Source organism: Rousettus aegyptiacus, unplaced genomic scaffold (genome assembly GCF_014176215.1).
Source record: "Rousettus aegyptiacus isolate mRouAeg1 unplaced genomic scaffold, mRouAeg1.p scaffold_m13_p_16, whole genome shotgun sequence".
Taxonomy (NCBI): Eukaryota; Metazoa; Chordata; class Mammalia; order Chiroptera; family Pteropodidae; genus Rousettus; species Rousettus aegyptiacus.
The window spans coordinates 10187058-10331236 of NW_023416291.1; the positions used below are offsets into that span (position 1 = coordinate 10187058).

General features: G+C 41.2%; 1 protein-coding gene and 1 pseudogene across 2 annotated transcripts; both read right to left on the reverse strand.

Moving 5' to 3' along the window:
• Positions 1–4923: 4923 nt before the first annotated feature.
• On the reverse strand, positions 4924–98156 carry SLC7A11 (solute carrier family 7 member 11). Of its 2 annotated transcripts, none has more exons than XM_016155808.2 (12): positions 97488–98156; positions 93557–93683; positions 90237–90352; positions 82948–83073; positions 79458–79557; positions 74054–74098; positions 49198–49321; positions 47264–47367; positions 46019–46115; positions 44380–44529; positions 43021–43198; positions 4924–5606 (listed from the first exon to the last, which is right to left on the reverse strand). In XM_016155808.2, exons 1-12 carry the CDS (start codon positions 97762–97764, stop codon positions 5470–5472), a joined length of 1581 nt encoding a protein of 526 aa, XP_016011294.2. In that variant the 5' UTR covers positions 97765–98156; the 3' UTR covers positions 4924–5469. The 2 variants fall into 2 exon arrangements, with proteins under 2 accessions (XP_016011294.2, XP_016011295.1); XM_016155809.2 differs by lacking the exon at positions 4924–5606 and adding an exon at positions 30041–33993 and having other exon boundaries at positions 97488–98152.
• On the reverse strand, positions 94135–94253 carry LOC118612822 (annotated as a pseudogene).
• Positions 98157–144179: the final 46023 nt, after the last annotated feature.

Consider the following 144179-nt stretch of genomic DNA (forward strand, 5'->3'; position numbering starts at 1 on the left):
GGTCCCCTGGGCGTTTTCAGGAGATGTCAGATCCCTGGGCGGACTGGGCTGTCAGAACTCGGAGTCACTTCCGGTCCTGGAAGTAGGGGATGAAGGGCTCAGGGTACTCCTCCACAGGGTCACAAGTTGACCTCTATCATCTACTTAATACAAAAAAAAAAAAAAAAAAAGGCGGGGGGTTGTCTCTAATTCTCTGAATTAGTTGATAATAACTACACCGTGATAGTATCTCGTACCAACCTCCTTATGGAGAGGCATTTGTTTGTGTACACATCAGTCTGATACGATGATTTATCCAGAAACCTAGGTATGGTTTAATGAAACATCGTATCAGACTGATATGCTCTTACGACTATGTGTACACATAGTATTTATAGTAAATACTATGAATCCCTTTGTATTCAGACAAAATCATTTCAAAGGGTCGATGGGAAGCAAATCTCTCAGTCCCTGTTCGACAATGACTGACTTTCTCTCTATAGGGATTTCCTATGTGATCTCATTGTCGTTTTTCTTTCCTAACATAAAGTCCACCAATAAAAACCATGAAAGTGCAGGGCCCAGAACACGAAGACTCATTCCCCTTAAAGCGAAAGGCCGCTTCATGACGCCTGCCGCGGACCGCGTATGCGGCTTTTCGTCCTGGTCATTGTGCTGTCGCTTTAGCCGGGAGGCGCTGGCATGTCACCAACCTGTCCTCCTACAGTCAAGGAAGAACAGGAACACTTTCTAACGCGCTCCCGTCTTCGTCGTGCTGCACGTCCGGGCCGCGGGAGGGTCCCGGTGGCCCAGCCGCGGCTCGCCGGCCACTTCCCCGGGGCTCCCCGGCGCCCCCGCCGCTCGCAGAGGGGAGCAGGGGTCGTGCTGGCGACGAAGCAAAGCCGGAAAGCCCCAGCCGGCCAACACCCAGCGGCTAGTCCGCTTTTCCAGTTTCCAGCGGCGTGCAGACCCGAGGTCCCTCGGCACAGGAACCCGCTACCAGCCGCTAGAGGGAGCGGAGGAAGGTGGGGGGCGGCCGGCCGGCCTCTCTCCGGGGCCCGAAACGGCCCGCAGGCAATTGCTCGCCGAAGAAGAACAACGGGCGCTGCTGCCATAATTTAATTTTTATGGAAATAAACGGGTGGCAGATTGACTCTAGCCGCGGGGATGGGAGGGGGCGAAACACTGCCTCGTGGGCGGTCCACGAGTACCGAAGCTATTAAATTAAATCAAACAGGGTAATGCGGCCGCAGTGTCGCCCGTCGAGTCCGTCGGACGCCACGTGTGAAAACCTGCGACCGCCCCAGCACGCCCACGCGGCGCAGCGGGGAAGGGCGCCGTGCCAGCCTCCGCTCGGGCCCTGATTACCGATGCAGCCGCGAGGAGTTTCCAGATAAAAGCTTTAACCCTCAACGAGGAAGAGGAAATAACTCGACGGAGAAGCACCAGGCAGGCAGGCAGACGGGGAAGGACGGAAGACTCCGCCCACATTACAGTAACAGCACAGGACGGGTGTGACCCAGAGGCTTTTCTGAGAGTCCGCAGGGCACCCGAGGGACGAGCTGAGCTCCTGCTCTGCACTATGCTTCCCCCCAGTGGTCAACTTTTGGAAATGCACTTCTACACCGGGGAGAGAAAAATCCGGGACCATCTGGTGAGAAACTGGCAGCTTCTTAATGTGGACTTAGGGTTGAAGTTATAATGTTTTTGCCCAGTGTTCGCAAAATAATAAAAATGAGGCAAAGAACACTGGGCAAAGGCAGACCACGAAAAAATTAGAGATCTATCTATAATATAGATATTATATATTATATACACGAGTGTCCTCTGTCCACCTGTTAAGCCTGGGAAATTAGGCAAATTCCCAGACCTGTAGCTTAAACATGTCAGTGCTTAGCAGCCTTTGCTTCTCTCCCCTCCTCACTTCTCATTTATACAATGACTCTCTCACGCTCTGCTTCAAAGACACACCGAGAGAACTCTTCTACGCCGGCGGTCCCCAACCACTTGGGCCCCAGGGACCGGTGCTCCTGTGAGGATCTCGCGCCAGGTGCCTTGAGGCAGTGATGCCGGCCGCAGCCACAGATACCAATGGATGGAGCTTCTCCCGTCTGCCCGCCACTCACCTGCTGCCATGCCACTTTGTCCCCAATCCCCAGGCAGGGGACAGGTACCAACCCTCAAATAAGGCGTAAAACAGGGGTTTTGTCTTGTGATAAAAAGAAACCCAAACACGAGATGTTGCGAGCTCGGTGCCTGTTTTGGATCCTGTGAGCTGATAGGTCTTTTAAAGCCCACAAACCTTGATGACACCCACGAGGCCCTCTCACTTCTGAGTGTTCTCCCCGTTTTAGAGGAAACCAAACTGAATACATTCTCGCCGGGTGCATCGCACCACACCGACTAGACCCCGGGGGGACACCCCCCCGCCCCCACCCCCCATCTGCTGGAGCCCCTCAGCGCACAGCCCCAGGCTGTCCTCACTCTGCGTTTTCCCCAGTCTCGAGGTTCACTCCCCATCTACGGACCCGTGACCCCCGCGTTGATCATCTCATCACCGAACGGGTTCTCGTCAGGAATAAAATCTGACATGGGAGTGCGGGACATCTTCCCATAAATGTCAGACCCCTCAATCTCTTAAGGTCCAAAAATGAAAAATATTCCAGATCATAATGAGCAACTAAACCAAGAATCAGACCCACTCCAGCCACCTCAAATTATACCTGTCCACATATTTACATACATATACACAGATACACACATCCCTTGTATTTCTGGCTTGTAGAGGACACAAAGTGTGGCTTCACCTTTTCTCCCGCTGTGTGCCCAATATTCAATCCGTCATCGACGGTCCATCCTTTACCCAGCCTACTATGATGAACTGTCTGGGAGGTGATCAATCTACCTCCCGATATCTATGTCCACGCAACAAACTTGGCTTGCAGCGGCAACAGCTTAATGACACCTCACCCCTCTGATCAAACCTGACTGCAGAGCGAGAAGCCTTTTAAATATCTGATCGCGACCTTAAACACATGCGCTTGACTTCACACTGCTGTCAGGATCGACACAAATCTGGCCCGACAAGGCTCAGTGCGGCCTCCTCTCTCTCCACTCTGCCCCTCCCACTCCCAGTGCTCACACTCCGGGCGAGCTCTGAGGCAGAGGTAGGTGGTGGCTAGGCGGAGGGGAAGGACCGAAATGTCACCGACGGCGCGAGAGAGGCGTGTGCTGAGGAACCGAATGGCAGACAGTACGCCCGGAGTGTCGCTGGCTCCGGAACGACTTTCGTCACCTTCCCCGCTCCCTTCTCCAACACCACCCCCCACCACACACACACACACAGAGCAAGACGACACAGGTCCCCCTCGACACGAGCTCATACACTTCTCTCGAGCAATGCCACCCTCCTCCACCAAAATATCGGTGCCACAAAAGCCAAGGCCACGTCAAGATTCACTTATAAGTGTACCTGACATAGCATGGATCTCGGTCGATACCGAATGAACGCTTCTTAAATGGACAACTGGGTACGATTTACAATCACTCAGCGTGTGTCTATGTCTTCCCACCCCGTAGGTCATCTACGCGAGCCCGAATAGAGACACGAAGAGAATTGTCACCTCGAAGTCTTTCATGCTTGGGGTGACATTTCTAATTTTTGCTATTCACCTACAGAGGCGCTATTACTTTGGATTTCAGTACTTTGGGAGGCAGGGACCACTTGGGAAGCTTTAATGGCCCTACTCGTGGTAGAGGGAACCACTGGGAGACTTGGCCCGTTGCTTAAGAGACCTATTTCAGTTACATACTTAGAAAAATAACCATACGACTAGACCACAGAGACGCAGACTCAAATCAAACCTCAATTTATAATCTGAAGTACAAGGTGCTTGAGAATACCCCTGTGGGCTACTGAGTCTCTGAATCCGAGCTACCGAATTCCCAGTGTTTTACAACAACATCCCAGAGCTCCAGGTATTTCCCTTTCCGTATGTCATTTCACCCTGTGGAATTTTACACCTCTTCAGCAGTCTAATCACATATAGATGATGCTTGGCACGAAATGTCTACATGGCCAGATTCTAGGAGGTGTTTGTGACAAAAATAGACTGCTTGCACTTCAGGTCCTGCTAATACGACGTCAAAACAATAACAACATTTGGTACCTGCAAACCTTTATGTGACTGTTGACCCCTAAAAGCACGTTCCCCTCGGACTGTGAGATCGCTGTTCTTGACGCTTGCTACATCATCGGTAGAGAAGAGCGATAATTTTTTGGGATCTTTTTCTCCAAAATGACATCATTTCCCAGCCCTTCTGAATAAACCCAGAACAAACACTAGAATAACCAGAAAAAGGGCTGTTTACCTGCAACACACAGTACAAGGCCACGGCTCCTTCGGTGACAGCCAGGAAGGAGATCCACTGCACGTGCGAGTGATGTCATCACAGCGATTCTCGATTATGGAACTGACTGGACTCTGAGAACGAAACGAGAATGAGCAACTCCCCATACTGGTGGCCCGTGTCCGGCCCGTGCCTCCCAGCTGTGGAGTGTTTCCCACAGCACACATCGAGAAGGACTGATGTCCTGTCCCCCGTTTCATCAAGAGACCAGCGACCGCCATCAAAGACCCCCCGTAACTCAGAGCGTTCTGACCGACGAGCGCTCCCCGCTGCCCGTGATGGGAACCGCGACTGTTCTACCTCTCACCTCTGAACGCTGCCACTCGGGGAGGAAACTGCCGTAGGGCACCGGAGGCCATTTCGACCAGAGAAACCATTTCAACTGGAGCATCCGCCACCACCATCCTCGGCCTACAAAAAACAGTAGCACAAACTCTTTTCAAAACTTCACCTAATTTTCCTAGGGCCTTGCTTGGCCATGACCTTGGCCGCCTGGGGGTAAAGTATCAGTGAGGGGACAGGCAGCAAATAATCTGTCTATGATAATTTCACCCCACAGTACTTGCTACTCTTCTCTGTGTTACTTAAGAGGTTTCTAGAACCTCGATTTCACAATCTGGATTTGGCAGAGGCTGGGAAATAGTGGTCAGGCAAATGAGCTCCACGGCCACCGGAGTCGGGCCGTGCGCATAAGGGGACTCACTAGCGCAACACGAAGCGTGCCGCTGACACACATCTGCCCGCGCTCACGGAGGCAGCCACGGCCACCACAGCCCTCACTCTCCGGCGGGTAATCCCCTCCGGTCCCTTCTGTCGAATACAGCGAGCGCCTGGCACCATGACTCCTTCTCCTACACAATCCATTTTGGCCACTGCTCTGAGGATGTCGATCGATCTCAGGCCACACCGATCCACCTTTCCGATATGCGGGATGCTGGCTTTCCAGCTTCGAGATAATCGTGACATAAGCGTTAGGAATCTAGATCAAAACACAGCTCGAGTGATACCATTTCTCTGTAACAAACTACCGCGGACGGCTTCCGGTACATCCTAAAAGTTTGCCTCAGACCAGGGCAACACTTAAGCCTTGGATCTCATGACCTTCCGTGTGCTTGTGCCATAAACAAGTACAGATGGACACCTAGCCGCGCCATGAGGAAGAGTGACTTTCTGAGACGTTATACTTCTGTTTAAAAACAACTGGCCATCCTGCAGATCTAAGAGAACAACAGGAGAAGAGCAAAGGAGAGAAACATAATGCCAATCAACATAATTTGATATTAAGGTGAGATGGCTTTTTTCTTTTTTTTTTCTTTTTTCGGCGAGGCAACCCTTGGTTGGCCTCACAGATTGCGAGGACTTTGTCCACTTACAATCTCTTATTTTTTTATTGTTTACACCTACAGAAACCTGGTCTTCCTCAGTGGTCTCCCATCCGAGTACCTTGGCCTTTTAAAGAGATGGCTTTATAGCCATCCACAAGGTGCATAGCATATGCGATTTCTCTCACAAAGTAGGTTTTTAAATTTCTGGAGGCGTCTCTTAGGCCGCCTGTTATTTTATTTGTTTTCTACAAACATGTCTCTTCGTTAGACACCTCCGTAGTAAAAAAAACTGCAGATTACGGGTTAACAAAACTAGAACTAAAACCACCATCCTCCTTACAGAGTCCAGTGGCAAAAACACAGGCGCTAAATGGGGCATCGACTGCAGGTAAGCTGCAGGAGTGCCGCAGCCTTGAGCGACCTCCCTGCGGCTCTCGCTGCTAATGATCGTGCCCTCCTTCCTGAACCCTCCATTCCCTTTGTTTTATATATCACTGCTCTCTCCTGAGCTCTTTGAAGCTTCCTTCTAAGTGCCAGTTTATGGCTTTGCTGACCCTTCTCCATATTTTCATACTTTTGAGTCTCTGCTCACGATATTCTTTTTTTCCTCCCTCTCTGCCTGAACTTCTCATCTTGCCAGAGTCCCCTCAAATACCACTTCCTTTCTAAAGTCTTTCTGGACCAGGCAGGCTAGAATTATTTCTTCCTTCCTCTTTTCTTTTTAACAAGGACCTTTAGTTTTTCAACTGGGTAATGCATTCACGGGGTTCAGACGCCAAAAACATAAATAGGCATGCGAGGACAAGTCTGCTTTCCACCACCCTATCCTGTCACCCCGTGTTCCTTCCCATTAATTGATCTGCGTGTTTCCAAAGATATCGACGCCCAAATAAGCAAACACGAGCACCATTGTCCTCCGATTCTCAAAAAGTGACAGCATACAGTATGTTCTGCATGTTGCTTTTTTTTTTTTTCCCCCACTTAATGATGTGTTCTGGAGAAAGCTGCTTTCACATTAAGACATAGCACATAGCATCATTCCCCTATAGCTCCATCGTATTTACCGTAGGGTTATAGCACAGGGTATTTAATCAGTCCCCTATCGATGTACTTTACATTGTTTCCAACTTTTGCTGTAACGAGCAAGGATACAATTAATAATCTTGCAAGAACACATTGTGCAACCGTGTACCATTACATCTACGCAATAGATGGGAATCGTTCTATCAGAGAGTATGAAATTTTGATCGTTTTCATTTGTCCCACATATATGTGCGGTAGCAATTTCTACCTTCTCAAGCAGTATGTGAGGTGTTTGTCTGACATTCTTGAAAATACAGTATCCTTACACTTCTGCATCTTTGTCAGTCTCAATAGGTAAGAGACGTTATTTAAGTGTAATATTAATTCCTATTTTTCTATCATTAAGGGTGAGTCCCTTTTCATAGTTTTAAGGATTATGTGTGTCTCTTTGAACGATGCATTTATTTACATCATTTCCACATTTGTCTAGTGGATAATCCTATTCATTTATAGATGCTCTTTGCATGTCAGTGAAATCAGATCTTTTGTCTCTTAATGCACTGCAATTTTTGCCACTGTGAGCTATTTGCTTTTGACTCTGTCGTAGTGACCCTCCTCATGCACTAGCTGCCTAGTAACTGTCCATGTATTATTGAACCCATTACAGTATGTCATTAGTCTTTCTATATTTGCTATTATATAGAAACCGCTATTGTTTCTATTGGAATTTGAGTAAGAAATGACATCTGCTCTTGAGATCCTCAACTTTCCATTCCTTTTGCACATCGGCACAATGCCAGGCACCTACAAGTCACCGATAAAATTTCCGTCGATGAATGATTAGTGTTTGCTTGTTTTTGTTTTTGTTTTTTCCCTTTTGAGCTTAACTTGATAGTAAATGAGAAGGATTTAAATTGGCGCCCGCCGCGGGTGACAGCATTCACAGCACTGCCTTGTTGTGGCCCTGCTTCTCCCTTCCCCGTTGAACCGATACTTCACTGAGCAATGACAAGCAGAAACTGATTCGTCGGCTGGAGGTACACGTCAAACGATGTCACGAGCGTGTCTGCGAGTGTGCGTAACATGTACGGGGTGACAGAGGAGGCGGCGGGCTCACGTAACCATTTACGCGCCTAAAGTTCTTTGTCAGTCTACAAAATAAATAAGGGCCAGAGCAGAGCCTCCTTGAACACACTGAAGATTCCGTGCCAAGATCCCTAGCCCCAGAAAAATCTATTTAGAAATGATTCCTTTGAAGTAAATCAACCGAAAATCCAGGCAACTAAGAGACCTGCCCTTCGACGACCCCAGCATCCATCAGTACCGTCCGTCTGTTCTTTATTTTCCTCCTACATCATTCCAGTTTCCCATCTCCTAGATACACATTTTAGGCTACCTTTTTTTACGGGACGAAATTAAAATTTAAGTTTCCAGTATCGGCCACTTGTTCTCATGCTATTGCTCTCTCAAGTGTTTCTGCGTGTGGATGAAAACACAGCGACTCAGCCTCCTTTGTTTCAAAGACAGCCCATCTGTCTGGTCGGCAGGGGCGAGAGGAAGGCGTGACCATCCAGGTTCACGTTCATCCACAGTTTTCTCCCTGGCCCGGACCTTGCCGAGGAGCCGAGACGCCCCCTCGCTTTGCCTGCGTTTGCGGGCTCAGCGTCGGCACGCGACTGCATCAGAGCACCGCGCTGTCGCTCACCTTCCCTTTTCGTTCCCTTTTCTTTCCTTTTTTCTTGTCTACTTTTTTGTGTGCAATTATCACAGGCAAAAAACAAACAGTTTTCCTACGGTGCTCAGTAGCACTCAAATGTGCCAGGGCGAGGACCCTTTCTCTAGAAAATGAAATAAACACATGGAAGGAAACTAAGATCTCTTGTCAAAATTATTCCACTGTGAAATGAGTTACATTCCACAAGGAAATATAATTATGCCAAAGGTTTCTTTCTTCAGTGACTCTCACATGAGCTGCAGTAAGAAAAAGAAAACAAACAAACACTGGCGTTCAGGTTCACGAGCCGTCGGCGCCACTGACTACCTGGACCCGTTCATATGTGATCCCTTTCCGTCTGCTGCACTTTCTACACAGCCCTGGGGGATATTTCTTTGGATCCGTGAATCCAACATTCACGTCGGCTATGACTTGCCTTGTCCTCACTATAATTCACCAAGCCACAGATTTAAGAAATGTCTCGTACGGCGGTTATGTTACGCAGCACTTTCAAACAGAATGCACGTAACGAAGATGCCCCAACAGTCTACTGCCAAATGTGCTCTCTGCCGCGTTTCCGTAGCTTTTAAACACACTGCTGGGAGCCGATAGACCCACGTGCCCGCCGTCGGCAGACCATGAAACCGAGACTTGTTTCCGTTCGCCATCCAGTCTTTCCCTGCTAAAAATAAAGACTGCCACGGTGCGAACGCGCATGTCCATTCTCACTAGTGTTGTCTCCTTTCTCTTTCCTGACTGACACTTTCCCTCTCGAGGGTGCCTGAGCCTTTTATGGAGAAGCACTGCGGTCCGACAAACTTTCCCAGCTCCCATCATCGCCCCACCTCCAGAAAGCCTTTCTCACACGCTTGTGGTCGTAAACGGCGCTATGAAGTCGGTACGACAGATCCCACCCTTTTCCACGGCGCAGTCTTGCCGGGAAAACACACTCACACACACACACGCACGGGGTATCCACACAAAGGAAGGCGGACAGTGCACCGTGCTCAAAAGCCCCCGTTCGATTCGCATTTTTCATCCAGTTGCATTTTCTCAGCCTGTCACTCAGCGACTTCCATAACAGGAGCCTAGACTACCTTTCGAGCTCTGTTTCACCCATCTCCTAGGTACATCTCTCCTTCCCAGTGAACCAGGTCACGGTGGTGCCTGCGTCCTTGGCATTGCTGCTTTTCCATGATCCGATCCTGCGTCCACGATAAGCGGAGAATCAGGGCGCAGGAGTCGACTAGTCTGGAGTACGAGGCGTTAGACGCCCGTCTCAAGGGGAAGGGAGCAAGAGGCAGAGGAAGCGAGAGGTGTTCCTTCCGATCGTATCGATGGGTGGCTGGCCGCAGCCAGGGGGGTGATCCAAGTCAGAGAATCCGAGTCGCTGACGAGAAGATTCCCGCAGACCGTCCAGATGAGTTGTCCGTTTTAACGAGAGCTGCAGCGATGAGGGTTCTGTAACGAAACCAGGCAGACAGAGAGAGGGCCGGAGAGATGTTTCGAAGAGGAGGGGTTTGAGATGCGGTCGAAGGCTGTGTAAACGACAGGAGAGAGGAGGTGACTTTTCCTACAGTGGCTGCTTTTCCCGGTGGCTGCGAACCGAGTCCGGGCTGTGCGTGGAACCGAACGCCACCTCAGGGCTCATGCTCATGACATTCTTTCTGCACGGAACATCCTTTTCCACCGGCGCAAATCATATCCGTCATCCTTCCTGTGAACTCTTTTCCTATTCCTTCAGAAGGAGCCGCCCTTCCCTCCTCTGTACCCCATCAGGCTGCGGTCGGCACTTCTACCCGGCCTTCCTCGGGTGGGTTGTGTTTTTACAGTGTTTATCTTTCTCATACTTTTACTACGTGCCATGCGCTGTCATTCGTGGATTTGTTCTTAACGTCAACTGCGGCAGCTACGAACCCCGATGCATCTTTGTTACTCGATAAGTATCGTTCGCATTACCTTAACGAACGTCCGGAAGGGGAGCAGACGTGTGCATGATCTGTGGAATGAGGAAAGGGTCTCAGGGTCCAGACATATCTCCAGATGCTCCCTCGGTTGACCGGAATCGCTGCCATTTCTCCAGGGTGTTTTATACAGTCTAAATTAGATACGCGCAGCCTATATTAAGCATGCTTACAATTCCTCATGGGCCCAGTCAATCAATTTGTCAACCTGTCAGAATAAAATTCCTCACTATAATCTCGAGGTATATGGAGGCCGTTGAATAAACATGACCACAGACATATGGAAACGGCCACCTCACTATTCTCTTCAGTTTTTCTTGGCACAGCCGGGAAACCATTTCTTCTCACCTCCAGGTCTGGAATCAAGACTAATTTCGGCCATGTTTTGATTAAAATCGGGTTTGCTTTCTTTATTAATTTAACAATCTTGTCTCCTCTATTATTGCTTTGTTAAGTTCGACATTTCAAAAATATATGCTTGAAATCGGTATTTCACATAAACTACTGATAGGATCCAAAGGACAAATCTTACAGTACCAGGGATACTCGAACGTTCTCTGTGCTAGGTGCCGAGGAAGACTGGGCTCAAATTCTCAGCCGAGCTATAAAGCAAAGTCCACTGGACATTACGAAATACATTTTACGATTAAATATCCTCCCCATATTTATCCTACTCTTCCTACTTATTTTTCCATTGTCTAATTTTCTCACTCAAAAAGTAAAAAGATTGGTATCTTACAAGCCCCCTAAATAACTTTTTTTAAACGATGCAGCAAATAAATAATAAACACAAAATTAAAGTGATCCACTCTTATTTACAGTCCAATATTCTGAAGTCAAATATGTTACACAGGAGTACAATATTACTAAATTGTAAACACTGACAATTTTAGGCACATTTTCTCACAAGGTAAAGGACTTGTTTCCGGTGACTAGCCGAAGGGTTCCGGAAAGATGTACCGATCTCCTAATTTACACCTAACGTTGAGAAAAGCCCTTTATCCATCGTACCTCTTACTCTCTCTTCTGGAGGTAAATGACACTCTCATCCACCTACCAACCTCACGTTTATAATTCCATCACAAAGTACAAAGGTGAAAAATCTCGGCTTTCCAAATATCTCATAATATGTGCACCGCTAGAAGATTTTAAGGAAGGCACAGTGCTCATACTCATTAAGGACCTTGCTTTCCAAGGCTACAGAAATACATCAAGAATGTAAACCATAATTATGCTATGTCGCTGGCTCTCCAGCATTCAAAAGACTCTCCCTGAGGACTGAATTCTATACTTAGTGAAAGAACTACAGTTCTTTCACTCAGACGAGATAAAAATTCAGAATCTGAAGATGATCGACAGCAAAATCATTCCAAGCGTCATGAAATTTTGTCATAACTTTTCTTTGTTCCGACTCCCTTCCTGTTCTCGGTAATGTTATGACATAGTTTCACTTTTATTTGGGCATTTTCATTTCTAGTTAAAATAGTGTAGAAATTAACATTTTGACTAAAAACAGGCATCGAAGGGCCCGCACTAAATGTGAAGCTTTGCCAACACAGATTCTGCCTTTTCTAACACGTGGAAAAACAAACTATGGGGCTCTTTATGAACCGGTTATTTAAATGCGCGGAAGATCATGAGAAGGTACTTGCCGTGTGGGCACGAGATGTCGAAGCTGTCTGCGAAGGGACGAGTACGCCACCTAAATTGATGCGGCAGATTCGTCTCATAAGTCACCCCATCGTCCCGCTCTCCCACACACCGCTGGAAGGACTTGAGGTCAATATTCCGCTCACTTAGAACATACACAGCCAGTTTATCTACGGCGGGGCCCGTATCCCTTCATGCAGTGCGGACACAATAAAACCCAGATCACAAACTCCTCCAAGACATCAATTATTCAGGGTAACGACTCAGCCCTTAAGCTTAAACAAATATTTCAGGCTCCTGCTCTGTTAGGCAAGGCCGTGAGCGGCCCACCTATCTGGAGCAGGTGGTCACCTAGAGGCTCAGGGGCCAGTGCTGCTGAAGAAGCTTCTCAGCCCAGTGCAATTAATGGTTCCCTTCTTTGGGGGAAAAAAAATGAAAGCGACCAGGGCATCAGGAGACACACAGAGTCCTTTAAAAAGAACATGACATGCTTCTGCTCAGTCAGACTGAGGAATCAAACTCCTTTTAGACGGAAGGGGTGCTGTGTGAAGCATTGGCCATTTTCACGAAGAGCAGAAGGCGAGGGCGACGGTGGAGACCGTGAGAGAAGCAGATGCACGGGCATCAAAACACGCCTCTCGGTGGCCAACGTTTTTTTTGTTTGCTTGTTTGTTTGCTTTTCGCCGAAGGTAATAGCCTAGGTCCCTGTAGTAAGTTAAGAGCTGGAGAACCGCTCCTGAATATCGATGTGCCGACTTATTCATCTCAGTGACATTTACTTCCTACGGCGCAGGAGGGTTCCACGAGACGCCGGCGCCACAGCCCGCAGGAAGCCGTTCTCGGCTCCCTTTCCTCCCCCGAGCTAGGGGTCCGTCTGCCCGCATCTCGCTCCGTCTCGCTCCCTGTCCACTGGCTCCCTCTGATGTTGAATATTTAGACTGCTAATTGCTATGTAGAGGAACTAATTAGGACTGGACAGGAAAATGACAGACCGCCGAACAAAGAGGCCAGTCTCCCCCCACAAACGTATTCTCGGAACCACCTCGTTCCCACACACGCGCACGGGGTGGCCGCGTCGTTTCCTTACCGAGGGAATCGGCGCATGCGAAGGCTCCACGTGGCGCCCCAGACACGATTAAAACCAGCGAATGGTGTGGGTGAGGGTAAGCGGACCGCTGATGTCCTCCTTTTCTTTTCCATTATCTGCGGTATTAAAACTGTGGCTTGAGTTCATTTCGATCGCTAATTAATTCCCATAACGGGTTGAAATTGTGGAGGAAGAGCTGCTGCGAAGATGCCGGAAAAGGCAAGAAGCTGGGCTCCCCTTGGCCTAGCGCTCCACGGAGATCTACGTACGCTAAGCCTTTTCTGCTGAAGTCTTTGTTTCAAAATCTACCTCCTTCTCTGACAACTTGCTTTCAGGTGACTTTAAGAAAATACGCATTGAACACACGGTGCCGTGGAGAGCGCTCAGCCGCAGGAAGCACCGCCTGTCCCCCGCCCGCCGGTCCCCGGCCACCGTGCCCCAGACACCGGCGCTGCATCACGTCCGTTAGTCACATTTTCATTCGTCCAAACGCCCCTGTGATCTCGGCTCTCTCTCGCCATGAGAGACGGCACGGCGGAATGGCCACTGTTCTGAAAAGTGGATTCCGTCTTTTTAGTAGCGCGTCGAAAGGTTGACAAGAATTCATTTCTACCAACCACTTCCAGAAAGTCAGAGAAGGACCAGGCCACCACCCCGGAGGAGACAGAAAGGCGATACTTCGGTGATTTTCAAAAGTATGAAAAGAAAGATCATTGGTTATAAACTGCACAAAAAATAAATTGTTTTGAACTGATTAAGGTCCCAAGCGCTGCTATGACTATCAGTGGCATCGGCGACGTATTCCTTTACATATCATAAACCAAGCAACAGTGAAAAATCAGCAAGTATGACTAAATTTGGCTGTAACGTCTGCTCAGGGAATCCCAGAAATTTCCTGAAGACGAGAGACAAAACAGGTATTATTAAATGGTACAGAAATCTGGGCATTCCAATGTTTCCTTATCGAGGCCTCAGCAGAGCTCGATTTTAAGTCGTCAACATTTTAGGGTAGATGGGGTCCCAGTGTGTTCCAGTTTTCAAAAGCCTCACCTTTTCTTATGCCAAAACAGAACCTGCCATTACCATAAGGCTTTCCCCCCTATCTTTATGTATCTTTGGGCGGGGGGCGGGGGGAACACTTTATTTAACCCCTTTTCACACCTCTTAAATTTTCTTCCTACTGAAATACATCTGAGCTGAACGTTTACTCCATGCACTTTAGCAGACATTTCCAGATTTACAAATCTGATGTGAAGGTGGCCAAACGTGACATACAAAAACAGAATGGATGAGTAGAATTTCCTGACACTACATCACTCTAAAGCAGAGGGGCCCTCTCTAATTTTTTTTTTTTTTTTTTTTTTTTTTTGCCCCGTTACAAGATATGGCATATAATAGGCTGTCAGAATTTCTGGGTGAAATCGGTTAAAGATGCATATTCTCATGCTGTACGGACACAGTAAATTCTATTTTGTCACCCGCCTATTTCATTACGGTCTCCAGGGAGTGAGCCTGAGGCCTCGGCTTTATTGACATTTACCTTAGTAAATGTCAATAAAGCCAGTTACAGGATCAAAGAATTTTACAGTCAAGACCTGGCCATCCGTTTGAGTCGAAACGTCTCTTCGAGGAAGAATAAAGTACAACAGACAGAGCACTGAGGTGGGCGCCGGCTGACAGAACTCGCTCCCGACTGATCGTTACACTGAACGGATCTTTCTACCTCACCCGATCTCGACATACTACTCATCTGACACGCGGAATCCAAACACCTGGTACGAATGTGTGAGATTTTTTACCTAGCCTCTCTATGTTCTTTGCACAAGTAAACCAACGATCGTGAAAAATATCATAACGGCACTCTTTAAAAGTTTAGTTTTGCTAATTTTCTAAATAATAACAAACAACTGAAATACACATATGGTGAACACGAGTATCTAATTTCTCTCCTTGCCCGGGGCCTCGTCTTCCTTCGTCATTTCTTCCTTCTGTTTAAGGCTGCTAGAACCGTGGGGGTAGGCGCGCTCGCTACGGCTACCGATGGAGCTCACTTTCCTGGATTTCCTACAAGATCCAGTTTCTCTGCTGGCACCAGTACTTCTGTGACTCTTTGGAACTATTTTTCTGATCCTCTAACATACCCCCCCTTCCACACCTCCCTTCCTCAGCACGCCCTCACATTTGTCTAGAATCCACTTTCCTCCACGCGTTCTAATAATTCTTTTACCTCCACGGAGCTTGCATGGCTCTGCCGCCCCACCCGGACACCGGTGGGCACGAGGGCATTGCATACCTTGTCGACCTCCAGTTACCGTCTCTGACTTCCTGCACGATGTTCGGCCTCCACCTCCGAGCCGCTTTGTCTGGGGACATTCACTCTGAACCTCCCTGCCACGGCCATACGTGCAGGATCCCTGCTTCCCTGCTCTTTACCAGGTAGAACACAAGGCCCGGAAGACTATTCCCGTAGGAGAGATGGACTCCTTTGGCAGGAAACAGATTTAGGTAGGAAACAGGAGCATTTCTAAGCCGTTCTCTCTCTAGGACCATTTCTGTTCCTGATGGGAGGAGGAGACAGAGGTCTACTAATCAGATGGGGCTCCAGTAAGTGTCCCCGAGATCTCCGCACATTAAGGAATTTATTCTGAGAAAACTTAGGGAGAAACGCAGAAAATACTAGAAAACCGAAAAATGCGCGGGAAGAACATATTTAATGAAAGTCAATGTGAATAGATGTAAAACACATTTAGGCATAAAACCGAAACCACATTTAGATTGGCGAGTGGATTTCAGACTGTTAAGTGACGCGGGAAATATGTCTGACCATGAGGCGCTCTGAAAGGCACCCTGACTCCTTTGTCCTGTTGTTTTTCGAGTCCATTTCTAAATGGCGACGTCCTACCAAATGCTCAGATGCAAAAACCTGAGTTCAAATAATTGTCGACACTCATCTGCGCTTTTTTTCACTCCATCTTACATTTCTAAATCACATTTATTTCATAACGTTAACTCAAGCCAGATGAAATCCCTTGACAAAAGAATCGAACAAGTCCAAATTGATCTCTTAAGTGGATCAATAGAAACTTAACTGAAATGGATTGGGGATTTTATCAAACCTGATGTAGTAGAACACTAATCAGATCACTTCCAATTCACACATATAGAACTAAATTTCAGCCCAAATTGATCTGATTACTAAGGATGAATGGTCACCTTTAATAATGGATTAAGGTGGTAAAGAATTCTCCTTTTATACAAAAATGCTTTTTTCCCTTCTGAACTCTTGGAGATTGCTTTAACGTTTCTTATTATGCTGAATTTCACTCGCTTCTCACATGATCGGGTTTGACTTCAGGGCTGTTTTAATTTTCATAATTTGATCTCTACTTTCTAAGTCAGAAATATCTTCTGAAATGTTTTTAAAGGAAGTTTCATTACAGCGGAAGAAGCCACGATGATACAAAAGCATCGCTCCCGTAAACCACAACTTCCCTAACGGCTGTTTAAAATAATGCAAACAATGGCGAGTAAAGCTATCGGGGACAGAGGACTGTGTGTTACGAGTATTAGCACTATCTATTTTGAGACTACTAATTTTGATACTTTAGGTAACATGTTTCTTTGGAGATGTGTTACATGTTAGGATTTGTCAATATTATTCATAAAAATTTACTCGCGATAATTTGATGATAAATCTTTCACTTGGCTGTGATAAAAACTTAATACAATGATAAATTAAAGCCAAAGATTTTCTCTCTAAGCACGAATACTCTAATCTACCTCCGATTCATCTGAAATATTAGAAGAGTCGGCCATCCTAGAATCCGCCTCTTCATTTCCACACAGTGACCAGCTTCTGCAACTCTGTCAAGTGTAGGCTACAGAACGCTCCAAACAAGCTTCACTTTTCTTCACCATGAAATAGTGTTGCGATAAAATGCTTAGATTCTAGGCTATTTTATTGGTTACTGTGCTAGTGAGTACTCACGGGGATACCTTTTCTAGACCTTTTCTTCCTAGGATCATGTAACAATGGCCCCTGACCTAAACCCTTTGGTAAAATCTCTCTCTCTCATCTCTTCTCTTCTCCTCCTTTCCTCCCTTTCCTTCTCCTTCCCTTCTCCGCACCCCCTTCTCTCCTCCCCTTTCCCCTCTCACTCTCTGTCCCTGTCTGTCTGTGTCTGTATCTCTGTCTGTGTGTCTGTGTGTCATGGACTAATAACTATAGTCAAAACATTAAGTGCATCAGCTCTGTCCCTCTTGAGGACCTGGCTGCGTGACTTGGGTCACGATTCCAAAATACTGGAAGAGCCAAAGCCTCGTTCACGACTGGTGTGATTCTAGAGCCCCACCTGGTCTCGGTGCCGTCTGCTTCCAAACCCACCCGTACCCGAAACTCAGTTCCTGTAACCACACACACACACTACCACGTATTCTCAGGTTCAGTAACGCAATTAACACTACAGCACTCCCAAGCACAGAATTATATGGCAGGATGTACAGCCTTCTCCCATCTTCCTAGTTCCCGGCCTCTCTCCCCATTATGCTTTTCCCCTTTTCTCCATTCTCCATCTCTCTAAACCAAAACAAATTATCTTCCTAGTTGCACGTCTGAAATCTCTGCCTCATTTCATTGGAATATTCTAAATCAAAACAAAGCCTCTCTCTAATTTGTGATGCTCTACTTCCCAACGGTCTCTCTACTTTATGGAGCGAGGTTGTCCAGTGGAACTCTCCGCAGTGATGGAAATGTTCTCTGTTCATCTAGTGCATCGAAACATCACTAGGCACAAGTGGCTTTGAGCGTCTGAAGTGTGGCCAATACAAATGAGGAACTAGATTTTTAATTTTAGTTAATTTTAGTTAATTTAAATCTAAATAGCCACATGTGGCTAGTCGGTACCATGTAGGACCGCACCACTCTCCACACAGTGGCCTTTGCCAGGCATCCCAGTACTGAATGATCAGAGTTAAACGACCAGAGCTGTATTAGCAACCAAGTGATTAGGTCCGTCTTCACAGACCTCACTTTCTTCATATTAAACATTCTAATATCTTAATGAAAAAAACATAAAAGACTACCTCATCACACCAGACTTACATGAATCAGGATTTCAAACTCTACTGATAATTTTGACCTTGAAAATAATCCCTGGCACAGACAAAGCAAGGACCAAGTTAGGGTCCATAGCCCAGGTTCTCTAGTGCTTTCTCATCACACGAGAAGACCTTCTGGCCCCGAGGAATGGACGAGGTCGCTCGAGAGGCGTGCAGCTTCACGACTTACACAGAAGGGATCTATTTTAATCATGAAAGGTCTCCAGTTTCTACCCATATAGCCCTTGTGACACTTCCTCACGAGCTGCTCAGACACATCCACGATTCCACTCCCCCAAACGCTAGACTGCAAGAACCGATCACCGCTAGAGCAGGTGCATCTGCTCAAAGCATTCCACAGACAGAAGCCTATCCCACTACTGAACGCCATTAGTGTGCTTCCCAAGAGTTCTGTCACTCAAATGTTTATAAGAAGGCTTGACTGGATTAACTTATTCTTTCTTGGAGGCATGTTCAGTTAAAGGGGCACACTGGACTGAAGACCTGACGCTTACTCAAGAAACTGTGCGGTCATTGATGCCGAGTTGAGTCCTGACTTACACGCGTCCAACAGACAGGCAGCTACGCCGAGAATGTATTACTGGTTAAGCATCGTTGAAGATGCGGCTCCCATATTTGGGCTAGAGGAACGCTGAAAATGAAAATGCTCCCTAAAGGCTGAGACCATCCACAGCTAAACCTCCCTCGCCATTCTCCCCCAGGCTGCGGGACCAGATGGCAATGCACCTGCTGGACATCTCCCGTGGGCCTGAAGTCCCACAGGCATCTCGACCTCCGAGCGCTGCACCCCTCCCACCTGAATGATTCTTCCTCCAGAACACAGGGGTACCTCGGAGATCCTGCGGGTTCCGTCCAGACCACGGTGCGTGACGAAACGAGTCGTGATCTCGTTGCGGGTGAAGGTCACAATCAGAGACGTAAGAGGCGACGAGCCGAGGAATGCAGGACAGCTGGGGAAAGCAAAGAAACAGGTTTTCCCCTAAAGCGCCCAGAAGAAACACACCTCTGCTCTGCTGACCCCGTGATTTCACCCTGCAAGCCCCACATCAGGCTTCTGGCCTCCAGAACTGTAAGATGATACATTTGTGTGTCTTAAGCTGCTAAGTATGTAGTAATTTATTACAGCAGCGACAAGGAATTTAGGTCAGTCTCTCTGTCCACAGTCCTAGTTTGGTTCTCATCACGGCTTGCCTAGAAAACCCTCATGATTTCTTTATTGTATCTTTTCCTACCTGCGGCTTCTCTAGACTCTAGTTGCTACTAATATAGGGGTTTCTGACATCTTTCCCTTGCTTACTACGCAAAGGAATCATAGAAAGATTGCTCGCCACGGCCTATGTGGCCCCACATGGCCCGGCCTTTGCCTGCTTCTCCAGCCTCGTGCCTCTCTTTCCGCCTCAAACGCCGCTCGAGGTCCTTGTGCACGCCATCCCCGCCTGCTTGACAGTACACTTGCTGCACCTCCTAGCCGAATGCTTTCCACAATCCTTACCCTTCCACGCCCTCTGTGCCCAGTGAGCCTCGAATACCAGAAGATCTCATCTCTATGATCCGTAAGTGGGATTAGGCGCTACCATTAAATGCTCCCATAATGTCCCATGCTTGTCTCCATCGGTCCCCTAAAACACTGTCTTCATCGGTTTATGGGTCTCTTTTTCACCAGACTGTCAATCAGTTGAGAAAAACTATACTTTGTCTTTGAGTACCCAACACTCGAACTTATTATTTGTTGAATGAATTAAATTATTGAATTAAACTATGTACTTCAATACTAATATTGTACATGTAGAAGAAGATCAGTTTCTAGCAAAGGGAAGACCTATCTAACAGCAAATTGAAATAGTATTGAGGAACCGATAGAAACATATGTCACCAGCGAAAGAAATTTTAATGCACGTCATAAAACATCAGAACTCCTCCAGATATTATAACCTGGAAAATCCATCCAAGAGAGGGAACGAGGTACGACGCAAATCGGGGTCGCAATGGTAAATTCCCACGTTAACAGTATAAATTACCTCTGCACTTGTCTGCTGCAGAGAAGACTCACGGTTGGTAAATGAAGAGAAAAGATTTTATAGGAAAACGCAGTAATTTAAAATCCCTATTCATAGCGGAACTCAAATGAAAGTCTCTGGAATGATCTTCCAGGGCCACATGTATCTTATTATATAGCTAAAAGGCAATAAGCCCATCGCCAGGTCTCTTTTTGTTGCTTCATTTACTATAGCGTTAAAGGTGAATCGTGGAGAATATCTCATGATTCACGGATATCAGTGTCTGAAAGTTACACTCTCTGGAAACTTCAGATGATGCGGTCAGAGACTCTGCCAGGCACGCTGAGAAGTGAGAGCCGTTCTATGCTTGGTTCCCTCAGAAATCTAGACGACAGTGGTGAGTTCCTTCGGCAGTGAGGCAAGAGATGGCAGCAGCCCCTGGGTGAGAGGGACTTCTCCTGCCGACATGGCAAACGACCCATCCTTCTTTCTCCCTCTCTCTTTGGTGGACCTCGGATGCATAAGTAACTGAAGAAACTGTGCTATTTTACAGCATGCACTGACAATTACCTCGCCGCTCCATGCCTCGCTATCATAGCTCCTCAGGATCATTTATGTTCCTGTTGACTCCCTGCCCTTTCTAAAATCCGGCTGTAACGGAACACAGCGCCCCGCTGTCGTCAGTTCGTTCGAAACGACTGTCTTTAAAAAAGACCACTACGCGGCTCGTCAGGCCACGATGCTTTACCTCGCTTGGCCTGTGTCATCCCTCTCCTGGTCGTGTGGCTGTAGCACTGTCATTGTCACTGTCAAGCCACCCCCTCCCCATCACATCTCCGTCCCCTCGTCTTGTAAACTTCTCTCTCGAAATGGTTTTGCCATAACCTAAAGATGGCGGCTTGCTCTTCGCTTCGTTTTCATCTAGTTCTAAGTATTGTGTAATTTCATTTCTACCCGAAAGTCCCTCAGCCATCTATATCTTGAAGATTACGGACAGACACACTTTTTAGAGCTATTCTTTCATTACTGGTTTCTAATTTTGCTATATTATTGTCACTGTCTCCAAGATATCGATTCCTTGATATTTAGTTGGTTTTCGCTGAGTCTCAGTAGAAACTCAATTTTTTGTGAATGGTCAATGGGTGCTCGAATATTCGCTTAGCAGGTGTTAAATATATACAACTTTACATATACATATATAGCTTATATATAATTAATTATATAAAATACATAACACAAAAATATACACATTATAAACAGAGTCCTACGGAGACACAGAGGTAAGAGATGAAGAGAGCACGGTGCCTGGCTTCCTGCAGCTTTTCTGTCCAAGATTTGGAGCCTCTTCTGAGGCCAAACTGCATTCCTGACATATGTTTCTTCGAGACATGGCTTTTCCTTATCATATTCACTCTTTTGCTTCAATGCCTTGAATTGGTTTCTGTTTCTTGCGTTCGGAAAAATCCTAAATAACATAACACGTCACAACAAGCTTGTGAGGGCTGAAGACTGTGATTCAGACTGCTTTGGGGACCAAGACGGACATCTTTTCAGTCACCACAGACCTGAAATCGCAAAGCCCAGGATAGCTGCCCACTGGAACGAAGTATGGGAAATGGAGAATGACATCAACTGAAGTTATGATAGATTGTGTCACCATCTGAAACAGACGTCTTAGATCCACAGGGTCTTAGTAGGTGCCCAGTGCTCATTTCCCCTTAGTTCCCTGCTTCCTCCCACTTCGTGCCCAGCTCACTCGAGCTGACTCCATGGGGCTACACGCCTCTCGTTTTCCGTTCTCTCCGATGAAAACCCATCAATTCGCATCATCTTCCACTGCGAGTTTTATTTATTCGTGTCACAAAAAAAGTATTTGTTGAGAAACTGACGTTTTCCAGGCACCATGCTTGAGTCGGATTGGGGATACGAAGTGCAAAAGGCATGTTTTTTGAACCGAAGGGGCATTTCTACACAGAGTGCTCCTCAGTGTGATGGGTGAAGGAGACGAGGAGACGGTTCTTTCCCAGCCTTATTATCTCCTTCCACGTAGAAGGAGCCACATTAGAGATCCCTGGGAAGCGGCCTGAAATGGCCTGAAATGGCACAATGCTGCCCGCGACGGGAGGAGCGAATCCTTCTAACTGTGGAGCGCGACGTTAAAAAGAGCGCCCACCCAGAGCCACGAATCACGCATGCGATGCCTCAGCACCAAAGGTGCTATTTTGTGCTCCTATCGTCCTTATAATTTTGCCTTACGTCTTAATTGGTTTATAATTCAAGTGGGGAAGAGCAGTGAACTTTATAAGCCTTCCCAAGAATATGAATATGTATCTCAAATCCTCTCCCCTCACCTGAGCTCTTGCCCGGAAGCTAATGACCAGGGCATTTTCCAGGTGGGATTTTTTACCACCTCGGAGTCCGCACTTCGTAAATGAAATCGTGCTCCAATCTCCAACTCCCTCATAAAAAGATGTCAGAAGTTTACCACCAGACACGCCCGTTTCAGTCACTGAGCCTTCATTCCTCAGCTCATTCGAGCTTGAACCCCAGGGGCCGTCGCCCTTCTTCCATCGTAAGTCAGGCACGAAGACCTGTTGGTTTTTGTCTTCGGGATTTCTCATTCGTCTGCCCTTCTACCTCCCATCCCAGTCTTCATGCCTGCTTATTGCAAAAGCTCGTCAGCGAGATTTCACTGATCTCAGATTCTTCTCAGTAACTCTCTAGCAGAGCCGAAGTACAACCTTCCTCGGGTGCCACTTCGACCGTAATATTCTCTTCAGAAATGCTTTCAAGGCCTTCCATCTTCAGGTCCTTTTCCTGATTTAAAAGCTCTGCCGTAAGTGGACATGATACAATCAACATTTCTCATTTACTCTCCTTGGCTCTACTCAGACTTGACTCTCATATGCATCAAAAGCACAGCATGCTTTGCATACACGCTTTCTCTCAAGTTGCCAGCCACACACACACGTCATCCAAAATCAGCTTCCACCCTCTTGACCGTCTCCTTCAAATGTTTACGCACGAACACAAAGCCCCATACTTTTATCCTCTCGTGCATTTACAGGTCTAACACATAGGTTCACGGCTAATCGCATACTGTATTAAACGGTGTGTTCCTGTGGCTTCGTGTAACACTTCTCTATCCACGCTGAGTTACTGTGAGTTCCTAGAGCTGAAGGATCATGGTACATTTCCCATATCATAATATGCATTGTTGATCACACGGAAGGTACAAAGTAAATATTTAATGACTGACAAATAAAACGAAGTAATTGTCTTCACCTAAGAGATGGTTCGATTCGATGATCTGAAATTTAAGAATGACTTGATAATCAGAACTTCTAATCTGGCCTCTCTGACTTTCTCTGTTGCTCAGGCAACCCATTTTAGTTATTTTGGATCATTTTCTTAATCCAGAAATGAAAGTGAAACTTGTCATCGTCTTATTCATAGAGAGGGGTGAGGAGTAGCCTAGTCAATGCAATGCACATGGCTAATACAACATTTAATAAAAATGATAAATAACCTCTATTACGAAATTGAACCACTGTTCAATTCCTTCTGCTCTTTCAGTACTTTGATTCAATATTCTCTCACTGAAATCCGAGAGCTTTAATTTGAGAAAGTGTTAACTAAAAATCTTACACTTTCCACATTAACCTTTTCTTCTAATTAGGCATACCTGGATGATATCAAATTATTCCTGTAAAGAAATCAATATATGACGATAAATGCAGAGAGAAACGTCTGGCACTGGAGCTTCGGGGAAGGGGAACCTGGGTGTGACCATCTGTATCAGAGCAAGATGGCAAAATAGCTCGTTCCTGACTTCGGTTCTTCTCAGAGAAAAAGCAACGAGCAACTAACCAGAGACAAGATGTCTTTGTGAAGATCCCAAAACCTGGAGGTGAAGCTAAAGCACGCCTGCCCTTGGACCACAAAGAAACAAACAAATGAACAAACGAACAAACAGAAAAAAAAATTGCATTCGCAGAGTAAGAAAAATGGCTTCACTTTGACACGTCTCCCCTCCTTCAGGCCATGCAATGCCACACCAAGGGGTCCCTTCCTGCGGCCTATGATTTCTCCAGTGGGTAAAGGAGAGCTGGAAATGGACACCCAGCTTCTCCAACCCTCCCGGAAGCTTCCGGGAAACCAATCCAGGCGTCGCCTCACGGGGATCACCGGAGGTCAGTCAGAGATGGAGAAGAGGAGAAGGGCTCCCAGTGGTGAGTCTGCAGATCTCGGCGGAGTTCCGGCTAGAGCGATGCCTGACCTTCGATCCCAGACGTGGCTCTGCCCATCTGTAAACCCAAGCCCGCGGCCCTGTCTGGCCACGGAGCCCGGTTGGCAGTTCTGCCCAGTTTGGGTGCACAGCCAGCGGGCTGTCCCAGTGGCAGAGCCCATTCTACAACCCCGCCCAGATAACTGCCGGACGTGGCTTCCAGCCCTGCCTGATAAGCGAGCCTGGCCGGGAGGGCCCGGGCAGCCGTGGAGCCCATCCGACAGCCCTGCGCAGGCAGAGCCAAACCAGCAGCCAGCAGCCCTGCCCAGCTGCAGAGCATGACCTCCATCCCCATCTGCAAGGGAGCCCAGTGACCCGAGGCAGCCTTGGAGCCCGAGTCTACAGCACTTCCCAGCTGCTGAGCACAGAGCCCGGCCAGCTGCACCGCCCGGTCACGGAGCACAGCCCTGGACAGCAGCCCCGCCTGACCGTGGAGCTGAGCCTCCAGCCCCGCCCAGATGCCAACTACAGTTGGCAGTTCTGCTTCGCCAGGGATCCCAGCCAGAGATCGCACTGGCGAGGGGAGCGCGGCCAGCAGACTGCCCAAACGCGGAGCCCGACCTGCGGCCCAGACAGAACGGAGTCTAGCCGGTGACGCCACGTGGCCGGGGAGCTCGGCCTGATGAACGCAGAGTCATAAATTCTCAACAAAATACTAGCAAACCCAATTCGACAGCACGTTGAAAGCATCACACACAATGACCAAGTGGGATCTATTCTTGGGATGCAAAGATGGCACGATGTACACAAATCAATGCATATATCACATTAATAGAATGAAAGATAAAAATTATATGAGCTTCTCCATAGATCAGAAAGGCATGTGACAAAATAGAATATCCTTTTATGGTAAACACTCTCAATAAACTGGGTGTAGAAGGAACATACCTCAACAGTAAATGACAAACCCAGGGCTAACATCACACTTAATGGTGAAAGGTTGAAAGTTTTTCCTCTAAGATCAGGAATAAGACAAGAGTGCCCACTCTCGCCACTCCTAATCAACATGATACTGGAAGTCCTACTCGGAGCGAATAGGCAAAAAAGATAAAAGGAACCCAAATCACAGAGGAAGAAGTAAAGTGTCTTTGTTTGCAGATGACATGATCCATATTTAGTAACCTTTAAATACTCCACACACAAAAAAAACTATTAGATCTAATAAGTGAATTCAGTCAAGTTGCAGAACACAAAATCGACATACAAAAATCTGTGTGCTTCTGTACACTAACACCTATCTGAAAAAGAAATAAACAATCCTATTCACCAAAGCACCAAAAACAATGAAATACTTAGGAATAAATTTAACCAAAGAGGGAAAAGATCTGTACAGTGAAAACTACAAGACATTGACGAGAGAAGTGGAAAACATCTCATGTTCATCGAGCAAAAGATTTAACATTGTGAAAATGTCCACACCAATGTCCCAGTGACCTACAGATTCAGTGCAATCATATCAAAATTTTAATGACATTTTTCACAGAAATGGAAGAAAACAACCCTGACATTTTCACGGCACCACGAAAGATCCCGAATAGCCAAAGCAATCTTGAGACTGAAGAGCAGAGCTGGAGGCCTCACACGTCCTGACTTCACACTATACTACAAAGCTACAGTAATCAAATAATACGATAGTGTCATAAAAGCAGATACAGACCAATGGAACAGAATCAAGAGAAATAAACCCACGCATGCATTTTTGATAGAGGAATCTACGGTACGCGCTCACTGGAGAAAAAGAATAATCCTCAATAAATGGTGATGGGAAAAGTGGGTGTCCATATGCAAAGAACGAAACCGGACCCTTGGCTTAGGCGACTCAACCAACATAACTTCACAGAAAGACTTACATGTAACATCTGAAGTAATAGAACTCCTAGATGCAAACAGAGACATATCTCTTTGACGTTGGTCTTTGCAATGATTTTTTTTTTTTTTTTTTTTTTTTGGTGACACCGAAAGCATAAGCGACGAGGCAAAAATCCATGAGTGGGATGACATCAAACCAGAAAGCTTCTGCGCAGTGAGAGAGATGATGGACAGATGAACCCACGCGATGGGAGCGAACATCTGTGAACCGCGCCGTCGAGAAGGAGTTAACACCTAAAACGCAGTGTGAAAAATCCACCTTAAAATTCATTTATTAGAACGGGCAGAGGACCTGAATAGACATTTTCCAGAAAGATATACCAGCAGCCAAAAGGAACATAAAAAGGGATGCCCCAGAAAATGAAGGTGTTCAGAGGTTAGGTCGTGAACCAGCTTGGGGAAAATTTCTGGAAGAGGAGACTTTTGAATTCGGTCTTGACTGTGGGGTAGAAGTTTGCTGTGTGTAGAGGAGCAGATGGGAACGAGGGAGAAAAACAGAATTCCTGGAAGATTCTGCAGGGTGTCATATGAGCGAAGGGCATCTTTTCTTTGTTAAACCACTGAAAAGACATTTAACGTGGCTGCAGAGAAGGTAGACGGTGCCATTTGGAGCTGGAGAGAAGGTGGCAGATTATGAAAAGCTCTCTGTGTCACACGAAGGACTTTATCCGTCCGTGAAAAAAATGTGAAACCACTGACGAACTGTATAATATTTGTGCTTCAGAAATAACATTCTGGGAAACACAGGCAGGCTGAATGAGAGACAAGAAGTGAGATTTTTGTTACGAGGCAAGAAATAAGAAGACACATGGTCTGTGGCCGCACCACCCTGAACAAGCCCAATGTCTGACCTCGGGAGCTAAGCGGGGTCGGGCCTGGTTAGTACTTGAGTGGGAGACCACCTAGGAAGACCAGGTGCTATTAGCATAAATAAACAAACAGATAGATAGATAGATAATATATACATATATATACACGTGTGTGTGTGTGTGTGTGTGTCTGTGTGTAAAAATAAGAAGACTAAGACAGGTGAAAACAGAGGAAGCTGCGACATATTTTCGACTGGCACGCGGATGGGTGGAGGCCATGAGGAACCACAGGGTCTGCGGTGTTTCCTGAGTCTGCTGCCATTTTCGGTGTTTCCTACAGGAAATTGATGAGTGGGAGATTCCAACAGATTCACAGAATCAGTGATAGACAACTCGAGCCATTAAATCCCAAATCTTCAATTTAAGAAAATGTACAGTGCCACAAAAAAAAAAAAAAGGCAAAACATGACTGTTATTACGTAAACTATCAAATGTTTATTTCATTTCTATTTAAAATATTTTCAAGTAAAAATATGTACAAAAATATATATATACAAAAGTTGAGGCAGCTGGAAGCATGACAAATGGACATAAACACAATAGGAGTTAAATTCAATGCAAAATCCAGTGACATCGTAGTGCACCAAAATTTATTCCACATGAAAACACGTGTGTCAGGAGTTTCCACCGGATAAAGTCACACTTATTTCATAGTGTCTTGCCACTTGCACAAATAGCCCATAAACACCATCTGGCAGTGCGATTGCTACACCAGAACTCTTCCTGGAGGGAAGTCATTAAGCTGTAAAAAATCCATTTTATTTCACATATCAAATGTGCCAGAGAACCCCAAGAAACATGACGTGATCCACAAACGCAAGTCCCTCTCCACTATTTACATTCTCATAACTAAGTATCTTCGTACTCTGAATACGGTTGGAATGTAGGTGCCGAAAAGGCATTTTGCTCTTTAAAAATTTATCCATCTAAGACATTGTGTAGAATTGGTATCAAACACACACAATCCCCTTTACCGAGTTTCATTATCGTCATGCCAGAGTGAAGCAATCCTGCCACAGATGAGGACCGTTTAGGATACTGACTGAGGCTCACTCTTCCTCAGCCGGATTTCTCTGTGCCCGTATTTTACGTCACCATGACACATCCACCAATCCCTCCCCCGCCCCCCCCACGATTAGGAGAATAGTACAAGGTCATGACAAATGCATTCCGGATCCAAGTTGAGGGGAGTTGCCGGTCTATAAACCACGACGTGAGCACAGACCGGAGAGGTCGCCGCTAGCACAGACCCCCAGAGGAGCCCACCACCTTCTCCCTGGGTTACACTGATTCCCTCGGTGCCGAGTACTGATGCCTGCCATAGGGTATGATACAAGGCCTTTAAATACATTCATATATAGTACCTAATAACATGGTAATATGAGCATACCGACACAGACTTTTATGCCCCTTGATAACTGAAAAAGAAGTTACTGTCACTAGGCCAAATTTTAACACAAAGCTCACTAAACCCATTTTATAAAGTAAATGCAGACACAGTCACTATAAAAAGGCATGGAAGACTCATCATGAGATGAATTCGGAGTCAATAACTAAAAACCATCTCTACCAGTGCATCACTACCATCTAACCCACTCTAGGAAAAGCCAAAACCAAGCTCTATAAATAAAATCTTGAGTCAAAACTGTCGGAAAAGCAGGAAGAACTGCGTTCTCCAAGCGTTCGGTCCAGGCGGCCACGTGGCTTCCCTTTCTCTGGCTTGTGCTTATTCAAAAGCCACGCGGAGCCCACATTTACCATCAGTAAAATGCGACGACATCTTTGTTCACCCGTCTGGCAAAGGGAGGAAGACGCTCTGTTTTGTGGTACTAAGCAAAACATCCTTAGCCCTTCAGACGCCTACGGTCGCCAACTCTCAAGCTCTTTGGAGGTACCACTGAGAACCCATTCCTATGATGCCATGAGCAGGTCGCAAGGAGAGAGAAGAGCGAGGTCGATACCCATGTTCAAAACAACCAGTGATTTTTGAACACAGGCATCGGCCCCAAACAGGCTGAAAGAGTTAAGTGATATGCCACCCTGTAAACATGGATGATAAGAGAAGAATCCAGTTTTCAAGACATAAGTATTAACGGTCTAGTTCCAGACTTATGGCAGCAGTGATAAGATTCACAAGGAAAACCTAGTAGGTGAAATGTTTCTCCGAGGAAAGGATCAAAATATTCCCAGACCACTTAAAATTTTGGGAAGATTCTTGTTCGCGTAATCACCGTAGCTACATGTTTTGTTCTCTACTTCAAGGACAATTAAAAAGTACTATTTGACATTATGAATATACACGGTAGTATAACGGAGATCATTTCTGTTCTGTGATAAGCACACACTCATTCATTTGAAACAATCTGGGTTTCATTTCTCCAAACTATTTTTCTACTGTTAATATTATATTGCTTATATTACATTAGTCAGTAAATGGGAATTTGGAATGATGGAGAAATGCCGGGAAAGAAAGGATTCAGAAATCCTTTGAAAAAGCTAGAACCGAGAAACCACACTGCCTTGCCTCCCAGCGTGTGAAGGATACACTTCTGAGCACGTGCCGAAGAGTTAGCCGGGATGAGCGGAGTCTCGCTCCACAGGCCTCATCTACGTGCGACCACTCGCAACGCAGCTGCAGCACACAAAGGCCTGACGTGTTTTCCTACAAGATGCTGCACAACGCACCCTGTCGCACCAAGGGCCCAAGATACGGTCCCTAATGCAAATGAGATCACTGTGCACTAGTCTTTTTTTTTTTGCCTCCAGCTTTCAACTTGGCCTTTCGAGGCTTCAACAAGAGGTAATAAGGACTCAGTGAGCAAGTCTTCTACCAAGTAAATTCACTTGAAAGTCAGATTTTTAAAAAAATCAGTAGTGTATATGCTGAAGGGAAAAAAGTATGTTCACTTTCAAACCAGTGCATCCGTCTGTGTAGTGTTCAGATGCCTAAATGCCCCATGGTTTCTTGAGAGAATTGTTATTTGTAAGACCGTTAAGGCCGTGACTGATACTAGAAGTGCACCCTGGCTCCTTCCACTAGCTGAAATACACACACGTAACAGGTAACTATTTGGAGAGCGTAACCATCCACCGCTGGTACTTTAAAGCCAATGGCAACAGAGAAGTGGGCAGGGAAACAAGGAAGTAATCCCGAGGGGTCATGTCACACTAAGAATACCCATGCCGTATAAACTCACATGAGGACTTACTCCTATCCTGAGGAAATTATGTCAAAAAATAACACAAAGGGAATTATTGATGCATGCAAGATGACAGAGAAATGGTTCAAAGAGATCAAGGTAACATCCTGATGCGATTGTGAAGAAGGGCAGTATCTCACAGCATACAGAAAACTCGTGAACTTCTCGTGAGCTCCTGATTTCACCTCTGTGAATCTGTACCCAGTCTGAAACTACACCAAACACTTACTTTTCACTGCCAACTCATTTGAAAATACGACAAAAAGAAAAAAATGATCTCCAAAAATTTGCTGTTAAAATAACTTTTTAAATATGTTATGAATACCACCAAGAGGTTACACTTTTAGGTATTATGTATATTGAGAACTACTAAAAATACTGCTGATGGGAAAATGATTCTAAAAACATTTACAGATAGAAATTCTTTGACCTATAACTAATGTAAACAGAAGCTGTCAAGATGACTCATTATCTGCTCTAATTTGTATCCACCACAAGCCTGTCGCCAGTTACACGATGCCACGCTATTATTCCCAACTTCGGTAAAGAAAGCCAAATGCAACTCGGTAACCGTTATCGGCCCCGACATACGGCATATCGTGCAGGGAACAATGAAGCGAGATCAGATTTAAGAAAAAATTAAATGTCTTGACTCGTCGGCATTCAAAACCCAAATCTCTCTATATTTCTTCCCAGACGAAGAAAAAGAGCTACGAGAAAAATCCCACTCATTGTTTTTTCTATCATTCAGAACTGACACATAAAATACATCACAGGTGAAACTCTCTCCTTTAATAGCACATAATATACATTATGAGAAACCTACTTATGTAGAGAATACTTCAACTAACTCACAATTTTATTTAAAAATATATCCTACAAATGCCCATGCTTACTTCCAATAGAGAAAGTAATGGGAGTATTTTACCTTACTCGCGGGGACGAATGCAGATTTTACAGGGCCAGAAGTATATACAATTCTACTGACCTTTTAAGAAAATAAATACAAAATTCCCAATGCAAAATTAGGCACAGGACCTTGGAGGGGGCATGTCTAAGTGAGGGGCACCAAAGCCTACATTTCATTAGCTTCTCAGGAGAGCCACCTACGCTCAGTGAACAATTATTTCTTAATATTTCTGACTATATCGCATAATAAATTACACCAAAATATCATTACCTCCAACTGCTTTCATTTCCTGCTACTCTGACCTTCAGTTTTCTATCTTTTCATAACCTATACCTCAATTATAAGAAATCAACGTTAGGTCAAAGATGCTCCCTTTCTTAGCTGGCATTACATCCATCTGCAAATAGACATGAAATAATGAGTTTCCTGAAGAACAATTACAGCTCATGAAGAATTCTGTTGAGTGATAGAACTATACTCCGGTTAACGATATGCTGAGACAGCAGATAGCGATCGGGCAAACAATTTTATCAGACACCTAAAAACAACCCGGAAATTGGTTTCAATGTCCATGTTTTAGTGTTAGATAAACTGCCATGCATTTCTAGCATAACCTAAGAATCTGCCATACTTCTGCGCCATTGGGGGTGGGAGAGATAAGCATGTCTGCATGTGTGCGTGTACACGCCTAACGCTGATGTCTGGGACTGCAGTCGGCCATCTCTTCTAGGACACACTATCATTCTGAAAATAGACTACGGGACAAATATGAACCCCTGTGGTAAGAGAAAAAGGCAGGATTTCTTACGAGTTCACTTAGAGATTCAAACACTAAGTTTGGCTGACAAAATGTCAATCTTGGATATGTACTAAATGTTATCGAGAGTAAAAACTGAAATCAGTGAATTGGTATCGCCTGATTCATAAATCATCATTACTATTTTAGTCAATTGTCTATAAATTCTACATCTTTTCTTAATGAGTTTAGTCAGTGTACTTCTTTCAAAAAATCCTTATTTTCAAATGGACAAAAAAATTAAAGAATGACATATGCTGACCATGACTATTTAATCTTAGGAATATGTAACTAACCGTTAACAGATTTCATCATACTGTAACTCTCATTTGAAATTTCCACAATATTTTCTAAACCTAGCATGTAACACCTGTATGGATATACACATTCACACAGTTTCTCCTTCTCTCAGTGAATCTGTTACCAGTTCTCTCTTTTGCGAGTTGAATGATAATTCAGGTGAGGAAATTACTGACGAAGCCTAGACACAAAAGTGGGAAAATTCTGGAAACATCAGTTGTAAGTCTTATTTATCGATGACATTTCTTCCTCAGTTTTTATGTGAATATATGCCTTTTCCTAATTGACCTGGACGGTTGCAGCCGAAGACCTATTGTAACAGAATATAAAATGTATAAAGAAAATGTACAACCTGTCAAAATTCATCACCATGTAAAAATAGCTATGAAACAAACAAACAAAAATTTCGGAATGACTAATACTGCATAATATTTTGGGCATTTTCTTTCTTGGTGATTTCTGTCTCGTGTTGACATTATAATTTGAAGATTTGAAAATGCACATGTTTAGATGTATTTATCAAGGGTAAATTAGTCATGAAACAGGTGGTTGTGCTTTAGAAGATTTAATACCAAACTGAGTATGGCTTTGCTGTAAGACAGTTACATCCTTTCTTGATCGAATGAGCTGCCGTAAAAACCGAATGGCGTATAACCATGTGCCTTCCTAAAGGTGAGTGGAAAAGAAAAACTTCCCAATAATTTCTCAAAGGTTTTTACTTAAACATAATTTGTAGATTTAGCTCATGAACAGTAGCCCCTAGAAGCTCTTCTTCAACGGATCTATTAAAACTGGGCATATCCCGACTCTGTACTTTGTTCAAAATGCTCTGAGTATCACTCATTAAAAGACGAGTGACATCTAAGTTGACACCGAAAGGGAAGCAATGCAATGCCAACGTAAAACAAATCTCTCCCCTCTGTCCACAGTGACGATGCCTGCTTTGTCTTTCTTTCTTCCTCCAGAAGAGCAGAAAACACTTTTCACAGTATGGTCATCTACAGTATGTAAAAACCCGCTTTTACAAAACCCATATATATAGAAAACATTTCAGTCTCCGATTGAAGATTCTTAGCCACGGTAAGATATATCACAGCGAAAGACCACTGAAGTGATTGTCCGTTCCACAGGCTTTGTCCCCTAACTCCAAAAGGTGGGTATCAGGCACTCGAGAATCACGTGAACTCATAGTAGTATAGTTGCATCTCAGCTTTCTAGAACCACATGGAGTTATAACTAAATTTCTTAGAAACCAGTTTCAATACACTAAATGATACGAACAGAAATAACTTATTCCTTTCAGTCCATCACCAAAGTTGCAATCCTCTGGATTTTCATAAAATGAAGTGAACGTCCATATTTTGTTTCAGCCTTTTCGGCAGAAACAAGGCCAAGGATAGATTACCAAGATTTCAAATGCATTAATTCATAATTAATGACAATCTTCTTCTGGTACAACTTCCAGTATTATTTGTAAGGTTCTGGTTATTCTGCCTACAAAGAAATAACGAAAAGAAATTAAAAATGCACAGAAATCAGAAATGCATAAAAAACAGCAAAAGGTGATTTATTTGGGGTTGAATACCGAGAACACACAACTGCCTATTTCATAGAGCCCTTTCGAGAATGATTTACTTCATTAGACCCCTATCATCCTCAATTAATTTATTTGTCACTTCTGTAACTTCCCATGATGGCTTCCCAGCAAGAATGCATTAATATTTTATATTCAAATAAGGACTTTTATTTATGAACCAGGAGGCTGAAAATATTTTGAGACAACAGGATCGAGATAGAAATAAATGTTCAAAAACGCATTTCATATTCAGCTTTAAATTGCTTTCGTTGTTTTCGCACCTATGAGATTACAACCGATTCCTCCGCAAAATCAGGAGAAAAAAATCAAAATACAATTTCCAATCTCAACCTTGGAGTGTCCTCCTGAGCAAAGCATCTCATCTCCCAGGACCTCGTTCGCCTCATCTATAGGAGGGACTTGGGAGTGATGTCAGCAAGGCTTGGAGCTCAAAAAAAAAAAAAAAAAAAAAACCCCACCAAGAACAACAAAATAAACAGCTACAAATGGAAGAAAACAGCTCAGGAAAAGGTCTAGACGACAAAGCAGCAGCAGGAGAAACCCGGCGGAGCTCCAAAGTCGAGGATGGCCGCACCGAAGAGTGAAGCAAGCACCTGGCCCGCATCGCCCCAACCCAGCAGTTGCTGTGGGGAAGTTCACCGTAGGGTAGGGGAGGAGACCCCACCACCACCACCACCCCGCAAGCCTCACCCTGCCAACATTCTCGGCTGTTGCTAGAGAGGTCTCCCACAGTGTTCAACAGCCTGAGCGCCCCCACCTCTGCGTCTGATCCCAGGGGCTGGGGCAGTTGCCGAGGTGAGACTGGCCCCTCAAAGTCCCTAGATGCTGCTGCGCCCCCCCCCCCAACCCCCGCCGAGGGTTTCGGTGCCACAGCACTCTGCCATAACGGAGACCTGAGCTGTCGCTGCTCTTTGCCCAGCTCGGCTTCTCCCCAGCATCACTGAGACAACCTCCCTTGCTCTGGGCCCTGCCCCCAGGGTCCCAAGTCACACTTCGGCTGCCAATATCGGGGCAGTGCCGCTGCCGAGCCCCGCTGCCCTGCATCCCACGTCATTGCTGAGATGGGTTCTTGCCACCCTGAGCCTCATCCCCTGGGTCCCTGGTCCTGGCTCTCACCCCTCAACGTCAGGGGCACTGACACGACCCTGAACCCGACTCCCGCAGCAGGTCAAGGCTCAGACGCGTCCAGGAGCAGATGGTTTCACTGGTGAATTTTACCAAACACGGAGAATAAACACCAATACCTCTCTCACACAGATGGAAGAACTGGAAGAGGCGGGAACACTCGCAAACTCACTTCACGGAGCCAGCATTACCCCGACACCGAAGTCAGAGACGCCGGAAGAAAACTACAGACCAACATCCTTGATGAATACGGATGCGAAACTTCTCAGCAAAATATTAGCAAACCGAATTCAACAACACATTAGAGGATCGTTCACCATGATCAAGTGGGACATGTCCCTGGGATGCGATGACGGTTCCTCATAGTACTGGAAGTCCGAGCCACAGCAATTATGCAGAAAAAGAAATAAAAAGGCATCCACGATCAAAAAAGAAGAAGTGAAATTATCTCTGTTCGCAAATGACACCTTATATAGAGAAAACCATAAAGACTCCCCTAAAAACTGTTACAACTAATAAATGAATTCAGTGAAATTGCAGGATATAAAATCAACACACGGGAATCGGTTGCGTGTCTGTATGCTAACGGCAGAGTATCTGAAATAGAAATTAAGAAAGCAATCCCATTTGCAATGATATTGAAAACTGAAATACTGAGAAGTGAATTTAACCAAGGAGGTGAAAGAGCTGTACACTGAAAACTATAAGACATGAATAAAAAAGAGACTGAGGAAGACACAAAGAAACGGAAAGATATTTCATGTTCCTGGATTGGAAGGATACTGTGAAAATGTCCACACAACCCAAAGTGATCTACAGATTCAATGCGGTCCTGATCAAAATTCCATTAGCATTTCTCACCAAAAAACAAAACCACACAAAAAACCCCGTCCTAAAATTTGTTTGGAACCACAACAGACCTTAAATAGCCAAATTAGAATACTGAGAAAGAAGAACAGAGCCGGAGGCGTCATCGTACCTGATTTCGAGCTGTATTATAACATTACAGTAACCAAAGGAGTATGGTACTGGCATAAAACAGGCATGAAAATCAGTGGAATACAGAGAGAGTCCTGACGTAAACTTCCGTATATGTAATGAACTAATTTTTGACGAAGCTGTCGAGAACACACAATGGGGAAAGGACGGACTCTTTGATAAATGATCTTGGGAAAACCAGATGTCCACATGCAAAAGAATGAAACTGGAGCTCAACCTTATACCACTCACAATGATTTCTTGGCTAAGTCACCAAAGCGCAGGCAACCAAAACTACCATAAACAACAGGACCACATTAAAGAGCTTCTGAAAGCCAAGGAAACAATCGATACGTTGAAAAGATGACTTACAGAATGGGAAAAAAATACGTGTGAAGCATATATCTGATAAAGGACTAATATTGAAAATACATAAAGAACTCAGACAACTCAACAGCAAACCAGAAAATAATCCAACTTTAACACTGGGCAAAGGATCTGGGTAGACATTTTTTTTTCCCCCAAAAAAAACATACAAATGAAAAGGTGTTCAACATCACTAATGGCCAGGGAAATCAAAATAGAACCACAATGAGATGTCATCTGTGACACAAGTCAGGATGTCACGACACAGCTCGTGGAACCGTTAGCAAGCGGCTCATGGACTGGATGCTCTAAGCGGCATTGCCCCAGGGGACGTGGAAACGAGATGGGAGGTACCAGGGTTCCTGACGGCTGCATTAGTCGATGAAGCACTGAAACCAAGCACTTACACAAGAGAAGCAATTAAAAAAAATACCCATATTCTTCAAAAAAGAAAAAAAGACAAACGATAACAAAAGTTGCACGGATGTGGAGGACAGGGAATCCTTATCCACCGTTGGCGGACACGTAAATTGGTACAGCCATGGGGAAGCAACATGGCAGTTCCTGAAAAACTTAAAGACAGAACTACCTTATGACCCAGTAATTCTGCTTCTGGGTTATGTATCCAAAGGAATTAAATTCAGTATATCCAAGGGATACTTGCACACTCTGGTTCACTGAAGCATTATTCACAAGAGCCAAAAACTGGAAACGGCCTGGATGTCCATCAACGAATGAATGGATAAGATGTTACGCACACACTGGAATATTGTTCAGCCATGAGAAAGAAGAAAACCCTGCCGTTTGCAACAACATGGGTGGATCTTGAAGACGCTATGCTGAGATAACTCAGGCAGAGAAAGACAATACTGTATGCAATAACGTGTGGAATCTAAAAAATCAAACTTGCTAAAACAGAGAGTAGAATGGCGATGGCCGGGGCTGGGAGGAACCGGAGAGATGTGATTTAAGGGCACAAACTTACAACTAGTAAATACACGAGTTCTGGAGATCTAAAGCACGAGGTACTGATTACAGTCGACGATATCATTTTACGAAAGTCACTCAGAGACTAAATCTCAACCGTTCTCGACACAAAAAGGAAATGATAAATGCGTGATAAAGATATTAGCTAACGCTATTGTAGCCGTCGTACTGCAGTACACAAACGTCTCCAGCCAACATATTATACACTTTAAACTTACACAATGTTACGTGTCAATTGTATTTCAGGAAAAAGTTTTTTTTTTTATTTTTAAATAATTTTTATAAAAAGGAAGAATGAGAGACTCAGACTAGGTCAGTGGCTTTCAACATGTATTCCCCAGACCGGCAACATTACCATCGCCTGGGATATTAGAAATGCATCTTTTCGAGCCCCATCCTCGACCTTCTGCATCGGAAATCTGTGATCCCGACAGGGACTAAAACGCAGGAACTGCTGGGCTGCGTGATATCTAAGGTCACTTTATCTCAGCCGTGTTTGAACTCTGTGACCGCTTTCCTGGGGTGCCACTTCTGGTTCATGTCTCATCTTTAGAATCAATCCTCCAGAACCTCTTCAGACAACTACTGGTCCTGGAGCCTCGAGAGCCTGTGCTCTGTACAACTTGTCACCTGTAACAGTCCCTTGCAAGCAATGTTATTGCCATTCGAAAAGCAATATTTTTTTCCCATCTTTTCTTTTCTAACAGTGTTCCCCAAGGTTGTTTTCCTCAGCAACACTAATTTGGACAATATTCATTAATTATAAAGAGTCCAGCACGGCTCTGGCAAATAGAAAACGCTAAGGAAAAGGAGCTTCCATAAACTCTCTTTCGTCACAGCCCACATTGAGATGCACGTGGAGCGCAAAGGAACACTCACGTGGAACGACAGTCCACGCTCACAGAACAGATGTGTGGTACGACCGTGGCAGAAAAGCAGACCGTGGAAAAGGATGTAGTAGGGAGAGGTGCCGTCTGCAGGCCGCGGAGGAGCTGGGCCACCGGACGGGGTGGACCAGGAGGCCTTCGCTGTGTGCAACGGTCAGACGCAGAGCGGTGGGGTTAGGCTGACCCCCCACCCCCAGCCCTTCCTCCCCGAAGAATCCCGCTGCAGCCGCCTGCACAAGTGCGCTGAGTGCGTGTGTGTGCGCGTGTGCGTGTGTGTGTGTGACTAGTCATGCGTTCATCTACTGAGAGAGTTGTTTTTCCTTTTTTAATGACCGCCTTTCCTATGTAGTGTCTGCTCCTCCAGGTCCCAAACAGCAGCCTTCTCTTCGGTGTTTCTGTATTCGGGGCTCGTCAGCCCTCCTCCGCCTACCCAGGTCACAACACCGCATGGCCTCCACTGAGGGAGACCCCGTTGCTGTCCTTGTTGGACACCCCACTTCCCGAATGCTCAGTTTGGATCTTCTACACACGTGAGGCCAGACAAGCATCGCTCTCGTCTGGTCCTGCACCCCCAGCCCTTTTAGTCCCCCATCCTCCGTTGGATCTGTTACGGTCTCTCTTGGAATCTCAGGATGTGAAGAATTTTCATCATTATGGAGGTTTGGGAGGAGTGACTCATTTTGGCTCTGGGCAGCTGCTGGAGCCACCCCAATTTTTCCTTCTAGGTTGTCCACAGCTGTGGAGTGAGATGGGGGTGCTCTGAGGAGGCCCCCCACTGACCCGGGAAAGCCCAGAGCAGCGGCACCCGCTACCCCCCTACAAAGCTGTTTCTTTCAGTACAGCGGGGCCGGTGAGCCTGCACCGGGAACTTCCAGGAACCGCATGCTGGCCACGACGCCAAACGGCAAGGGCCGGATGTTGGGTTTTATCTTTCACGTCCAGTTGTTCCTGTCCCCAGCCGAAGCCACGCCTGACCGCAGGACCTGACTGGCCCACCGCACCGACAAGCGCGGGAACGAAGCCCAAAGTCACAGAGTCCTAGCGCAAAGACAATCTTCCCCGGAAGTCGTAACGAGAGCAGCAGTGGGTGCGTGTGTCTTAAAAAGGCCTCGCAACCTTTTCCCATGCGTGGTCTCATCCGATCCTCACGAGGCAGATGGTCTGGGCCCCTAAGAAACATGGGCAAGCTTAACGAACGAACGTGCTGCGCCGCGGGCTTCGTGACGCGTCTGTCACGTGCGCTAAGCAGCTCTCGGGGAGGTGTCATCAATGAAGTCACTGTCACACGTGGGAGCAGCCGATGCTTGTAGGACTCTGGAACGGCAAAGGCCCCGTCTGCAGAGACGAGCTAGTCGTTCTGCTAGCACTGGCCGGGGGGAGCCTTCCGAGTCAGGTTTTGTTTAAATACAGCTGTCCTTCACCTCTCGCTCTGAGCAGGAGGGACTGACTTCCAGTCACCCCGCTCACTCTCTGCGGTGACGGGGCCAGGCTGGTGAGTAGCGGCAGTCAGGAAAGACCCGCCCGGCCGGGTTCGCCCGGTCCCGGACTCTCCAGGTACCGGAGTATGTCGGTGGGCCATCAGCCCCGTTTTCCTCGGAGGAGAAGCTCATGTTTCTATCAATAATTAAGTAAATAAATAGCCAGGAGAATTAACTCCTCCGTCAGAGACGACAGGAAAAAGCTTTCTGTGCATCTGACTCTTCCCGCAGGGGCCTGTCTTCTTCGCACCGGAGGAAATGCTAGCGAGCAGAGCGTGGTTCAACACTGGCCTCCTGTGGCCAGAGGGATTCATCGACTCTCTGGAAACCGCACATCCTCAGGCCTCTGGTCAGGAACGTTCCCTGGCTCCGTGCCCAGCGGCCTGTCCCTGTTTTCTGAATGCTGTTCGGCTGCCTGGCTTTGTGTTTTTTTTTTTTTTTTTTTTTTTTTAATGGAAGCACCCTAGCTAAGATGTGTTTCGATAAACCGTCGTTTCACAGGGCTCATCTGCTCACGTATATGAGGGTGAAAATCAACGAGAGCATAAAGGCTAAAGAATGCGACCCAAGAAGACGATTTCCCGTCACCTCCCTGAACCAGCTGCTCCACGCGGAGGCTCCCTGGCCTCCCGGTTCACACAGACTTTCTCTCTCCCGACGCAGAGCCGGCTACGGCGACAGGTGGGGGTGCTAAGAAGTCTGCCTTTTTGTGCATCTGTGAGTGAGTGTTTTGTTTCAGCCAAAGACTAGGAAAACACTTGCTATTACAGCAATAAATACCATGATTTTTTTTTTTAATGTTACAACAAAAAAAATGCTTCCTAAGAGAAAAACCAAACAAAATTACCAAGGATTGTTACCTTTGGCCACTCGCTTTCAAGGCGGCTGTAAAGATAAAGGGTGACGATGATCGCAGCTTAAAGGCGCTCCTTGGCAAGCCTTAATGGCGTTTTTTAAGACCCCAGGAACCATTATGAGACCCTCACATTGCCGCCACCTTCACGAACCGCTGACACTAAATCCAGAATCCTCGGAGATGCTCAAGTCATCAGTAGAGACGGAAAAATAAGCAAACGCTTCAAAACGGCATGAGCAGGGAGACACGTCACAGACCGACCGGGCGTGTGCGGGGGGGAGGGTCGTGGTGATGAAGGAACGGTGCCCGGTGGCGAGAGGGGAGCAGCTTCGCCGCGGGCCGGCCACACACAGGGGGCACGCGGCGGCTGCCTGCCCCTCCGTCCCACGCCCTCCTCCCCGTGGCCCGCCGCGAGGGCCGCCAGCTCCCTCGCGCTACGCCCTCTCGGTTTTCCACGATGCTCAGGGGTTTTACCTGTCTCCAGCCGGCATCTGAGATAAACACAGATGCCCTAGTGCTGGGCGCTCACCTGTCCTGAACACTGGCAAGGAGGAAAGCGATCCCGATGGTAAAGAGTATTTAATGACACTTTCTTTTTTTTTCCCCCAGAATTTTATTTCCTACAACTGAGAAAACCTAACGAAAAATCTTCTACAGAAGACTAATGTGATCTAGCAGGAAAAGGAGATTAAATGCCCTGCTAAGCACTCAGTATGCCTGTGTTAGGTTTAAAGACCGAACTTTTATAGAAACGTATAGAAACGCTGCTTCAGAGAACAATGGTACCAGCAAGAAAAAAAAGAAAAAATTGAGTATAAATAGCACATGCAAAGCCAAAGATAACAAATACCAACTGAAAGCTAATAAAGAACAGCAGTAGAAAAATTCTATTTTAAATGACTGGCTTCTCAATGAGTCCGTGTCACACACTGAACATTCGACAAGTACACCGAGTTTGTATGTGAGTGTGTGTGTTCATTTAGAAACAGTGACATTATCAACAATCTTACCAGAAATCTCCCTCGATTTTTTACTGAATTTTAAAAAATTAACTAGAGCAAAGGAAGTAAATTTAAATGAATGAGAACAAAAGTTGTTTCCTAAACTCATCAAACTCAGCGGCAAGGACGTTATCTGCTTCTCTGGCTGCATTTTTCGCCTCTCCCTCTCTTCTCCCAGGTACTCAACCTAGAAAGATGACGACTTTGAAGTCCAGCAGATATGGATTCAAACCCTAGCTCCATGGTTCAAAAATCTGTTCCCCCCAAAATAAAACCCCGCCCTCCCTGAGTCCCGGGTTCCCCATGCGAGTCTGGGAATGACACCGCCTCACACAGATCTCAGCGACGAGGCTTTGTCCTCCTCCAGCTCACCTGGCTGCCAAGCCCTGTGGGTTTCTCTCCTTCCGTATCCTCACTTTCTCTCGGACCCTGCTCGGGCCTGTGTTCAGACCCTCTTCCCTTCCTGCCGCGATTACTGTGGTCATCACTCGCCCACCTCGGTTCTCTCCTCTGCCTCGACCCTCTCTAGTGCTCCCTCGCTGCCTCTAGGATGATTTTCCTCAAACACAGAACTGCCCGAGTTCGAATTTTAGCTCTTCTACTAAATATCTGTATGACCTGTCACTCGAAATCCATAAAATGGGGATGACAATGCTCCCCCCCCCTCAGAAGGCCGTTATAAAAATTAAATAAGGTCATGTGACCTCTAACACAGAATTCACACACGATACGTGTGAGCTGCTTACTCTTCTCTTCCTTGTTCTCGCTCATCTTATAACCCTCCTGCGATTCGCCATGCCTATTAGATAAGGCAATCGTTACAATCGCGATATTTAAGACCTTTGCAGGCCTCTGCTGAACTCCCCATCGAAACTCATATCGCTCCTCAAGTAGTAAGTAGTTTATGACATAGAATCACTAAACTGCATTTGACCCAGAATAGAAGTAATTCAGTTAGTGAAGGATTCAGACGAGCAGTTAGGCTGTTTATAGAACTGCCGACAAAATTCTCTGAAAGCTGTTCTCCTAAGACGCCACTAAGCAGCCCCACTAAAACCACTCTTACCCCAAACATCGTTCTGCTTTTCCTTCTCCCAGTTCTCATGAAAATGCAGTAATTACTCAAACTAGCGACCGCCCCACTCACGTCTTTAAACTGTAAGAAGCGCACGCCGTGCGTGTGCACCTAGATGCGCTTTCTACACATGGTTTCTCGAGAGGTCCTGAAGCCGTTTCAGCGGCTTACCTGATGCTCTTCTAAACCACTTGGGTTTCTTGTCCCATATGATGAAGAAATAATAGGCGGGGACCCCAGTCAGCGTGATGATGAAGCCGATGCCTGTACTGAAGGGGTCCGAATACAGGGACAGGGCGACCATGAAGAGACAGGTGAAGGAGAACAAGGCCGGGATGAACAGCGGCACCTGAAACGCAGCAAGGGGGAAACGTCACACAGGGAGAGGCGGGCTGCGGTTTGGGTGAGGACGTCGGTTCTCAGGAAATCGGGGGATGCGCTCTGGTCTCGTGCCCCGGTGACGGGCGCCATGCTCCCTCACCTTACCAGGCACAGGGACTGTATTAAACACACTCCCTTAATTTTTTTTTTTTTAAATCTTTGCGTAGAATAAAACCTAAGGATAAATAAGTGTGTTTCCTTAGAGACGTCCCATTTGAATTACTTTACTCGTTACGCATCACTACGATTTCTGGTTTTGCTTTTAACAGATGGGCTGGGCTCTTTGAGAATCGCGATTGGAATCCACCTTAATGCGGGGCCGAGACTATGGGCTGCTGGTTGCGTGTTAAACTCTTTCAGTACGTACTGCCTTCCCGTTGGAGGTTCGCAGTAAGAGCCCACAGAAACAGGACAAGCCCACTCCTGCCAACCACTAATAAGGACGTTGCCAGCGCTAGGCGATGAATATAATTAGAAACGAATTCTGACAGCGTGACTGACAACGTCATCTGTGTTGTTTCTTAAAAGCAAATAAAGAGTGAGGTCAAATCAATCTGCAAACACTGTGGGCTGAAGGAGAGGAGAAGCGTATTCCCCAGCCCTCCCGAGGAGAAAATGCGCCGTCTATTAAGTGGTCAATTCATACATCTTCTCTTTCCCTGGAGCGTATAATATAGAAAAAGAGCAATATAATAAGCCATAACCTTTAAAAAATATTTAAAATGTGTATTTCGTACAGCAACATCTCTTCCAGAGTTTTAGTTAGTGACGATTCCATATGTATCTGCCTTACTCTTTCTCGGCATGGCTGCCCACAGCTATCCAGCACACAGACAGATCCAAGTATTGCGTACTTGAGACTTAACAGGTCATTGGGCACGTCCATGAGAAATCAACATAGTGAACATCCTGCTTCAATACCAGCGCCTTCCAAAAAATGAGACATACTGAGTTCACTAAAAAAAAATGCCATCAACTATGTTTCCAAGCTAAAAGCAGCCCAATATGAAGGCAGTATCTGCAAGAGTTAAACATTTATGGCAGAGACGCTGCCCCCTGCCCCAGCTTCTCATCATCAAGTTAAGACAAAAGGAGGACCTGACATTAGGGGAAAGATTTACGCAAGCCCGTCAGGCCTGCTGAGGTTACCTTGAAAGGACGATGCATATCTGGGCGTTTGTATCGAAGATAAATCAGCCCGGCGACCGCTAGCCCAATAAAAAGCCACCTGGCAAAACTGAGGAAATTCAGAAGACTGTAGAGGTCCCCACAGAAGAGCATGATCATCGTCAGAGGGTGCTGCGGGGTGAGTGAGAGAGGACACAGGTGACCATGAGCGAGAACATCACGACGCACTGTCATTATCTTTAGCAAATGGTTATTTATACTGTTCAGCTACCACTGTGATTAAGACTAATATTTAACTAACCTCCTTTCTATATTCTGCTCTTAAAAATCCCTTTGCTTCCCAGGAATAGACCGAGAAAGGGCCATCGTCACTACCGCTCATCCGGAAGAAATTTTAAACGAATGTTTGGTCTTTAGCTGCTTTTGCATTTGAGAGAAGAGACTGGGCTTTCAAAGTCATCCTCGATGACAGAAAATGTAAAGCCCCAGAGACGGAGATGATTAGTAAATAACTCGTCGTAAAAAATCAAAAATGCACCCTACTGGCAAGTTCGCGGAAAGCTCTGCCAGTGATGTCTGATGGGCTCTTGGCTGTGCACACACATGAAACACAGCCACTTCTAGGGGACTCTGTGGTCCCTGGAATGCAAAACGTTGACCCTTTCTTCCTCTACTCTCGCGGTCACCGTGCACTGGCCACGGGTGACGCTGAGACCACAGAAAAGAATGCAGAGCAGAGAGCAGCGTAGCAAGGCCCTGCAGCTGCACACGCCAAGGGCAGCATGACTGAGAGCAGAGGCTGAAAACGAAAGCCCTCTTCACGGCATAAGACATTCTGTTCCCCCAAGTGACACTTAACTTCCAGATTCCGCACAGAGAGCTCGCATGCTCTACTACAAAAAAAAAAAAAAAAAAAAAAAAAAAAAAGCTCAAGGAAACATTTTGAAACAAATTAAATGCATGAAAAAAAAAAAAATTTCAATGAATTCTATGGTGCTCCTGACAGCAGATTCCATTTGAGAAAAATGCTACAAAATGGTAAGTAAAAGGGATATAACATTGCCAATGGGTATCTGAGGACTGTTACACCTTACAGTCTTTTGTATCCTACATTTCATAGATAGTCTTCTCTGCATAAAGAATTCTACAGCTCAAATTTAAGTCTTAGTGCTTTTATTTCTTCTCTCTAGGGCTGCTCTCAAATGTCTCACTCGTAATCATAGAATCACCATATTGTCTAGGATTTCATCTTTTCTATAATTTTGAGTGTGTATCATTACGAGGGGCCAAGATGAGATCTCTCGGACATTTTGGGCGGTAGTTTTTAGCTCCACTTTCGGTAATTAGAACTGAGACTTATCACTGTGCATCCTTTTCTGTGAGGCCCTATTGTCAATGACAGCAGCCAAGCTAATCACTTCGCTTAGGCCTCAGAAATTTCTACAAAGGTGAAAAAGAAAGTGCTACAGTTATAGCAGAAAATATCTTGCTCCCCTCCCCACCCTCCCTTCTCCACCACCAATCTCCACCAAGATACACACAGAGCCAGTTGTGCAAAGAATTCGAGAAAGCAAAGCTCTACCTAAAGTCTGGTTTGAAATCCTCGTCGCTAACCCGCTATTCGAGGTTATATCTAGATACGCTGGTTAATGTGCCTTACCAAAACGATGACAGCTGGCAGAGGGGTGTGCTTGCGGACATGAATCATGGAGAGGATTTCTGGAAGGTGACCCTCTCGAGACGCAACATAGAATAACCTGATGGGAGAAAAATGTGGGTGGAGTTGACTGCATAACCGATCAAAGGGAAAGCCCCAGAAATCTCAGAGAAAGCGCGCATCTTTTTCATGCCGAATGGTCTGACATTTCTTAGATGATTACTTAGCTTTCACTTTTCAGATCAGGGAGAGAACATCACGCGAAATCTGACGTAGAATTCGGTAAAACCTGCCAACAGTACATTCTTCTTGGAGGAGAAACAGTACTGACACTGGACTCAGCACAGCTCTCCCTACATCTAAACAGCTGATGGTGAATTTAGTTCCAGGTTCCTCGTATTGTAAGTGTGATATGTATCCTATCCACTCCAATCCAATCCAACACACACACAGAAACACAAACACACACTCACACACACACTCTCTCTCTCTCACTGAAAATGAATAGAGAAAATCTCATTTAAAATGGCGTTGGCAGACCTGAAGGGGTACCCCTCATGCACTCCCTCGCAGACCACCACCCCCCGCCCCGCTGGAGAAAAGACATTTTCTCCTTTCCCTGCGACAACCCTGAACTCGCGCTCTCCTCCAAAGCCTCCCTCCCCCCCCCCCCCCCCCGTTTCTCTATCTTCATTCTCTGGACTCGCCTACGGTTTCGCCACAGTTTGCATGTCCCTAATTGTAATTCCTCTGCTATTCCTGAACAAACTCATCTCTCTGGTAAATAACTGGCTATCTCATTTTAGGGATGATGACACATATAACATTCATATGTATCTGACTGGGTTTTAACCTGATATTAAAACAAAAGGGAATTGTCATCAAACAAAACAAAAGGGATACAGATGGTGGGTGGTGATTTCCGGTGTCTCTTACTTTACTGTTTTTTTCTTGTCACCTTTAGAGAAACAAAAGATTTTATCACCAGAAATAAAATGCTGCTGTTAGACTCTGTAGACATACTATTAAAAAATGCCACCTGTCCAGCTTCAGACTGGGCTATGAGTAGAGGAGCAGCGCCCTCTAGTGGGCAGAATAAGACACGCTCTTGAGACTTGGAGTGAGCCTTGGAAATTGTACGCCCCTTTAAAACCAGATACAGAGGCACCCTTTCGTTTTAAAGATACCCTTATCATATCCAGTCTCACAAACAGAAACACATTTCTGGCAACGTGTGAACTCACTCACCTGGAGACGGCAAACACGCCACCGTTCATGGAGCCAAAGCAGGACAGGGCCACAAAGACTGGAACTGCTAATGAGAAGTTTCCCAGCAGCCGCTCGGAAAAGGTCTGGTGAAAGACAGAACGCAGCAAATTAATGCTCTGCCAGAAAGCGGAAGAAAATGAAACGACTCGGGCCAAACTCAGCCTATTACTCTTCTATGAGCCTGGTGATACGTGTCTTGTTTTCTAGCCTTTCTCTTCGGTTTGGGTCAGAACAACTCCGGAGACAATAATCAGAATTGGGTACCGTGGCATTGCCTGCTGCAAAATCACAGGCCAAGGTTTGAATCAGCACCTTCTCCCTACTTTCAAAAAAGCAGTGATCCATTTACCGAATCTTCACTGACTGTGGCAAAACTCTATCATTCCGGTAAATGGAAAAAGCTCATTTCAGAAGTTCTCCTTTTGGACACAGAAATCTTTGTGCACGATACCTTCTCTTCATCCTGGAAAGCTGCATTTTGATAGTGCAGCACAAATTGTACACCAGGAAAAATGACACATACTTGTTTCATATTCCAATCTCAATGTTGCAATATAAAAGTGTGGCAAAAAAAAAAATGACTTAATCATTTAAATCAGATCTATGAGCTGTTCAGAAAATCTTTTGCCCAGAATAATCACGTCAGCTGAACTCTGTTTACTGGATCACTCCCTGCATCTCAGGAATCTGACAATTTCTTCTGTGGATTTCTATAAAAAGGCTAAGATCCAAATATGAACCACATAAAATACAAAAGATAAACAAGACTTCTGAAATTCCTTTTAATGCCCTCGCATTAAGGATGCATTTTCAAAATAAAAACAAAACAAAATAAGACAAAACGAAAAACTGTGCAATTTTTTAATTGTCCTTGATGCAGCTGGTGCTATCAATTAATTAATAAACCACACTAAGCCCTTTGTCTAGTAAGATGAGATGTCTGGCCGACATCAGTAAGCTCTGCACCTTTGGGCGTCTGAGAGAACTTGGAGCAGTGGGCAAAGTCTTTTATTTTAACACGGCGAACTCTCGTATAGCTTCACATGAAATGAGATAATTTGTTCCCTGTGGATGTTGCTGATATGAGGTAATAGTGACTATTTTAACAGGAACTGACATCTAGTGATGGGGAATTATCTTTTTCACCATTGTTACGAGGCCGTGAATGGATGCTCTCTCACTAGCTAAGTTTTTATACAAAATGAAAGTATCTGTCACAGAATAACAGTCCTATAACACGGCCGCTGGGAGTGAAGATGGCCCTGAAGTCAAATAAATTTTGGAAAATGTTGTAAAATTATGAGCATCCACTTCTTAGGGAATTAAAATGCATATTGCATCTTTAATATCCTGAGAAGTACCATAGCAATGACATTTGCTTAACTTTGAATAACTCGGCATGTCCTAAAATTAATAATATTCTTTAATATTAATAATAGTCTCACATATCCTAATATATCCAAAAGGATATAAGAAGAAAAACATATATGGCCCACTTGGAAATTTTTAAACGGTACTTTGGGAAAAATATTTTAAGTTGGCATTTGAAAAGTTCACAAAAAGAGTACAGAATTGCAATTTGCATACCAAAAATGAATTCACTTAAATTCGGTAACTTTCCACCTGTCCTTAAAGACACGTTAAAGGAAAAACGCTTCAAATTCAACATGTATGTGTGGATACATGTTACACGCGATTAACGCTATCGCGAAACCATATAGGGTTTTAACCGTTATCACTTGAATGGAATGTGCTAAGGTGTGCTCTAAGGTTTTTAAATCCTCATTATCATTCGGGTTGGAAAAAGATTACTGGATGTCAAAACGCTTTTCTGCTGGGAGCGACTACTACTATAAAACTGCCTCAAGTCATTAACCTACATTCAAACTGGCCCGTCCCCAACTCGGACTTACCACGGCCACTGCATCCGAGAGCATGAGCTCCTCCGCACTGATGGTCGTGAAGTAGGCCACGTTGGTGAGCACATAGCCTATGGTGACGATGGCCATGGATATACATATGGCGAGGGGGATGGTTCTGAAAGGCACGAACGGATCGCTTGTTAGTCACCTTTTGTTAGGCATTCTCTGAAACCAGAGACGACATCGGGCTGATTCGAAGGAAACACGGAGTGGCCTGTACCACAGTCACAGGCTCTGGGGGGAAGGTGTGAACCTGCGTGGGGTGGAGCACCCCAGGCGCCCTGGTAGCGTGAGGAGGCCCACGGGGGCTGACACTTTAGACGTCCTGTCTGCGGCTCCACCCCCAGAACGGACGGGTCTGGCCACTTCTTGTCCCCCATCAGCGCTTCTCAACCTGCATCCTGCACCCTGTGCAGGCTTGTTAAAGCGCAGACGGCTGGGCTCCTCTCAGTTTCTAACACATGCCTGGGCAACCTCCGAGCCGCGGACCTCTTAGACAACCACTGCCCTCCACGCCCGCCTGCTGCTACACCCCACGAAGGCCGTTCCCAGCCGGGGTGGCAGCGGCTTCCCTTACCAGCCAGCAAACGCACACTTTCGGAAGCGTGAGAGCGGATGCGCCTCCCTTTCTCAATGGTGGCGACGATGACTTTGCGGGTAACACCGGGAGCGGCTTTCCCGGCCCCGCTCTGAGCCCCCAGGAAGCTCAGGGTCCCGAGCGTCTGTCGCAGCAAACGGCGCCGACAGACGACCCCACGACACGCGAGGCGCCGCGCGGTGCAGGTGACCGGGCACCGCCCGCGCCATGCGCCACCGCGAAGCAAGGCCGCGTCCTGGACAACAGAGCCGGGAGCCCCCGGCCCGAGCACCCCGGGCCCGTGCTGCCCACGCACGGCACTCGCTTCACGCCATCGCCGCCGCGGACGCCCCGGTTCGAGCAACGCGCACCTGCAGCTCCCCGCAGAAAGGCTGAGGGTTTGGGGTTTTTTTTTTTAGCCATAGAGCTTAACAGGCCTCATGGAGCCTCGACCCTGCTGGGTGGCACTAACGAAGACGTCAATATGATTTTTTTTTTTTCCAAGACGAAAATACAGTTCAGAACCAAATTAAAAAAAAAAAAAAAAGAATTGGGTGGGGGGTGGCGGGGAGGCAGAGCCTGACTCGCTCCTCAGCCCGGGCGTGTTTAGCACACTGAGTCCCAGCTCATTACCCTGAACAGCGCTGTCCCCTGCTGAGAACAGGCAAACCCAGCCAGTCAGCAACTGCCATTCATTATGCTGCTTGGAGCCCGACACTTCCCTGATCCCCAAAGCCTTAAGCCTGGCTGGGGGAACGCATCGACCTCTAAATCCTGGCGTCCTGATGCGGAAGGAGCAGATGTTCTCCCGTGAGGGGGGGTGGGGTGGGGGTGGGTAGGGGGGGTCCTGCGGAATTTTCTGCGAACACCGTAGCATGCACTGCTAGTTGTGACTGATAAATGCTAAATCTAAGCAAAGCAAATCACTGGGCCAATTAACTATGAAAGGGCGAATGGCACGAGGCAGATTAAAGATGAATTCTGTTTCCCTGAAAGAAAGGTTATATGGAAACGCCAAAGGGTAAGAGGAGCAACGCGAAGGTCTATGTGCAGCTTTTCGGTCCCTCGCTGCATTATTTTAAATTTGAATCTTATAATAGCCCCAAATGGGGTGTTAAGTTTTTTTTGTGTGAGGGGATGGGGGGGGGGGGGGACAGAGACTCTCTGTTCCTTGCAGGAATAATATTAAGAAGTGAAATTAAGACATGACTAAGAAATGAAAAGGCGTGGTAATAAAAAGTGAGGTGACTTGCTGTAAAGTGCGGTGAGGTCGCCTAACCTGTCCGGAACAGGGAGTCTCCTCACGTTACCTGCTGCCAAACAGCAGGGAGAAGTCAGTGGCAGGTTGGGGCGGGGCTCCCAGCACTGACGCTGGAGGTCAGGGGCTTTCTGAAGGAGGCTTAAGAAAGGTCTTGTACATTGATCTGAGCAGACGGGATCCTAAAATATACACATATACATCATATATGCATATACATATACATAAACATATGCATGTACATAAACATATGCATATGCATATACGTACACACATGCACATGCACATGCTCCCCCGTTAGTTTTCCCTGGTTTCCCTTTTCTCCCCTCAGCTTGTGAACAGCAGCAGCAACAGCTCTGGCTTCGGCCATCCGTGTGGTGCCCGCTACATGCCCGGCCTTCCACGAGGCACTCTACGTCTCTGCCTCCTCTTGTCCTTGAAACGCCCTGTCAGTAGGAGACATTCGTCGCCGTTTTACATATGGGGAAATGAAGTCTTAGGTCAAATAACAGTTCGAGGATGCACCGTGGAAACGCGGAATTCAGTCGCAGGTGGATCCCACCTTGAAGTCGAAGCCTTTTTAGCCACGTGGGACCTCAAACTCTACTAGTTTTCAGAGAAATCATAATTGCCGAATATAATGTTTATGCGCGAGCTCTTATCAAGGATTATCTCTCATGTAGCCGCTGAAGATGCAGTTTCGTCGACCATAAAGGAGGGAAAACACCTTATTCCATGATTTTAATACTTTTCCTATGTAACATGAACTGTAATGTACAGTTTCACCTTTTAGGAACTGAGTTTTCTTTCTTAATTTAAAATACAACAACGGCTAACTTAATTTCCCTAGAAAACTTTTGTAGAAAAGGAGGGAAAAAAGGAGAGTAAGCATTCTCGTCAGATGAATGGAACTAGATGATTAAGAACTTCACTGTCAGCCAAATATGCTATGTAGATATCAGAGGGGGGTGGGAATCAAAGGAGCTGAAAATACAGGACAAGAGAAAGAGCGTCTAACACTTGCCTCAATTCATAGCATGCCGGGTAAATCCTCTCCACGTAAAATTAAGCCCTAGGAATTGGCGGGTGGGGGGAGGAGAGGGTGATGGCAAAATAGCCACACTCTGCTGTCCTTAGAGTCTGTTTCGCTTTGACAAAGGGAAGGAGGAGAGGGGTCCGTGGCTGCCTGGAGATAAACTGCAATCATTTGCAGAGGAAAGCAGTTGACTTGTTCGGAAAGAGGCTTGCCACCTTGCGGTTAGCTCCTGGGTTTCAAGCGTCAGAGCTTAAGAGCCACTGGGTGAGCTGATAAAAGCCATTAGGCCATGCCAGAGCAATCTTCCTGAAGGCTTTAGATGCAGAGGGCAGATAAGCATGGTTAGTAACCCAAGATTAAAGCAAATGGCACATGGTAATAAAAGGAATTAAAGGAACTGGTAGGCCACTGATATTTCTCAGCCTCCAGGTGATGGCGAGGGATCCTCTGAAATCCAAGTGCAGCAAAAGCGCTGTCTTTAAGCTGACTGAAAATGATTCCACTTGTGATTCTGCTCTCAGATACTTGTGCACATTTGTTATGAGTAACAAAATGCAAACATATTGAAAAGAGTTACTTAATCCTTAAGAGCTTTTTGTCGGTGTATATACTTCCCAAATAACTGGCATTGAGTACGTGAGAATCCGATATTTTTATTTAAATGAGAATGGTCTTCAATCAAAAGGTCTCGCATAGTCTTATTTTCTTGCAGGTTTATTTTAAATGGGCACCTAGAGCCAGTCCATGTCACAGATGGATAAATATTTGCTTCACTTGAAATTAGTAAATGGAAGTCTCTGGAACATCTGCTCGGAAGCTCTTTCATTCTAAGAGAGAGACCTCCCCAGGAACCCAGAAGGTCCCAACAGAAATGGCTCGTACTTCATTCTGTATAATCTACAAAGTGCTAGCAAATACATTTTATCTTCAAATATGCACATGTCATTTCAAGTCCTCTGTGGAATGAGCTGGAGTATGAATAATTAACAAACCAAATTCACAGCCACCCACAGAAATTGGAGGTAACACCTCCCATCTTCAAACAAGGGAACTGAGGCTCAGAGGGGTTAAATGGCATGGCCAAGGTCACAAAAGCAGGAATGGAAGGGCTGGAACTTGAACCTAGTTCTTCCAGCTCTAAGTTCCAATATCCACGACACGTCTGAGCTTATCATGGCTGCTCTGTGCTTACTTAGACTCCACGCATAAGATCCCTAGGATCCTTATATACTGACAAATATGTAATACAATTTGCTTACGCAAAGCAAATATCAGAAGGCTTAATGTTAAAATGTGACACATTTTAAACCAAGTATATTTTTTTTTTTACTGTAGCTCAGCACAAATACACTTGCGAACGGGTTGCATTCTTTTATGCTCTTTGTAATCATAATACAGAATCAGAAATAACCACTGCTTCCAGGGCTTCATATTGGCTGAAAAGACTCTGGCCATGAAACCGGAATGAGTCAACCTAGCTTGATTATACCTGAAGGTGACAAGATTTCTCACATGCAGATTATAGGAGTAATTCTGTAACCACTTGAAATTTGGCTATTACTAAAGCTGTTTCATAACATGAACGAAATCTTCTGGGGTTTATGTAAATCAAAATAGGTTTCATACGATCCCCTGCATTGGTTACACACCTAGAGGACCATAGAACTCCTGAATCCCAGGGCACTGAAAATTCTTTGAGCCATGAGTCTGGGCATAATGACAGTGAGTTCTGTTAAAACCTGCTCTTCTGTGTTCTGGAATCTTTTGAGAGAAGTGGTCGATGCTTCGCATTTTCTATTTAAAAATCATAAATATTTTAGCACATGTATTCGGCATTCAGTAAAAAGGAGGGAAGAATAAAAGCAGGGACTGAGAAGAGCAAGAAAATGGCAGACTTCTTAACATGTGAGATACCACAACAAAGGAAAATAGGGGTTTCAACGTGTTTTTTTAAATTCTGTTAGCAAACCAGGGACTATTTGTTTATATAGAATTGAAACATAACTGATTCAACTCAATATAAAGTATTTAAAATTTATTAAGTATCTTTTGATTCCAAGTTATTTATTTTAGAATCACACATTTCACATTTTCATCATAATGACCCCACAGAGACATTGAAAGCTTTCGTGTAGATCTTGGACTCAGAAATTACTTGAGTCTCTCACATCTTTGTTATCTATAATTTTTTCCCCCCCAGAACTACTGCCTATTAGCACTGCTGTTAATTTTATCTCACTCCTCAAACGTCAGTCATATGTTTTAGACAAAAAGATAAATAAGAGTATACCTCAAAGAAAATCCATATTTTTCATTTACATGGTTTTCCTTTCACACGTCTTTACATACCTTCCCTGATTCTTGCCCATTCCACTCTCTCCAGAGACCCCTAGACATGGAGCTGTCCTATCCGGCTATGTGAGTTCTGACATTTTTTAAAGGGATAAATTATAAATAGTATTTGTGATACTTTTCCAGAGTTGAAACAATTAGATCCGAGATGACTGGAATTGTACAACTTCCTCTATGTGTTTTCAATGATTTTGCCTCATTGTCATTTAGTGCCGTCACTGCAGCCATAGTCACCCACCAAGCGTGGGAATTGGGCTGTTACTAACGCTGTAAAGGAAATGCACTTGAGGAGACACGGCAAGTCCTCGGGAGGATGGCTGTGGGTTGTGCAGAAAGAAAACGACGTAACGTGAGAGGAAGAATACGTTCAATAAACCTGTCGATGAGCATCCTTAAAGGTCCATGGTTCGTGTTCTAACCTAATGGCGATTTCTGGGCCAAGGCTGAATACGGCGATGTAACGAGCAGATTGTCACATAAGGGTACACAGTGATCCCACCGATTTCGAGCCTTAAGCATCTGCCCTCGGCTTCTTACAGTGTCGTGGCCAGGCTATGGGTGTTTTCACCGAGACATTTTAAATCTCAGTACCACCAAGGTCTCATCTGAACCTCATCACTCTCCACTGTCCATGGACGAAGGACTTCATAAACAACAAGACTAGACAGAGAGACCTGTAGGAAGATGTAAGAAATGAGCAGACACAGATCAAACGGAGACAGGGCTGAAGGGGGCTCGTGGAAAGATGGACACAGACATGAGCCACGAACGTGGAACAAACCACACGAGAAAACGAACTAGAACTGACGATTTGGAAACGGGCGGACGGCAGCCAGGAGCATTCGAGGAGCATTTTTATCCCTTAAAATATATTTTTTAATCCACTATTAGAATAAATTCATGCCTAAATAAAATTATTCAGCAAAATGTAGCTTGAGAGTAAATTTTCATTTGTTTGCATTTCAAACAAGTAAAAAATTGTGCGTTGTCTGCATCTCATTTTTTCTCATTTTCTAAAGCTTTAGAGTGTGTCTTCCAGATATATTACAGTTATCCATATTTATCATGGGTAAACACAAAGACATATTAGAAGGCAAGTCTGAGCGTGCAAAAACAAAACTGGTTTCCAATGAAATGACAGCAATTAAATAACTATTTTAATAACAATAAATTAAATTTCACACTAATGTTCAATGCTTGTTTGTGTTATACTGTGGTTACAGTATACCTCTTAAATTTTCATTATTTTTCTCAGAACTTGGTCTAAATGCACTCAGCTGATCCAACGCCCCAGAGTCCCTGGGATTCAGAGGAATGGCTGAGACAATGAACTGGCCACCAGGAGTCTGCCTTTTTCTTTCAAGAGTAGAAGTCATTCCTCAGAAACAGGAGATGGACTACATTTCCCAGAATCCCTCAGGTCGAGGGGGGGATGTGGCTGGCTCTTGTGTTTTAACAGGGCAAACCGGAGGCCGGAGGCCGAGGTGGAGATGAAGTGGGTTGTCCTATCGCCCCCTTTCGCTGATGGCTACTCGCAGAGGATATGCAGAGTGGCAAAGCCACACTACGGAGGAAATCTAGGTCACAGAATCGACTTGTAGAAGAAAGCCCATTAGTCGACCAGGAGCACCAACAGTAAACTATTACGTGATTTAAAAATTACATTTTTGATTATTCGAAGCCATTGAAAATTTGGGGGTTTTGTATAACAGCAGGTGGCATTACTCTAACTAATAAAACAATGAAGGGCTTCATTATAGCAAGACTATTTGTAAACCTCAATTAATTACATTTATTTAAGATTTTTAAATGGGCCCTCATTAGATTTTACTCTATATTGCTTCATAAGAGACTAGTGCGTGATATAAAATTCTTAAAATAATGTCCCAAATGACAAATCAAACACAAACATTTACATCTGACAAAGCTAGGTTAGTGAAAAATGTATTATTCAAACTTCCCAGAAACAAAGCAAAGATAGAGTTCATTGTTCATTATTTTGAAATATAAAATCTCCTTCACTTCTGACAATTACCGCCGATCCAGCAAAGATCAAAGCACGACTGCCCTTGTTTTGCTCAAGGACACATAATAAGACAATGCAACATTAAATAAATATACTGAGAACAAGGCACCGTAAGATAAATATACCCACTCTGGCACAGTAAATGGGAATTAGAGTCGAAATTCCCACAGGCCACAAATACATGTCCTAGAAGGAAGTGGAAATGCTTCTCTTCCGCGATCCACGCAAAAATCAGGTGCGGCCACATTTCTGACCAGCCACACAGTAAGAAATACAGCAGGCAAACATGGAGACATTCCACCCACAGACAAACGGACTAAACTACTGTTTCCACCACCAGAAACTGTTTCAACATTTCTGACCAAACGTGATGTCTCTAATCATCAATCATCGTTCTGTTTCAATTCCCAGTTCGATATCTGGGAATTGAAACAAGTTGCACAGCTGATCCAGACTACCCTGTTCTCACTCACTTTAGCCAGATAACTCTTTTAGTTTTTTGTATTAATATTCTGCCAGACAACTAAAGTGATCTGGTGCTTTCAAATAGTTTTAAAATGACTGCTCTGGATTCTACACATCAAATTATGTCTTCAGGTCATTTTTCTTGGACCCAGTGCTGGCTTCCTATGGTATGTGGATTGGCCTACAAAGTGCCTATCTATGAGTCATTCTCTAGGTATATGTGTATATGTTTGAAAATCATTTTTCAGTGCAACAAAATTCCTAGTAGGAAAGTATGAAGTTGGTGCGAGAACAGCTACGGCTTGGCTTCAGTCAAAGTGTTAGGCCCCGTGGCAAGGCCTCAGAGAACACGGCACAGCGGCTTAACGGAGCAGGAGAGGAAAGCGAAGATGAGAAGAGATCGAGCTTATGGGCTAAGCACCCTGCCGGCTTAGAGAGATATGTCATCGGCAAGAAAGTGATGATGAAGACTTCTGATCCGAACAGTTGACGGCTCCCTGATAAAGGTCGCAGAGGCCCACAGAATGGCAGGTCCCCCGACAGGCCCGCCCTCCCCTCTCCTCGGGCTGTCCATTTACAAAGAATCATGTTCCCAGCAGAAATGGAAATGTTGTGATCTTTTATCTTTCAGCTCGAAAGTTAAATCTTTTGAAAAATAATCTTTTGTGCATTCATTTTATATTTACTATAAGCCTTTTCTTGGGTTGCAAAGAGTCGTAGGCAAACCTCTCTGCAGGGGTCATTTCCCCGAGTCACACGCGCCTTACAGTGGCTGAGGGACGACCTGTCCTAGGGAAGCCGACGCGGCCCTTACATTCGCCCGCCTACCGCATGATTCCCCTTCTCTGCCATATTCTCCCTCAGCCCCATGACCCAATTATAAGCCTATAATCAAGAAAAAAAAACGTTATATATACCATCCCGAGTGTAAATTGTTTTTCACAACATCTTTTTCTCTAGAGTTTTGCCTTTGATATTTGCTTGCACTTGATTTCAGAGAATTACAAAAAAATCTCTCTGGGCTCCGACCCACAGGCTGAGTCGCGTCCCACTCACTAGGTGGGAAACAGGCTCTCGATTGGTCCCCATGGGTATAAACTCCCTCGTCGGTTGAAGGTCTTGAATTAATGATGTCTAAAGTCCATTTCACTTATAAGTTCAGTACTCAATCACTTCAGCAAAGAAACCTAATCCATGACGATTGTTTAACAGAATTCTTAGAAAACTCAGTTGAGCACTTTTTCATATACCAGAGCATCGTACGGAAACATCTACCTTTGCCTTGTCCTGTCATTGAAAGGGGAGGATAAGATGCCAACTTTACAGCCTCTTCTCTTGTGTTTCAAGATTATGGTTCTATCCTCAACCAGGAATAGCAGCACATTAAATCACCTACAACTTCAAAGTGCCATCCTGGCTGAAGGAATTGATCATTACGGTAGATCATTAAGAGGATAAGTGGTCTGTGCACTATTCCGGATTCTAAAATGACGTCTACAGACCGGATCAGACCTCTGGAATACCACGTGCATGGACCGTATTATCACAGAAGTCATGAACTGTCTTCCTAAGTTGCTGTGTTTTCTGCCATTTGCTTTTATCAAAATTTTACTGCAAACAAATTGTTAAAAATCCTCTTAATGTCAGGATGGCATTTGTAGTAATATTATTAAGAATACTGTCATTTGTATCTCTCAAAGTCCTTCGGAGTTCATTCATTTAAATAATGTCTCTCAATTATCTTCTATATGCTGGACATTGTGATAAGTAAATGGATGAAGACATCCACCACCACAACAAAAAATTATTTTTTCACGGAATTGAAAATTAAAGCAGGATAAGATGCAGGGAGGTCCCTCTTCCTGAAACATCTCTCTCCCCCTACGCCTAGATCTTCACGTGGCTACCTCATTCTTGACAATTAAGTCTCAGATCAAAGCCTCCCCTCAGCAAAATCTTCCCGCCTTTTTCTAAGTACACCCCACCCCTCCAGTACTTCTCATTCCCTACCATTTTCAATGAGAAACAAAACATCTTCTAACTCCTGTAGTCTTTTCAAATGTCATTAGTTATGTATTCATACTCACCAAATTCTATTGTGTACGGCCATTCGCTGAGCATTATAAAGGGCCTTCAAAGTATTTGCTCTAAATCTCTAGTTCTAGTGTAAATATTTTTTGAGAGGCATTGCCAGAACTGTTGGTCACAGTCAAGAATAACTCTGTTTTTTATGTAGCTTGAAATTCTGTATGGAAAGAGTTTCTGGCCATTTTGGTCATTGGGGGTGGGGGGTGGGAAGTGGGGTGTGTGTGTGTGTGTGTGTGTGTGTGTGTGTGTGTGTGTGTTATCAACTTCTTATTTCTAGGACATATCCTAAAACCAAACAAAAAAAATGGTTCATTAAAAGAGAGAGGGAAGATAACTACTTTGGAAGATATAACTTGAGATTAAAAAAAAAAAAAAAAGGAAAGAAAATTAAAGCTTATTCCAATAGTGATGGGAAGATTCCTAAAACTTAATAACCATATTTTAATTATTTCACCAAACTCTTCCTCTTACATTTTTGTCACAGCCATGAGATAAATCTTCACAAACCTCCTTAAAGAAGAATTTTTAAAAATTAATGGAAGCACTAAAGAGGAAAAAGCTGGGGTGGGGAGGGGGAGGGGGGAGGGAAAGAGGCAGCTTTAACAGACAAAAGAAATGTTTATTCCTCCAAATGCTCATGTGAATTCTAAATTATTAAATCTCTGAGAATGCCTGATCTATGAACAAGATAACACAGCCCCTAGCCACAATCATTTGTAATAAAAAAGCAGGAAACCTCCTGAAGTTCATCTCAGATTTAATATCAAACACAGCAGCCACACACGAACAGTCCCTCGGAAAGAAGGAACACGGCGTGGCACAGTCGGTGCTCAGCCACCAGTGGGGAGTCGGCAGGACAAACGCACAAGGGAGAAAGGACCCTGGAAGGCATTGGGCTTCATGATTTACAGGACGCGGACAGTGGGAATGGACCACAGACTGAACTGATGTCACCGAGAAAGGCAAGGCGTCCCAGAGAGACTCACTTCTAAACATGCTACGGAGGCCGGCTGCCGCTCTCGGTCAAAATACAGAACTTCCTGTATGACTCCTGGATTTCGGAGAGCAACACGATTGTGTTTAAGGTTGATTTCTCTAAACAAATTTAGACTATACACCAAGTGAATTGGAACCATCATGAGAAAACAAAGGCTAGTAATGAAATAATCGAACACTGCCATTCTCATTTTGAAAAAAAAGTAGCAAATGTCTATGAGATGCATAAAAATAGGATTTCAATATTTTCCAACAGATATTTGATTCAAAGACAGGAAGACTGTCAAAGAACAAAACTTCTTACTCTTTCGAATGTATGTTGCCTAGGAGCCATTGTATATTATCATGTTTACGGCCTATATGATAAAGGAATATTTCTCAGGAATATAATTTCAACTAGCCGATACATACATAATAAATTAAAGTCATTCATGTTTATTCCCTTGTAGGGCAACTTCGACAATTAGAAGGATCATAAAAAACAATTTTTGCATGTCTCTTTGGGTATTTCCATTAATATTTTGGTATCTAAAAATATTCTGAAAAATAGAGAATGATTACAAAAGGTGTCCTATTAGTAGGGTTCAAAAGGTCAAAAGGAGAAGAGTACAACTAATGTAATTGGAAGCTACCTTGTAGGTTACTTTGACTCATATTTTTTAAATCTGACAGAAAAAGAAGAAACCAAATAAATAATTAATAAAGAATGTAGCCACACGGGTAGAATATATATTTACATAGCACAGATTATATTGAGATACTATGACCAAGATAACTTAAAAAACTATGAGCTTTAAATTTCAAAGCATTCTATAGATTCTTTTCCTATGCATAAAAAGCTGAGAGTGGAAACTGCCTCTGTACGAAAATGTTATACTCACTGTTGATTTATTCAGAGACAAAGAGTAATAACTAAGGCCACCGTTCCCTCAGATAAGAAAAAGAATATTAAAACTTCTAATAATAAAAATTGTACAGTAATGGGCTGACATATCAATAGAAAGATAAGTTCAATAGAATAGATTGCCTCGAAATATAATTTAGTATAAAACACAAAACTTTATAATGACAAGTGTCATAATGAGGAACTACTATAAACTAAGGAAGTAAATATCATAAGCTAAGGGGTAGTAAGTCCAGTAAATGCTGGGATACTGGGAAATTTAGGGGGGAAACCAAGAGCCTACATCCTATCACACTAAAAGAAATCCATTCCAGATAAGTTAAAAAAGTTTGACATAAAAAGAAATCAGGAAAAAACAAACAGAAACTATGAGTACTATGAGTGAGATTTAAATGATCTAGGGATGCAGAAAGATTTGTGATTTAAAAGCAATACACAGAAATTTAAAAAACAGGGTTAAATTTAAATGTAGTTGTATTTATGTTATTAAATTACTATATTTAATTTCAAAGTTCTATATGCTGATTCATAAAGAAAATCAACTTACGTTTGAAAATGTCGTATTTTTACAAAAAAATAGTAAAGAATTAGTATCCATAGTATATAAAGAATTCTGCTGAATCACAAATATTCATGTCTTCTAATGATAACCACACACAGCTATTAATCACAGGAGAAGCGTCGAACCTCATATGCGATCCAAAACATGCAATTTAAAACAAAAAGGTGTAGTTTTTGCTTTTTATTTAACAAAGCTTTTTGTAAATAATGACACTCAAAGCTGATTAAGTGTTCTTCACGATAGCTGCTGGGAGAGGAAACTGATACGTCCGCCTTGGAAAGCGACTTGGTCACACGAAAAGAGACTTTTTAGAAGTTCATCGTCTTGGACGTCAGAACTCTATCAACCTCCCTAATAGTTGAACATGTACGAAGATTTACAGATTAAGGGTATAACACGGCATTATTAGACTAAGAAAAACTGAAAACATCTTCAATGCCTACCAAGAAAATGGATGAATACTGCTACATCTACCCAACGAAATACTATATCACCATTAAAAAAGGTGTGTACTAAGACTTTAACGATCTAGCGAAATTAAACGAAGTGACATTAAATGAAAAGAGCAGGATAGATCTAGACGAATAGGAAGAGCTAGAGATGAGCGGAGACGCTGCAAGTCTAGATGTCAGGACAGGGCTCACGGAGCCTTCGAGCTGCTGGGGGTCGAGCGATGAATGACTGGGACAAGGCGCTGGCTCTCCCAGGGGAAACAGACGACCGACAAATGAGGAAATACCTAATACGATGCCAGGTTATGAAGAAAAGCGCACAGGTATGTTTACGTCAAGTACTGTACCACAATACGTACGTGCATGGCACAAACGCACACACGGGGGTAAAACCAAATATCAAAACAGTAATAGTGATCACCTTGATGTGATCGTGAGATGGTAGATTTTAATATTCTTCTACATATTTTTTGGTACTTGAAAATCTGAGCATCTATTATTATTAAAATAAAGGGACAAGGCTACATATTGCTATAAAGTTAAATGAAAAACATAGCGTTTTGCTTTGACTTTTCCTAAGTAGGGTACAGAATACACAGAAATTGTCCTTTCTACTACTTGACCGAGTGAATCATTTGACCACAACTAGCAGGTGAAGATTTGTGTTCTAGCCATTTAAAAATGGAATAAGCAAGCTGTTTCTGTTAGGAGGAAGAAATATGAGAACAAAGATAATCAGCATATCTTGTGCTTCTAGGCACCCCTGGAAGAAAGACATGTTGCCTGCCGGGAAGGCAGGGTTGAGAGGTGAGGAAACCCCGCCTGGAAGTTGCTATAGAAATGAGCAGGATGTAACGCTCTCTTTGGGGAACAGGAAGCTCCTGCTCTGCCTAGTCACAGGCTCGCGCCCTGCACAGGCCGGTCTGAGGAGCACCCACACGCCCAGGCTGGAGCCTTCTCCCTCAGCGCAGTTCAGGGCACAGAGGCAAGCAGCTGCACGGCTCAGAGAGAGTCATCACTGGGTTCAATGTGTCGTTGTGTTCCCTCCACACGTGACACGTGATCAACCAACCTCTCCTTGACAAGAGTGCAGGGCATTACGAGGATCAAAGAGCTAAACACTTACATATATTTAAAACACACTTAACCTCTCTTCCGCCAGACCCTGGGCGGCTACAAAACAAGTTTAGAATCATGACCTCCTCTTGCTATCTATCGCACTCATTTTTTGGTCATTTTCTGGTTCTAAATAAAGTTAATTGTGTCTTCTATATCAATTTTTCTTTTGCTCGCCTTGGGCTAGAATACAGGAAGTGAGATGTTGATCGACTGACAAAACCCATACAGGAAAATAAATATTGCCCCCCCCCCCACTGTGATATCAGAATTACTTTAAGAGCCAGTATATCTGTAAAGATGTTAGAGAAAATAATAGTCTAACATTTCAGCATTTCCTAATCATAAAGTTTGTTTTAATCTTGTAACTGATGGCCTTCAATAAACAACTAGTAATAAATACTTAATTCAGCTAGCCTAGGACCTCTTTCATTATGTGTTTGAATAACAGCTTTAGAAAGTTGAATGCAGACAAATGTTAATGCTTTTACACATTTTTAAAAGCACTTTTGTTCTATTCTCAAATGACATACAGGTCACGCCTAATGATTACATTCTTCCCCCAACTAATTTCAAGGCTGAAATCTTGCCATATCCATCTTAGATTTGTATTCAATAACACTAAGTATTTGGAAGGAAGACTAGGAAGGAATCAAGATTTTAACTAGAAAATCTAGACCAATCAATCCATCTTTATGGCTTCAATTTCTTTATTTTTACAATGAAAAGGTTGGATAATTTGATGGTTACTTCCCTTCCAATTCTAACTTCCCAGACATTTGTGATTTGTTTTCTCAAGGTCAAGATCATTGGGTTTTGAATTCTGACTGTGAGAGCATGATCCTGACAATATCAGGGAGGATGGAGAAATGGTACCATGAAAGGCCAAAAGGAAAGACACTCTGGAGGAAGTGAGAGATGAGCTACTTATAAAAAGCACTGTGTGCTGGACAGTTTACCAGGCTCTAGAAACAATGGTACTTGTAAAGTCATGCATCATCATCATCTTGAGTCTCCTTCTCATTTTGTGTTATATACTGTCAGCTTTAGATTTTTTACAGAGTATGAATATTCGAATGCTATGCCATAGACTTAATTTCATAAACGATTTTCCACTTAACATTCTACATCCTACTATATAAGACAGGGGCCTGGCTATTTGATTGCTGTATGCTCAACCAACATGCACTGGTTTTGATTATTGTTAAGCTTTTGTCACGGATAGCTCTGTGTGCTCCACATCTGAATTCTGAGAGAGAGAGAGAGAGAGAGAGAGAGAGAGAGAGAGAGAGAGAATATGAGAAAGGCGGGAAATGAGAATAGGGCATATTACTAAAGAGTTAGCTGGGAAAATCACCCGACTTTTAAAAACTATAAGCTTGTCTCCTTAAAAAAAAAAAAAACGAAGAAATGCTATATATTTTTGAAAGACAACACCCAATGTCATAGCTTAGAAATGCCTGACTGAGACTGAGATAACTTCTGCTTCCCGTGGCAAGGTGTTTCAAATAAGGGTGTCATTTACCTTGTCATAATGGATTTCAGATCCAACACGTGAGCGGTACAGAAGGATGGAGACACACACACACACACACACAGCTTCCCCATGTTCACAAACCTAATCTGATAATCCTTACTGGACTACAAATACATTAATGATATGATATTTGTTAATAACAATAAAAGGTAAATGGTCTACCATTAAAAAATAAATGTCTTTGATAATCTGGGTACTATCAGACACATCGATCAGTATATCATTTCTACTTCTTACAAAAACTGCAAAATAAACATGAGAATATCCACTTAACAGTTGGGTAAAGAAATGAATTTACTCTAGTTCTCTCCTCCTGCACCCATCCTTCTCCTAGAATGTTGGAAAGTCAGATCTTTAATACATCTTGTTTGCAATATTTCCAAACTCTGACCCAGGATTTCTGACCTTAAAAGCTAACTAAGGGCTTCCTTTATCCCACTAACATGCGACATCTTCTCTAACAACATAGACCTGTGGCGTACTACATGCTTCCCCACGGCGGTTCCCATGCATTCGCTAACCTAAAAATAGGGCCAAAATATTATAGAACTAGAAGCGAACTCAGGCAATGCCTCATCTCTTCACCCTGCATATCTACAGAATTATGGCTAAATTATAATCCCTTTTCTATTTTGAGAATTCCAACACCTAACCAAATTCTCTTGTTTCAAAACTTCTCAAAATAAATTCTGTCTTAAAATGGACTCTGATTTCATTTAATCTCACTTGCTCTTCCATTTGTATGGCGAGTTAAGTGACAACATCTTCTTTATTAAAAAAAAAAAAAAGATGACTATATTTTTGAAGAGAGTATGTGAATGCTATATTGACTCATCCTTTTTATCTAAGCAGTTTAGTCCATATTTTATGGCTGGGACAGTGTAGAGATCGTGGTGCTATTTGCCATAATTCTCTGCTACATGATTTGTTTGATTCTAGCAATGGTTCAAGTCTAAGAGGTGATTAATTTTCAATGATATTTGCTTTTATTAAAACTAAACATATAACAGAACATTGAGATGTAACGTTTTGGGACTACAACCCTCTTCAAATTGTAAAAATGTAACAAAAAGAAGATCCGCTGAACCTGTCATCAGGTTCACATTCCCCAAACACTGCTTTATATACCCCCCAAAATGGCAACATACACCCACACATCCCATCCCACTGGCTACTGAATCGGGTCCAAAATTCTCGTGTTGGAGGCTAAGGGTCCCCACATTCCAGCATCCACACCTTGTTGCCACCTTGGCTCATATTCTTGGTCACAATCCTTTGCTTTAACTAGAATAGTCTACACATTATTCCCTGAAGCCACTGAATAGTTTCACGACTTTGTGTGCGCCCTTACCCTTTCTGAGATGCTTTCGCTTCTCTATTCTACCTTTCTAAATCCTACTCTTCTTTCCACTTCCTCTTCCATGGAAGTTACTCCTTTAATTAGCCATTATATCACTTTGCACGCACATGGATCACTTCTGCTGTGTTTCTCAATAAGACCAAGAGGTGTGTGGGAAAGTGTATAAGCTTTGGAGCCAAACGGCCCATGCATTTCATCAGATATGGGTTATAACCATACTCTTCTCATGGACTAATGACATGATCGTGAGAAGTTACTTCATTTTGAATAATGGAAATAGTACATCATATTGTTAAAAATAATCTGAAGTGCTACTCTTTAATCCATCTAGGGCTCAGATTAAAAAACACTGTTTCCAGTTGTAATAAAGGCTATGCATTTTTAAATGAAGCAAAAATTCATAAAAACCATGTGGAGGTAAACTAACACTTATGTTCTCCTGTTTTGTATCAACTCAAGAGCTTCTTTTCTGGAAATAAAAATAGCAATTTAACTACATGATACCAGCCACCCAGACCAATCCCTTGTTTGTCAGATTTCGAAAAGGAGTTTCTTGGTAAGACGGTGAACCTAAAGATAGGTGACTATAGTAGAAGTACGAATAATTCACCGTTATATCTGGAAACTCAGGCAACAGTGTGGGCACACGACTACTGGGTTCACAAGGGGAAAGAAAAATCTGCCAGGAAACTCATCCTGATTACGATGCGTGAGCACACTGCCACCTGAGGGAGGTTAGAGACTATTAAACAAAAAGCAGTTCTCATCATCTTCTGAACCTTTTAACTACTAGTAATCAGTCCTTTGCTGATGTTGCAGAACAACTTCTCGAGCTGATTAATAGGTCACGTGTGTGGTACAGGCACCCCCGCTCATAGAAACAATTATGCTAATCCTCTAACTTTTTTCAAAGATTATGAAATAGTCTAATCTTTGAAGAATATAGGTTTTGGTTGCAGATAGTGTTTGTGTATTATTTGTCGAGCTCATTAACATTTTGAATTTCATATATTTTATCCTTATAATCCCATGAGGACTATAATATAAGGATTATTGCCCCCTATTTAAAAATGCCAAACAAAGATTCAGAAGCAATTTAGAGGTCTGTTCAAGGTCAAACAGCTAGTTAAGAGCAGGCAGGATTAGAATTTTGATTTTCTGAACCAGAGCTATTTTCAAAGACTCAGAAGACAGTTTTATAGTTCATAAAAGGGAAGGAAAGCATTCTTTCCTAGAAAGTCTCAACTTCATCGGGTTCATTTTAGATGTTTACCTCTAATAGTTTTAGCTTGCACCTATACAAACTAAAAGTTGCTCATTTTCCTGAGTAGACCTATAAGCTGAGTCAATGCCTGAATATGACTAGAACAAAACTATGACAATTATTCCAGTGCACGGCAGGTGTAAATACAATGGCCTGGAAGCATCTTGTCTCTGCCCATACTAAACAACATGGGATGTTATTCTATTTCTGTGAGACTCTTAAAACCACACTGAATCTTAATGAATGCCACAGACAAGAGATCAGTGGTCTAGGAAGTTTTTGACCAAGGATGATTCGGATTGTAAAACTTAGTTACGAGCCACCTTTTGAGCACAATCATTAACTTTCAAATCTAGGCCTAGAGAAGGATAGCTGATTGGCATTCATGAGAACATGGATGAGCAGGGGTTACGGAAACGTAAATTCAAAAGCAGGAGACAATCCAATGACCGACCTATTACTTCTGATTGTCAAAGGTATTTCCCTTAGATGAGAGGATTCTAACTCTGTAATCTCTGGTGTTAGTCATTTAATTTCTCATATGGCCCATACCTATTACGCTCAGGACATTTGACCCACCCCATTTATGCCGCCCAATCCGGTATATATCAAAGCTTGGAATGGCCAGGGAAGGTCGCTAATCAACACACACAAGTGAAAACTTTTGGTGGCCCAGTTCAAGAAGGCTGTAGTCATTTACTCGTTTTGTTTTATATAAATTATATCCAGTTAAAGATATTATAGAGGAGCTGGTTCAAAGCTAGATTAGATAGTACTCCAGGTCCCCTCTATTTCCGAAATTTTTGATTTTACACATCATACCCCTTGCGGTCTCATTTTATGGATGATTACAGGGAATAGAACATAGGGTAAAATTAAATAAGCCACTATTACTGCTTCTAAAACATGAGCTTATGATTCTATACTCAAAACATAAACTTCAATAACATTAAAATTCAAATTTAGAAACAATTATGTAAAGGACACACAGCAGACAAAAGCATTGACCTTCCAATTCTTATCTCGGAATGGGGTTAGAATCCTTATAATTAAAAAAATAAATAAAAACCAAATGGCTTCCACAAAGCACTTGAAGGATTAATATCTGTCTTCTCTGATTAGTGCCTGATAAAATATTATAATATAATCCTATAATTTCCACACCACTTATCTGACACGTTAGCCTTATATGAACAAACTGTGTTTGAGCCAAATGTATTTTTTATGCATATGTGAAGCTGAGAAATGCAAGAGTCTGGATCTCAGGGAACATCAACCACATGTTCCATTAGCGAGAAACTTTTAGACTGAGCAAAGGCAAGGACAAGTAACTTGATGACCTTGTTCTCTGAATATAGAATCATCCCTTCTCTGTGACGTCTGGCTGAATACTGACCTTCTGCCTGCCTCAGTGGCTCAACCAGTATAATTACATACCTATCGTGAAACGTATTTAAAAATGGATTTGAAAACTTTTCATATATATTTCCAGAAGAAATGCACCACATAATTTTACTCTAGGCATCAATTATTTCAACGAGAAGCACTGCCATATATTCGGATAATTCTAACAATGCCTTGTTGCTGTTAATATAGAGATGCTTCATTTTGCCAATGAAATCTTTCTTAGGAAACTTTCGTATAAAGTAAATTTTACTAATCGACTTGGTTAGGAGACATCATTTTTAAGAGAGTCATTCAGCAAATACTTTTACAAATTAATTCTGCTTACTAATCCAGATTTTTCTATGTACGTTTATTTACAGTGAGGTGACTTTCTGTGGCAACTGGTTTATATACCTTAAGAACATACATCATTTGAGTATTTGTAAAAGAAACTGTGGAAGCATTCTAAAAATATAGATAACATTACTTCGTAAAAAAAAAAAATATCACAAAATGTAATGTTGCTTTAGTTTGCGCATAACATAATCAAGATATCATATGCTATTTTCTAGCAACTGTTAAGTCAGAAAGTTATAAAAAAAAAAGTCTCTCATCAAAAAGTGCATCCTGAAAACGTCGAAATGCAGAACCAAAGATTACAAATCAACCTCTAATATTTTGTCATGCAACTGTGCTGCCACACATTTAAGCAAGATTTTTAAGTTGTTTTATTTTGCCGTGTTTTTAGTCAGGTCAACAGTTCTCTATGTCCTATAAGCAAAAGGCCTTATGAAACCATATAACATCATTAGAAATGCCTTTACTCTGGCTTAACGCAAGTCAATAAGGATAAAAACACATATACTGAGAGTTTAAGACTGCAACATCTGAGCTGAATGCAAATTGACATAACTGCGGACCATTTATGAACCAGTCTGATCGCTCACGCTGCCCAAACGGTCTTCGGGCATTTTTCCCAAACCCAAGGTTCTCTTCTAAGTTATCATCGGTACAAGGTGCAATGACTTTCAGGCATCAATTAATATAAATTGGCAGCAGGCAGAGTATTAATTAAACATGACACTCTGATTATTTAAACCTTCTATTAAAGTTGATTATTCAGAGCCTGTTGATAGCCTGCTCTTCAAAAATGACTGATGATATCGAGCTTTGCTGACTTCCTCCGAGTCTACTACTTCCAACTCTTCAGAACAGGAGGAATAAATGAAGTGAGAAGAACACTGAAACATGTCTAATAGGCCAACTGACTAATCTCAGGCCCCAAGGTCAAAGTAAAGCGATTCATTTCTTGGCTTTCATCAATACATGACATGATTTATCAATCTGAGAGCAGGATTACAAACATTATACATCTCAATGATTTGTTCTTCGCACTGTGTAACTTTCTGAACAATGATAGATCACACAATCGCCACGAAAGCAATGTCATAGGCAAAACTCATTAGATTTGCAAACAAAGACACTTTGATCTTTTAAAACAAATGTATACATTAGAATCATGACCACTACACATCTCGTTTGGTGTGTCGGGGGGAGATATCATTTTAAAATGCAGCTATTCCTTGGAATTCCATGCCCTACATTCGTGCTTCTCAAAACACTGTTTTAACTCTAATATAGTCATCTCTGGAGCCAGTCACCATGCTATGAATAATTATTAACTGCAATATTTCCATATCATTATAAAATTTCAATAATAATTATTGTATTCTGACATAAAAATACTTACTGCCTCATAGTATTGCTACTTCTATAGATCTAAAGCTTTTTCTAGAGAAGAAAACATTACAAGAAAGACGATGGAAATATTTTTTAACATCAGAAATAGAATCATGTAGTAGGAATTTTGCCCAAAATTTTAGGACTAGTGCTTTACAAGCTTCCAAGAGTAGGTGAGAATTGATTGACAGAAGTCATGAACGAGTTATTTTTATCCCATTGATCTCCCAGTTTATCTCTCACTTGTTACAACACCTACATAACTGTTCTATACGTCATGCCATAATAGCAGTTCAGAAATTATTCCACAGAGTAATGCGGGGAATTTGAAAAATTTCCACTAAAATTAAATTACAGGTAAAGGGTAATCGATTGTGATCACAGAATCTTTTGTCTACACCCTATATATTTGAAATCACTATTGCTATTCTTATTGGACTAAATTAATGATTGCTTTTTCTATTAGGTCACAATTTTAGAAAAAAAAATTATTGCCTGGGGGGAAGAGGATACTAAAAAGCATTGTGTCTTCAGCTGATGAATCGTTTCACCAGCTGCCAGAAAGTTGCACGTTACAGCGCACCTGGACACAAGCAGCCGCCATGACTGGGAAACACATTTGTCTTGGCGCGTCACGGAGGAGATGAAATTATAATCATTCTCCCTTGTAACGAAAGGTTCTTTGGAGCTCTGTCTACAAAATGATACAGATCACACGTCTGGACGAGGTCCGCACAATGTTGCCAACTGTCCTCTATATTCAACCATAAATACTTCCCAGAGCATTCTTTGTGTTTAAAAAAATAAGATTTATTTTTAAAAGACCTGGGGTGATTGTCGGCATTGCAAGGTAATGTTATTATTATTATTTTTTTTTAAAAAAGAAGACTGACTAAATTGCTCAAAACTCTGAATTTCTTTGGCTGGTAAGTAAATAGTATATATTTAACCTTTACTTTCCATTAAGGAGATTTTGTGGGTTTCTCATATTCTGATTTTGAGAAAATAAAAATGTTGGCTAAGTTTTATACAGAATCGTCCATACAAAAATCGAATATCTTTGAGTACTTGGTATGAAAGAACAAAAGGAATCAGAGATTTCCTTTATCAACTTAAAACTCAACAGTTACTCATTATCTTGACCTGAAGTCCAGAGATTTTTAATCAATTCTGAAAAGTTCCTTAGTTTAAGACCTTAACATATTTACATCAAATGAAAGGTATGCTAAGAATATTTAATGAGATTTGGAGAATCATGATTTCCAGAAAATGGAAATATTTCATCCAATGTAATCACTAATAATAATCTTAGTCTAAATTATTTTCAATATTTACTTTAAAAATATAAAGCTCTTATAAGTTTCTCCTTTAAAATACAAGTTTACTTTCTCTAAATATAGAAATTAGAGGAAATCTGCACATGAGAAAAGGAGAAATCATGAAATTCATACTCAATTTTAGTACTGAAAGTTTAGAGAATAGCCTTCCATACGGTGTAAAAAAAATTTCATATTTCTTTCAAAAACACTGAAGAAAGAGAGTAATCTGGGATATTGAAACCTAGAAAAGACTCAGAGTTATGAGTATAGTTATGAGTAACATTTATCTTGTTCCTAAAATAAGGATATAATAATAGTAACAACCAAACATGTAGAGAATTAATCTAAGTACTTTGTACATATTAACTCATTTCCACAACCCAGTGAAGTAGGTGCTGTTATTATTCTCACTTTTTTGAGATGAGACAATTTCTTTGCAATTAAAACAACACTGAATCAATAATGCATCACTGCTCTTTAGCATTTGTCTTTGTTGAAACATAGATATTATCGATGAGTGAAGACTAAGGCCCTAAAATTACGAAAGAGAGAAAGGGACGAAGAAAATCTTTGACTGGTATGATAAATTGGAATTTCAGGTCGCAGTGATACTGGCATAAATAATTTTAAAACATGCTTACTCTACACAAGAGCATGTTTGTACATATAACAAACAAAACTATGCTTGAACCGTTAGAACATTAAAAGAGAATGTGAACTATATGTATGCCACTGATGTACAGCGTAGTAAGTGTCACTGTGTTATTGGGCACATCCACGGACCTACACTGTCATTTTTTTTATAAGAAATAGTCTCTGATACTGGATTTTCGTAACTGGTTTTCCAAAAATCCTGTAGTCTTAAAAGAGACAGTCGTAAACCATAGTAATTTCACAGAATGGAAATTCAACAAATAATTTATGTAAAATCTAGTAAGCGAAAGAGCTTTTATCTATATTTCCACTTACAAACTAATTATTCTCAAAAATGAAAAGGACAGGGCAACCTATTTATCTCTGTCCTCGATGGATTTAGAGTCATAAGGTAGCTTATCATCTCAAGGTAATGCCAGGAAGATCTGGTTCCTGGTAAATGTATGTTCTCTACCACAATTTCAGTTGTAAATATAAAAGCATTGTCATAGATTTATCGTAGTTCTCAACAAAACCACCCTTTCACATGCTCAAATTACATTTAGATTTTCATAACAACTGAATCAATAATAGGAAACATCATTTTAAACTCAATTTCTGGGTTGTGTGCTCAAAATTCTGACTCCCCTGGTACTTGGCTCAATCTTACCATCGCCCAATGTACGTGATGCCATCGTTTCTTAGTCTACATTAATTTGGGTTGTCAACCCTTCGGCATAGTTTCCAGTGTCATGGCTATTTCTGATTCACCTTTGAACTTAGTTCTTTTCTTGGAAGGAATGAATGAACTAAGTAATTAACTCTCTCTCCTTCTATTGCCGATTTACCTAAAAAACACTTAGTCATCATTTGAGAATCTACGTAAGCAACTTCTCCCTAGGTACAGTGAAGTATTTCCTCCTTTCTTATCAGATTGGGTACATAATCTATTATGATGTTAATCACACCATGCTATATTATTTGTTTACACATCTTACTCATTGACTGGACAATAAAAATGTGAATACAAGTCTCATCCATCATGTAAAAAGTTCCTAGCACAATGGCTGGAACAAGGTAGATGTTAAATAAAAGGTAAATAATGTTATTCTGTCTATGTCTTACACCGTACTTTTTAAAATTTCCCTCTTCAGACCACAGATTATGCTGCTTTCCTTTGTAAAGTCAAATGTTTATTCACGAATCATAAAAATAATTCACTTTTCTTCTATGTTTTAGGTAAAAATTATTTCTTTTAGAAAATTTATGTAAATCATCATCGAATCATCTAATCATCAAAAGTACTATCTAGGAACAAACCGTAAAGACAATCGTCCAATTTCCACAATTTACGAGTTCCTGTAACATTACGCAGTTATTTCTGGGCTTTCTTAAGTAATCATGCACTAATTACATTATTCTTTTTAATTGGACAGTTATGAAAAAACTCATATGAATTATTAGAAATAACTTTTGGAGTTGACGACTTATGGAACAGTTGTGAGCAGTTGAGAGTCCATGTTAAGTTATACATAGGTTTTTACAAAATAGGTTATTAGATAATTTAGCACTGAATGTAGGATATAAGATAGTTATTTACATCTAATTTATAAATTTATGATACAAACATTTTATCTGTCTAAAAGACAGATGATGATGATGATAACTATAAAGCTGATGAGCCCATACTAAATTTCTTCTTAAGGTCTAATTTTTTACCTATATAACCTTACATTTATCCCTCATAAATACTTCAGAGTAAATATGGCTACTTACTTTTCAGGATTGTGTACTTCTTCAGTAACGAAGTTGAGGTAAAACCTAAACAAACATAAATTATAAGCTATTAATATATTTTATAACCATACCACCAAAGTTTCACATTTTCAATGTTTAAAATCAAACTTAGAACTATGCAAACTTCATGAACAAACATTTTCAGTGCGATGAAAATGAGGGAAGGTCTAACCTGACTGGCAGGTCAGGGAAGACTTTCTAGAAGAGCCATGGCCCAGGCCGAGTCTTCAAAAGCACTTGACATTTACCTTGGCACAATGTCACAAGGACGTTCCAGGCTGTGCACAGCACAGAAGCACAGGGCCCTGGCAACGTGCTACGCACAGGGGTACGAGCAGCATTCTGGGCACACAATGTTCTACCTTAAAGTTCTAGAAGACTGCGAATATTACCCTAACGTCCTAGAGATATTCAGATGCCTTTTCTTCGCTTTGTGACTCTACTTATCCCATGCAGGAATATCTTGCATCCTTGACTACTTCTTCTCGTTTAAGGGGACTGCTGGAGACCCTTTAAAGCACCGTGGTTCTCTCTCAAGGATCCAAGATGTAAGACCGGGGCAGACTCCATCCTCACACATGCATACGCACACAACTGGCTTGTGAAGATGGGAGAACTAAGGGGTCATAACGAGGAAAACTAAACATATAAAGACAAATATCTTTCTACCGCTTCATTACATAGGCTCAGCAAATTTCCGCAAAATAAAAAAGTCATAGTTTCGATATATTCTTCTGTTCTCTTATCATTCCTTAGAAGTTAAAATACCAATTATACAGGTCCACAAAAGCACAGGTCTATAGGTACAAATTCTCTATAACCTAAAGACAAATGTCTGGAATATTAGCCCATCGGCCTTCATTACACTTAAAGTTTCTTGTGACTTAAAACAAAGATGAGAAAACCTGTCATAGTCCATCTTCATAAAAAAACTCATCGAAATTCACATTAGGCAGCTGATGTTCACGGCTGTTAAAAACAAGATAACAGGTGCAAAATGGAGACATTTATGCTAAGCCCCATATCGCCAAACCAAAACATAGTTTCTGCGCTCTCAGAAATGGACTCTAAAGCCAGTCAATCAAGAATCATCGGACCAGCACTAATTAGGTCACGGGACCAACAGACAGTAAAGGGACCTTGCAATAATCAACCTGCTTCGTCGCCTGGGACAACTTCCTCATTCCGGCTCCCTTCTGCCAACAGAAGTCTTTCATTCTGTACAGCTCCTCAGAGATCCTTTCTATCTGCTAGATTGGATCCTGTCCCGTTGTAATTGATTTTTGCTTAAATAAACTCTTAAAACCTTTAATATGCCTGAGTTTGTCTTTTAACAAGTTAAGGTCTCTAATAGTTTAAGGATGTGTTTTACGTAGAGATATCTGAATAGCTGAGAAAACAGTAGCGATAAAGCTGATCTAAAAAATTATCAAAGATTTTTTTAATGGCTAGAGTATAAGTCTCTAAAAATAGAGGTTGTAATGTTACAAGGAAGGCTAGCAACAATCAATACTTATATCTGCACTATGCATCCTGAAGGATGTGATGTGTTTGTTATAAACCCAAGGCAATGGGAAGTACAGGAAGAAAATGCAAAAATCAAAAGAAAAAAAAAGTGAAACAAAAAACAACATACAAACTAAGAATTATTTCCAAGCCTCTCATGTCAAAAATAGCCAGTTCTTTCTTAACGCTTGTTTTAAAAACTGGGTTTTTTCCCCCCCTAACAATGTTAAAGCTTAAAAGGAAATATTTGTTAAAAAAAAAAAAAAAAAAAAGAGAATACAATTTCAACTATTTTCCACAGCTCCAGAGAACAGAGCAAAGGAAAGGGCTTGGGGTAGGGTGGGGGTAGAAAAGAGAAAGCTTCTTATTTTGGTCCAAACATTCGCATCCTTTGGGAAATACACCTTTATGTTCTCCTTGACTTCGGCGGCGAGTCTAGAGCATTCTCTTTGCTTTACATCCCCTCCAGACCTCCAGAGAGGGTTCACAAGACGCACGGTTCCACCTTTTCCATGATTGTGTAGAAAAGGCACCGTAAAGCTGACGATGCATTCCAGCACCTAACTATGTGAATTATTTTAAAAAGCTTATTCTTTAGATGAAATTTAACACAATGGTACAAAATAATCCCAGCAGGTGCCTTAGAAAGACCAAATCCACTGAGGATAGGATTTAAAAGGGAGAAAAAAGATACCAAAAACCAATTTTCTGTCACACAGTTTAAAAAAAAAAAAAAAAAAATTCCACCAAGCGATATTTAGCTCTGGATCAGGATATGGGACTGGAATTGGCTGAGCTCCCCGGGCCACAAGGGAGACTGGCAGACATATTTCTCTGAACACAGGCACTGGCAATGATAGTAAAGCTGTTCTGACCCAACTCCGTGACCTGGCTGGGTTAATGATTTTTTTCCCCCTAATCATGTTTCTGTGAAGGAGTTTTCATCGTTGTAAAAAGGTTCTGCACCCCTTGCAGCCAAAAGCCTGCTCAATTCGGATCCAAGGCCTGGCCTGTCTTGTTCCTATTCGACGTGGAGGAGGTGGGTGGGCTGCTCACCGAGCGAGACCTCCAGGACACCCAGGGGCCTGCTGCTCCGACCTGCACCCCAGGTGGTTAAGTTCTGACGACAACAGCGGCTTCTGTCCTACTTCTGTGCAACGGCCCCATACTCTCCCCCACCCCCCCAAACATGGTCACAGCAGCAGCAGAGAGAGTGGAGGCTCATTTAGAGAGCTCCATTTATAATTCCACAACCCGGTCTTGTAATTATATCATGAAAGACAGAGAAGGTCAGAGAGGCAGGATCGCATTTGGAAAGTGAATACATCCCCCTCTCCCTGGGAACTCCTTTAGTCTCCATTGTCTTCCATTTACATCCAGATAATGTTTCCTCTGGAATGTCAAACCAACAGACTATTTTTCCTGAACACGGCTTTCTTTTTCTAAAACTAATGGCCGCAGATGAACCACCAGATTCTTTCTAGTTATCCACAAAGTGGCTCTCTGGTAGAACAATCTCTAGGGACACGCGGGGACTTATGAGTCCCCTGCATGAGCCACTCGTATCATAACATTTCATTTAAAATCCCAGCCTTAATTTCCCATACTATGACTGAACCCTCAATAATACAAGAGAATCGACAGCTTCTCATTCTTTAAAATAGGGAGTAGACATGACGATTTTATGGGTAAACGTATAAATAAAGGTTCATAGAAACCCCATTTACCCTGTAGAGAGTGTTGAAATAAAATTTGAGGCCCAACTCTGGGCTCTATGCTTAGTTCCTGTTTCTTACTCATTTTCTCTTTGTCTCTCCTTGTTCCCCATTTTTATCTGATAAAAGCTTCCTATCTGCAGCCCCATTTTGCAGAGCTCCGGACACTCGAGAGTGGAGACTGCCTGCTTCATGAAGCAATGAATAAAGTTCGTTTGTATCACCTACATCGTCTTTTAAAGTCACTTTAAAAAGAGTAACATTTGGGGCTCGATACCAATAAAACTAAATAATAAGGTAATAAGAAAATTCGAAATGAAGAGAGTCTTCAGACGTGAAGAAATCAGCCCTCGAAAGCCTCCCGAAGTGGAGGTTTGCTCCACAGAAAGCAGGTGACCTGAATATTCTGTGCTGGCAGGGAGGCAGTGAGTTAGACAGAAGAATATTTTAATATTCTGTGGGAACAGATGCGAGGCACTCACGAGCGAAAGAAATCTCATTCAATAGAATTAATCAAACCTCCCTTGTGACGATCTCCACATTCCACATTCCTGGCTGAACACTGCTGGGCTCCCAACATTTGGCTCTGGCTGAAAGCTTCTGCCACCTCCCCGCATTGCCTTGGTGTCTCCTGGTGACCTTCCCAGTAGCCTGACCGAGGCCTCAGGGCCCCAGAGCTCTGATCCAGGCTGAATAGACAGACACAGAATAGTTGATTCTGCTACTAACCCTGTGATCACAACTCCGTTCTTTTCTCTGCCCAGCACCACGTCGCGCTTCGGACAGAAATGGAACAACTTCTAAAATACTGAGTGATTTGAGACGAATGCTTACACACAATGGCTTTAAAAATATTCCGGGAACATACAAATATTTTACGCTAGGCTCCTGAGAGCTACAATCTTCTAATGACCTCCAAACACATCTTTCTTCAAAAGCCATGTTAAAATTTTAAGTTCCTGTAATCTCCTATTTCTCCACTAATGTTACATTTTCATAACTCAATGAGATTAACAGGGTATACATTCCATTTATTTTGAAATATATCTTTACATTCCATGTATTAGCTGGGAGGTAAGGTCTTAGAAACTAAAGAAGCAAAAGGAAATTATATTTGTGTTCAAAATGCACTTACATAATTTTTGAGCTAGTGTAGTTTCCTGATATTATTTTTAGACTCATAGAACATCCTCACAGCTAACCCTGTACAACTATTAGCTCCATAAAACATAAAAAAGAACTACTGCTACTAATTACCCCAAAACAGGAAAAGTTAATTTTACTACAATGATTTTGATGTTTAAATACTCCTTTTCTACCTCGCGGGCTTTCTTACTACAGTCACTTCAACTAAATCTTCCTAGATCAAATTTAATTAGGAAAAAAAAAATCCCACTGTTATCCATGATTACTGTTGTCCAAATTCCTGAACAAAGCAAGGCTCGAGCACAAAGTTCTAACGCTTCGACCAGAACAGTGTCACAGCTGGACACGCGTCAGAGGCAATGTACCCAGGGCATAGTGATTTTAATCAGTCATCTTTGCTGCATATTTTGTTTTCAAATTTGAGGGCATTTTAAGAAATCTGTGAGGCCCTTTAAAATGTAACAGGTTACCTAGTACAATTGATTTCATTTTCTTGGTTTCTCCTTCCTGGCCTTTATAGCACCATTTTATCCCCTGGGAGCACCTGACTTATTTTTATACCTGAATTATTTCTTTCTCATCAGAAGGTGGAGAAAAATCAATTAATCACTATTTGAAATACCCTTGGCACCTTAACTAAAGGTCTTTTACACAAGCGAAGTACTGATCCTCAATATCTCCTGACACTATTATGTCCTTATGGATTTATATCTAGAATAAGTGATTTGTGCAGGTTCTTAAGACTCAGCATTTGTTTGTTTGTTTGTTTTTATAACATCGGGTCAAATCTAGTAGTCCCCTTGATTGGAAACCAGAGTAACATTTGCGGTCCTTAAGTCATCTACACAATATTGGCCTGGTAAAAGGAGGCGGCCATCTTTCTCACTGCAAGTAAAGGAAATCACAGTGGATTATGACTATTCGCATCTGCCTCGTACTTTGCTGGGTACTAAATCAACGTACTCTGAGCAATTAATGAAGCAGACAAAGCACCATATCTTGAGATACCAACTTACCAGCCAGCATATGCGTACATCCCGTAATAAAAAGCAAGTGGAAGTCCCATAACACTTGCATCTCTTCCCGAAAAGGCATCTTTAAAGTGTTGCGTTTGCCCTGCAGCGAGAACAGAAAGATTTCAAGACTTTTCAAAGAACTGGGGCTGGTCATAAACTACACGGTTGCAGGTCTAGATTTCTCAGTCTCTGCTCACTGCCAACATCATTTATTAATACTGTACTCATTCTAGAGTGCAGTACCAAAGTATGCTGATACACCACGAACACTACCTCGAATTTCTCTTTTAATAAAAGTATAGCAAAGAGAAAAATGGCATTTAAAAAGCAATCCCTTGTTTGAGTGTGCCTCTTCTCTTGACAGACGTTGACCATGGAAGAAGACAAAAAGATCTTCCGTGACCTAGACCTTCTAGGAGCATGACTGAATGCTTTAAAATGAAGGTAATATAATCCATGGGTCTCTTACAGTGAGGAGGTGTCCAGAAAGCCCAGAACCACCTTCTCACATCATTTAACTTTATTTCTGCTTTTCTCCTGTAGTTCACTAGATATCAACAGGGCTGGGAAAACTCTGCCACCCAATCTGCTCTGCCCCTCGGCTTCCTTTGTAAATAAAGTTTTATTGGAATACATCCAAGCTCCACTAGTTTAGTTAGGTATTATGACTTATCAGTCAATGGCCAACTTCGCCCTCGAGTATGGTAGCTGTGGTGGAAACCATGACATGCACAGTTAAAAATATTTACTATCTGGCCCCTTACAGAGAAAATCTGCTGACACTGTCCTAGAGAATGGCGTGAGGGTTTTTTTGGTTTTGTTTGTTTGTTTGTTTGTTTTCTTTCCCCCAGAAACACCAAAACTATATTAACTCTAAAATAGATAGGTTTTAATACATTTTGCATCAACATAGGGATCAAGCACTTAGTCATCATATTTGTTTCTACTTTGTGAATCATCGTACATCTTTTGGATAACTACACAAAAATACAAATTCAGATTTTGTCAGTCAAAAGCAAATGAGATTACCTAAATGAAAAGTGTGACTTTGTTTCAAAACTGGTCTTCACGTAAGTAAATAAAATGGGAATGGGAGGTGTCTAACATGTATGAGACCCTCTCTCTTCACTCAAATCTCAGTCGCTGCCTGGCTTGCCCAGACTGCAACATATACATCAATGTAATATGTGGGAGCTTTGAGACCAAAAATAGAGAATGTTGAGTTATACACTAAATGATTTTTCCCTTGAGGCAGCTGATTCCCAAATGCAGCTCACTTCTAAAAATGATGGAGTGAATTCGGAAATGCCTGTTTTACTAAAACATCTCTGCGTCCTCATAAAAGGGAACGGTAAATATTGGAAGTCAGATAAAAACATCTGTTGTATTTTTTTAATCATGATCTGTGGGCGTATTGGCCTGAAGGGACAATGTTCCTAACAGTACAGCACTGAATAATCAATAAGAGAAGCCAAACTGTAAAGAGCGGGTCCCGAGCACAGATCCCGAAAAGTGCCATTTTGAGAGTGTGACAGAGAGGCATTTCTAAACTTTAAGAATATGTTGGCTGCACAACAGAGGTCTCAGGAAGACAAAAGTCACGCTATTCGAAGGAAAGTTTAGCAAACCCTCAAGAGTAAACACAGAATAGAACTCTTTTCAGGATCTGATGAGAGAGTAGGAACACACACACAATCTGCATTAGTCAAGTATTTTTCTTCCTGGAGTTTCGAATTACTGTGAAAAATATGTGATCCCGTCAGAGGTAAAGAAAATCACGATGTTATAGTAACAGAGTACACATCCTGCTGAGAATGCTCACCACAATGTTAAAAACTCACTAGAAAGGGAGTAACACTCTCGGGCGATCTCCCGATTAGGTGAGACACATGAGGAGGGTTGGTTGCAGTGAGCGGTGTCGTCCTAAGATTGAATTAAAAGATCTTCCCACTGGAAGTGCCAAAAAAGATCTAAAAGGTATCTCACGACCTTTGCTCTCGAGGAATTTCCAACGCAGTAACATTTGGGTAACCTCATCTGACCTCACACACACATAAAAATAAGTGGTAAAAATGAACTAGTCTTACATTACACCAAGAAGAAAAAGGAAAAAAAAATCTTAGTTTTAAGGGATAGTGTATATCATCTTTTGCAACTTAAGTTAGAGCTAAAGTAGGATCAACAACCCAGAGTTTCTACACTTTCCAAAAATGGAAGAAATTCCTTACAGAATACTAAGGAGTTAACCCAGAAAAAGAAACTACTAACAAAATATTATTTTTCCTGTGTTTCTCGTGGATCAGAGCAGGTCGGCTCTGTGACTCTGTGAAGGCCAACACGAATTAGGAAGCGTGAGCTCATATCCTTTCTTTATTCTGTGTGTTCTGAGTTGGCCGAGGTCACTGCACGAGGCGAACATTTAGCCAGGAGGGCTACAAGATCTCCCACTAGGCTTATCGCATGGACGAACGCAGCTCCCTCCCCCAGCCCGAGTGATGGGTCTTTCATTATTTGTTATTGGCTAATGCCTCCACCATCAGCAATCGCTGTGCTGGGTTTGGGCCTTTCTTTTTGCCTTGTGTAACTCTCTTCCTGAAATGTCATTACATTTCTCAGTAAATTCTCCTTCTTGGAGCAGACAGTATCCCCGTAAACATTAAATGCTTAATGTTCCCAAGTCACATGCCACTCCTTTACAATTTCATCTCACTTCCCTATTTCCGACTATCGTGCCTTGGCTAATTAAACAACTCACCCGGACTTCCTTCTCTTCCAACCATTCCCACTGAACCCGAGCAGCTGCATACACCTTCTCCCCTAAAACGTCTGAAACTCCAAATGACATCGCCCATCTCATCTTTTTTTTACTAGTCAACTCTATAAGGCAAGTACTCCCTCCAACAATGGTGTTATATTTCTGTAGGAATGCAGATTTTACATTAAAAATTATGTCACAATAAAAATTACGTTGTCACCACTATTTTTGTCAGATAATATTTGGTTTCTAAAAATACTGTTCCCACATTTGACTCTCCTTCTATCGAGATTCCAGTCTCAAGGTAAAAGGAATCATAACCAGGGAGTAAAAGAATTATTGATCACCTTTCATTATTTTTCAAGTATCTTTAATCTTCATTACTATCACTGAACTATTTGACAGTAAAGAGGACATACGTATCTGTATTTTAACAGCAGGATTTTTTCCCTCCCACTTTGAGTTTTCACTTCAAACAGTTTATGCCAAGAAAGGATTCACTGATGCTTTATTTTGTTGCTGGGCCTAGTCTGAATGCATATGTTGCCATTTAGCTGTAAATACCAACTCGCCCCCAATGTAGCGGCCTTTCAAATCAATTAGATGACAGTATAGAGTCTAAGTTCCACAAGCAGAGACTAATTAAGGGATTCTGCTACCACGAGTGAAAGTTACTGTTAGAAGAATCCAAAAGCAGACACGTCCTTTAAAAAGCATTTACTTTTCAGTCCATACCTTTAATTAGCTGCATAACTCCAGGGACTATAATTATCAAAATTGCTGTGAGCTTGCAAAAGGTTAGGAAAATCTGGATCCGGGCGCTCCAGCTGACACTCATGCTATTTAGGACCATCACTATAGCTGCAAAAAAAAAAAAAAAAAAAAGAATAAAGTAGAGATGAAGTTACAAAAGGCAAATCCTCATTGGCATGAAGGCATCATAAGTTCTAGTTACTCCAAATGCCATCCATGAACCAGGGGTGTTGGCATTACCTAGAAGCATTTCAGAAATGCACAATGTCAGCATTGCCCCAGACCTTATCCATACAGATCTTCATTTCAACGAGATCTCTTGGTGACTTTTATGCACGTTAAACTTTGAGAAGCTTGGATAAAACCTCCGGATAGCAGGAAGTCATCTCGTATTCTCTGTGACTTATGAGTGAACGTACATTGTAGTGCCTTAGCGATTAGACAACAACGCCTTCTAAGCAATGCTGGAAGCCATCACAGCACACAATCACGTGCCTATCACACTGAATATGACTCTGCAGCATGATGAGACAGGCTACTTCCCGCCACAACAATTGCATGTGTATTCACCCGCCAGCGTGGGATCACACTCAGCAAGCAGGAAGATGTTAAGAAGTCAGCTGGGACCTTACTCTTCACTCGAAGGACCAGCCTTCACCGGCACTTTAGGTTTTCCTCTCCACTTTCCAATGGGCACATCAAAGAGTGACTGTCAACCCTGAACATAGAGGCTCCCAAGACATGTTTTGGGACTTGGAAAAAGCACGTAATAAGTGACAAGCTCGAAAGAGTTCCCGGGCGGAAGGGGGACACGGGGTCTGAAGCCAGCAGAATCTCCCTTTCTTAATGATGCTGTCTACGCTCTCCTGAGCAGCACTGGAGTAGCCTCTCCCCACACTGTGGACCACCAGAACCTTGAGAACAGAACAGGTGCGATTCATTGCTGTGTTACTAGTTTCCAGCTTCGTACCTGGCCCAGGAGGATAATCAACACGGTTTTGATGAATGAATGAATGAATGAATGAATGAATGGAGCTGGATCATCAGTTAAAATGAAACAAAATAAAACAACACAAAAAACTACCCTCAGGCAAGGAGGCATGAAATGAATGGTGATACTCTGAAATGCGGCCTCTTAAACGCTGCTGAAATGACTGCGGTTTTTCTAGACATTGGATTTCAACATGACACTCTTTACAAAACCTGACATTTGCAGTTATTATCTATAAGCTTTATTTTGAAAAAGGTATATTTCCCCCTAAACAAAAACCACACATATATGAAGGTATTTCTCAGGAGATAAAACACTTGCAGAATTCTTATAATTAAAATTACAATAGGAAGTATCCTTACGTACAGCAATGAGTTACCATCATTTCCCGCTATCTAAAATCTAATCACTAGCTGATTGAAGAATTTGAGAATCAATGCAAATGTTAACAACATATAATATACATGGCAAAATCTTTAAAATAGCTTATACCCCTGAAGGAAGGTTAAGGGACATCTTGTCAACGGTTTACTATGTGGCCATTTAAAGTTGTGATACAGTTAAATATTTATTACATGAAAGGTTTGTTCCTGATATATTACTTATTAATACAGCAAATTACAGAGGTGGATAAAATGGATGGATGGATAAATGGATGGGTGGATGGATGGATACACAGACACAAAAACAGACACGAAGACAGAAAGGAAAGGAAAAACATTTGAAAAGCATTTGCCAAAACATTAACAGAAGGTATCCACAGATGTTAGAACACCAAGTAGTTTTCAATGTCTCTTATTTAATAATTTTTATAATGAACGTGAAGCATTTTTAAGTAAAAAAATCAACAAAGCAATTTTCACTTTTGAAATAAAGTTTTTGAAGATGGGAAAAATAAGATCTCCAGAGATCCCACACATAGTTAAATACGGGTTTCCTGACGAAGAAAGGTTTCAAAGAAGTAACGATGAGAATGATCAGAAAGCCTGGTGCCCTGAATAAGCTATATGCGAAGTTAAGGGAACATTTTATCTATGTTTGAAGCTGAAAACATGTGAAGAAACAGGCCCATTGTTAATGGCAAGGTGTGTTATTTTAAAAGAAAAGATAAAAAATAAGATTATTTTTCTCCCCCCAGGACGAAGCACGTCAGTGCCATTCTGCTCTCATCTTTATCGGCCAGTGATTCTTTTCCTTTCTCCATGCAAATGACTCTGCGGTAAACGATTTGTCATACGAAAAGGATTATTTTTTAGTTCAATGAGATTCGGCCTCGGCCTGGAAAAAAAACTGGACTCACATTCTTATCGCTCATAAAAGACCGATGTTTTCTTCTATTTTCTAAAACCCACAAATACTCTCTACTTCTCAAAGTGCTCCACCATGGAAAAGACCTGCTGCTTAGAGGGGAAGGGAAAATAGGAGAAGGAAGAGAAATAGAAAGAGGAGGGAGGGAGGGGGGAAGAGAGGGAAGGAAAAAGGAAGGAAGAAGGGAAAGGGAGAGGAAGGGAAAGAGGAAGTCTAATTTTCGGAACCTTCATCTATACATTTGAAAAGAGGAAGGTTTGTTACTTTCATAGTGCGAGTACTTAACACCTATTAAAATAGAAAAAAAATTTTAAGTATTCGAGATTTTCTTTGCTGTTTTGTCAAGTCTTCTCGGAAAAAATGGAAGACAAAAATTAAACGTATGATAAATTGATAATCTCGCCTGGCTTTGCTCTCAGACAGCTGAAACAAAAATCCTGGTTAAGACCGATTCCCCTCAAAGGTGTCGCGAAACCCTGCTTTACCTGAGCATCCGGACACTGCACTCATTATCTGATACACCAGCACCAGCTCCAGCTGAGAAGGAGCTGAAGGTACAGCCTAACCCGCAGCAAGGCAGCGCGCAGGTCTCTGCGTGGCTGAAACGCTGTTTCACCACACGTTCTCACAGAGAATTAAGTCCATAGGTGCTGCTTGTCCGACAATACTGAAAGGGAACTTGGATGCACGAAAGGAAGGCGCTTTCTGCGCCTCTGAAACCAATATCACCTACTTCGTTTTGTTACATACTCTCTATCTATCCACAACGTCATAATCAAAGAAGTTGAAATCCGAGCAAGCTCTCTGGTTCCAGTTTCACTTCCTTTGAATAATAATTGCTAATTTCACATGGTAGGAAATATTTACATCAATTTGGGATGATGATGAATTATTGAGCTTACCTTAAAATGGTACCAAAATAAACACCAAGGGACATGGGGTATTTTGTTACTTATATATATTTCAGTTTCCTAAGAACTGAAATCCAGCCGTGAAAGCCATCTGCATTAATCCTGGAGACAAGAATTACATATGTGAAGGAACTGTATTTGAAGAGGTCGTCCAGGGGACTGTTAAAGGCCGATGCTGTGATTTAAGGACCACCAGGAATGTCTTACTGCACTTCAGTAATTCAAGTTTGTCTCTGCTTTTTACAAAGTGAGATTACTGAGCCTGGATATATTGGGTTTTCTCCCAGGTTCGAGTTCTCCCTGGCTTTTAACTTTCGACTGCTTCATGCTAAAATGATAAATATACGGATGCCACATTGTCGAGCTAAAGTGAATTATTTCACTGGTTTCCATAACGGCTGCCTGAGCTGCTTTTCTCTCTGTTAGCATCCGTTTCCTTGATTCACTAATTTCAGAGGGGATGTTTAGCAATAAACACTTTTTAAAGCAGACACATTCGATATTTAGAATCTAACTACTGGGAATACATATGGTAAGTATTAAATACATGTAAACTATTATTACATGGCAGATATCATGTGAGTTTACACGGATAATGTTATCTGATGCTCATATCTCTGTGACACGGTTACCATCACTGGCCTTATTTTGCAGAGGAGCAGCAGAGACTTGGGACATTAATTAACTTGCCCATGTTCACACAGGTAAGTGTGAAGATAAGACTGGAGTCCAGGTAGGCTGACTCCACGCTTTAGCCACTAGTCCACAGGTAACAAGAAATGGCTCAAGAGACATAGTATATGACATCACTGGTACACCTAGTTCTTCCAAACTCCTGGTGGCCCTTCCTCTCTGCAAAAGTTCATGTTTGTCTTGACTGGGACTTCAGGACACTCTGATTCCACACTCTGTCACCCTCCTGAAGAAAAGGGTTGTTGTCTGCGGTACTTGTATATTTCAACACTGTGTATTTCTACTGAAGAATTGATTGTCTTGACAATTTAGTTATGGTAGAAACGGAGTAAGTATAGCCGAACGTGCTATATTTAAAATGCCATCACAGAACTAGTCCTAGACTTTCTTTCACATAATTCATTATTGTCAGGAAAACACATTTTTGGAAAAGAAAATATCACAGTGCATTTGTAGAACTGCCTAATTTTTCTCACAATGCAAGCGTGTTACTTTGTTTGCCTCCCCTAATTATTTCCACAGGTACGAGACGGTGGCAGGCAGGGCTCTCTCCTCACCTACGTAAACTAAACTAAACTAAGGAACCCGAGATTCAGGTTGTTAGGGATGGATCTGGACTTAGAGCTCACATTTTGAAGAACACACTTTAATTTTAATATTCTGCCATTCAAGCGTATACTTATTTAGGGTTTAGTTTCAGGAGACCAGAAAGACAGACTAAATAGCATTTTAACTATTCGACGTGTGTACTTCAGTGCCTTTTGAAACTACAAAAAAAAAGTGAAAATTCATGAAGTCCCACAGAAGATGGAGGGAGTAACATCAGTATCATGGTAGAGGAGAGTGCCAAAGGTCAATACACAGATAAGGTTCTGATCCAAATAAGCCCATCACAAAATGACAAGAACATAAGTCGAAAAAGCATTTAACACGCCTAACCCACCAAACCTCATCACTTAGCCCAGCCCGCCTTCCATGTGCTCAGATCACAACATCAGGAAAATGCTGGCAACGGGAGAACACTGTCGACCTGCCCTCGCGACCACGCTCTGCCAGGGAGCCGCCGCTGTCCAGCATCAAGCCTCCTTGGAGGCATCGCTAGGCGGGTCAGAGCAGAATTCAAAATCGGAAGTATGGTTTCTGCTGCATGAGCCGCTTTTGCATCATCACGAAGCCAAAAAGTCACAAGGCACACTTCCATAAGCTGGGGACCTCTGTTCTTCTTAAAAGTGGGGAGTGAGGAGTAAATTACCATTTAGTAACTCCATCCCCACCTCTCTCCCATTTCTGGAATGGTTGGTTAACATTTCGGGGGAAAAAAAAAAAAACCCTGATATTTCTTTTGTTCTATGATTTGATTAGATCATGACCCTTGGGCTTTGCTCTTCCGCATTTGAAGGAAGGCTTTCAAACTACCACAAACTCTTTTCTTTTTCTGGGAATATAAAAAGGCAATTCATGCAATTAAATTCTATTTTCTACATTTCACTAACCTCCCACCCCTCGCAGGCAGAAAATCACCCACTCTCACTTTGAACAATGGAGAACCTGAGGGATTTGCCCCCTCAGGTAGATTTCTCCTCCTCCTTCCCTGTCTCCACCTGCTGCTGCTCCATTCATGCTAAATTCTTAATGACCATTTATTGGCCTTTTCCGATCAGGCCATGGACTTACATCACCTGCCCCGGAGTCAAAGGCACAACCAGTGTTCTCTCTTCACGCCTCTGACTAGAGAAACCCATATCCTCAGAGTTCAAGCTTGCAAACGGAACACTGAAATTTGTAAATTAATTGTTATCACTGATGGCGAAAATAGAAGACAATGTCCAGGCTCCTCCAGGACTTACCCAGCCTCTTTCTTAACTACCTATCGCGACCTCCACCACAGAAGTAGGGAAACAACAGCATGCTTAGTTATCCGGACACTGAATTGCTTTACATTTTTGGTTTCAATGGTTTCCATTTACTCCTCTAAAATACAAAATTTCCCTTTAAAAAGCTTATGAGAGTTGGGATAAATAAGACAAGAGTCATCTATGTTAAGGGTGGGAAATTTTCAAATGGCCAACTTCTGCTTCCATTGTTTAATCTTAAACAAGGTGTAGTTCTAGGAGATATCCTGTGTAAAGATATGCTAATGTTAAGGGTGTAGTTATCCTGTGCAAAGATATGCTGATGTTAAGGGTGTAGTTATCCTGTGTGAAGATATACTAATGTTAAGGGTGTAGTTATCCTGTGCAAAGATATGCTAATATCAAGGGTGTAGTTATCCTGTGTAAAGATATGCTGATGTTAAGGGTGTAGTTATCCTGTGTAAAGATATGCTAATGTTAAGGGTGTAGTTATCCTGTGCAAAGATATGCTGATGTTAAGGGTGTAGTTATCCTATGCAAAGATATGCTGATGTTAAGGGTGTAGTTATCCTGTGCAAAGATATGCTGATGTTAAGGGTGTAGTTATCCTATGCAAAGATATGCTGATGTTAAGGGTGTAGTTATCCTGTGCAAAGATATTCTAATGTTAACTTCTGCTACTGTAAACCTGCTTGCTTGCTAGAGGGGGTTTTGGGGCTTTTTAAGCTATTCCTTCTAGAAGCTCGGGGCTAATTCTCTAGTTGGGAGAATCAGTGGCTGGCCAGCTAATAAAGGCTCATAATTAATCTCAATTGGCTCCGTGGGTCTTAAATCTGATCGCATCACAACAGTACTTGGCTTTGTATCACTTACGTAATGTTGTACGTGTTCCTCTTTTTTATTCCCTTTTAAAACTTTGTCTAATATCTGTACCCATTAATAAAAATGAACAACTTCCTAATTTGGAGACCATAAAGAAGTCTCTATTTGAGAACTGCTACTAATACACCACCACAGAAGGAAGACTCTATTCGTGACCATAAATGGGCAGCTGAATCCACAGCCGCCAGCACTGGGACACGTATGAACACAGCACACACACCCCCGACTCATAAACATCACTCCATGAGGATAAATGAGTTGTGATCGAACATGCTATCACTGACGAAGGATGAGTTCTAATTTTCGAAATCCATAAAATAATTGGGGTTTCATCTGTAAATACCTCTTTTATGCGCGACCCAGTTTCTATTTTACGAACAAGGTGGCTTTTGTTTGCTTATTTGAAGAGATTAGCCATCACGGCTGTGGACGGAAAACTGGAAAACCAGCGAACAACTGGCATGTGATGGAATATGAAGGATCGCTCCGAATCCTTACCATTTTCCAACACGAACGAGCAAAAGGAGCATGATGTGGGGAAGCGCCACCCCCACGCAAAACATCTGAAGAAGCTTTGTATCCAATCACTCTTGTTGGGCCCCCCACCCCCATATTTATACCTAACATACTCACTTATGCCCACAGCTGTGATGAGCTTGATGGCAAGTTCAGGAATTGCACAGTGAATAAAAAACGGTTCCAGGATGTAGTGTCCAAATGCCAGAGATATCACAGCGGTGGCTGCAGGGCTAGAAAACATAGATGTTTAGGTTACCAAACATACACACGCACACAAAATTGCATCTTCACTACACTTGTCCTACCCTGAGGTATTTTCATTCAGCGTATGTGACCCGTCACACATGGAAGTCTGTGATTTTCAGGGCTCCGTACTGGACTGGGTTGTCGTTGACATTCCAAATGAAATGTTTTGCCTGTAGCTTAGGTGGCTGGGTTTAAAACTTCACGTATCCTTGGGAACAAGACTGAGTACTAGCCATAGGAAGCAGTCTTCTTTCTCAGTAAGTCATCAATTAAGATCCAGCCACAGTGAGAATGTGTTAACGGCGCAAATCTAATGCGCCGAGTCATGGTCAGGAAAATGAAGAGAAAACGCAACAAAAAAATTACTGTTCTTTGCAAATATACGCATCTGTCCTTGACACTCTATTATCCTTATTTTTCCTATATAGACAAAACCTTGAAGAGCCAAGTGATTATTCTTAATTCCACAGAAATATTTAGATGCGAAGTATAAGGTGAGAAATAAAATTACTCTTGTAATTTTACAAAAGTGAGAAAATGTGTGTGACCACCTCCTCCCTTTTCCTCTCCTCCCCAAAGCAGCATTATTTTTCCTCTTCTCTATCATTTATAAATCTTCTGATGTATAAATTAAAATCTCACCATGTCATTGGAGTGCTTTCAAAATATGCTCAGGATGTGCAAAAACCCTTCCGTTCAAGGCTCCCCCTGGTCTAAGCTTTCTCTGCCTCTTCGGTTTGGCTACTCCCACTAGACGGTTCTGAATTCCCTGTGCCTGGAGCCCCTGCGACTCAGACAGTGTTTTACACCTCAGATCTCCGTTCTCCCTTCCTTTGCCGAGGAAGCGGCTCCAACACTCTGACTGGGGGAGATGTCCCAGGGCCTCCTCTCTCCCTGAACCTTCCCCTGTCCCTTTCACAGAGCTTATCAGAACAACAACTATATACTCACTATTGTGATTTCTTGATTGGTAACTATTTCCCTCACTTGATCCCGAGCTCCGTGGTACAATGTTGCGCCCATCTTAATAGAAACCCAGTAAATATCGCATATGTGGTGAATGTGTGAATTCCGTCAAATGACCCTGCTACGCACTGCTGTGTGATATTTCTTTCCTCGAAATCTATGTTGTATAGATTATTTCTGGCAAGAGTGGCTTAATCTGAAGTATGGTTTTAATAGTAAGCATCTAGTAGGTACCAGGTGTGTTGTCAACAGAAATGTTACAGCACCTAGGTACTTGCCACCCCTCATGACATTCGTTACTCTGTCTATTTGAAAGACCAGCTGAGCAATGTGAGTCCATTCTATAAAGGAATACATAAACCCAGTAAAAAAGCTTCTAAAATACATGTGGGTCATTTCCTCTGTCCAGACACACACATGTACCTATGCATGCACTGTGATGTAGCTCTCATGCAATTAAATTAACATTTGATTATGAGCTACTTGAGAACAGAATCGTGGTTCATTCCACTTTAGATCTCTTTAACTGACCATCCACTGTTCTGTAGCAGTTTGAGGAATGGATAACCTAATGGATGAGCCCTATATCTATGCTACGGCAATTGGAACCACCACGCTTATTACAATGCAAAGTTATTAGCCAAAACCATCCAACCAATATGGGGCTGAAAAGGGACTCAAGTCCAGCTCTCTCAGGCCCCAAAGTCCATCATGCTGACGGCCCAGTCTTCTAACTAAGCAGAATACTCACTTGAATGCTGAGAATGCTACAGTCAAAATATTATCAGCTTAAATGTTCAGTCGCTGATGCAACATCATTGAATATCTGTGGTACTCGGGGCATTGACGTAAGTAGTATGAGGGTGACGGAAAGCATGAGGCCTGGTCTCATGTGCTTGCAATGCTTGCTATATTATCAGGGAAACAGAACACAGACACCCCAAATATTAAGAATCCGAGACATCATGTTCAGTGTCAAATGAGCAGCAGACACTGCCTTTGTTTTAGAATTAAAGAGGAAAGACATTCCATAAACCAGAGTGAACAGAAAGGTAACTGTGGAAGAGAGGGTTTAAGTTGACCTTTGAAGAGCAAGATTCGGATCATCATAAAAGATGGAAGGCGCATCCCGGGAAACTCCCGGATTTTACCAAAGGAACGAAGTACTTCTTTACCATTTTTTCATTATAACGAGTTTGAAAGAATGCAGAATTGTTTAAACTGAGGAAATACTTAATGAAAAAGTAACTATGACTCCTAAGTTCTTTGTTAAAAAATTGAAAAAGAAACACCTAAGACTATAAAAATCATGATTAGGGTCAAGTCCATGCTTCTTAGGTCTGCCTTTGCCACTTAGTCACAAATGATAGGATGGAAGCTCGCATGAGCTCACAGCTGTTATATCTGATAAGTTTACAGGGAGAGCAAGTTTTCCCGGTTATTTGTTAAACTCTGTAAACAGTATGTGCAGAGTCACGTTTTATGAGAGCAATTAACCTTAAGGAACTGTGCTACTCCAAACTTCTCATATGACACTGCAAGTTTCCCACACACAAAGTCGAAGAAAACTTGCTATTCAGAATGACTTAGCATGATCAGGTTTGATTCTAAACCAAGACAATCAGGAAGAGGAACACCCAGTCACAATGAAATCAAAAAAGCTTTGCGCAATTGTAGTTCACTAATTTGTTTAACGTGAGGAAGTGAGTCATTCACGTTAAGAAAGGGCCTCATTTTTTTCGTAAAGTATAAAACGTGGTGACACACTGAGTCACGAGGCACAGAAGGCTTCTAGTCACAAAATCTGAGGGAAGTCAAACATCTTCACAGTGTCATCTACAAGAAGAAAACTCCCATTCCCAGCAGGACACTTAATTTTGTCTGATCGGTCCAAAGATATGATTGATCGAGGTGGATTTCCATGCTTCAAATCCTTTCAGGTTAACATCTTTGCTAGAAATGTCTTAGAGAATCATTGAAAACTAAAGCAGGTACTAAAAAGTATGGCATGCCTGGCAAACTACTGCCTGTGGCAAAAGGACATTAAAAACACTAATCGAGAAAGGTGTTTCATCACAGACTTTATGTCCTGAAGTAGATATGTTCTCAATATGTCCTGTGACATGCATATTTTTATTAATTTAAAATAAGCATGGCGATTCAAAGAAGGGTTTAATATATAGGTTTATTTTCACTTAATTTTTTTCTATTTACATTCTTACCGTATTATGAGCAGTTCCACCCAGACTCGTACAAAAGCTGGTAATGGGCCAAAGACTTCCAGAATATAGATGTAATGACCACCAGATTTTTTTATACTTGTTCCCAATTCGGCATAGGACAAGGCTCCTGTAAAATATTTATAATAGTAATAAAAAAAAAAAAGGTATAAAGTTAAAATAGTACCAAGTCATCCAGCAGCAGAACTGACACAGCAATGTTTATATTGCGTGAGATGTTATGATGTCCTTTGGTCCAAATGAGATCCTTACTCAGAAACAAATAAACGTCATCTAACTGCTAAGAGCAACCAAATTCCTCTTGTAACTTCCTTAAATTGGAGGTCAGTTCGTTCTATTGAAACAATGTAAGTTTACTTGAAATGGTAAAGACGAACTTCTAAAACAATATCGCATTAAGAACACTAATCGCAAACTTTGGAACAAGAGAAAAAGAGAAGATCAATGCCAACAATACTAACTTTTTATTTTTTAAAGTTTTTTAGGTGAGGTGACTCTTGGTTGACCTCACAAATTGCAAGGACCTTGTAGCTTGCAATCTCTTATTTTTTTATTTTTTACCCCTACAGCACCTGGTCTTCCTAGCTGGTCTCCCAGTCAGGTACTAACCAGGCCCAACCCTGCTTAGCTTCTGAGATCAGACGGGATCAGGCTTGTTCAGGGTGGCTTGGCCATAGACTACTACTAACCTATTTATAGAACATAACCTCACACTAAGACAAAGAATTATCCCAAACTGATCTCAATTCTCATTATATTGAGAATTCTTTTAATAAATGTTTCTGTGGCACATCAAAATAATAAAAAAAAAAATTATCTGTACTTCAGAAAAGTATGGATGGGCTCCAGGTCTTTCAAGGCTTCATTTATTTTGTAGAATATGTTTTTGTCGACAAAATAAATTTGAATTCATATATTCTATTTCTAAAAAAGGTTTCCTTGGCTGTTTTTAAAGTGTATACTTCTGGGTAGTTGAAATAACATACTTTTAAAAAGAGATGCTTTTTATAGGTTATGATTATATTAGGTAAAATTAATCATAAACCAAATTTTAACATTTAGCAATACAATTCATATGGACTTGAGCAAGTCATGTACCTCAGTTTCATCTTCTGTGTATGAATATGATAATAGATGCCAAGGTAGGACTGGGCCTAACACATGGAAAGCACCTCATGAAATACAGTTATGCTATTAATTTGAGCAATTATTTATCGAGAAAATAAAAAATGTATCTTGACGTTATATGAAAGTTCTGCCACTGTTAAGTACTCGAATGCAACACACGATTTTTGCTTGAGCTCTTCAGAGACTGAAAGTGTAAGAAATTATTGTTAGTAAAGCTTCACACAGAATTGTCCAACATGAATATAATTTGCATATTCATTGAAATCTTAGTACCACTTATCCTGTTCCTGAACCTAGCACTTTATCAGTCAGCCAGGAAGATTTTTTTATTTAAAAATGAAAGAAAAACACAGACTCTGAGGACATACCCCAGACTCACTCTATAACCAAGAGAGTCCATACTCTCCAATAGAGAGATCCAGGATAATTTGTTTTTATAACTTGCACAGATAATTCTAAAGTAACTGGTCTGGAGATTGATATTTGGGGTCACTGGTACAGTTTGCATATTTATAACTAATGGTAACCAGTTGTAATTCACTCTCTGTTGGAAACCAGTCAACCATGTTGGCTGCCGTACAAAAAAAGCATCTAATATAAAGTGTTACTGAAAAGAGTCTGAAGTATCTCAGAATACATTACCAGAGAATCAATACCTATGCTAGTTTCTGCTCTGCAGAAACTCCAGGATGGTTGACCTAGGTTTAAATTGAGATCTGAAGTAATGAGATTTCCATTTAAAATTCTCAAGCTCCATAACCATTTTAACCATTTTACTCAGATGAAAAAAAAAGTTCAGAACAGGATGTAAAAATCCATGTACTGATCCTGGTTTGTCTTTTTTTTTTTTTTTTTTTTAATTGTAAACCAAATATATAGATTCTTTACCTTTAGTCCCAGAGTTTAAGTTTAGTCCCTGAGTTTGTTTAGTTCTAGAGAAAGAATTCCCCCCCCCCTTACATTTTGCTTTATTTCCTGGTGGGAAGCCACTCCTGTCAAACAGCTCTAGTCACTTAAGTGACAAATGCAACGCAAATACAGATAAATAGATTATACAGGGATGCGCTCCCTGCAAGCAGTACTCAAGGAATACCAAGTCAAGCGTAACTTTAGCTAGTCCCTTTAGCTTTTCATCACCCCTGAGCTTGAGACGATATACTTTTGCAGACGCAACTTTTTGTAGCACAAGTCAGCATCGCTTTAACCGATTCCACGCTCGAAGCAAGCCGTTTTATCATATCTGAATAACCTTTTATTGCGTACAAAAATGGAACTGTACAGCGGGAGCCGCGTGCACATAGTATGCAAAGTCCAGGAAACCAGTCATGGTTTTTCCTATTACACACTGATTTACTCTGACTACACCCAGTGTTGTGGAAGATTACAGGCTGAGGGGGCACTAAGTCATTTACGCCGATCAACAATTAGGTTCCTTTTGTCTACAAAGGCGCGTGCCAGAGGATGTGGATAAACTTTTCTAAAATCTAAAAATAATTCCTCCATAGGTCTTTCTATACTAAGGCTTTGTTTTAACAATTTCCATTTAAAATGCCTTCTTACTAATATGGAAATGTGAGTTCTCTAAATGAAAGCTCAAATCAATGTACTGAAACATCACACGCCCTAAAGAATGAATGGATTGATACGTGTAGGGCCAAGAGTTAGTACTTGGTCCTAGAGGTATGACAAGGAGTGAGTACCTTTAGAGAGCAGTGTCTTTTAGAATAAAACATACTATTTGCCAGAAAAGAGCCAATGGATCTTAGACATTTAACCCTTAGCGTTAATAAAAAAAATTGGGGGGCCATTCACCAGTTTTTGTCACCTTTACAACTAACTCATTTAGCTCTCTAGTAATCTGTTCATCTCATAAGGCGCCACTTACCACCTCTTGCTAATGATTGTCAAATCAAGAGATCTAGATCTTGAAGAAGGATTAATAATCCTATTTCTTCCACCAGTGCTGTTCAGACTAACTCAGTGACCAGGCGGGCAAATTATCTGCCTCTAGAGATCAAGCGAACCACAAATAAGGAACACGGACCCGAGCCAGCACAGCAAACTAATACACAATTCTAGTTGCGATCTATACTGCGAAGGTTTATAGGTATCGGGGAGAGGGGAAAGGCTGGGGGAAAAAATATGCAAAACATGCTCAGACCCTGGCATTTGACCCACTTGAGCTAGGGACTGAGCTACGTCCCATCCCGCTTCTTTCCGCATCAAGGACTTTTGAAAGAAGACCAGGAACAGACAAGCGCACGAAGTTAAAAAATCAAGAAGGAAAAGACGGCCACCGTTTGGTGTGCCCATAAAAAAAAAAAAAAAAAAAAAAAGTCAGTAAAACTTCTGCTGAACAGTCAGTTCTGTGTCTAAATAGGCCACGCCGGGAGTCGCTTCACAGGTGTTTCATTCAGCATGCCAGCTGCCAAGATGCCCCAAACAGACGTGGCTAAGCACAACCGCCCGGCACAGAGACCTCGTGTGTATTTCACTGGGTCATCAAAGTTAGCCTTTGCTCTAGTCGCCGCAGGGAAAAGCCAGAAAATAGTCTGTCTTAGTCAGGAAAAGCGAGCGCAGCCTGCAGGAAGCAATTTGAGAGGATTCAGGATGCTGCAAGAGCGGACGCCGTGTCTGGGTAGTTTCGCACGCCTAAACAAAAGTCAGGCACCTTCACTCACTCTTTAAAAATCACCCTCTGCTTTCCCAGAAAGCAAACTAACTGCCCGGCTCCACAGGCACGGCCCCCGCCCCCGCCCGCCCCCCAAGCAGCAGCTGCACTCACCAAACAGTGACAGGACCCCACAGACAGTCCAGATCACCAGGGACATGCCCACGCTGCCCGTGTTCTTGAGCACGCCCTTAGGAGAGATGAAGATGCCTGCGCCAATGATGGTGCCAATGATGATGGAGATGCCCCTCAGCAGAGTGATCTTCTTCTTCAGCACCACTTTCTCCGGCCCAGGGGGCTCCTTGCCACCCAGGGAGGGCAGCCTCCCACGAACGCTGCCCTGCAGGTAACCTCCACTGGAGATGGTGGACACGACAGGCTTTCTGACCATTGCAGTGACACCCGGGGGCGAAAATAAAAGAGGCAAAAAAAAAAAAAAAAAATCTAAAACTTTCAACTTTGGTGTCTCTTGGTGTGACTGATCAATCTCTTCCTCTTTGCTTTCAGATTGTCTCTCTCTCTCTCTCAGTGCTATTGGGTTCACAGGTAAAAACTCAGAGGTATATTTTCTCCTTCACAGTTATCTAATTTCACCTCAGAAACACCTGTGTGTTCAGGGGCTCCCGTTCCTCCGACCAGCACCTAGGTGCTGCGGCTGCCGCTCCTGCTGCCCTTTCATTACAGACCAGCTCAGCCTCCCCGTGGGCTGGTATTTAAGCTCCTGCCTGTCACACCAACTTACTCCAGCTAAATGATGATGCAAATTCTCCAGGTTTGCATCAGCCACATGAGGAGGCTCCAGCATTACTCAGCTTTTTTTTTTTTTTTTTTTTAACAGTAGCAGCATGTTGCTCAACTGACCTCAGCTTTTCAGAGAACAAAGCACCCACTTAAAAGGATCTTAACCAATCCAGAAGTAGGAAATTCAGAACAGACCCTCCCAGAGATTTAAAGCAGCTCCTAGGAGGGACAGGAGCTCTTTACGGAAAGCAAAAAAAAAAAAAAAAAATTGAAAAATGAAACAGGAAATGATCACTGCATTGTAAGAAGTTTCTTTTTCTCTTTAACTTGGGTAGAAAACATTTCCCACACAACTGTTCTGATAACAGGATTCAACCAAAAACTTCTCTGTTTATTACAACGAAATTTGGATTTTATAATCTGATGCCTGCTTGTTTGTTTTTTATTCTGGAGTTTCCTAGCAACGGAGTCAAATCTAATATTTACAAAACTAGAATGGTTTCGCATAGCTGCTGTCACGTCCATAGCGATTGTGAGCCTGACTCAACATTAAAAGATAAAATTATTTTTCACTGCCACAGGGGAACCGGTATTTAAAATCACCCTCTCGGTGCGACGAATTTTACAATCACAATGATTCTAGAAAATAGTCATTTTCTGAGCTTCATTTATCACTAGGGCGATCTCCTAAACTAAGTAAAAGATACATACTCCTTATTTGCATGTTGTTCTCCTGAATTACTAGAAAGACTAATTTCAAAATTAAACAATCATCACAATGACATACAAACATGCATATAGCCAAAGCTTGAAGAAGAATACACAGGATAATAGTTTGGAAGGTAATTGTGTCATATATGATATCTTTCTAAAGCATATGAACTATTGTTACAATTATAAATTTAAAATGAATTAGAAACATAAACTAAGATAAAATTGCTTACTTTGAAAGAGTAAGAAAGGCAAAAACCTTTTTGAACCCTGCTAAGTTTCTTAATCAGGTGTCCATACAAAAAAAAAAAAAAAAATACCACAAGAAAAGAAATCCAAGCTGTCACGTTAGGCTGTGTTTTCAGTGAAAGTTGGACATTGCCATTACCCTGAAGCTACATTTGCACAGGTCACTAAAAAGGTTTCTAAATGTTTGAGCTAACACAACAAACAAAAAAAACGTGTGTGCAAGAGGCAGGGGTGGGGAGGAGTTCGGGATGACACGGGACACAAAGAGCAAGAGCCGTTAGGTTAGGATAGCGGTGTGGAGCAGGTCGGGGCCATTTTCTGTTATGCTGGCACCTGAGAAAATGACACATCAGTGCTCCAGCCTCCGAATAGCTGAGGCTACATTGTTTCCTTTTCGTATTGTCTACCTAAACCCTGCATAATCTGCTTTGGGTGTACTCAGGCAGGATTTTTCCACAGCCAAAGTAAATACTTCTACCTAGCTGTTACAGCTTTTTTTTTTTTTTTTTTTTTTTTTTAAAGCGGTGGTTGGGTTGGGGGCGGGGGGGCTTCTCATTCCATTTTGTTGAAGTTTCTGAAAAAGAAAACTACAGGAAGATTTTTCTCCTCTTTCTCCTCCCAGTCCTCCATATCCTTCCACTTACACAGTTCTCCTGATGAAGGAACATAAGAGAGAGGCCTTTGTTTCCCAAAAGGGGAAACATAGCAGCTCTGAAGAAATGACTTAAAAGCAGAACAGACAGCGGCCCAGGGAACCACCTTCCACCTCTAACTAGTACAGAGGCACACTTCGATTTTACATTTTGTGCTAAATGACCAAACTAATAAGTTGCGACTATATCCTCATTCAGATAGGAAGTTAGACAAATTCTAAAGGACGAAAAAACTTTCAACACCAAATAATATCCTCTTCCTTTGTACTATTTAAAGAAAAATTATGAAGAAAAATTGCTGAAGTTTAGACCATTGACCAAAAGAATTATACTATCGTATGAGTCATACTCAAAAATTCTACAAAGCTTCACATAATCACCATAGACACCTCTATACCTCTTCTAATCACCTAGAAATTTGCAGAAAACAAGTTACAAAGAACACGTTGAGTTATTTCCAGTGTTAAACCCTTATAATCAACACTCCCAAATAATAAACTAATAATAATTTTGATGATCTTCAAATATGTGTGTATCATAAAAATGAGTTCTAAGCAAATGCATTTATATTCCTCCTCCTATGTTATGCTTTATTTTAAATACTCCTGTCAAATTAGGAGACTATTCTACCACTATTTACAAATATTTATTTAGTGCTTCCTGTTCACTAGGCATAGCCCTGTGTTCCTAAAAGCATCTCATGGAAGAAACAGGCATACTATACCACAGAAGTATCCCTTTTATGGCAAATGATTTCTGTCCCATAATTATAAATATGGGTACATAACAACCAGACCAAAATCATTGTCTCCCTGGTGTCAGGGCAAAGGCCTATGATCTGAGTTGGGGTATTTCTTAACAGAATTTGATTTCTCCTTCTCAAATCTTTTGGAAGTTGCAGAGATATGACCCCAGAACAACTGGTGGCCACGTCCTCTGCCATGTTGAGAAAACACGATTGAAATAAATTAAGAATATGTAGAAGTGAGAGACTTAGAACCTCACCACATCATCAAGCCCTGTTTTATTTCCTAAGGGGCCCAGACTGGCTATGGACCCCGAAGACCCTAGCAATATGCTCAATAAAAACGGACATCCGTGTACCAAAAGATGCAGATGAGAATATTCGTAGTAGCTTAATTTATAATAGTCAATACTAAAAATAGTGCAAATGTCCATAAACAGTAGAATGAATACGTGTTTCATAGTATGTAATATGTGTATAATATGGATGACTCTCACCTAACATATGGTATGACTCAATTTACATAAAGTTTAAAAACAAGCAAAAGAACTCTGTGGACTGAAAACTCTGATCATAATCTTTGGGAATAAATGGACTCTAGTAATTGACGGGGAAACAGGCAGTTCTAGGGTCACGGTCACATGCAATTTTATAACCTGAGTAGTAACTACCTCAGTGTTTTAGCTTTGTGATAATTCACTGTGCTGTACACTTATATTTTTCTACTTTTCTGTATTTATGTAAAACTTAATTTGTTACAAGCAAGCATTTCAATTGAAAATCTATATCCTCTAAAAAGAAGAGAGATCAAACAGACAAATAAGCAAAGCTTTAGAAAATTTAGGACAGTAGTACTATAGAGAAATTCCTATCCACCAAATAGAAAATATCAGTAATTTTAAAGCACATGATGTCGGGAGCCATTAAAGAGACACTGAAGAAGTCATGCAGCTGATAGCCGTGAAGCAACTGCTGAGACTGCTTAACAATGGTTCTAGGAATAGGGTGTGGAGTTAACCGTTACTGACCCTGGAGGGGAGGTTTGCCTTCTAAAGAAATCCTTTTAAGATAGTGGAATGTTTTACAGCCCAGAAAAGGATGTTCGTACCCTGAGGGAAGGATATATAGGAACTTATGTAAATGTCAGCATTCCTATGGTAATGTACATTGTGCTTTGCTATTGTGTTCAAAATGATATATAAAGGCTGCGCTAAAGAAACTCGAGGCTGCGGCAGTGACTGTGTACCCTCCCGAAATGCTTTCCTGTCTTCTTTCTTCTGAGGCTTCACCCCTCTCTTTTAGGTGCTGTTCGATCTCTGCCCGCGGCTCCGGCAACATATAAAGAATTGACAAAAACACCATGTCTGGCACACAAGGGAAACCCCAAGAAGTTCCAAAGAATCAACACGCAAACTGTACACTCTCACCATAATGCAATAAAATTAGAAAACAATAATAATTTTAAAACTAAAAAAATCTTGTATGTTTGAAAATGTTTCAAAAACACACTATCGACTACCTTTTGATTAAAAAAGAAACATGAGAAAAATAGTAGCAAATATTTAAAAGTGAATAATAATGAAATTGTGTTATTTGTGACTCAGTAAAAAAATTACTTAAAGAAAAAATGTAAAGCTATCAGTTTAATCAGAAAATAAGATTTAGAGCAAATAAGCTAAATATTCAATAAAAAAAATTAAGGAAAAAGATTATATTCAAAGAAGAAAGAAAAAAGATAATTCCAAGAGTAAGGAAAGTCAGAACAAAAAAAAAAAGACAATAGAAAATATTCCTAACAGCAAATTTTAAAGACTAATAATATAGATAAAAGTCTGACAGTGAATTTTAAAAATCGGGAAATTAATTAAACGTAAAATTTTTTTAAAAAAGGAAATATTTTAGCCTGAGTTTTAAAATAAACGAATGCAATTAAACTGGTAATATGAAAACCTAGAATAAATAGACATATTTCTGCAAAACAAATTCTGAAAAGGCACTAGAAAAAAAACCCAGAAAAATTGAATAATCATTTAAGGTGGTAAGTAATCAAGGATATCCTTGACTCAAAAAGAAACCAAAGCAAAATAAAACTAGGCATCTTTTGTTTTAGAGAGAAAGCCTAACAAATTTTATGAAATAAATAATCCCTTTATTAAGGGAGTTATGTAAGGAAAGGAAAAAAATAAGAAAAACTATCTAGCTCATTTTTGTGTCTAGTATAAGAGTTGGCAAACTTTTTCTATAAAAGGCTGGGTAGTAAATATTTTAGGCTTTATAGCCACTCATGATCTCTGTCCAACGGGGGGTGGGGGTGGGGAGTGTGTGTGTTCAGCTCTTTAAAAATGTAAAAATTATTCTCAGCTCTTCGGTAATTCACCAACCCTTGGTCTAGTAATATCTTGACTGCAAATAGGGTAAGGCAGTACAGAGCCACTGCAATGACTTGTCAGAGGTTTGGTTAATTAAATTTTATTAAAACGCAACCATGCTCAACCACTGATACATTGTCTTTGGCTGTTTTCACACTTTGACAGCAGAGATGAGCAGCTGCAACAGACTGAATGGCCCGCAAAATAGAAAATGTTTACCATCTTGCGCTTTAGAGAAAAAAGATTGCTGACCCTTTCTTAAGAGAACATGAAGAAACTGACAATCCATTTCTTCTTTGATTTTCTCTCAACTCTTCTTACACATTCAGAGCCTGCCATTCCTACAAGGTAGACATGCTCCAGCCTCAGGGGATTTGAAATTGCTATTCCCTCTGCTTAAAATTCTATTCCCATAATCTAGATGTTTTAATCTCTCACTTCCTGTACTAACTTTTATCACAATAAGCATCACATTACAGTTAGTCTGTATTACTTTTCTCTTCCCTTAGATTATGAGCTCTCAGATTGAAAATGAATTTTTATTCCCAAAATATCTCACACATTATATCTGTTACAGAGACATGACAATCTAATGCAGTTTTTGAAATTTGATTGGACCTCAGATTTTTTTAAAAGGATATAAAAAGAATATATATCTGGGTCAATTGAGAAAATTTGAATAAGAGTAGTATATATGAAATTTTTGTGAATTTTCTTAGCTATGATAAAATTATGATTGCATAGGAAAATACCATTATTCTTTAGAGATGCAAGTGAAATATATGTGTTACGATGTAGGCAATTTATTTCCAAATGGCTCAGCAAAAAATTGTGTAAAGAGAAATAAGTCAGATACAGAAAGACAATATCATTGCACCATAGTCTATAGTTACAAAAGTCTCGAAACGATATCAATGCCCATCAAAAGTGGAATGGTTAATTACTTAAATATACAATGAAATACAAAGCAGCTATTTTTTTAAACTTCAAATGTTTTTATTAATATAAATTTCTAAAATATAATATATATGATATTAAATAACAAAGGAAGGACATCATTGGTGGGTGTGTTTAAATATGACTCCATAAAATCTCCAAATGGAAATTGAGCAGATAGGGTCAGAGTAGGAGAGAATTACATAATTATTTTGAATGCCATTATATATTTAACCACTGTGAATGAAGACGTACTGTAACAACAGCAACAACAAAAACTGTACCAAAGAACAATGTAGAAAGCTCCAAAGAATGTAGAGAAAAACAGGACAATAAGGTAATAATAAAAATTGATATAAATAAAAAAAATAAATATGATTTAAAAAGCAGCATATGATTCTATGAAAACATAACAAATTAAGCATACTTTTGGTAGGATGGATCAAAGTAAAAAGAGACAGACAGAAGTAAATCTTTGTGAAAGAAAATCAGGGTCATAACTACTAACAACATACAAGCTTAAAAACTACAATAAATGGTACAAATTCAAGCCAATTTATTTGAAAAATCAGATTAAATGGACAATTTTCTAGAAAAGTGTATAGTTCCAAATGACTCAGGATAAACAGAAATTTTGAACTAATGATTAGAAATTAATCAGTTTAGAAAACCATGTAAAAGGAATAAACAAAAACCATACAGGTAGTTATACAGGAAAGATTCACAAAGAATATAAATTTCCTGTCTTAGGCAAACTGTGACCAAAAGTAGTAAAAGAGAAAAAACTCTTAATCAAGCTAGTGTAATCTTGATATCAAAATATTTTAAAAGACAGTAAAAATTTAAAAAATGACATTCTGATTTTACTTAAAACACAGATAAATGCATGCTAACTATTAACATAAATCCTGAAAATATTAGTAAACTATATTCAACAAAGTATATTCAACAAACTATAGCATTCAACTATATTACTGGGCTATCTCAGTAATATAAAGTGAGCTTAATGACAGAAAAATTAGTGTAATCTTTCAATTGTGTAATTAATGAATGCTAAATTATGAATTTTATATCTTTTATTTATTTTGATATATGCATGTTACTACACATGAAGTAACATATGCATATTCTATTTAACTTTTTTCGGAATTCCTAACCAATATGAAAAGACAAAAAAAAGAAAAAAACTTGAGATATTTGAAATCTTTGTTCTTTACAGATGACATTATCTAAATAGAAAGTCCAAGAGATAAGTTAAGATATTTAATATCATATATAAATATATTAAAATAAAAAAGTGTTCTGCAAGGTTGCTGGATATATGATCATTATATAAAAAATTACATTTCTAAACACATAATAAGCTTTTATAAAATATAGTCTTTGAAAGAGTATAACTAAAAATATTGAAATTTGCTACATAATGGGTCAATGGCAGAGAATTAAATAAGCTGATACATGAAAATATATAGAACACTGATACCTAGTAAACGATAAAAGTGAAATGTCATGTTATCCCTTCTAAAAAAGATATCATCAATAATTAAAAAATAAATGCAGGGTATCTAAAAATATATTAGAAGTTTAGAGAAAATTGTAGTCTATACTGAAGGACTTATAGTAAGATTTATAATACAGATATATACCATTTTCTTGGATGACAAAACTCGGTCTTAAAGATGGCAGTTCTCACCAAGTGAGTTGATATATCAAATTTAAATCAAAATTAACATTTCGTAAAACTAGACAAGCTCGTCCTCAAATTTATGTCATCACGAAACACTCAGAACATTCAGGACAAATAGGAAAATAAAAATGAGTAAGAAGAGGATTCAACCAACTAGAGATTGTGACTTATTACAAATACATAGTAATGAAATTAACGTGATATTGGTACAAATGAATAGACCAATGGAACAGAATATAGAGTTTATATAAAAAAGACTTAATTATATATGGAGCTATTGATATATGACAGGTAGCATTACAGAACAGTGCAGACGGAGTGGCCTTTTTAATATATGGTGTAAGAATAGCTATCCATACAGGAAAAGTTGAAATCGGACCCCTACCTCACACCATACACACACGTAAAAATATTTCAGACACATTAAAGGCCTAAATAATAAGTAATTTAAAAGAAAATATTTTTCAGGCATGTATAGGAGTTAATTTTACCTCATTAGATAATGAAAGATTTCTTAAACGAAACAGATATCTACATGGCTTGCTTCCCCACCCAATAAGTTGTCTTCTCTGATGTCATCTGATCACAAAGGCCTGCTTCGACAACCACATATAAAATGCTAGTCCCATACCCAATGCTTGACATTCTATCATCATCCTAATAGCAATTACTACCACTGCTGAGGTGAGGACAGAGGCTGTGTCTACTGTGCTCACTCCTCTATACCCTAGGACCTACCACATAGCCTTCCCTCAGTCACATCTGTAGAATTATAAAAATATCAAGAATAGATAAATATTTGCAAATTTACCACACTGAGTTGAAATTCTTCTGTACATTAAAAATCACTGTAAACATAAAAGTAGGCAATATCTGGAAGAAAGTATTTATGTCTCTCATAAGAGAAAGACTTAAAGCCCAGAATATGTAAAGATATTTATGCAAATCTGTAAAGAGAAAAATAATTTAAGACAGAAAGCATTTAATTATACTATCCACAGAAAAGAAAACTTCGTTGACAGAAAACGTATACCTCGTTAAGGTATACATAAACACTCTCTTGACAAAGGGCAACTTTGTCAAACCATCCTGTACTAATAAATTTGACTGAAAGACACGCACTACTTGGGGAAATCAAATGAGGTTTACCTATCTAAAGCACAGAGAAGGAAGTATTCAAGATATACCTCAGCGATCTCAGTTACAGTCTTCAGTACGGACAGAGGTTCACGTTGACCAGTTGCAGACCGTAACGCATAAATGAGATGAGTGAGGTCTCCTTAGCTTTCTGTTAGCATGACATCTGCCCTCCAGATCTGACATAAATAATCCTGGAGCAATCCTGCATTTAAACTAATCTGGGTAGCTGATAAAATCACCTAATCTGGGCCAGGTTCATCCATCAATCTCAGAAGTGTACAATCTATAATTTGATTACAAGTTGCCCTATATTGTGCCTAGACATGAACGAATCTTCTCATCCAGGCTCCCCAGGCCAACACGGTCTCATCCAAGGCAGAATCCGAAGAAAAAACACATTCTTCATAAACACTACAGAACAATTTTCACAGTTGACCACACATTAGGCCATAAAGCTAACCTCACGACTTTTCAAAGATAAAGTACAGTACAAATCATGTTCTCTGACCACAACGGGTTTAAGCTAGAGTTTGAAAATAGAAAAATTAAAAACTCATTGGTCAAAAAATAAAAAGAAATTTAAAAATTCTTATAGATGGATAAAAACAAAAACACTGTATCTACATCTATGAAGAACTGCTGAGGCCTGAGAGGGAAACATACATCCTCAACTGCTTGTGCAAGAAAAGAAGCAAAACTAAAATCTAAAGAGTTAATGTCCAACGTGAGAAAGTAGTAACAAACAGTAAACCTAAAGAAAGAAAATACAAAGATAATTCAAAGAAGGAAACAGAAGACAAAGATGAAATAAAGATCAACAGCATTAAGTCAGATCTTTGAAGGATAACAAAAGAAAAGGAAACCTCTGGTAATACTGATGGCTAGAAAGAGACCGAGAATGCATTAATAGCATTATAAATGATAAAGGAGACATAAGACGAATGATGTAACTGAAATTAAAAGACAATAAGTGAATATTATCAATAATTTTCTTCAAATTTAATTGAAAACCTAGGTGAAATAGATGAATTCTTATAGAAGGGTAACAAAACTAACCCGTAAAGACATACCACACCTGGCTGGCTCTGTAACTATGAAAGAAATTTGAGAATTGTAAACTTTTAACAGAGAAACACAGACCCGGATGCTTTTACAGCTTAATCTTACAAAAACTTTCGAAGATTAATACAGTTGGAAATTTGCATACCCTACAACCCACCTATTCTACTCACAAACATTTAACTAAAAGAAAGGCTTACACATGTGCACCATGAAAGGTCCACAAGAACGATCAGAGAGCAAAAATTACCAAAAAAAATAATAATAATAATAAAAATTCTCCCTTCACCTGGAGAATGTTAAATATATTGTTTTATTCACACCACGGAGTGTTAAAATGAAGCAACTATAGCTACACGCAACAGCAGGCATGAATCCTACATAATGTTAAGTAAAATGGTCTCAGAAGCCTTTTAACATGATACTCTCCTCATGAAGTTCAAAAACAAGCAAAAGAAAACACACGCACTAAATTTCTAAAAGGCAAGGGAATAATAAACACTTTAAAATTCAGGTTTATAAGATGTAAAGGGAGTAGGTTTAAGACTTCATGGGTGTCTAAGACATTATTTATAAACAAACAGGCAAATTTTTTTTAAATAGCCACCATGGACTAATGATGATTTTATATCACGAACCTAGGACCACAATGAATGTAATTCCTTATGCCTGAGATCCTGAAGGAAATAAAAAGAAGTGATTGTCTCTTCTCGTCTCACAGTAACGAATCCCAACCAGCTGTTTCACACAGAGAAACGAAAGCAGTTAACGTTTCATCCCTCTCAAGGTGACAAATATTTAAGATGGATAACATGCACAGGTTGGAGAGGATACGGAGAAAAAGAAAACTGAATATTGATCTGAGAGCGTGCATTTATACAACAACTTTAAAGAGCAATTTAGAAATGTCTCGAAAACTTAAAGTTGCACTTGCCCTATGAATTATAAATTTCAGTTCCAGAAATCTACCTTAAAGAAATTCCCATACAAGTGCTCAAAGGGGACAAGTTCACACAAGAATCTTTCATTGCACTAATGTTCATAACGGCGAAAACGTGGATACAGCCTAACTATTCATGGTAAGTTTATTCCTATAAAATGTGATACAACTGGTAAATGTGAACTAAATTTGCATGCATTAGCACCACAAAAATATAAGCTTAAATGGAAAAAAAATCAAGTTGCAGTAGGATGTACAGGGTGTATCGTGTACACTAAAAGTACACAATTTTGCGTATCATTTATGAATTCATTCCACATGTAGGAAAAAAAACGAAAACAGACATGGGGGATATAACCAACTCCGGAAGAGTGGTTACCTTTGAGGAGGCCAGAGGAGAAAAGATTACACGGATGAGGCTCTGCTGGGTTCTTTAATGTTTTACTTCTTTCAAATAAAAATAAGGGGTGAGGTCAAGGCGACACGGCAAAATAACATCTGCAAAATCCAAACTGTGTACCCGGTGTCTGTTATATCACTTTATACTTTTTTTCTGTAGGTTTAAAGTTATTTTATCAATGAGGCTTAACTGAATTATAGGACAAAATAACCTGACATCTCAAACTCTACCCCAAGTCCCAGTGAACGCCTTCGCTTCCGGGAAGGATCTGTAGCGCACACCAGTAAGAGCATCGGGGAACACCGGAATCAGAAGATGTGCCCCGTCCCGTCTGGTTTTACTACTCGGCTAAGCCCAGATTGCGACATGGAAGACATTTGGGAAGAGTACTTAGGCTCCCGTAATGTAAAATTTTATTAATCACCAGGGAATGCCTGAAAGTACTTTTCTGCAACAGATGGCTGAAGTTATATTAAACCTAAACAAACTAATATCATTCATAAATGAGCAATTTCAAGACGCTTAGGTACAGCAATTAAGATCTATAATTTTTGGTGCTGTGACTTTTTTTCCAAAATGTGTAAACTCCAGAGAAAATATTCCGAAGCAATGAAAGAAAATTATACTATAGATATAAATATGGGTCACATGTACAACTGAAGTACCATAATTATTATGGTATTTCCGTTTGAAAAATTCAAGCTATAAAAGAATCACGTGCCTAGGTTTCTATCATGGTATTGAGTCATTACACTATAACTACAGGCAAGTCTCAACTTAGATTTCCACTCCTTGTTTTTTTTAAGAAGCAGAAAATCTTATAATCTCTGAAAAGGATACACCCTTCATCACTGAGAGCATATCTACAGTATGATTTATGTCAGCATTCACTAATTTGTTAGACACTGTACACTTCATACTTTGCACTGGGAAAGTACTTATTAAAGGAACTGCCCAGAGGATAGTTACAAATAAAATAAAAGCATTTACAAAAGGAGGGAAGGGTGGAATCTTTGTCTCCAGCATAAACAAACTCACTAATTTTCTCTGTTAAACAAAAAGTAATAAACTGTGAATTTAAACATGGCTAAATTCAGTCATGAGTTATAGGAAAATCTTAAGGTAAAATTCAGGGCCAGAATTCGCCAAAACAATTTCTATAAAAAGGCTGATTCTGTCACGAAGAACTATAAATAAATTGTCAAGCAAGTCAAGAGAAAGTAAAATTATTTTGCTAAAATTAGATTACTTTTCAAATCTTTCTATGTTAGTAAATACTTGAATTAATTTCGATAATCAAATTCTTGAACATCCTTCGAAGGCATAGAAATGGCAGACATTTGACTGCATACAGCCCTTAGATGGGAACACTACTTTAGAAGAATCAATCCAATTCATTGGCCTCGTCAATCTACGCCTCTCCCTTGTACTACAGCTGTCTATTTATTCCTTCTTAACTAAACGTTTAATGAATATTCACTATGTGCCAAACATTATATCAGGTGAGGATATTTCGTGGTTGATGATGAGGATGATGACGATGATGATGATGTGTCATGTGCCTGGCGCTGTATGAGCACTTCGTGATCCCTGTCTTTGTGAAGTTTACCATCTAGTAGGGAAGAAGCAACTAATAAAACGATTGCAATTATAATAAGTGCTAAGAAGGAAACCTGCAGGGAGTCTAAATGACAGGGAGACGGTCTGAAAGTCAGGGGTCGTGTCCCTAAGGAAGTGCAGACACACTCCCGGTTTCCGCCAACCACCCCTCTTTCTCTTGCCTCCGTTGTCCAATACTGCTTTTCTCCGAAAACCAGTGCTACACCCCTAAAGACCTTACCCAGCATTTTCCTCCCTCCTACCCCTTTCTCTCCTGTGCCCTGGCCCAATTTTCGGTTACGAGGCCCTGTTTGGCCTCCACCTTCGTATTTAGGCAAATATATCTTATCCATCGAATATGCGAAGACTCGCGGGAGTGCCCGTGCACAGTGATTTCCCTGCTTCACACAAATCAAAGCAAAGAGAAGGCAGGAATTGCCCATTGAAAGCTACCTTTCCCCGAAATTCGTATTCGCCACTTCTATCTCCCAGTCTGTTCTCTTTCACTGCGAGGAATAAAATGAGAGCGGGGGAGCAGGAAGGAAGAAGGGGCGGAAAGACGAGAAACAAAGAAGAGAGAGACGGGAGAGATGATAAGGCACGGGCGGAAACTTCTCTTGGTGATCACCTTCTGAAAACTCTGACCGCCTTTCTCTCCCTCCCTTTTTTCCCTCTGGTATTTTTTATTCAGTGTATTTAAACTAAAAATAAACAAAAACAGGTCACCCATGTCTCCCCTTCTCCAGCTCTGTCTCTAGCAACCATCGATCCGTTCTCTCTAGGTACGAGCTCAGTTTCATGCATGATTTTTAGATTTCACAAATACGAGTGCTCGTGCGGTATGTCTTTCTCTGTCTGACTCATCTCACTAGCATCATGCCCCTGAGGTCCATCAATGTTGTTGCAAACGGCAAGATTTCATTCTTTGCTCATGACTGAATAACATTCCACTGGATATATGTATTGTATCTTCCATACAAAAACGGACACTTAGGTCGCTTTCACATCTTGACTACTGCAAACAAGGCTGCAATTAACATGGGGGTGCATATGTCTTTTCGAGTTAGTGTTTTCATTTTCTTTGAATAACTACCCAGAAATGGAACTGCTGGTTTTTACGGTGGTTCTACTTTTTTGAGGAGCCTCCGAACTGTTTTCCAGAGTGGATGCACCAGCTGACATCCCCCCCAACAGCGCACAGGGGTCCCGTTCCCTCTTCTCCACATCCTCGCCAACGCCTGTCATTTCCTACTCTTGTATCACCTTTCACCCCTTGTATTCCTTTCGATCATCTTTGGTTTTCCGTAAGCATTAAGGCTCGATTTTAAACTTTCACCATGGCATTCACAAACTCCTGACTACGTGCAGATTACATCGTAATGCAAAAGCCAGCCCCTGGATGCAGGAGGCACTCTGCAGTACTGAGGCCGCCATGTCCCTTCATTCTAAGCAAAGCCTACCGAGCTTCTCATTTCATACACACTACACATGTGGAGGGGGGAGACAATGGTGCCCACACTTCTGCCAGCCACCACTGGCACTGAGATGCTACTTCCACTGAATTTTATATCCCAATTCTGCCTTTACTTCTTTTTTTTGTTTTGTTTTGATTTTCCTCTCCTTTTCATCCCACTGGACGCTGTCCCAACCTTGTTACACACGCCCAAACAGCAACCAAAGTTGTCGGCTTACACGTGTGTGGCAGACTAGTGTGAAATTTTGGTGCGAAAGAGGTTGAAGGGGGTCCTTGCATGTCAAAGCAACACAGGGGACAACTTGTAATTAAAAATTAGATACACTTATTTTTAAAGTCTCTTAGCCATTCCTGACACTGGAGAGTTTTGTCGGCCAACCTCCTTCCACGTAGACCACCAGCCATCGGAAAGTTGCTGCTCGTGTCTCCATCTTCTCTGTCACTCTCAGGCTGCCCAGAGAAACCCAAACTTCTCATTTCATCACACAGAGCAATCCGTTTGTGTTAGCCTCCCTCCTCGCCAGTCTGTTCTCACAGTGAGAGACACCATTTCACAAACCAAATGGCCCACCCCGTTTGTCTCAAGAAATGCATTTGTTTAACTAGAAGGGAATTCTTTCCTAGCTCCTAAACTAGCAGGTCCTTTTTTCCTCTTTATTATAATTTGAAAGCATATTATAAATACAAATAAAAAAAATAAAGCAAAAGCTAACCAAACACATCAATCTTGAAGGAAGGAGTAATATTAAAAGGTAAAATAGTCAGTAATAAATATGTTTAAAAGTCCCGGCTAGTGCCTTATAGTATAATATACTCTATTGAAAGACTTATAATGAAATTCTCTCCAACAAATACAAGTTTTATTAAGCTTCTCTGTTTGTGTATACATATTTATGTGTGTGTGTGTGTGTGTATCTATCAGTTTCTAAACTAGTAATAAAATAATATATAGCATGACATAATGGGAGGACAAAAAAAAAAAAAAGGATATCAAGACTTTAGCTAATAGGCAACCTCAGAAAACAGAAGCATAATTATGACCCCTGAAAGTCGCACAGATTATACAAGTCTCTCTCTCCCCCTCCCACGCCCTTCCTTGTGTGCGTGTGTGCGTGTGTGTGCGCATGTGTGTGCTGGGTGTAAAGGTGGGAATGGTAAGCATGAGAACTGCTCCAGTGGCCACTCGAATGGCAACCATACAAGACACATCCATGTGATACATCTGTTCTGCCTTTCACTGAAACTCTGAATTGATCAATCTGCCAAGCCAACAAGCAAAGCGCAACCCAGCTGTAGGGCCCATCCAATCGTCCAATGATCACACACACGGCATCCTGTGAAAGAACCAAAAAGGAAAGCCAGGCTGGACCTAACCAAGACCCTGTGCCATGCTATGGGAAGGTGTCGATGAACCTAGAACACTTTTTTATTAAAAAAAAATGAAAGAAAAAAGTATCAAGACTTGACAGGTGTTCATGAGAAGACCGACAAATAGGGGGAAGACGGTACGTTCAGCTGACTCAGAGTGAGTTTAACGTCCTGAAACAGCGCAGGTAGTTACATCATGCCTGGGGATTACATACTCAAATGCGGCATGATTGACGGTGACTTAAATTTGGAAAGCTCTAAATTGGAAGTGAGTTTTTAATTTAGCAAAGAAGCCTTTTTCCTTCCATTAATGTCAAGTCAGAACACAGACATTTTAGTTAAATACCCAGTTGCAACATTCAGGGCATTTGTCGAAGCTAGTTATTTGATCGCCTTTTTGTGGCTTAGGTTTTTTAATAAGAATGGCCGGAAATTGGATCAACAACAGCTTTGAAGTTTTGGTATTCGACATGCCAGTGATATAAGGGCTCAGACTCTACCTATTAGTGTCACATATCATTTCCTAGCAAAGTGAGTCAATTACAGTTTGCATTTTAAGACAGGGAAAGGAGGAGGGAAGAAAGGAAGGAGGGAGGAAGGAATGTTTTAAAAAACATGTATGTAGCTAGGTGTTTTAAAGTCACTTTAATTGAGGATACCATATGTGAGAAAAAGCATCCCATTAAAGGTATTACCTGCTTTCCCAAAGTTTGCTTTATGCCACCACATTTTTTTTTTTTCAGGAAGAAACCTTGTTTTCATGAAGTAAAACTGGTCTATAACATTAAGTAAAAATTTCAGGTGTACAATATTGTACAGTGTATGCTACTTCGCTTTCGTGAAGAACCTACATTAGTGCCTGTTTTCACGAACTGAAAAAAATCTGGAAAGAATTTCCACTTTTACCAAAAAAAAAAAAAAAAAAAGGTGAAAAGCGAAAATAACACCCAGCGTTTGCTTTTGCAGGGGGCCATGACAGAGGCAGCCCACACCCCGAGCAGCCAGAGGGGCCCGCCAAGCTCTTCTCCTGGGAAACACGAAACACACGCAGCCTCCCAGCACCAAGCCTCCACCGCTCTGAACTGGGTCTGTGAGCATCCGCGCTTCACGTCCATTTGATTCGTGCATCTGTTAGAAACGTGCGTCCGGAGGTAAGTGCTTTAAGCCCTTTCGGCTTGCAATCCGTTTCACACAACACTCTGCTTTGGGGTAGCGGGGGAAATCTGTACAATAACTCATGTTTCTCCGACACGTTTTAAATATAAGAGGAATAAATTGGAGTCGACCCATTTTATGAATTTGACAGAACCAAAATAATTTAGCTGTTTTAAAAGATGACGTACAGGCAATCTACGGAGTTCAGTTTTCCACAGAGACCATTTTTCAGATGGCACATTTAAGGAAATGGTAAATCAGAAAAAGGTATTGCTGGCCCCCCCTTCAATCATCCTTTTCCCTCCTTTCGCTGAGTATCTTTATTATGTTTTTGGTCTATTAAAATCCTCCAACTAAATCTACTTTTTATTAAATTGCTTTACAATACGAATAATACTTTCGTTAATGAAAAGGTCCTTTCTTTCATATATAACAGTTTAAGAAAGCAATTGTATTGAAGAAATTCATGCTAAGTAGGAATGGCTGATACAAGTCCAAACCCCCAAAAGTTATTATCTAGTTAAAATCAACCTGTGGCATGTGTAGGAAGATTTGTTATCTTGGCACAAAAGCATTCAAAACACCCCTTGCCTACTCAAATGGAATAGCCTTTTACTTCAGGTATTCTCAGACTAATTACACAAGAATTCGCTAGATGCTCTAACAGTTGCTAACTGCCGCTGAAGGGGACAACTGGCCCCTCGGTTTTCGCAGCAGCGTGTTCCTGACTCCACGGCACCCCTACCCCTCTTCTTCTGCCCCCGCTGTCACCGAGGACAGGAAGTGGATTTTCAGCCCTCGCTTACTCACTCAGGAGTTAGGGTCAGCAAGACCTGCCACCATTTCTTTCCGCCATGGCCGGGTACGAGATACAGCCTGGTCACCCACATGCCCATCTTGTTACTGAAGTCCCAACCCCACGACACGCTAGGCCAGCCCCCGGGAACACGTTCCTGCCTCAGTTCCTCTGCTGCCTCCCCTGACTGCATCTCTCTTGTGAATCCCTTGAACTTTTTATCACTCTCGGAATCCAGGGTCCTGTAAACATCCCACCTACCACCTTGACCAAATCAAACACACTCAGCCCCAGTCTGTCGCGTGGCGCTAACACATCCTCATAAGGTTATGAGGAATTCATGACCTCACATATACGAATTACTCAGCACAGTGCCTAACAGTATGTAAAAGGTCCATGACTTCCCTGTCATAGGAAAATGTTAAGTATAAAATCTGTACTGGGCCGACAGTTTACTCAGTAAGTGCTGATTAACGAGCTTGGTTTCAAAATCCCTAAGTAATGTATTTTTGTCTTTTCTGTGTTTCTCCGAGACCAAAAAAAAAAAAAAAAAAATCCGAGATTTGTGAACATTTAAAATGACATTAAAATATTCTGGGAAGAAATGGCAGTGGAGGCACGGTTTGGGGATCTCTCCGAATTCCCTAGATGAGCAACAAGCCAAGGCCCAAAAGCCACGGGTAGTATCTACAACAAAATGAAGTGAGACGGCCTCCTTAAAAAAAAATCCCAAAATTGCAGAGCATCAGCAACAGTTCAGGAGAAAGCAGAGCAAAGACAGGGGCTGCAGAGGACCCTGAGAGCTGGAGAAGCCGAGCACGGCCCACAGGCTCCCGGAGAGAAGCTCAGCGGGGCCAGCTGTAGGCAGCCATCAAACCTGCAACTGGGCTTTGCAGCCTCCAATCCGCGTGCAAAACGAGGGACCCCAGGAAGCTGTGACAGTGCCGGAGAGATGGACCCTGCAGATTCCTGAAACCAACCAAATGAAGCTGCCTTCCAAGGCGAAGCCCTGCCCTAAGGAGAGACTCAAGGGCAGAACGTCGCCTAAAGAGGAAAGGCCAACAGAGGTGGCAGGTTGGCCGGGGAGCATGGCCGGCTGTTCTACAGGGAGCACCCAGAAAGCCCCACCTGTATCACCACACAGGGAGATGAGAGAGTGTGTGAAAGTTCCTTCAAGGGGCTTAAAGTAACACAAATTTATTATCTTACATTTTTAGGGGTCAGAAAGTCAAGGCCAGCCTTATCAGGCTGAAATCAAGGTGTGAGCAGGGCTGGTTCTTTCTGGAGACTCTGGGGGAAATCTATTTCCTTGTCTTATTTAGCTCTGGGAGGCTGTCTGAGCTCCTTGACTCATGGCTCCTCATATTACTCCAATTTCTTGCTTCGGTTGGCATATCCCCTAGTCTTCTCAGATCTCTTGTCTCCCTTATAAGGTCCCTTGTGGTTACAGAGTTCACCTAGATAATCCAGGATAATCTTCCCGTCTTAAAATCCTTAGCCACATCTTCGACGTTCTTTCTGCAATCCAAAGTAACGTATTCACAAGTTTCAGAGGTTAGGATGCAGACACCATTGCGGGAATATTATTCAGCCTACCGCGGGGAGCAAGTGAAGACTAGCCCTTCTGTACAAAACGCAAAGGAAGGTAGGTATGCCTCCTACTTGCTGAAAGCTGGTCATCACGATCACATTTCCACTAGGGTTTAAACTAAACTAGTTCCTCGGGGCTCTCGAAAAGTGTTGAGAGTTTTGAAAACAGTCAATGCACTCCGAACTTTATATCATTGGAACCTGAGCAGATGTTTCAAAGATGAGAGGACAGTTTAGGTTTAAGGCAAAATTCTATTCGTATCGATCTATTTCGAAATCTGCTATTTTCCTGAAAAGACACTTAGGATGCCACCACATCATGCGCCAAAATGAAAAAAAAAAAAAAAAAAGGAAAAGAAATACACTGTCCATGGAAAAACAGCATGTTTACTTTACACCTGTACTAAAGGCTGTCAAGACATAAAGAACATACATTTATGAACCGGAATTTCAAATATCCTTCCATTGCTGAGCACTCATAGGTTAATTAAACATCTGATATGATGTACAGACAACTGTTCACTGACCTCCAGTCCCTATTACAAAATACAGTAGGGAGAAATATGAAGATATTCTTGTCCACTCATGGCCATTAATATGAAAGACAATGTTTTATTAAAAATGAATAATTAGGCTTCACAGTAGAGAGAAGACAGAATTTAAAGAAAAAATTTTAAATGCGCACACATGTCAATACATACACAAAATTTTAAAATCTCATCTCATGCCTCATCTAGGAAGGAAGCCCTCTGAGAGCGTGGACTCTAGAATCTAGAAACACATCTCAGCAGCCCTGTGATCGTAGCTGCTGAAACTCTGCAAACTCATTGCTGGAGGTGTCCGGTGGGGAACCGCCCACATTCGCTGTGAGGATTAAATGAGATTATGTGCCTTTAAATCCACACGGGGTTGAGCCGTAGGGCAAAGCCTTCAGTAAATAAATGCTACTGCCCTAAGCATTTACTCTTCAGTTTCCTCTCTTAAGATTTTAAATAAATTATCTTCCTTGTCACCCTCCCAGATCACTGAGAACCTGAAACACAGAAGCCAGAGAGATCATTGCTCTAAAAGGCGAAGTCCCTTCAGATAACTCCTCTGGTTTCTAACTCATTCTAAGTGAAAGCAGAAGTTTTTATCTGGCCTGGAAGGTCCCTGCCTGGGTTTGACATTTGCTCCCCTCCCAGCCCAGTTCCCATATTGCCTTTCCTGCTCTTCTCTGGGGAGGCCACCTCCCTCCCGCCTCTGGGGATGTACCTTGTTCTTTTCTGGATCTGGAACATTTTTAGCCCTGGGAATCTGCTGACTCCCTCCCTCTTTCAAATTTTGAGCAGGGAGGCCTTCTCTGACCATGCTGGGAAAAACAGCTCCACCCAGAGAGCATTCCCCATCTCCTTCTGCATGGCTTTTCTCCAAAGCACCTACTTCCTATTATATGCCATGAATGACCTATTTATATTATCTATTATCTGCCTTCTCTACCCATATATAAACTCAAAAAAAAAAAAAAAAAACGGAATTTTTTTTCTTTGCTCCATTCTCTTTGCCCAGAACAATGTCACAGAGATATCAAATACTCAGGTGTCCTTATTTAAAGTGAGGGAGGCCAGACCAGGGCCCAGGCAGTCTCTGAAAACTTCTCTACCATCATTGGAACACTACGCTCCCATCTGCTATACTCCATTGTCAAAAACAGGCAGTGTATGAGGCTTCCCTTCCAAAAATTTTTACACATACCTACATTATACACAGTACTTATCAGTGCTCACAGAGCAAGACCAAATATGATGAAAACAGTCATCTGCTATGGATGTTCTACTTGGCTAATCACGTATTACCCCATTTAAGGTTCACGATACCTCTATGGGGTGTTGCTACAATCCCTATTTTACAGATGAGGGGACAGTGTCTCAGAGTGTCAGGAACCTGACACATGCATAGTAAGTCCATGAGGAGTGACCTGAACTTAGAGACGTCTCTCTGCAGGGTCTATGTTCTCGGCCCTCTGCTATATTGCGTCTTCGACTGCGGAAGATCTGACATCATTTTCAAAAAGTCTTAGAGTCTAAAACCATTCCTTTTCTTGAATCCTTAGAGACAAATTAGTATTTGAAGTATAAGTAAAAGTATTTCTACTATGTACAATTTCCAATAAGACAAATGATTGTTTTCGTTCCTTAAAATGCACGTGCAAACTCCAAATACAGCTTTGCAGCAAAGTATCCTCTGTATCATTGTAGAAGGTAGTCATCACTTCTGCTGATAAAGGATGACAGAACAATAATTAGGATATCTATTTAAGATTAAGTCAGATCCAAGTAGAAATTGATTTAAAAACTTGACTAAGTGAGGCAGTCAAGAGCTGGCAGTGAGCCCCTTTTAAAAGAATACAGACAAAACTGAAACAAAAGGAGAGAGAAAAAGAAAAAGTTTGTATCAACACAGATAGTCTGTACTAGGAAAGAAACTAAAAAAAAAAATGGAGGAAACATCCCAAATGTCAAAAAACAAACAAACAAAAAGTCTTCTGAATGAGTAATAGCAAATCACATACAGTAATGCTCTCAGAGTTAGAACTGAACTGCTGTCAATGGGTTCTTGAGGGGCTCATTTTCATGAAAAATCAATGTGCTTATTACATCTTCCTAAAGAAAAAGTGCTCGGTCTGAAAGACGATTACTTGGAGCCCAGCCGAGGAGGTTACTAGTTTATAGGAGCACAGCCTAACTGGTATTCCTGCAATTTTATCGAGATCATTATTTTAGCCTCACGAATATTTTTTCAAAATCTACTTCTACCTCTTCCCTTTTTGACTTTCTGAAAAGTGTCAGAACTCAACTTCTCCACTTTTATAACATGCTCTTCAGTACTGCATACTTTCTTTATCAATTATGCCTAAAAAGTTGCAGCGTAACCACAAGAGAAAAATACCATCACGCTGAGATAAACATGTATAAATAACTCCCAATAATCTGTAAGGATATCTGGTATGAGGAGTCATGGCATTCTATTTTTAAAAAAATATATACCTAAAATATAGTCTTACTGTTTACCCAGTTATACGTTTCTTGAGGACAGTCACCATGTGCCTAATTGACAAATCACTTCATCATGTACTTCATATTGCCCTGGTTGATTAATAACTGCTTTAACTGACTAAATTACAACATACAAATATAATATTTTCAAAATATAAAAAGCTAAAGATTTTAAGGTAACAATTATACTTTGGTCAAAAACCACAAAGTCTAACATGAACACAGTTTTATTTCCTCCTTATCTGGGTTGAATACTCAGAAGGCACTGACCTTTTACCCTTTTCTTCATTTGCAGTTGATACAGGCACCAGTTCATGTAGGTTACAGCAGAATCGGTGTACCCATCCTGCTTAACTCTAACTGCCCCGTCGCAGACCAGGGAGATGCGGAGGCAAGTTTCAACTTTCGCCAAAGTCATTTACTTCCAGGCCCTTAGAATCAGTAGCCTGTTCCAACATGTTGGAGAACCTTGTCCCCAACTATTTCTGCAGAGCTCAGTCATGAAGGATGAAATTTTGGGAAGCCCTTGGCACGATGACAAAAGACATTAGAAACTACTATAAACAAGGGGTGAACATTCTTAAAGGATCAAACTAAATTCATCCAGAATCTGAAATTTTACTGTACCCAATGGATTTTGTTATATTTATTTTGAATAGAACCAAGGAGCCAAAAAAAAAAAAAATGAGCTCATTAGAAATCCATTCTCAAGGCATGTCTGTGTGCAGTTAAAAGCAGGCACCTCCCAAAAGACAATAAACAAATAAAAATAATAATTGATCTAAAAAGCGAAAAATCACAGCACTGACAGGATTTATTCCAACCTCCAGACACCATAACGAGGCTTCGGTTCACATAATTCCAGCTGTAACTTAATTTACTTTTGACATTGGTAATGTTGCCACCAACAAATACTTAACTAGATCTTGATTAAACTTACATTCACTTTAATCTGAGGGCCATCTCGTTAAGATGATCCTAATTGCTAACTTATCGGAGAATTTGCTATATCCACTTAAGTACTTGGAATTTATTTGTCCATTTAATCCTTAGGGCAAGAGCATCAGAGGTTACCTAGAGAGGCTATTCTGAGGTCTAATGAGTTGATAGACGTAAAATGTTTAGTCTCTGGCTTATAAGAAAAATTCAAAATGTGCTAACCATTTGATAAGGAGAATTATTATTCACATATTACAGTTAGAGAGAACCCTTACACAGCTTCCAGAATCCATGTTCTTGTTTATAATTCTGTGTTTAGTATGAACTGTATGAAATTATAAATCATGTGCATAAGAGAGGACAACTCATTTCTTCAATGTCCGATTCTCTTCCCATACAATACCACCTCTTTGATCTCATTTTCACAACCTCCTTTTCATACTCTCTCTGATAGTATGTTTCCCCGGCTTCGGAGTGATCTTTGATCCCTGCCCAAACTCTCTCTAACTCCTGGAACAACTTCTAGGAAACCCTATTGTATCTCATGTCTAATTGTTTGCTTCAAGGTCTACCTATTTTCTGAAGCTTTCTACGGTTTATTTCACCTCTTTTCAAGATCTAACCTACCTCTATAATCCCTGACCTCATAATATTCTTCATTTTTCTCTTTGTACTGAGAAGCATGCTTAGAAACACATCTGTTATTCTCTCCGTTGGATTCTTCGGTAGTAGCCGCTTTATCTGAAATCGCGGTTGTTCTCTACAAAGCCTCAATTTATTATAAATTGAAAGTTTCTGAGGGTGGCCCCATCGAGAAGCGGCTTCAAGAAGCTGCATCTTTGGCCAACACACTCCAAAGAATGATACTCTAATCAAATAAAAGTATTTTAAAAATGTGATTATGATATTCGAATTCCTAAATATACTAAATATTGCACAGTTGTGAATCACAGTCCTAGGATTTAAACTACTTTTTTTTCTTTCTATTTAACTGGTGTGAAGTTCGAAAGTGAAAGTATATCTTGTATACATTAATAAATTGTATGCTGTGCATCTAATGCCTGAGGTAGAGCACACAATCTTCAATAATAAATCCCCTTGGTATTTAGAAAGTGTCGTACATGAGATATTCATAAAATATTCTACTTGTTACATCAGAATGACTAGGAAATATTATACACATTTTCAATACGAAGTTATGTAAAAATTTCCTGATATTAGATTTATATTTGATACATATTCCTATGATGGTTATACATCCTAGAAGGATTTCTACACTGGAGAGTGAGTGTGATAGAGTAAGAACAGCCCTCCCCCCCTTTCTAAACCTAGTACTAATGAGCCATTAGGCAAATGATGTCTCCACCTCAATTTTTTCTTCTACGTAATGGGTAGATTGACACAATCCTGACTTGTTTCTAAATTCTATCAAAAATCCCTGTATCCCATATAATTTTCAGAAGATTGGTAAAATATTATTCATAAGATTTAAATTAGTTACTGTATTGAATATTTAATAGCCATGGTGTTCATATTTCATAATTGAAAATTAACGCTATAGTGCTACACTCTTGATAAAATTATATTATACCCTATGCTACTCTAAGCAATTTTATAATTTATCTTACTTAGAAAGTTTCTATAATAAATACTTCCTTGATCTTTATAGAAAAACAATCTCTATATTAAGAAGACTTTAGAGAGAAACCAATAATATAGAAATGCTGCAAATAACTTTTCAGCTAGGTGCTTTATAAAAATTCACAGATCCTTTAAAGTAAATGTAAAAAATAAATATATTTCAAGGAGGCAAGACTGTTTCGTTTCATTATTAAGAGGCAAAATTTCCTGCCAAATTCTCCCTTGCTCCTTTGCTTCTGGGCCTCTGTATTCTACTGTCAACCTAGAAATGAGGTGGAAACCAGGAGACACATCAGAAAGCAAACACAGAAACATCACGGGAAACCATACCTATTTCCCTAACACGGACACTGGCACCGTCTTTGTAAACAGAACGTCTTTGGTGATCTCTGCTCACATCGTCTCTGCTTTTCAGTGGCTTTAGAGCACACGTTCATACAGGAGGGGCATTCAGCATGAAGACCAGAATCCCAGGGGAAGATCATGACTTACTACTAACAACTCATTTCGGATAATACTGGAGCTTTATTCACCTAGATGCTTCTGGGTTCTGAGGCCCAACAGCAGTGTGGGAGGACAGACGTGGTATCGTCTGAGAGGCTGTCAGAAACAAGAGCTTTTAAACTCTTTTTTTCTAATTTTTTTTTTTTTTAATGGAAGGGAAAATATCAGGGAAAGCAGAAATCAATTTTTTTTTCTTTTTTTTTTTTTTGCTCTTCCACTCTAACCACTTTTAAACAGATTCAGAGCTTGTTTTGCTAAGGAATTCGCCAGCAACACACAAACCATTTCATTTTCAAAGTTAACATGAACAAGAATGGTATGAATACGAACATATCAGCTATCTTTCTGGAATTGCCCTGTTTTTTCTTATCACTACGTTTAAGCGTGATGTAAGTTTGATGATTCCTGTTTAGAATACTCATTATTCAAAAGGAAAACATGATTTGAAAGGGAAAGCCAGGACAAAGCCCCAGCTTGTGGAGCACCAGGAGGAAACCTACACTGGGCTCCACTGCTTTTCATTTTGGTTATGGATCTTTACTATTTACTTAGAGACTCTCAGAGCTAAAAAGAAAATGGCATAGTTATCTAATTCGCCTCCCTATTTTAAAGTAAAAAAATTTGTTTCATTAATGAAATGGAAAAATCTTTGCTCTCTCACAGCAATTCAATATTTCCTATTATGAATATTCCTTGATTCCATCTCTAATATTGCTGTTTATTCCAAAGAACATTCTTTTGAGAAAAGTAAACCTTAAAAGCGCATAACGATTGGAAACTATTTTGGGATCTATTTGTGAGTAACGCCGTCCAACTCTGAAGCCTTAGACTTGGGAACATAAGTGTGCGTTTTTGTACTTATCCAGCGAGTGACCTTAGAAAAGGTCACACTTCATCAAACTGGTGGTATTGGGTATTGTTCAGAGTCAGGCCTGCTGAATCAATTAGAGAAGACATAAACTGAAATATGGGCCGTGTCTGGCTAGAACGAAAACTCAGATGTGATGTCTGTTTTTTACTTTGACAGGTCCCCTTGATCTTCAGCTGTCAGGGCAACTTTGGGAATTATATTTTTTATGGTTTAAAAGGTATTTACAGGTGTGAGAACCCAATTCTTTTAAGCAAAAGGACTATTTCTTCATAATTCAAATAATCTCATAAATACTGTTTATCAGTTACATCTTATTGTTACCACTCCGATTTCACATCATAGAAAAGCAAAAGAGCAGTTAGTCTTTTCTGCTGCAACGTTTAAAAATATACATGCACATATTTATTATTTATTTAAATATCCACACACACTTGAATGTAAATTATGTCACAAAACTGAAAATTAATATTGTGTGTAATTGAAAATTTTCATTCAATATCTATAAACTAAACACAGAGTCTGACCACTTGAAGGCTTGCAAACCACAGACAAATATATTAATCAGAAATGAGAAGTCTTTTCTCATTTTCTCATTTTTTTCTGATATTAATACTGTGGAATCTAACCTAGGATATCAAAGTGAATTTTGGAGAAAAAGGGGAATCATGAACTATCAACATCTATGATCATTACCTCCACTGTATGAAAAAAAAAAGTTTTAATAGAAACTTATGGAAAAATATCCTATAACAGATAGGCAGGTAAGAATTGGGAGAAGAAAGGCAAAACAAGCTAATGCTATTCAAATAAATCTCGATCTTACATTCTATTCTATTGCATTTATTCAAGGCTATCCATAAATGTGTATTTATTGGCCTTCTTAATTTTTTCTCAGTACTATTACTGTCTTCAGACATACTGTTTGCTAAAATCTGCATTGCTCGAGAGCAAACGATTTTTGGAAAACTACATTTAATTTAATAGGAATAATCAGAACCATGAAACTTCCAAGAAATTTTTAGAAAATCCATTTAAATCTTTGTGAATTATTAAAATAAGAACTGTTCCACACTGCAATGTATATATATGCCTTACTGTTGAATTGTATGCTTGAAACTTACTGGATTTCATTAACTAATGTCACAGGAAGAAAGGAAGAAAAGAGAGAGAGGGAGGGAGGGAAGGAGGGAGGAAAGAAAAAAAAGAGAAAGGGAGGGAGGGGGAGAAAGAGAGGGAGAGAAAGAAGGAAGAAAGCAAGAAAGGAAGGAAGGCAGGCAGGCAGGCAGGCAGGGAGGGAGGGAGGAAGGAAAGAAGGAGAGAGAAAATGAGAACTGCTATGCGCAGATTATTGGGCCAATATCTGTATTTAAATAGAGAGAAATATAATTGTAAAATGAAAACATAATTATAACTGGCTACAGCATTTTACATTTTCCAAATGTTTTAATGTACTTTAACTTACCGGTTGTCACAACAACCCTATATCATAGGTAAACTAGTTGTTCCTGCACACTCCAAGCATCCCGTGTGCCAATTTCTCTCCCTGCTTTCAACCAGCATTGTCTCTCGTTCTCTTCCATGACAGTGAAAGAGCCTGAGCTTAACCTGGTAGGGAAGTCATAAAGAATTCAATGTATATACATCTTTGTCCTAAATCATAGCTAAAGTATCAGCAATCTAACCTTCATGTGTATTTCCATATTTAAAGACCAGCATGTCCAGTTGTAGGGGAAGACTATTCACTACTGGTAGGGACATGATATTGTTTTTGAAAATGCCTGGAAAAATGAGAGTACTCTATGTGCATATTATATGTGTGTGTGTGTGTGTGTGTGTGTGTGTGTGACTGCTTTTTTAAATTACAATTTCATAAGGGCAATAAAAGCAGCAGCAGCATTCAATGTGATGGGGAGCATTTATTGCCAGACTTGGAGAGATGTCCTCTTGACTTTCATATTCCACCTATGACTTCACAGAGAGAAGAAACAAAAACTTTAATCTGAGATTCCTCAGATGCTCGTTTAAAACTACAGGCATTATCAGCTCATTCAAGTCCATTGAAAATAAAGTTGTCAGTAGTCCAAAAGTGATTTCGAGATCTAATTCTTCATCATCATGACTAAAAACGAAATGAATATAAAGATGCCCAATATATAAACAATATTGGTGAACACTGTTCTCAGGGCATTACTGAAGGATGTCAAATGTCAAAAGACTGTCCTAGGCTCCCTGTCCCAGTCACCGTGAGGTTTCCTACAGTTAGTTGTGTATATCCGGGTTTCCTGGCCAACAGAGGCTGGGACTCAAATATTTGTAGTATATAGATGACCTCACCCCAAGTATCAAGTTAGACCTGTTGGTTTACCTGCGAGATGAGATGCCTCCTGGAGGAAAAAATGAAACTTACAACTTTGTCTTTTTTAAGTATCTGCTAAAGCCTCAGGGACTGAGAGAAAGGGAGCAAAAGGATCCAATATTCACGGATGTTAATAGCCTATGAACGCGTGTTTTTTAAAAGCTGAAGGAGACAGCACGGGACCCTGAATCTCACACGAGGACCTGAGCATCAGAGGAGAACCCATCCACATCCAACAACCCAGGAAGTACTGTTTAAACTTCATGGCCCCTCAAAGTGCTTAAAGGGTTTAAATGAAGAAGTGCTCGCATGGTCATGCATTTTTGGAAATGCAATGAATGCGAGATTTTCTAACACCAACAAGTAGAGATTATCGGATCATTCCATCTAATCTCTGACCTCGAGTTGGAGCGGCTGCAGGCATGTCTGGGATCCAGTCAGGAGGAGCTGAGTCGGGGACAGATTTACATTGAGTTTAATAAGATAGTTTGATGGTTCTCAGTCATTATTGTCTGTGGTGAGGTTATCAGCAGCTGGGAGAGGCTTCCAGGAATGTGCTGTATTGTGTAGACACACCCAGCTTCATGATACAGACAGATGCAGACATTATCAGATCGCGATGCGGAATAACTTCTATAGCACCTGGAACCAGTGTATGTGGGTAGAGAAGTGAAATGTGAAACGAACAGAGCCGGAAGCTGGACTGTGGAACACTTTCACAATCATTATGTACGTTAAAATTGTAAGCAGAGAATTTGATTCACATTGGCATCTAGTCAAAATCATTGACTCCTGTCAAGAATGTACTGGATACATGTGTATACAATTATACTATAGTGATTTTCTTAAATATTACAATCTTAAAAATTGATATAATGGTATCAATAGTAAGTGGAGAAAATAATAAAAAAGTTTAATCGACCTTTCCAGAGGAAGGAAGGAATTCTCTCTCTATACCTTATAAAAACCTTTCTTATATAAGAAGGTGCTCAGAGTATTCAGCCCAGAAGCACAGAAAAAAAGCATTCTGGTGGTGAAGGGTTGGATGCTGTGATATCCTTGGCATTAGTCAGCTTATGCTGTGGTTTCTAATTCTACATTAAGCGTCTCTTTCATACCTAAATGTGTAGTCACACCTTTGCATCCTTTTCTTACAGAGTTTCCATAAACTAGGATAAGCTTTAGGCTCCACAAAACCTATAATCTTCCCCTAAGTAGTGTATTAGTGATAATTTTCCCTCATTTCTACCTGAACCAGGAAGCCAAATGGGACTTTCCAATAGTTTGAGATTGCTATTAATGTCCCAGGACTGCTGGCGCTCAATACCCCACACTCTCTAGAGAGGAGCGACAGACATAACCCTTCTCTACCCCTTCTGCCCTGACGGGCTCACCTGTACGGGCTGCATCAGTGGGTTCTCATGCACTCTAGCTGTCCTTGGGTACCACTCTTGGGGAGGGTGAGCAAACGATGGGAGAGAGAAAGAGTTACAGTTTTACCAAGAGCTAGCTGTACCTATCAGGTGAAGAACACAATTCCTGGTGGGTTACTCATTTTTAATGTGATATCTATTTCTTACTGTCAAACTAACATGTCCACCAAAGCCATGTGAGAGAGCTTCAGGAAAACCCCTCAAAGAAATTAGGTATCAACTGAAAGAAGAAATGGGCTTTCAAGTAACTTTGGACTTCTGCTTATTCGGTGAACTTGGTCTTTCCTCTGTGCTGTGGGGTCTGCTGCCGGATGTAGAAGCTGAGGGGACTCCAGAAGTTTACACAGAAGCATTCCTGGGATCAGGGAACTGAGCGCAGGGCCATTGCCTGCAGAACTTCCTGTGAAAGGGACCCCAGTTGAGCTCCTGCCGCTCACAGGGCAGCAAAGCAGAGCCCTGAGGCTCGATCAAAAGGGCTGTTCATTATTATGTGCTCGCTTACAAAAAAGGCATGTTTTTCTCCTTATTTTCCCTTTTTCCAAGCTCCAATACCCCAAAGGATCCAAAAGCTGTAAGAGTACAGTTACCAGCCAAAATATAGGATGCCCAGTGAAATTTAAATATTAGATCAACAGCGACCGCAACTAAAATTAGTATAAATATGTAGTATCTTTGGAATATACTTATACTAAAAATAATTTGTTTATCTGAAATTGAAATCTAACTAGGTGTCTTATATCCTGCCTTCTTTTGTAAATCTGACAACTTAATCCAAGAGAAAAGAGATAGTGTATGAAGATGAGTCTTCTCCACCCCGACCCATACACATAGTCTAAGGCTGATTATTGGTAGTGGAAGAGAAGAGAGAAGTTTAGGACAGAAATGAGATTGAATCTAAACTAGTCTATACCAGACTGAATTTTTTCTATGAAAAGGGGACAGGAGAATTTTAGAGTCTATAATAAGTCTCTTCTATCTAAGGGTAACAATAAGAAAAAAGTTTTGTGGTTTTGGACCCCATTAACTTCAGGTTGGTTCAATAAGACAATTAAAGATCCAGAGCTTGAAAAAGATTTCCACATTCAACCCTGGATTGTAATGAAGCACATCTGTATACATACAGACTAATAAGTACCATTCCTAGAAATAGATGCAATGAGTTTCTGAAACAATGGCCATGATATTCTCTGAGTTCCCCAGATACGCAAGAGTTGTGATGCGGATTCTCAGAGATCAGTGTAGACTTGTAAAATACCAGAGAGCTGAGATGGTGATGGGAATGAGGACTCTCCAGCCGCTTCCCCAATGGCTCCGGCAGACATAAAGTGCTCGGCAGGAGGTTCAAATGAAGAGCAGGAATGCAGTCTTCACAGAGCTCGCTAAGGATGCTGGCTCCTCTGCAGCCTCCAGAGGCCTCTTGCGAAAGAGGGATGTCGAGAAAGCAACACTTAAACAACACCTCGGATACTCCTTTTTTTTTTTTCCAAAAGACTCAAACTCTTCTTAAAGAAAGAAGGAAAAAAACTCTTTAATGGCCCAAGTCTTACATCCTGACATCCCTCCCTCAAGTGTCTGGGTATGACATCAGAGAAACAGCACGTGTAACAGAATGAACTGGGAGCGCGCTGTCTGGCCTACTGGGGACACCGGGAAGGCATGAAACGCAAGGCATTCTGGGACTGTCCCGGGGAGAAGCTTTGGAGCCCCTGTTAGACTAGGTTGTTGAGATTCAAGTCTCCTGTCCTCCTGAAGTTAACGAAGCTACTTTGGGAAAAAGGAGGAGCTGGAGGTCAAAGTCACTGAAGACAGAAGTAGGAGGAAAATTAGAAATTGTTTATAGTTGCTAAGATCCCTTGTCGGGCTTTAAGTGGAACGGATAAGTACTCCTTGGAACACTGTCCACTGGTGACTTCCGAGGCCTGAGACTCAGTAGATCAGACAGTTCCGACCCTGCATCCTTGAGCAGGTGCTCAGGTATCAGATGGCACACTGATAGAGCATCTTGTGAACTGACAGGATTCCACCCAAAGGTGCAAAATAATATAGGATGCCTGACTTATAGGGCTAGAGATCAACTGACCTGCGTACGGCTGCCAGAGACGCTCTTTCTGAGAAGGTAACATTCACGATGAGGAGTTGGCCTCGCAAACAACGAAAGGGAAGAACAGCCAGGCTGGATGCAGACGCACCTGGTGCAGCTTCAAGGTGAAGAGGAGCCTGCGTGTTTCAGGTAAGTCCCTTTAGCTGGAGCCTAATGAGACTGACTGGCTCACGGGAGTTAGGAAGGTAATGTAAGTTGGACAAAAAATTGAATAAATGAATGAATAAATGTGTGATTACTGCGAAGGATGTCTACTTATCAGCTGGATTTGTGAAGAAAGGGTCCTCCAGGTACAAAGTAAGTGGCTGTTTTATGCAGGAAAGAACAACAAAATGAATTTCCAAATCCCAGAGAAGACAGGAATTTGAAGTCTTGAACAAAGACACCATGAATGTGAGAAACAGATACAGGGCTCCATGGTGAGAGAGACCCACTGCTCCCCATGTTCGAAGAAGGCCGAGGAAGCAGAGAGTCTCCCCACAACCACGACGCTTGGAAAACATCAGTGCAAAGAACAGCTCCCTTGCTTCCCTCCATGAAACTCAAAACAGGTCTTAAGGAAGAGCCTGTGTGCCGAGGATTTTTTGAGCTGGCAAAGAACAGCTCCTAGATGACTGGTTATTGAGAAGATGGTAGTCGTTCCCACTTGATTAGTGAGAATGATATAGCCAGTAGGGAGAAGAATTCTTTAAATAACTATGACCCTAAGTAGCAATTTCTTGAAACTAAGTAGACTTTAGTTTTAAAGAAAAGAGATCTTTAAATCATAAAATTTTGCAACTAGGAGATAGCTTGAAGGACAAGCCATCAATCTCTCTGCTTTGCAAATTAGGAAAATGAAAGAAATGTAAAGCAAGTGATTTGAGGACAGCCGTAACAGGCTCCGTGACAATTGCTGAATGTCTGTCCCTCCCTTGCTCTTCCTTTTACCCCCAACTTTAGCATAAAAACTCCCAGGCATATAAATGATGTCCATTCATGAACTACATTAATAAAATTGAGGTTCTCATCTATTCATTTCTTGCAAGAGAAAAACTGGGGGTGGGGGAGGCACTTAAGATCTCCGTCTCTGAGGGCACAGAGTAACTTATAGAGGCACAGACTTCTAAATCACGCTTGTGATGCAGCCCGAGGAACCGTGCTATAGCTGTCTCAGCGAACTTGCTGCAGAAGTAATCAGTGATCAGAGAAGATAAGACTGTGGATTCAGAGACATAGGTCTGTAACAATTCTTTGCCAGCAAAATGGACTTCAGAGAAAGTAATTATTAATTTTGAAAGACCTTTTTATTTCAAGGACAAACATATCCATTTTTTTAGTATAAATGACAAAATGAAAGACATTTTTATAATATAAATTGATTCAAGGGAGCAATAATTCAGGAATGATTTAGTAATAATTACTAAAATGAATAGTTCTAGGGTTTGGGACTACGCAAATTCTGCGTATGTCAAAATTTCCGAGTGAGTTTTTAAAATCCTATGTCTCACAGTATACTTAATAACTTTGTAAATAATCAGTTCTTCTGTTTCAATTGTTTTTATTTCATGATCAGGAAAATATTTTCTCCCTTGAAGGTGAAACTTTAAAAATTAATATAGAAACTGCTGATTTAGAAAGTGCGATCTTCTTAAAAAAAAAAAAAGATGGCTCTCTGATTCTTCCAGATCCATTTTAATCTATGGTCCCTTATGCAACAAAATGATGTGGAAGGCAGAATACCTTCTAAGAGATATCTACATGCTAATTCTTAGGACCTGTAAGAATGCTAGGTTACATGATAAATGGGACTTCAGTGTGCAGATGAAATTAAGGTTGTTAATCGGCTGATTTTCGAAAGTTGACTCTGGGTTATCCAGAAGGGCCCCATTAATCACAAGGATCCTTAAAGGTGGAAACAGGAGACAGCAGAGTCAGTATCAGAATTATACACTGTCAGGAAGACTTGAATGGCCATTGCTGGCTTTGAAGATGAGAGAAGGCTAGGGCCAAATAATGTGGGCAACGTTTAGAAGCTGGAAAAGGCAAGGAAAAAAAAAAATTCTCTCCTAGAGCCTCCAGAAAAGAATGCAGAGCAGCCCTCACCTTGATCTTAGCCCGGCCAGATCCATGGTGGTCTTCCAACCTCTAGAAGTCCAGCAGTTGGGCTGTGAGTTGATAAATTTATATTGTTTTAAGCTACCAAGTAAGGTAATTTGTTACAGCAGGCATTGAAAACTAATATACATGACAAGGGAATAGAAAATCACCCAGGTTTGCAAACAGTATTAAGTAAGTTAGAGTCAAGGAAAATAATTGAATTTGGAAATTAACTTCTCAAAAGTTTCATGCCACACTTTCCAAAAGGAAATTAACAATTTCAGCTTCTAAAAGAACATGAGAAGCAGTATTATATGCCAAAATACATGAACAAAATCATACATTTCAATAGCAAAAAGAAAATCTGATTAAGACAGGGACAGAGAAACTGAACAGACATCTTTCTAAAGAAGACGTACAGATGGTCCACAGGCACATAAAAAGTTGCTCGATTTTACTAATCATGTAAATTAAAACCAAAACCACAGTGATATATCATCACGCGCCTAGCAGAAATGCTGTCCTCAAATAGATAAGAGATAACGAGAATTGGAGAGGTTGTAAAGAAAAGGAGCCCTTGTGCCCTATTGGTGGGAATGTAAACTGGTGCCTCCACTATAGAAAACAGCATGGACTTTCCTCAGAAAACTGGAAATAGAACTATCGTGTAATCTAACAATCCTACGACTAAGTACATATCCAAAGAAAATGAAATCAGGATCTCAAAGAGTCGTCCACACCCCCATGTTCATGTAGCATCGTTCACAGAAGCAAAGATATGGAAATAACCTATCTATCTATGGATTAATGCATAAAAAAGATGTGTGTGCACGTGCACACACACACAGGAATACTATTCAGCCTTAAAAAAAAAAGGAAATTTTGTCATTTGTGACAATATGGGTGAAGCCGGAGGGCATTACGCTAAGTGAAATAAGCCAGACAGAGAAAGACAAATACTGTTGGTCTCACGTATAATGGGGAATCTAAAAAAGCTGTCTCATAGTAGCAGAACGGTGGTTGCGAGGGGGTGAGGGTTGGGGGAAATGCGAAGACATTGGCCGCAGGGCACAACCTTACAGCTATGAGATAAGTGAGTTCTGGGGATCTGACATACACATGGCAACTATAACTAGCAATACTGTGCTATGTGTTTGTAAGTTAAATGTTTTCACTATGGAACAGAAACAGTAATTTTATGAGATGATAGATGTGTTAACTAAGTCTACGCTGGCAATCCTTTGGCAGCGTATAAGTGTATCAAATCAACATGCTGTATACCTTTGACAGACATTGTGTTCTATGTCAATTATATCTCAATACAGCTGAGGAAAAAGAAAAAAAAACTAAGAAATAGGTAGTATTGCCACTTGAGTATTACAAGTGAGAACCAAGGCACAGCGAGATGAAATAATTGGCCCCGGCACGGCTAAGTACGTACCGGATCTGGGTTTTGAACCCAGTAATCTGGCTCCCATGTCTGCGCTATTAACCTCTGTGACCATTTCCAAAATATCTGGGCAATGGAAATTTAAAAACGAACAAAAAATTCTCTGAAAATTCTTAAAGTTATATACTTGCATATATTTTTGTATTAAAGTGTTATGCTTCAATTTTTTAAATCTACTTTAAAAACCTACCTGAGAAAGAGAGCAACGAGCATTTTTACTGTGCTAGGTACAAAAGGAATATAAAACCAAGGTTGCCGCTTCCGTACGATTCTAGGCGATTAATACATTCAACGATTGGGGAATGACAGGTGGTGGGCGAGGAGGAAGCTTGCAGGTATGAAAGGAAACAGGCAAGAAGATAACTTGGTTAGAATAGCATTTTCTTTACCAGAAAAACTTTTTTCAAGATCAAAAGACCATATGTAGTTAAAGACAGAAGAGAAGAACTTGCATATAAAGACAGACAGACTTAGAAGCGGGGGTCCTAATTTAGCAACAGATGAATCTAAATCACATGACGAGGTCTAGAGCTGGGACTGGCAAACTCGGGGCCCTGGGGAAAATTCACCCCACTGCCTATTTTTGTAAATATGGCTTTGGTGGAACACAGCAATGTCCATTAATTTATGTATTGAGCAGTTGGGACAGGTACTCTATGACCTACAGAGCTTAAACTATTTACTATCTGGCCCTTGACAAAATATTTGGCAACTCTTGATCTAGAAAAACAAGCTAAAAATTTGAATAATCTATGTTTTCAAATAAAATTCTGTGAAATAAGGTGCATGTAATTTTTTTAAAAAAGTCTTCTTAAAAGCCAGTGTGGCTGACCTGACTTCTCTCGTTTTCTTAGTTCTTTGTGTGAATGCACAGGTGTGCTCTTAGCGGTAAATGTACTTCAAAAGTCTAGGCCACTTACTGTTAAATTAGAAATTGGAGGTGTAAATATAAAATGCTTTAAATAAAATGGAGATTAATTAGAAATTCCAGTGCATTAACATTACGTGAATGGTCAATTAAATAACTAATTATGTCGAAAAATTAATTGCCCACTTAAGTACCACACCCTGCACATAGCCTTTCTCAGCCCACACAGGTGCTCTGCGTCTCTTAGACTTTGCAAATGATTTGGCATTCATATTTAACGGCCAGAATAGCCAGACGCATTTTTTAGTGTTCAATCATCTATTCATTCTGCAAGCATATAACACCTGCCAATGGTGTGCCAGCAGCTCTAGCTCTGTTACCATTGAAGAATATAGTGAAGAATTTATTTAGGAACATAGATGGCCTCTGACTTCAAGAGCTTCTTTCTCTCTCTCTCTCTGTCTCTCAGCCTCTGTCTCTCATTATTTAGGTCTCATTACTAAAGCTACCCATCCCTATGGCATGCAGTTTGAATGGACAAAGAACGAACTCGATGCTATGACAACTGACGTTGAAGGAACACCGCCTGGCTGCTGGAATGTTGTCGGGCCGCTAGTTGCGTGCGGGCTCTCTGGCGCAGAGTGGCTGACATTAAAGGCGGCAGATTTATTCCGCATAACTAAGTACCACCAACTTTTAATTTTGCCTGGCAACCTGGAAACTTTTCTCTAACATTTGGGAAACGGAGATGAAAGATGGATTTTGGCTGGTGCGAGGGTGAACCCGACAACATGTGGGAAGTCTGGGACCCCAAGAAATACATGAGTGAGCGATTTCCATATGGCGGGGAAGTCTGATCAAAGGGAGGCATGTCAGAATAACATCTGATATTCGAGTTTAGCTGGGCTCTTGTTCTGTACCATAATGAACTTCCACTGTTTCTAGATTTTTCAGTTACCCAACACAACAGCCTTATGTTCGTGATTCTTTTGGGACATGAGGCAGGGATGTCTATACTTAGGGTAATGCCCTGAGGACCAGGTAGAAAGAGGTGAGAGGTGATGGGAGGTGATTCAGAACTGAGCTGAAGGTGCAGGTAGCCACCCGCTAGGAGGATGTAAGTGCCCGCAGGCAGGCCTCCTGAGAAGCACTAGCAAAGACACCGAACTCCTCACAGAGTGTAGGATGGGGTCTTGAGTTCCTTTATCTGGAAATAAAAGAGAAAGCACCCAGGAAGCCTTGGGGGCTTGTAAACTTTCTGATTATGATGAATCTGATTTTTGCCTCGCATTATACTTTTTTAAATCACATAGACCTCCCCCAATGGAATGAAAGCACACGTCGGATTTATCTGTATGTTTCTCCTGTACCAGGCTCAGTGTATTGTAGAGCAGGGGCTCATTAAATTAAGGGGGGAAAGGATTTCAGGATTAGCACGGAGACTGCATAAAAAAGATGATCTTTGTTTCAACGTAAAAAGCAATACCGAATTAGCCGAGGGCTAAATAAATTACTTCTGTCTAGTTGAGCTTCACCGAACAAAAAAAAACAGTTTCTCTCAAGTTAAGACTAGGGAAGACTGGGAAATGTGTCATGAGTAGATGTTCAGAATAATTGTGAATGGAATTAAAAATGGCAAGGACTGTTTCTGTAGCAAAACTTTAAGCTGGGAGGAAAAATATATACTTAAAGGAGGGGATAAATTTGCTTTTTAAATAAAGAGAAAATAGATATCCGTACATTAATTTGACTTATTCGATGGATTATATATGATATGGATGAGAGATTATATATGATATGGGTGAGAGATTCCTAAACTTGTCTATATAATAAAATTACTAAAAACAGATTTGTAGGTTTATAGAAAATATACGCTCAGGTTCAACCCCTGGAGATAGTGATATTCTTGGTCTGAGTAGAATTTCGAGCTCAATGTTTTTATTACATTGCCCATAACACATGAAGATCCCAGAGGAAAGTTTCTGCTCCTATTGGTCTTTTCAACCTCAGGGCTGGCATGCTTACTGAAGTAACTAATAACGTGTTCACCATGTAAGACCTGTCCCTTGCCTTCATAAACGCAAAATTTATCAATAAAAATAGTTTAATCCGATCTAACTTTTACCTTGTTTTCCTTTAAATGAATACCCACGATGCCAGTATTATATATACTTTACACACTCCTCATCCCATCCAATAAGCAGAAAACTTAGAGAATTGCTAAAATAAGGCTCTCAGCTAAGGGAAAAAAAAAAAATCAGCATTCAAAAGGGAAAAAAGAGTACTGAATGAGCAACTTTTTATCATGTCATTAATGGATAAGATATTATTAGTAACCGCAACACAAGTGACAGAAAAAAAAATAATTTTTATGCTTCAGACTTTCGACCTGTAATTGTGTTCTTACATTCACCTTAAATGCTATGATAGATAGATCAATCAATTGCTGGCTTGATAGCTATAAAAAAAAAAATCGAGATAGAGATAGTAAGGAATCTTGGAATTTAAAACATGTCACACACACAAAAAATTTTCAATTACAATAAAGGAAGGGGAATGCAAATTTTCCACCATAAATTCTTAATTTGTTGTTTTACCTTATAGGTAATAATGTCAATTTCGGGCATATAATTATGTGGTTCTGGTTCAAATGATGGTATAATGAAGGTTGCTTTAGCACTTTCATTCATCATCTGTTCATGGGATTCTATGTTAGGGCATCAGCTGTTTAGCAATTTAAACTGAGAAGATGCAAGACATTTTTAAAGCTAAGGATAGAAAAACTATCGCAAAACTCATTCTCTGACAGGAGACAGTGGGAAAGCTTGGAGTCCACAGTACCCATAAATGATGTGATGTAAGAATTTCAATGATTTGAAACTACTGAAGGAGAAACATGTCCATTTCTCCAAACTGAAAAAAAAAGCACAATTCTTGGATGGGTCTATTCACACTACACCAAGGTTTTCAAGATTATTCATGTAACATTACCTGCCTTGTTTCCTTAATTCCAAGATATATACTCTTAATTTTCACACACACACACACACACACACACACACACATGCACACACACCTTTTTGAAAGAGTATGCATTTTAGTAGTCTATTTTTCATGAGAACTATTAAGTCAGAGGTATATTTTACAACCGATGGCATGTTAGCATTGAGAAACAATCCCATTTGACTCCCAAATTTAGTTGTTTGGTTTTTCTACTTAATTGAGGCTGTGCCACAATGATGCAATGAGCCTAGTACTAGAAAGAGGAAATCCCTGGAAATTCAAGAGAACTAATGGGGAAGGGGGAAGTTGGGACGATTATTGACTGTGTATTTAGGCCAGGCACAATTAATCTAACAAGTTCCTGAACAAGCCAAAGGTCACAGCTGTTCCATCATTTCCGTCAGTTCCCACAGAGTCCAAAGGGTTCTGCCCTGTCCTTTTTAAATTAACAAAAACTTACCAAGACCAGAAAAGTAATAAAAATAAGCAGAAAGAAAACTCAAACAGTTCTTAAATAAACCAAAGTAGGTCCTATAAGTATTTCCTAGGTGTGCCAGAAGCTACTACTCTTATGGACCCCCTGAAACTAACTGCTAACTATTCAGAGATTTTATGAGCCAGCTGTTAAACTATTGATAATGCAAAATTGGCTATTGTGGGAATATCTACAACACACAAATCAGCGAAGGCTATAAATCAGGGAACTCTGTTCCCCACAGAGAGCCAATTTACCTGCACAGCACATGCAAAAACATGTGATAGTAGAATATTTGCATTTTCCAAAAATGTAAAAAAAAATTTTTTATTGAGAAACTTTTGCTTTTGAGACAACTGTTTCTACCACAAAGCTACAATAATCAAAACGGTATGGTATTGGCAGAAAAAGACACATGAACCAGTGGAACAGAATTAAGAATCCAGAAGTAAACTCTGTACATATGGGCAAATACTTTTTGACCAAGGAGCCAAAACCGTACAATGCAGGAAGGAAAGCCTCCTTAATAAACGATGCTGGGAAAACCGGAAAGCCACCTGCAAAAGGATGAAACTAGACTGTTGTCTATCACCACTTATTAAAATTAACCCAAAGTGGATTAAGGGCCTGAATATAAGACCTGAAACAACAAACTGCAGAGAAGAAAACACAGGTACTAAACTCGTGGATGTTGGATTTAGAGAGGATTTTATGAATTTGACCTCAAAGGCAAGAGAAGTAAAAGCAAAAATAAATGAATGAGACTATATCAAACTTAAAAGCTTGTATGCAGCAAAAGAAATCATCAACGAGGCAAAGAGGGAACCATCCGAATGGGAGAATATTTTTGCAAATAGTGCCTCTGATAAGAGACTAATATCCAACATATATAAAGAACTCATACAAATTAACGATTAAAAAAGTCCAATTAAAAAATGAGCCGAGGACCTGAACAGACACTCCTCCCAAGAATACATACGTACAAATAGCCAACAGACATGTGAAAAGATGCGCAGCCTCACTAGCTATCAGCAAAATGAAATCGAAACTGCAATGAGATACCACCTCGCACCTGTTAGAATGGCTGTATCAACAGGACAAGTAATAACAAGTGTTGGGGAGATTATGGACAAAAAGTGACCCTCATACATTGCTGGTAGGAATGCAAATTGGTACAGCCGCTATGGAAAACAGTATGGAGGGTCCTCAAAACACTAAGAATAGAATTACCATGTGACCTAGCAATCCCTCTTCTGGGTATTTACCCAAAAAAAACCTGAAAACATTTATCCACAAAAATATATGCACCCTGATGTTCACAGCAGCGTCATTTCACAGTGGCGAAGACATGAAAGCAACAGAAACAAACATCCTCCGACAGATGACTGGATAAAGAAGCTGTGGTACATATACACAATGGACTATTACTCAGCCATAAGAAGAGACGAAATACTGCCATTTGTGACAACACGGATCTTGAGATAATCATGCCAAGCAAAATAAGTCAGATGGAAAAGTTGAAAACCATATTATTGCACTCATGTGGGATATAAAAACGGAAAGTGACAAATAAGACAAACAGAGCCTCATGGACACAGACAGTGGATTAGTGGTTACCAGAGGGATGGGGGGCGGTGGCAGGGAGAAGTAGATACGGGTAAAAGGGGTCAAGTATTTGGAGACGGAAGGGAATCTAACTTTGGGAGCTGAACACACAATGCAATATATACATGACATACTGCTGAATTGTACACTTGAAACTTATTTGATTTTATTAATCAGTGTCACCTCAATAATTTTAATTTAAAAAAAAACTAAAAAAGGACTGTTACTCTTTTTCAAAATTTGTTAACTTTCTATGTTTCCAATTTACAAATTATCTACAAAACACATGAAACTCTATTGATGGAACAGAATTATCTTAAAAAGCAATATGTTATACCAAAAAACAAGTTTGACCTAGTTCCTATCAAGGCTCATCAACCCAGTGTTATTTAAAAATATTTACTTAGCATTATTTCCAAAGACACATGAAGTCTTCTTACCCTAAACCAAAGGAAAAGTATTGACCTTAATTGAAATTTCACTCATGCACGCACGCACGCACTAATGTGGGTCACACTGTTCCAACTCAAACACCAAATATTGCGATTACCATCCACAAAGAAGACTCCCCACTGGGTGTTTGAAATCTGCAGGGAATTAAATAGAGCTCCCAGCAGGCAAAACCCACCTGAACATGTCTCCCTGTAGATACCACAAGGTACAAAATAATATTCCCTCACTGCTAAACTCTGCCTGCCTGCTCCAATGAAAACACAGGCCTCTAGCATCCCTCGACTAGAGATAAAAAAGAAACTGACTTTATCTTTATTCCTATACTTCTTGTATGTGAATGCTTTCAGAAAAAATTTTAAAGCTTTTTTCAAACAAAAATGCTTTAAAACACTGAATTTAGTCCACGTATGGAACTAAATAGGTCATAAATCTCACAGTTTATTTTTATAATTTTCATCTATATTGGAGAACATATTTCTTGGCAGCAAAATAGCATTTATATAATTGTTTCTCATGTTAAAAATGGACCTGGAGAGGTGACAAAGTTCCCTTACAGAAGAATTCGGAATAATTTATGTAGAAATGTCCCTCTCCAGAGTAGGAGTTGAAGTCCTTATTCTTCGGTGTGGGCTATAGTTATTGACTTTTTCCCCAAAGAATAGAGTATGGAAGGGGGAAAGAGGAAGAAGAGTAACTTTATGGTGAAGAAACCTAGCAAGACTTTCTGAGCCAAGCGATCAAGGTTAATATCACCAGTGGTAAGTCATGTTGATAGCAAGTGACTTGATGTGATGAGAATGGCACTTTGCCTCTGTGGTCTTCCTCCAAATATAACCTTAGTGTTATTGTGAGAAAAACCTCAAACACAAATCGAGGGATATTATACAAAATATCTGTCAAGAACTCTTAGAAACTGTCAAGGTCCTCAAAAGCAAGGAAATTCAGAGAAACCGTCACACAGAAAGTTAAGGAGGCATGACAACTAAATGTAATGTGCATCCTAAAACAGAAACAGGACAGTAGGGAAAATTAGTGAAATTAAGTGCAGGGTTCAGTTAATATACTAATGGGGAAGGGAGTCAATTGTATGGTGATGGATAGTAAATAGATTTGAGAAGTAATCACTAATGTACACAGATATCGACTTATGACACATATATAAGTATTAAAAAACCAATGAGGGAAAAACAACAATAAAATAAAAATAAGCTAATGTTGGCCCTTTAGTCATGACAAATGTTCCATAGGAGAAATGTTAACAATAGGAGAAACAGAAAAAAAATGGACAGGAGCTCTGGGTACCACCTTTGCAACCCTTGTGTAAATCTAAAACTATTCTAAAATTAAACATTTTAAAATAAATTCACCCTCTTAGATGAAAATGCAAAAAGGCATTCTCTCATTCCTGACCAAACACACCTACTAGCCCTCGGCAACAACAAAAGTGATGTAAAACGCAGCCCGCGATATTCGAACCCAACCGGCGTGGACCGCCCTTTACCCTGGATGAGTGGGGATCATTACTGGTTGAGCGCGCGAGAGAGGCCACAAAGGGTAGTTACCGGGAAGAAGGATGCTGACTTTTCTAATTTCAGGGACCAACAGGAGCTTCAAAATCTCACAGAGCACGGGCACCACAGGGAAGCTTTCTTTCTCATGCATGAGAAAAGGCTCATTAAGGATTTTAGTCACTTGAGGTGAAAATCTAGAAGGGTTTGCTTTGGGGACGTTGGGAGGAGACTCTGGGCCAGCAATCCACAGGAAAATAACTGCTAGAGAGCCCGCGAGGGGGCAGGAAAGCTGGCCTGCTCAATGGAATGTGACTGAGTGCTCTGACGAGAGATTCCCAGTTGAGGAAGACCCAGGCCCAAGGGAATACAGCCCCACAGATGCCTTGTGAGCCCTGTAGACCTGGGGTTTACAGTAGTTTGTTGTTGTTACTTAAATCTGTCTCTAAAACCCATATTGAAAACGTTGGCAAATTAGGATATATTTTTTTCCCACATGGGACAAGCCAGTGAGGTCTTATCCTTTCCTAATGTAAATCTGAGATCTGTGTCACTGAAATCTTGAATGTAGGGGATCCAGTATAATTCTCCATTTGAGAGAAGCCCAAACAAGGAAATGGAATAGCATTATGAAGAGTAAATTCAATTTTCGCCTTGATTATTTTGTATCTCTTGCCATATCTACACTGATGGCACAAAGAAATGAAAAAAAATAAACAAACTTTGGTTTGAAAATGAGATCTCTCCTTCTGAAAAGGAACCAAAAGGAGAAACTTCTGGAAAATAAAAACTCTATTGGGTTCTGGTCTCTTCCTGCCCTTCCGTATGAAAGCCTTCCCTGGTGTAATAATTTATTGCCTATTAGTTCACTATTTCACAGGCCCACTCTCCTCTCTTTGGCTGCATGGGTGACTCCATCAGCGGTAATGAACTGTGTCCTGGGTAATCACACCATCAAGACCCATCTACCTAAAGCCCCAAAGCTTAAAACCTTCCCAGCACTCAGTCCTGCAAAATGAAAAAGGGTTATGACCTGCAAAAAAAGAGAGACCCGAGACCCTCTGGAGATATTAGGTTCAAGCTTAATAGTGAGTCATTAATAAATAAGATGCAGCATAATTATCAATACGAACCACCTTTAATAATTAATACCTTGCAAACAAAAGAGAAATGAAACACCTAATGGAATAAGACAGAGGTTATACTCAGTTCCCCTTGAAGATCCGGCTTTGAAGGGGAAATCACAAACTGTTTAAAATTAGGAAGGAGGCTTTTCCCCAAAGCTCGCAGAGTGAGCCACTTAGCAAATAGGATTCTTAACACTCATCCATCTATGCTCTTACAAGCTTCGCCCGTGCTTAATTCTAAAAGCACAACTCCTCCCATTTAATTACAACTTTTCACCTTTCATGGAAGTATCAAAAGGTTTTCATGGAAGTGTGTGATTTATAAAAATGAGTGGCAAAAGTAGTTAAATATAGCCTCTTTCATATGTCATTCTTATTATCTAGGATGCTTAGGCTAAAATTTGTTGGCAGTAACCTCCAGCTTCTGCTGACAGTCCCAATTTTTGATGACCTATACTTTGTTGAGTAGGGGAAGGGAACTAATAATTACTGCGCATTCACCGAGGTGGATGGAGTGTCACACGAGTTATCTCATGTAATTCTCTAAACAAGCCTAAGAGCTCAGGCTCATCAATGCCAATTAATAGTCGAGAAGTTTCAGCCTAACAGAGGTCAACCACTCATCCAAGAGCAAAGGTAGTGGGTTCGGAATTTGGTTTCTGGTCCTTCCGGTCTTGAAAGCCTAAAATTTTTTCGACTCCGGGTCCTAAATATATCAGTAAGTAGAATACAAAGGTCTTCTTGATGCTTTGTAAATGATTATATCTAAAGTCATGTTATGGTGAGTTACATAACACTTTATCAGTGCCTGATAATAGTCAGTAATTTGTCAAAAGTTGGAAGAACAGAGAATAATAGCACTTTCCAAGTCCACGTCACTGGTCCAGAGGGAGCCCAGTCACTGTCCAGCACTACTGGCCAGTCGAGTCTGTGGTGAAGGGGGAGAAACAGGTTTTCACCATCATGCAACAACCTTAGGCATTTCATCGGCTCGTCCGGGTGCACCGGCCACTCTAGCTGGATGTCGACAGGGAGGGTTACAACTACTTTACATAATTTTTAACCTGGCACAAACAATTTTGAGCATCACGAAATATGTTCACATCAGGCTAGAATAAAATTAGAGGTTCCTCCAAATATGTTGTAGGGCTATCCAATCATAACGTGTCTTTTTCACTGTCTCGTGCTTGAAGACCAAACACTACACAGGGTCTGAGATTGTCTTAGGAATGCGATGTTAGTTTAGTCACGAACCTACACCTTTGTCACGTTTGGCTTCAGCGACCCCAATCTCACCCTCTCCTACAGAGCATCTCCCGGGGTGCTGTGAGCACGGCAGGTATTTTGTGCTTTTTCAACAGAATACGTGTGCGTGTGTATTTCAGATTCAGCTGAAAATTCTCATCAGATTCCATTCGCATTGCCTAAATCTTACTGTTAGATTTTACTGAAAACATGTTTAAGGTAATAATGATAATAAAAAAATAGTAAAACGATCTTAAACGAGTTTTATTACTTAAGTTTTAATACTTAAACAAGTATTAGAAAAATAACCCAATACTTATTACTGGCTGAATTGAACAGTACTCATAAGGCATAAACTTGTCCAGGAAAAGCCATCTATTCAAACAAAGTTCAGTTCAGCTCCTTCATATATGCAATCTCCCACAAGAATAGTTGCAAAATAATGAATTTACCTAATTTCAAGAAATGTCCTCCCTGCTCTGTGACCTACTGGATGTCTAG

Coding starts and splice junctions, on each gene's coding strand:
- SLC7A11 (XM_016155808.2), bottom strand. CDS start 97,764: ATGGTCAGAAAGCCTGTCGTGTCCACCATCTCCAGTGGAGGTTACCTG. Junction 93,684..97,487: donor TGGGGTCCTGTCACTGTTTG/GTGAGTGCAGCT, acceptor AATATTTTACAG/GAGCCTTGTCCTATGCCGAA. Junction 44,530..46,018: donor TGCCAGCTGTCATCGTTTTG/GTAAGGCACATT, acceptor CTCACCCCGCAG/CACCCTCTGACGATGATCAT.